This window comes from Mustelus asterias, chromosome 7 (assembly GCF_964213995.1).
Source record: "Mustelus asterias chromosome 7, sMusAst1.hap1.1, whole genome shotgun sequence".
In the NCBI taxonomy this organism is placed as follows: domain Eukaryota; kingdom Metazoa; phylum Chordata; class Chondrichthyes; order Carcharhiniformes; family Triakidae; genus Mustelus; species Mustelus asterias.
This window is the reverse complement of record NC_135807.1, coordinates 63,887,586-64,031,764: the sequence shown is the minus strand read 5'-3', so window position 1 is coordinate 64,031,764 and position 144,179 is coordinate 63,887,586. Positions and strand designations below refer to the sequence as shown.

At 42.5% G+C, this 144,179-nt stretch overlaps 1 protein-coding gene across 14 annotated transcripts; it reads left to right on the top strand.

The window, feature by feature from the left end:
- Positions 1-62,848: 62,848 nt before the first annotated feature.
- Positions 62,849-141,227, top strand: pcmtd1 (protein-L-isoaspartate (D-aspartate) O-methyltransferase domain containing 1). 14 transcript variants are annotated; one of them, XM_078216153.1, is made up of 9 exons: positions 62,886-63,019; positions 63,989-64,142; positions 69,272-69,465; positions 71,098-71,195; positions 93,215-93,687; positions 119,147-119,249; positions 123,363-123,534; positions 127,141-127,264; positions 139,350-141,227. In XM_078216153.1, the coding sequence occupies exons 5-9, from the start codon at positions 93,381-93,383 to the stop codon at positions 139,718-139,720; spliced, it is 1,077 nt and encodes a 358-aa protein (XP_078072279.1). In that variant the 5' UTR covers positions 62,886-63,019; positions 63,989-64,142; positions 69,272-69,465; positions 71,098-71,195; positions 93,215-93,380; the 3' UTR covers positions 139,721-141,227. The 14 variants fall into 14 exon arrangements, with proteins under 14 accessions (XP_078072270.1, XP_078072269.1, XP_078072277.1 ...); XM_078216154.1 differs by having other exon boundaries at positions 62,890-62,985; positions 64,022-64,142; XM_078216152.1 differs by having other exon boundaries at positions 62,891-62,985.
- The last annotated feature ends 2,952 nt before the right edge of the window (positions 141,228-144,179 follow it).

Genomic DNA, 144,179 nt, shown 5'->3' with positions numbered 1-144,179 from the left:
CTCCCTCCAGAATGTATGCTCATTATTGAACAAGGCCTTTGCCGCCCATGAGCTCAATGGATGATTGAATCAACATTATGGCCTAGATGGAAACCACCCAAAATGAAGCCTTCCTCCTAACCATCCCTTCCACATCTTTCTCCGTCATGGTGGCAGTATGTCTCTTATCACCAAGTAACACCTTGGTCTATCCTCTTACTCCTTTGGCACCTACTCATCCTTTGAGAATGTCACCTTTATGCAGCCGTCATTCATTGCCCCTCACCAACGTTCCATCAGAAATTCACTGCTTTTCTCCCTCAGCTTTAAGGTTTTTCTTGCTTTCTACAGCAGCAATAATGCATTAAAAAGTTGAAGAACACGTCAGCTCACTGATTCTGTGTCGATTATTATCTGTGTAGCCTGCACCAATACACACTGTGGAAGAACAGGGTATCACTGACAGTAACTTTAAGATTTTCTCTTGTGCGGACACCAGAAATTTCTGTCGGTTTTGCGCAGTAACGATAGGGTACGCTGATAGCTTTCACATCATTACAACTGCAAATTCTGGGCCATCTCAGTATTGATATTTTATTGGAGGAATGCAGTGAATTTAAGAAAGAGTTGCAGGGTCATAAATCACAGATATTTTCTCACTCTTGTTTGCTTTCGTTCTTAGTTCTGGCACCTTGTGTGTGATGCTAACTGTTAGTGACAGCTATTTGGAAAGAAGCCAAAACCAGTGCTGTTGTTCTGGAGTGATCCATGGCTACTCAGCATTTTTTTAATGCCAGAATATTCCATGCACATAAATACACATTACAATTATATCTTACTGCATACAAATTATGCCTGTCTTACATAATTCTGCATGTTTTTGTACTGGCAGCTGTTGCCTTTAAAAGTAAAGGTTCCTCTTCCATGGCAAAATTCATGTTCTCAGTTTGTTAGCCGACTGCTGTCACCACCATATCTGATTTAATTTTCCACTGACAACAGAAGATAAACAAATAATAGAATATGGACTCGATTTGTTTAGTGAGTAGGATCCTCTTAACCCATTATTTACCATCACAAGTTAATATCAGAGTTGTGTTTCTGACCATTCATTGCACCTTTGGCTTGGAATAGGACAGCGTTGTCCAACTCTTAATCATCCAACACTGTGTCACCCTTTCCTATGTTCAACTTTGTATTTATAAAAGCTTGTTTATCAATCCAAAGGCAAATCACCACTGTGTTAGCAAAGTGGAAATGAAGACATTCCTACTTCTTGCTGTGCATTTGCTTAATTTGCACACACAGAACTGGCTGGCTTGTTTCATTGTTGTTGGCACGTTGCATGATCAAGTTGTCCTCAACTCCACCTTAAAAATAAATGCAGCATTGTTGCTCAGACTGTGTGGTGAAATAAGTGCACAATAAGCTGTTTGACTCTGTGGTGGAAGAAGTGAGCCAAGTTCTTTCACTGCCTGAAGCTAAACATTATGTAATGAGGCCTTCAGTAGATGAATACAAATGCTAAGGGAGAATGTTAAGATTAGAATGTTCTTAATGCCTAATTCGATTAATGGAAGACATTTGGAAATGAACATTTTTTTCTGATGCCCTGGTCAAATATAAAAATCAATTTCTGTTGGAAAGAATGGGGAAGTTTATTCCTACAACTATGGGTAAAATGTTATGGGCCTCCCAGTAGTATGCTGGCAGGCACGGGTATGCTATTTTACCAGCAGTGGGAAAGGCATCAGACAACTCACCCACCTTTAAGCCAATTGAAACCCTTAAATTACCAATTATTAGGCACTTAAGAGCCTCATCCCACCGTAAGTATGGAGAGGAGGTGACCATGCTGTATGCCAAGGTCACCAGGTTATATTTGGCAGCCTATTGTGGACTGAGGGGTGGAGTGGTGGTAGAGTGGGGGTGGGTTCCCTGCTGTTCAGGCAATCTGTTCTGAATATTGGTCCTTCCCCACTGTACTCTTGACCCCCCCTCCCCCCCATCGCCACACCGCATGGTCTATTCCCACTGCCCTCCCCCGATATAGTCTTCCAACCTCCTCGCAGGGACCTTCCCAATTGGAACTTGCAGAAGATCCCAACTTATCTTCTCATCTGGATCCATGGCGCCTCAGCATTAGGAACTGCCTGCAGTCCCAGCGTGGGCACTGCTCCCTGTGATGCTGCTGGGATCAGAAGGTTGGCCTAACAGCCATTAAATCGCAGCAGGCCAACCCAGCAACCAGAGACTGGTTTGACTCTTCAACTGAGGGCTGGGCCACGGCATTTGCATAACATTCCAGCCAATGCTTTCTATGTTGCACAGACCAATCCTTCACAAACAGAAGGCAACATGTTACTCAATAGCAGTAATTACTATAGTCAATGCAAAGGATCTCACTGAGACTTTTAGACCATGTTACAATCATTACAAATGACAATTGAGCGCTGCTCTGAAGAGTAAACATTCAACATTAGCATTTCAACTTTTTCAGATCCAGCTTTTCATTTAAATGTGTATGGAGAAGGTTGATAGAGCAGCTGATCTTTTCCTTTCTGCCATTGTCATATGCACGTATTCCAAAAGGAATTCAAACCAATTCTGGATCCTTCTGATTTTGAAAACCACTATCCCTTTTCTAACCTCCTTTTCCTCTCCAAATTCTTGGAACATGCTGTTGTCTCTCAAATTTATTCCCATCTTTCCTGCAGCATTGTGTTTGATCAGGCTTCTGCCTCTGCCATAGCACTGAAACAGCTCTTATCAAAGCTACAGATGACCTTCTGTGTGGCTGTGACAAAGGTAAAATTTCCCTCCTTGTTCTTCTTGCCTTTGACATGGTTGATCCATCCATCTCCTCCAATGTCTCTCGATTGTTGTCTAGCACGTGCATGATTTCATTCTTCTCTACCTAATCATAACCAAAGTACCATTTGCAATGGTTTCTTTTCCTGTTTCTGTAACATTATCTCAGGTGCTTCCCCCCTTGATAATTCCTTGGCTCCCTGCTATTGCTCATCTACATGTTGCCCCTAGGCATCATCATCCGAAGATGGTGTTAGTTTTTACATGTACCTTAACAAGGCCCAGCTCTGTCTCTCCGCCATTTCCTTCAACTCTTCCACTGTTGCTAAGTCATCAGACAGCTTATCCAACATCCAGTACCAATGAGAGAAATATCCTCCGATTCAATATTTGTAAGACTGAAGTCATTATTTTTGGCCCCTACTCCAAACTCCTTTCCGTAACTACCAACTCTGGCCATTTCTTTGACAATAGTCTGAGGTTGAGCCAGTCAGTTCACAATCTTGGTGTCACATTTTGTCCTCATATTCATGCCACCTCCATAACGTTGCTTTCCTTTGCCTCATCTTAGCTCATCTACTGCTGAAACCCTCATCGATGCCTTCATCATTCTCAAATCAAGTATTCCAACATATATCTGGCTGATCTCCCATATTCTGCCCTCATACGCCTGAGATTATCCAAACCTTGGCTGCCTGTGTTTTAATGCACTGCAAGTCCTGTTTCCCTAGACTTCAGCTGGAATATTGTGTACAGATTTGGGCACCACACTATCGGAAGGATGTGATCGCATTGGAGAGAGTGCAGATGTGGTTTACAAGAATGGATGAGAAACTTCAGTTATGAAGATAGATTGGAGAAGTTGGGACTGTTCTCCTTGGCTAAGAGAATATTTGATAGAGGTGTTAGTAAAGCTATGTCATCTAGACTCAAAGCGATGTCTCTGTTCTCTCTCCACAGATGCTGTCAGACCTGCTGAGTTTTTCCAGCATTTTCTGTTTCTGATTAGTTGGAGAGGGTGGTCGGGTGACCAACAGATGGTAGTTGGTAAGGGTAGTTGGTGGAGTGGGGGCGCTGTGGAGGAGGAGAGTCAAAAGGTAGTCAGGAGAACATGTGGGGTGGTCAAGGAGGGCCAGTACTATATTAACCCAGGAGTTAGGTTCCTAGTGCAGGATAATCGCGCAACAAAAGTTGAACATCCCGGGCAATCCCAATGTGTTGACATGGGGGCTGGTGAGGGTGGGGGGGGGTGATATGGGCCAATAACTCTTATGTGGCATGGTGTCACATTTTGTTTTATAATGCTCCTGTCATACACCTCGGTACTTTTCATAACATTAAAGGTGCTATATAAAATTATGGGAGTAGAATTTTCCAGCTGCACTCACCCCAAGACCAGACATTCCCGCCCAAGGTCAAAGGGCCTATGCATGGTCTGCCCCACCTGCTACGATTCCCATGGTGGGCGGGGCAGGAAAATTCTGCTCATGTTGTCATTGTTGCAGCAAGTTCAGAGCACCAATTAGTAACTGGAAAAGAATATGCTGAAAAAGTATTTCTTTTTTTAGACAGTCTACCAGCCTGTCTTCTCAACATAACCTTCAATCTTCTCTCTCCACTTTTTTGATTGAGTCATGAAAATATTTTCATGCTTGCTTTAATTGCTTTCCATTAATAAATTCCAGATAATCTCTGTGGTCTGAGTGGAATTGGAAGCAATATAAAGTAAAACTTCTGTTTCATGTGAAAATAATTGGATTTCTCACAGAATAAGTCTCCTCAATGTTCCTGATGTTGCTGAGCTGTTGACCGCCCCAGCTGAAGTATAGGTCTAGTAACTGCCTGATGACATGCCTAAAATGGGTGCCAAAGCATATGGAATGACAGGCAGCAAGAATGTGTGTACATTCCACCTCTGAAGTACATTCCACCTCTGAAGTAGATTGGTGAAGGCAGAAAAAGTAGTGTCTGGGCTTCACTGGATTTTAGTAAACTCACATTTGCAAATTGGACATCTCACCCCTGTCGGAAGACCCTTCTAAAAAGTTTAGCCGCCCTGATTACAGCTGGCATTAGATCAGCAGTTTTCAGGAAAATGTGGTCCAAATGCTGCTTTAACCAGATGTCCCTGACTGCCCCATATCACCTCTCTTCTGATTGTTTCTCAGTTTGTCCAATCTTTTACCCGATCATCTAATACATACCTGAGGCCTGCTGCTTTCAACACTGTGATCTTAATATAAAGACATCAATCACTCAAGGGATTCGTTAAACACATTGTGGGTTCATTTATTAAGACTAGACAGATGGGAACATACTTATAAACGTTCAAATCTTGAACACATAAGCAGCAGAGCTATGTGCTATGTGCTCTGCTTAAAAGCAAAAGTGAAATTAAACCTGGATTACATGACATGCTTGTTTCTACTGATGTGATGCTGCAATCCTTTAAAGGCGTATTACAACATCCCCTTTTCTTTTTAAAGAAATTGTCCCTCCTTCCAAAGAAGTATAACTATTTACAATACATGTTCATGTTTGGTTACCATTGCATAAGTATAGAACTGATGAATCCGTGAGTTTTACAGGTAATCTGCTGGGATGTCCAGATCTTGTAATAGTTACCTTGTCTGGGGGTTTCTTCAACTGCTCACAGTGATCTATGAATTGTCATCCTTGGATGCTGTTCCTGGTTGCATTTGCGACCTAGTCTGAGATGCAATATGTATGGTGGTTGAGGAGCTGGAATGGGTCTGAGTTGTCCTTGGGTGTAATGACTTCCTACGTTCCGAACAAATCCTTGTCACCTTGACTGCTGCAACATATCTTTGCTGGGACCCTGGATGTTAACGTGTTATTCCCACTGCACTATATTGTTCTCGCTGAACCTGCCTCAGAAGGTGGGACAAGCAGAGTGTGGTTTCATTTCCAGGTAAGTAGACCATAAGACCATAAGACATAGGAGCAGAATTCGGCCACTCGGCCTGTCGAGTCTGCTCCACCACTCAATCATGGCTGATATTTTTTTCATCCCCATTCTCCTGCCAATCCCCATAACCCCTGATCCCCTTATTAATCAACAACCTATCTAAATAGGAGCAGAGTGACAATTGAACTCTGATTGCCATTCCCAGGAAATTAGGGGCTGATGTGTGCATAATACACTTTGTGATCTCAGTGTAAGGAATTTCCTGTGTATAATTAGAAAATAACTGGTGGTCTAACAATATTGAAAGATTCGAGTGTGGCAACTTTTCCAATTTTAAACTGAATCTTGGAGTCTTAGCTTCTTGTAACATTGTTAAATGTCATCGGCAAGGAATTTGTTGTTTGTTTTGTATCTTCACACACACTATGTTCCCTTTGGGAAATAGTGGGGAAATGTTGGAAGGATTAGCAGGCTAATTATTTGCCTGTTTGAACTGCATCATGAATGCTACTTCTACAGCTAACAAGCCCTGGAAGAGGCCTTGAAGCAGGAGCTTCCGATACAGGCAGCAGGGAAGCTATCTCCTGAGCCACAAGATTGCCACCTACACAAAAATGAACTGTAAGGTTCAGTGAAAGCTTGGCCTGGATAAGGAGTACTTTGGAACAGACATTGGACGAGATCTTAAAGCCAACCACAAAGTGCATGGTAATGCCAGCTGCTGTTTTGTTGTGACATTCCTTCTCTTCCTAGTCCTAGATTCTGTAAGATGTGAACATAGCTGAAGATGCAGTCTTGAGTGGTACCCTGCTATCCTTTCGGAAGGGTGCCCTGAAGTTTCAGATAAGGCAACCCTCCTCACCTCAGGTAGCTGCAAGTTCTTTTAGCTCTACCTCACATAGCAAAACAATGTACTTCAGGTGCTACAATCACTCTGGTGGAGCTTTGCAATATGCCCCTGCAAGGGTATCAAAAATCATAGCACAACCTTGCGCAGCAGAGGGGCCTAGAAACTGATGACAATGACCGAATGAGCAGAGCTCCAATCTCTGAGAAGGAGGAGGAAGCCCTGTCCATTCTAATGACTCTCAAGCAGAGGAGGATGAGATTGTCACCAATGTCAGAGCAGCTGGGAGGCATGGTCTTGTAGCTGGAACTGACTCTGTCGGATCAGACCATCGTCAGACTTATCCTTGTGCAAACTCGATTCACAGAAGGTCTTCCAATCTTACAATTGCCATCAGCCAGTTCCTGATGAGCAACTTGCAAGTAAAGAATCTTTGACATTGACTCCACAATTACTCAGGGACATGCCCATTCCCCACAAGAGTAAGAGAATCAACATGAATGAGTTTGACTCAGTTACATTGAAAGGGCTGAAACCCTCAGCATTATGACCATGGGTGTCAACATATTACAAACAAAAATGGTGAGAAGTCCTTTCACAGCTTGAACCCCTCACATAAACACCAGTGCCTGTAATGAAGCCTCAGACATGCCACCTTGTTCATAATCTAACCATGCCTCAAAACTGAGTGTGACATGACTTAAAACTTTACACCCTCTCCACGTAGCTAGGACTGTATGTGCTAATCAACAAGCAGATAATGCATATTACACAGGATGAGCACACAACTGTGCAACAACAGCTCATTGAAAAACATGCACACCATCCATTCCGGCTTATGGTCCAGTTTCCGAGGTGGGCATCGCATGCAACATTCCAGGCTTCTATAACCTCAGCTTCCCTCACAAAACACATCCTCTGCCACCTGAAATACAAATGCTTCCAAAGTAGTTGGGGACAACAGATGAGTATTATTCCCTGCAGCATATGTGGCACGTTGAGCTGCAGTGCTTACAGCTGGGCCCATCCATGACAATGCCATGTGGGTGAGGGCTTTGCACCCAATACACAATCCTGAGAAACACCTGCTGCCCAACACCCATTGGTAGAGTCTGATCATTGAGCGTCTCTTAAAGCCCCCTTTGGATGGACAATGAAAGATGGGAGGAGCAGCTCAATATTCATATCTTTGAACATTGGAAGCTTATGTAATAGACACCCTTGCTCCTGTAGACTTCACCTCAAAATGGAATTCAATATGCTGCCATCGTTATCACTAGCAAGAATGCCTTACATAATGTTACCATTCTTTTGGAACCTTGTGCAAAAAACATAAATCTACAAGTGTATGTAAATATATTCAAGAAGTGTTCAAATGTGATATGTAAATATGGAAAGTGTAATCAAGGTGAACCCAATAGCTGACATGGTGACCTGCGCTCATGCACACCCCTATGAAGTGCTCCCCATCACTCTGTTGCCTTGGAGGAGGTTGAGGCATGCTGCTCACTTGTGAGTTATATGGCAATGAGCAACATGGGGGGCTGGTCTCATTGTGCAGGAACCCTTTGGGGACCTAATTCTGACTGCAACCTCTGCATCATTGCATGGGCAGCCATGGTCACTGGGACATATGGAGCAGTCAAGTGGAGTTGCTGGGGGATTGGAGGAAGATGAGCGGAATCAGAATTCCTGATACCTTCACCCTCCTCAGTGACCTGCACAACTCTGAATTGGGTTTCAGGTGGGGTTGATGCGGCTGGTTGCTAGTGCACAGAACTCCAACAACCACTGTACCAACAGTGCGACCATCCTGTTGACTGTAGGCAGCTCCTCATGTATTCCATGGATGATCCAGGTTACTGAAGGAGGCTTGCACCCTTTCCTGTCCGAGATGTTGCTCTTCCAGCCACTCTGAATGTTGCTGCATGTGTCTCTCCACGAGACTGGCCAATCCCTGATGTAAGAAGTGTAGAAACTTGATGTCTGTGTCGATATGCGCGATCTTCTTGGAGATCCTCTCCACTTGGAGCCGGCAGTTTGCGGTGTCGATGGTAGTCATGATGTGGACAGAGTTCATGCGCTTGGGACCAAGTGGAGCTCATGATCATGATGGACACCTCCATTCACAGTCCTAGAGCTCACATTGCCTCAGAGAACTTCGCAAAATGTCCATGCATCTGCTGCTGATTGTCCAAATATCGTTCTCCAAAAGGTGACTCCCGAGCCTCTGCATTCCTGCCCAATGGATCATTCCTGTGACTTTCCTTCCTCCTCTGGCGGGATTGTGCATTGATGTCTGACTCTGGCACCTCCTCCTGCACTCTCGGAGGGCAACTTCACCCTGTGACAGCAACGCTGTATACACACACTGGGGAGTTGGAGGAAGTTGAGGGTAATCAGAATTCCTGATACCTTCACCCTCCTCAGTGACCTGCACAACTCTGAATTGGGTTTCAGGTGGGGTTGATGGGGCTGGTTGCTAGTGCACAGAAGTCTTTAACTCCAACAACCACTGTACCAACAGTGCGACCATCCTGTTGACTGAAGGCAGCTCCTCATGAAATGCTGCTACCTGAATTGATGGGGTGTGGGCTAGTCAGATATTTTCTGCCTCCCCAAAATAGAGGACATAGTGGCATAGTGATAATGTAATTGGGCAAGTAATTCAGAGACCGAGACCAGTGGTCTGGAGGTATGGTTTCAAATCCCACCACGGTAGCTGGTGGATTTTAAGTTCAATTGACTAAAAATCTGGAATTGGAAACTGTCCCAGTAATGGTGAGACTTACTGTTGATTATGGTGAAAATGCATCTGGTTCATTAATTCAGGGGAGGAAATCTGCCATTCTCACCCGGTCCAGTCTATGCATGATTCCAAAACCACAGCGATGTGGTTAACTTTGCCCTCTGCAATGGTGTGGCAAGCCACTCAGTTCAGGGAATCAGGGATAGGCAACAAATGCTGGCCTTGCCAGCGACATCCACATCCCATGAAAGAATAATAAAAAAAATTGTTCAAACATAGTCATGAAATTTGATAATTCTCGAAAATATGCATGAGTTCAAAATGCGTGATGTTTTCTGTTGTCCCCGATGCAGGCAACACAAAAACCTTATGCTGCCTGTGCGTTTAAATGATTGTTGGATGCAACCAGTGCTAAGCGTGCTGTGAAATGGCTGTATGCCTGTGCAAGGGACACAAATTGTAAGCATCTGGTGTGAAATTCAGCTAGGCTGTACTACTTTCAATAGTGCTGCTGGGGGTGAACACATGTTTAGCTGTACTTGTGGAAGAGATGTTCCGACTGATATTGCAAATTGCCTTCCCCACTTTGTCCCCCCTGCATGCATGCTCACCACCTCACCAAAACGGCATTCAGTGTGGCTAGCACCAGATGTGTACCATGCTTCGCAGAATGCATTTTGCAGATACCCGTAATGCCAAAAAAACCATGAAACTGAATTTTGTGGCCTTCAGCTCCATAACATACACCTCGCAAGTCTTTAAACTCAGTACAAATCTATTCGAATTTAACAAATGGGCACTTCCTCACCATTAGCAACCCAATGCTAAATTTCCTTTCCTGTGTCTGCATGCTGGAACAAACTTTTTCCACCTAAGGATGTTCATCATCTTTTATAATTACTTTGATCTTGACAAAAGTCCAGCACTTGGGGGAGGGGGGGGGGGGGAGTGGCAGGGTTGCAATTTGCACTAATCTGTTACAATTACAATTTCCAATCTCCATCTATTGGTTCTGTTTATCAGTGGAAGACAGATACCTCTTGCAACATTTGCAACACCCAGTTCCTTTGTCTCACCATTGGTAAGATTTAAGCTGTCTAAGCCTTAACCCTACCAAACCTCTCTGCTTCTTTTAAGATGCTCCTTAAAACCTACCTCTTTGACCAAGTTCTTATTCTAATGGCTCCTATTTTGGTTAACAATCATTTTTACCTGATTACGGTCATGTGAAGCATCTTGGAACTTTTCACTATGTTAAGGAGCACCACATTAATGCAAGATCTTGTTTTGATTCCCAAAATTGATCCGCGGGGCATTCCACTAAGTTTTTACTTCCATCTCATTCACTTAATATCATAGAATCATAGAATCCCACAGTGCAGAAGTAAGCCAGTCGGCCCATCGAGACTACACCAACTCTCTGACAGTCAACCACCCCCCCCCCCCCCCCCCACCCCCAACCTACCCCCTTATTCCCATGCATTTTTACCTTGCTAATTCCCCTAACCTACACATCTTGGCAACTAAGGGGCAATTTAGCATGGCCAATCTACCTAGCCTGCAGACCTTTGGACTGTGGGAGGAAACCAGAGCACCTGGAGGAAACCCACACAGACATGGGGAGAACATGCAAACTCCACACAGTCACCCAAGGCGGCACGGTAGCACAGTGGTTAGCACTGCTGCTTCACAGCTCCAGGATCCTGGGTTCGATTCCCGGCTCGGGTCACTGTCTGTGTGGAGTTTGCACATTCTCCTCGTGTCTGCGTGGGTTTCCTCCAGGTGCTCCGGTTTCCTCCCACAGTCCAAAGATGTGCGGGTTAGGTTGATTGGCCAGGTTAAAAATTGCCCCTTAGAGTCCTGAGATGTGTAGGTTAGAGGGATTAGCGGGTAAATATGTGGGGGTAGGGCCTGGGTGGGGTTGTGGTCGGTGCAGACTTGATGGGCCGAATGGCCTCCTTCTGCACTGTAGGGTTTCTATGAAGGCTAGAATCGAACCCTGTTCCCTGACACTATGAGACAGCAGTGCTAACCACTGTATCACTGTGCCGCCCTATATGTAATATGTATTACATTTTTTTCTTCCTTCATTTCTTCAGCTTTGCTAGGTTTTATCTTTGACTCTCACTACAAATCGAGCAATAAATTTATCAATCACAGTCACCATCATAAGATAAAAAGCATTCAGCACCACTACTCTAGAATGGAAACATGGACCTTTATTCTTAAAATGAATTAAAGACTATTGCGGAAATTATAACAGTTTTGGATGGCTTACTGACAATTTCAGTAGCTGTTGCTAAATATTCTAGCAATAAATCAACAATGCAGAAGTAATGTGTAGTATTACTGGAGAAGACTAACTGTATGTAACTATTAACAGGTCCTTACGAATTCCAGCAATGCGCCACAATCATTATGTGCTTGGTAACCTGTAATTATACTACAGCACACTGTGCACCATTCTCGCCTTTTTTGGCACAAGTATTAACAGTGGGAAAAGGCTGTGTTTCTGCTGAGTCTCCATCAAAATATAAAATTTGTGAGCCCCCACTAACTTTGCTTTGATGCTACTTACAGCAGCTGTAGTCACACAAAGTGCACCTGTAAACTTTAATGTTCTGCAAATTAATGAGATTTCAGAAAAACTGACAATTTCCGTAGTTCTTAGTTAGAAAGGAGTTTTTTAAAGTCTGACTCTGATAAGTGACAAACAGCACACTTGAATTGCTGAATAGATTTAATGATTCACATAGTCCTTTGGAATAAGTTATTTATAACAGATTTTTAAAGTCTTCTTCTTCACAAAAAATGTCATAAGCTAATGCCCAAAGATATGGGAAGAACTGTCAGAAAAACATAATTGATGTATGTAGGCAGATTAAAGACTATTAGCCTTTCATGAAATACTTTATAAAGACATCTAGTAGTTTATCTGACACCATCAAGTGACTCATCCAATTCAGGCAAAAACTTTCAAGCCTTAATATGGAGGGAAGTACTTTGGGAGGACAGCCTGAGGCCCAGGGGCCACATGCGGCCCATCTGAGTTCTGAGTGTGATCCACGAGTCATTTTGTTGACCATTGCCCATGTGCAGGGTTGCCACATTCTCCTGATTTCCGTCAGCATAGTTTTTTTCCTACCAATATGATTCAAGTGACGTGCATGTAAAACAAGGGCAGGTGAGGTGAAGTGCATACTGATTGTGCACAATGTTGACTGTGAGAGCCGTGCGCTTACTCTGCATCTAAAGTGTAAATATTTATTTTGTTTTTACCATTTGAGGTTGATGTCAGTTCTATTAATATATGAATGAATAAGCATTTTCTTTAACTCATTATAAAATATTTAGCATTAAAAGCATTTAACTTTTTTCATGGTTCATGGTTAGTCAACAGGCCTGATTTCAAACTTGCGGCCCACTGAGATGAAGGAGGGCTATCATGCAACCCACTCACTAGCCTAGATTGCCCATCACTGGACTACATTGTCTTAAGTGCAGCCGAGTGATAAATCACTCTGGCCAATTTCCTGACTGGTGTGCATCCTTCGGAACAGCCCACAGGGCACAGAGTCCTATGTCGCTGATGAACCTCGACAAATACCATTGCTTCTCTCCGGACTTTATTTGCAAAGGCACAATCCACAAGGAGGTAGACAAAGTACTTAATAGTTATAAACTACTTTGGGATATTCTAAACCTGCAAAAGCCACTAAATATATGCAAATTTCTCTCTTTCTCTTCCTCTATTACATAATTCTGCCTAGATTCCCTTCAGGGAATTTGGATCCCCACTGTGCTGTTGATTGCTCACATTTGATGCTTCGACATTTTTCTTATGTTTTTAAGATGATAATGTACCCCAGCTTGTGGTCTCATATCAGCAGCAAATCGGTTGAGGTCAGCCAACCTCTTTAATATGTAAAATAGTTATCAAAAGCAATCAAAATCCATTGGATGTTCATAGGATTCTCTCTACCAATCTAAAAGGTAAAATTGATTAATAGCATGTTGACATATCTAGTACGGGAGTGCTACTTTAATCTGTGGAGTTGAGATCTTCCTGATGGTACTTTAAATGCTGCTGACTGTCCCTATCCTGCAATGTCCTTGCTTTGACCATATGGACTGTATTTTAACTTCTCAATCCCAAAGCAGTAGAGGAGTCCTGTATTGCATGGGGAACTAGATGTTTCAGAAGCACATTTGTCAGGAGCTTCTTAAGCCCAGTCACGGCATTTGCATCTGAATTTCAACCAATTAGCAATTTCTCAACCAATTAGCACCTCATGATAACAAACTACCTCAGTGTATTTCAGCTCAGCTATTTCAAGGAACTCTGTCAAGATGAGACTTAAATCATTGTTCTGGTATTTAATCAGAACCTCGTGGTTTTTGTGTGGCTTTTGCTACCAAATAAACCTGTTGGACTTTAACCTGGTGTTGTTAAACTTCTTACTCTATTTAATCAGAACCACAGCAATGGACTCACAGCGTCACAAGGCAGGACCACACTTCACAATACCACCCTAGAGTTGACACTGTGGGTTGTAAGGATCTGTAATTTGATTTCTGTGTCTGTGCCCTGTTTGAGAACAGATATCCACTCCACCAGACGAAGGATCTCTGCTCCGAAAGCTTATGGTATTTGCTACCAAATAAACCTGTTGGACTTTAACCTGGTGTTGTGAGACTTCTTACGGTTGTAAGGATCCACAGGGAGATTCTGTTCCATGCAAGCAAAAGGAAGAAGCCAACCAGAGAGAATATGAAGGCATAGTTGAAAGTCTCTGAGGAGGTTAGCAACAGGAATGTGGTGCCACTCAATGGGCACATTTCAGGAAGAGGTTTAATCATTTAATTGAAAAAAAAGTGAATGAGTTAGCATATTCAAGTGTATCCTCATGTGCATTGTCCTTCACTTTGCTTTTCCAAGTCTATTCCTACACATCAGTCTTTATTTAAACTTACCTAACAGATGTACCCATCAGTCTCTGTCTAGGCACCTCATCACATCACCATCTGACCATTTACCACTGACACTCACCTTTAAAGTTAAAGTTTAAAGTTTATTTATTAGTTACAAGTAGGCTGACATTAACACTGCAATGAACTTACTGTGAAAATCCTCCAGTCACCATACTCCAGCACCTGTTCAGGTCCACTGAGGGAGAATTTAGCGTGGTCAATGCACCTAACCAGCATGTCTTTTGGACTGTGGGAGGAGACCGGAGCACCCGGAGGAAACCCACACAGACATGGGGAGAACGTGCAGTTTCTGCACAGACAGTGACCCAAGCCGGCAATTGAACCCGGTTCCCTGGCGTTGTGAGGCAGTAGTGCTAACCACTGTGCCACCTTAATGCAAGGTAACACCGATGGCCCACAGTGGCTTGCCCCAAATGTTGTCCATCTATCCTCTGAACACATGCCATTTGTTGTACTCATAGGTCTTTTCTTTCCCTTCTTCAAGCAGAAAAATAGCACAGAACACCAGGGAGAGACAGGAAATTGAAACCATCTCCTTAGAATCCCTCAAAGGGAGAGGATGTGCAGGAGATATGTCAAGTCTCAGCATGACTGGCCATTTGAGATGGAGAGATGGTGGTCTCCTAGCTACCTTGTGACAGAATTAAATATCATACTGCCACATGGCATGCAAAACTCACTTGTATTGACTCAGTGTCAGCACTCACTGAAATATGGCAATCTGCACAATGATGACTTAGCACCCTCTTATTTTGACAGTTCTAATTCGTATCCTTCACCTTCCACAGGCCCTTCAAGTATTCCACAGAAGAGGGTGCGGGTAGGAGATGAATACTTCTCAGCGGAGGTCGCTCTCTTGGAGGATGCACTGTTGCCATCATGCTAGAGATCAGTAACATTTTTTTGAGTTCTTGAATCCAAAAACCCAGTTATTTAATGAATGAATAAAGCCACAAAAAAACTTTACTAACAAATTCAAATGACATCAATATTAATAACTGCACTCTATTTTAAATAGTCCACTGTATAAAAATATTATAAGTGCAATGAACATAGTTGCTTAAACTTTGAATCAATCTTATTCACTCAAATTCCCCTCTAAACCTATTTGATTTACACCCTCCAATAAGTTTAAGTCAGACACTTATCAGAAATTGGAAGATTAACAATTTGGTTTGAGTAATGTTTGAAAGATTTGTATAAGGACTGAGATTTCTTGGGCCTTTTGTTTACTTCTGTCAATGTTGTCCCTTCTCCAACCATGCCATGGATACAGATTCCCAGTTCAATGCTAGTGATGCTATTGCACCTTAAGCTGACCTCAGGTCACAATTCTACTGGTTCTCATATTCTTTAACTCTGGAGTCTTGCATCTACTACTCTCTCACTTCTTAGTTGGCTATCCTGAGAAGTCCAACTCACTGTGAGGAGTCCTTCAATTAACAAGAGGTTTAAACTCTTTTAGCCGGCACACAGAATTACAAATGAGCTCTACTTAAAGAGATGTTCCTTGCTCAGTAGCCAACTGGTTCTAAAACTAAACTAAAATCTGTCTTGAGACCAGAGCCACACCCACAATCTACTCACCCTTATAAATTACTTCTTGTTGACCCTTTGCCATTCTATGCTTTATCTACCAAGCAATTTGGACTTATGATCAATTACTGGAAGCAAGGTGCCTTCCCAGAAATCATCTCCAAGAAAAATGTAGTTCTGAAAAGGACAATCACCCTTACAGAAAATATAGGTTTTGCACCAAAAGGGCAAGGACCATCATGCCACTGTCACCAGGCTCATGCACACCACCATTCACCAGCTCAGATACATAGACCTCAGGGGGACCAGCTTGTCGCATTGTGTGACATATGTCAAAAATAAGCAAGAACAAGTGGAGAAAGGGGCAGCAATAGAAAGACCAGGTCAGAGGCCCAGGATGTCCCAAGCTCTGCTCACTGGATGTGTATGCTGAGTCTTAATGGGGCCATCAGCAAAGAGGATAAAATTGGAGCAACAGCAAAAATTTATGATTGCTGTCAACCTTTCCAGGTATATTGTGAATGAAGAGAGATTGGGGGAGTCCTTTTTATTTATTCCTTGGATGTGGGGGTCACTGGCAAGGCCAGCATGTGTTGCTAATCCCTAATTATCCTTGAACTGAGAGGCTTGCTAGGCCATTTCAGAGGGCAGTTAAGAATCAACCATGTTGGTGTGGGTCTGGAGTCACAGTAGACCAGACTGAGTAAAGAGAGCAGATTTCCTTCCCAGAGGAAACTTGTGAATCAGATGGCTTTTTACAGCAGTTAATAGTGGCTTAATGATCATCATTAGATTCTTAATTCCAGATTTATTTTTATTGGGTGAATTCAAATTCCAACATCTGCCATGGTGGGGTTCAAACATGGGTCCACAGAGCACTCTGGGTCTCTGGGTTAATAGTACTGTGACAAACCTCTGTGCCTCCCCTTGAGTCTGTTGCTGGAATGAGTGTCGTAATGTTTCAGGCTACATGATAATCAGAAGAATGGCCACTTGCATGGAGCATTCGGCACAGCAGTTGATAGTGCCTGCTGGCCTTGAAAACTCTTGCCTCTACCTCTGCTGAAGCCATGGATGTAGCCCCACAAAGGAGTTGTCAAGGAAGGAGAAGTGAGGAATGATAGTTGCATAAGGGCATCCGGTTGGGAGTTTAACAACGTTGTTAATTTTCTGTTCAATTTTTTCATATAAAATTAATTATTTGTTTTCTCAAGCGAACTGCATTGTGAATAATAGTAAGTCAAGATTCAAAGGTTTGCAATGAATGTCTGTGAAAGAAATGAATTATTAACTGTGGAGCTGCTTTGTGATGGATGTTGGAGGAAATCGAATGGGTTCTGAATTTGATGGCCTGAAGGATGCGCCACGCTATCAATCTAAGAGGAGGGTGCCCACATGGGGCTCATTCTGGCCAACTATATCCTTGCCACATTATGCTCTCCTCCTCTTCAGGTTCTTCCTCCTCCAAAGAGGCAGAGTCTTCAACTCCTTCCTCCTCCTGTAGTTGCAGTCCTCATTGTCATATGCTGCAAGGGGCAGCAGATCATTATCAGTTTCAATACCATAGCTAATGCAAAATGAATTGCACTCCCAGAAGAGTCCAGGTACATAAAGTGCATCCTTAGCATTCAGATTGCTTGCTCAATAACAGTTCTAGTGATAAGTTGGTATTCATCATATCTCTGGAGAATCATTGTCGGATCTCCTCACAGGTGTCATCAGCAATGTTTTCAGTGGGTCACCCTTATCTTCAGGTAGTCATCTATTAACATTGTTTCAAAGTGTGAAATTCTCAGGAAGGCTTCACTGGTGTAGAGTGGAAGTATCATGGCAGCTCTCTGGGAATCTTGCACTAACATGTTGGATGAACTTTCTGTAGTTGAAGAAGAGGTGAATATTGATAGAGTGGAATTGCTTTCTTCTGATGAAAACTCTAAGTTAATCTGAAGCACCTTGTTTGCAAAATGCATGCAGTTGATGACAGCCTGGACATGGAGGCAGCCAACCAGAAGAGCCGAGCAGGAAGTCCACTGATTCTGACTGGTTTCATCATTTCAGATGTGCACCTTAAGTTGTGGGCCTGGGAAAACATGGTCACTTGTGAAATGCACTTGGAGTAACAGATTGAGATTCCACAAAAATTAAGAAATATATCAAGCATAATATTGCTGGTTATTGGCTGTATGCAGTTTACTTCTTGTGTAATTGTCAATTGAATTTAATTTCTTCTTTAAAATATAGGGCAGAATTCTTCCATTTTGAGACTGAATGTTGGGGCAGGTGGCTCCTGTCCATAGTGGAATCCCACACTGGATTCTGCCCTTGTAACCTCATTAATTGTGCACAAGCGCGTTCCCCTCTAAGGCACCTGGTGAGCCAGCAGCTGATTGATCTGCCGTCCTCAACTGGTGGGTTCAAAGGTCCCACTGCCATATTCAATCACCAGTCCAGCACACTCTTATCCCTCTCTCCAGCCCACCATCTTCACCAGACTTTGCAGGATGTCAGCAACCCAGAGGAAAAAGGCTAGCAACCTCAAGAAGAAATCTGTTCATTGATTCAACTGCCCTCCCCCCCACCAGCCCACCATCACCGAGATGTCCATGCCCCATTTGGATCTCTACCCACTGCATCTGGAGTCCTCATCCATTCCCTCCTAGTAAATGTTGCATTCTTTAGACCCCTTTGTGATCTTTTCATGCATCCTTCATGCAGCTTCCCTTCCCTCGTCTTCACTCTGCATTCCATTATTCATCATCCTCATCCACCTCCTCGGCCCTCTGCGTACCATCGTGAGCAGAGTGGTGTGCAGTACATCAGCAACAGTGCAGCATGATGGCAGAAAGTTGCTGCACTTACCCCAAAGTCTCTGGAGAAATGAGGACCTCCTTGTGCACATCACACATTAACAATCGAGTTTGAAGCCAATGTAATTTCCCATTGATATGAGGCAATTTTGAAAGCCTGATGGGATGCCAATGTGCACCTGTTTTAGTGAGCATCCATGAGATGCAAATGAATGCAAATGGTGTTTGTGCTACCTGCCAGCGGCAAGAGCGACACGCCATTATCCCGCCATTGGGAGAATTGCAACATGATTTTGCACTGCTTTTTGCCTTTTGCCAGATTATTTGGGCTCATCTGCCACCCCTCCCCCCCGCCCCTCACCCCCCCACCCCCCACTCACCCCCTCCACACACACACACACAACAAAAACTGCTTTTTAAAGATCGGTGCACCATTTTTACAGTGCGCCTTGATAGAAAAAGTCAAAACTGAAGACCACTGCCCCACAGAACATCCCCCCACCTCCCCCCACACAAAACCCACCCCCACGCAACAACTCACGGTAGTGCCCAGGAAGTGCCAGGAGGCAGTGCCTGCGCATGGCCCTCTCCTCCCTGAGTGATGCACTCACCTAACTCTGGTGAGTTCTGCTCACCTGGCACCTGGTGCACACCTTTGAAGACCTGTTGTAATTCCTGCTAGAATGCACTCATCCCAACGCGTATGGATTATGTAATGGAGGGAAATTATGGGCTGAATCTTACGGCCATTCATGCTGGCGGGATTTTCTGGTACCGCTGCAGTGAACTGAGATTTGGCTGGGCACCAAATTCTCCATCCTCACTGCAATGGCACCGGGGCGTGACCGGCAAGATCGTATGTTTTCAATTGAAAGAAAAATATTTGCCTGATGTTAAAATATAGATTCTAATTAAATTGAAGGAATGCTGTAAGGCAAACTTACAGACTTTGGTTTTGGGTTAGCTGCTCCCTATAATTTTTTTAAAAAGCAAATAAAATGGCATTGCCCAAATAAGATTGTTAAAAAAGATCTCTGTACATTTGCATTGGCATTTTCTTTATCTCTTACTTTCCTCAACAGCCTATGCATTTGTCCAGTATTATTTGAAGTGTTTAAAGACAAACTGGTAATCTATATTTTCTGATCAGGGCCAGTGTGATCTCCTGGACTCGTTTCGATCGCCACAGGGGGTCGGAGAGGAATTTCCCAGATTTTCTTCCCCATATTGGCCCTGGGGTTTTCACTCTGGGTTTTCGCCTCTCCCTGGAGATCACATGGTCTGGAATGGGGGGGTGGGGGTAAGTTAATAGGTTGTGATGAACAAAGCATCGTAGCTGTGAGGGACAGCTCGGTGGATAGGATATTAGGATGTAGATAGGCTGGAAAATTGGGCGGGGATCCTGGATTCAGGATTCAATCCTGGACCGGGGAGCGGCGCGGGCTTGGAGGGCCGAAGGGCCTGTTCCTGTGCTGTATTGTTCTTTGTTCTTTGTTCTTTGTTATATGTGGGTTCTGATGATATATTGTTCATCAGTTTTAAATATCTCAATGCTCATTTTAACGGTAATTATTTTAACCCCAGGGGACTACTTTGGGCCATTTGGTTTTGGGGTGGTGGCAGGTGTATGTTCAGCTGAAAATTAACTCAGTCTGTCTCATTATTCCTCTACAACTGACTAACCCTATTTCTTCATCATTTGATAGAAAGGGTATAGGTTGCAATATTTTGATTTGGCATCCATAAGTGAGACTAATATCTAGTTGACGTAAGTACACGCAAATTGTACTGACATTAAACTCAAACAAAGTCATCAACTAACTGCATCATTCACCTGGATTCTGGATGCAGGTGTGATGCTTATGTCAACTAAAAAACCTTAAAAATTATTTTATGCCAATACGGTTTGGATGTTTCCCAGTGCAATTTGTAACTTTGCATTTAATTGATCCCATTGTTCTGTTTGTTATATCCCATTTATATATGTTATGCTGCTGCATTCTACCTCATAAATATGATTCTTCTGTAACTGTAAAGTCTTATTTTTCTCTACTGTATTTGCTTGAGCAAAGCAAGCATTATTTTTTCACATCTAACATAAGCTTCAGGACTCTGGGGAAAGAACACCATAGTGGGATTAATTGGATAACTTGTTCAAAAAGCCAGCATGGGCACAATAAGCCAATGGCCTCATCTGTACTGCAAGATCCTATTCTATGATACATTAGAGTCATAAAAAACAGCAAGGGGCCCCTCGGCGCATTGTGTCAGCGCCGGTCATCAAGCACCTATCCTCCCACCAGTGGGAAGGGCTAGAAAATTCCACCCAATATTTCTGATGTAAGATACAACTGAATTCAAGTTCACCATGTAAAATATTGTGGATTATATGCAAAACACTGTGGTAATTCTATGTGGAATTACCTAGTTGAGAATATTCAATGCACTTACAGCAACTCCAGCAATTCACCCATGTGTACTCTATGTGCTAAACTATGCTTGTAGCATTGATCTCAGTACAATGGTCGCATTATGCTTCCTACAAGGCTGGATGTGACCTATGTGGCACAATGCAACAGTACTGGCAGAATCAGGCAAGCCAGCAGTTAGCTTGAGTCAGCATAATATCACTGGTGCCAACATGTTGTCACGGCTCTGGATCACATGCCCTTTTAATTCAATCCCTGTCATGTAATTCAGCAGACTTGTTAAACTTCATTCAAGTAAAATCAGGTAACTATAGAAAGGAAGTGGATTATGTGCTCAGCATAAAAATGTTCAGCAGCTGCCTGGCTTGTCGAGGTGACAGTCAGAAAATGCTACTAGCTGACTATCTACAAGCCGGTTCATGACATGACACTGAATTATAGGCCAAGGTACTCATAACTAGAGGAACTGATGTCATGCCAAATTAAACAGAATGTGAGACATAGGAAAAATAAAAGGAACATTTATTAACTTGCATGCCTGTGTGAGCGAGTTAGCATATTTGAAAATAAGTTGGACAATGTGGGAAAAGTACAGAAACAAACTTGCACTTGCATATCATCTTTCATGTTCTCAAGGTGTATCAAAACAAGTTGTAGCTACACAAACATGACAGTCAAATTGTGTGTACTTAGGGTTCCACAGAACAGCAATGAGATGAATGATCAGCTGATCTGTTTCAATCAAGAAGGCGGGTTCCCTGCCCAATCGCCTGAACTATCAGTGGGGAACACATCCTCACCAGTACTCGCTCCCCACAACCATTTAACTCAATCGGGCCGGGGAAGGGGGGGGGGGGGGGGAGGGAGGGGGGGGTGGGGGCACGGGGGGAGGGGGTGTGGGGGCGTGGGGGGAGGGGGGGTGTGGTGGGGGGCGGGGGTGGTAATTGGCTCAAAGAAGGACTTCCATCTCCCTCTGGGGAGGAAGTCCCACCGTAGAGAGCTACCAGCCGATCAGTTTGTCCAGAAGCTCTGTAGTCCCAGCAGTGCAAGGAATGAATGGAGGCCACTGCTGGGACGACAGGAAGTCCCGAAGCAAGAGGGATTAATGAAGACAGGACTTCAGGTAAGTAATGGTATTAGTCAGTGTATTGCCTTGCAGGCCCTAGGTGAGTGACAAAGATGGGGGTGGCTGGGTTTGAGGGGGCGCAGGGGTGATGAAAGTGGAGGTATTAACTCGGGAATGTCTCTGATTGGCAGAGGAGCCCCTAAAAGGGTGTCCCTCACCTTTTGCCCGACACCAACTCAACCTGTAAAATCTGTTGGGCTATCCACCTGGTATGGGCTTCTCCCTGCCAAGGGCAAAATGGCAGGAGGGGTGGGGTGAGGCCCTCAAGTGGCTATTAACTGGCTACTTAAAGGCCTCAATAGGCCCAGAGGTGGGTGGGCCGGCAGATGCTTCCACCACCCCCCTATCAAACTGGAGACATATCAGGGTGGGTTGGCAGGCAGTATATAGACCACGCACTGCATTTTATGAGCACTGCACCTCCCCCACTCCCCCACAAAAGCCATCAACAGGATCTGTAAAATTCCACCCATGATTTTTCTATTTTCAATAGGTAGCTAAAATAGTTTTAACTGCAGAGCAGGCCTGGCCAATAGACAAAAGCAATAATTCTCATAGTCAGCTGTGAACTGGAGTTGGACAGTTTTCAAACAGCTGAAATAATGTCAAGGTAGCCAAGGTGGCTGTTGACTGAGAAAGAACACTGAAGAATGCTACAGAATTAGGAAAGACTGGTTTCCTGCCCATTCATTGCGAGTCTGTCTTAAAGGAGTCAGGGTAGTGATTCATGGGACTTATGTTCCCATCCTAGAATAGATTTAATTCTGCAGACATTGAATAAAGTGATAGAAAGCAGGCAGGAACACAGTGCTACATCACTGACTCTGGAGAAGGTTCCTTGCAATGATGTGTCTGTACTATTTATCAAAAGGTATCTTGAAATAGAGTTCTAAGTCAAGGCTGCAGAGAGTGGTCACCCAATTACCATTCTCTTCATGGCACAGTTGAATTCCTTAGAATGAAACAAATAGCGTGAACTCCTGTCAGAATCTACCTGCATAACTGTATTACATACCAAAATCCCATTGACTGAAATAATGGCCGCAATTCTCCCATCGCAACCCGCAACTTTTCTGTCAGGTCGCGGTGGGAGACGCGTGTCTGCGGCCTAGAACAGGGATTTAGGCATGCGCCGGGAATGCATGCACATCTCCCAGAGCCAGCGAACAGTCGCCGGTCAGACTGTGCTGGAAACCGGCGGGAAGGCAGGTAAGTCATTTAAATCTTTTCTGCATGTATTTTAAATATGTATATTTGTTTATTATCGGGCCTTTCAGGTCCCGATTGAATCTCCCACCCCGCCAGGAGTACTTCATTGCGGTGGGGTTTACACTAGCTCCCCACGTTCGGGAAACTAGTGGGAGACCCCGCCGGAATGAAGGGAGGCCAACCGTGGCCCCCCAAAGGGTCAGGCGGCAGGGAGTGGTGGTCCTTGGACATGGGCACCCTGGCAGCACCAGCCTGTGCCCCCTGGCACTGCCCTAAGGCCAAAGTGCCCATGCCCAGGAGGCACCTTGGCACTGCCCATCAGGCATCAGGCAGTGCCAAGGGGGTGGTGCCTATTGTGGGCAGGGCCTACAGGTGATCGGTGGGGGTGGGGGGTCCCGCTGCCACTCTGCAGACAGGATTGGTCTGGGATGGAGGGAGGGCAGTGGTTGGTGAGGGCTGGGGGGGAGCCGTGGTCTGCCGGAGTGGGGGGGGTGGCCTGCCTCCAGAGGGATCTGACTCTGGGGGGGGAAAGGGGGGGGGCAGCAGTGGGGGGGGGGGGTCTGCTGCGGTGAGGGGGGTGGGGGATCACCAATGCTGGGGGTGGTGGACTGGACAAAGGGGTGCTCAGGGATAGGCGGGGGGAGGTCAGGGCTGGCCCGGGAATTACTGTGTGGGCCGCGATCAGGCCGTGAAGTGGGGGCTGGAGGGGCAGCACTGCAGTGATCCCAGGCTGGCCAGTGAGCGAGCTGGCCAGCAAACTGGAGATTGACAGTTTGGGGCCACTGCGCATGCGCAGAGTTCCAGAACTGTCAAACTCCGGCGTGAATAGGCCTCGACACCCCTGGGTTTTTAATGAGATTCCCTACTGGGACCTCTTCAGTGCACAGAGTGCAGAGATTCAGGTGAGAAGCTGAAATGACAGAACAGTCGGGATTTAGAACAGTTCTCCCACCAATTCAGCACTTTTGGGAGAATCACAGCCAATGGCCGCGATTCTTCCATTGCAACCCGTAACTTTTCTGTCGGGTCGCGGTGGGAGATGTGCATCTGCGGCCTTGAACGGGGATTTGCGCATGTGCCGGGAACACATGCGCATCTCCTAGAGCCAGCGAACAGTCGCCAGTCTGACCACGCTGGAAACCAGTGGGGAGGCAGGTAAGTCATTTAAATTTGTTTTTAATCTGTTTTAAATATGTATATTGGTTAATTATCAAGACCTTTCAGATCCCGATTGAATCTCCCACCCTGCCAGGAGTACCTCATTCTGGTGGGATTCAGAATAGCACCCCACATTCGGGAACTAGTGGGAGACCCCGCTGGAATGAAAGGGGATCAATCGGGGCCCCCCACGGGGTCGGGTGGTGGGGGTGGTGTCCCCTGGGCATGGACACCCTGGCAGTGCCAGCCTGTGGCCCCGGCACTGCCCAAGGGGCAAAGTGCCCATACTCAGGGAGCACTTTAGCACTGCCCATCATGCATCGGGCAGTGCCAAAGGGGGTGGGGCCCATTGTGGACAGGGCCTAGAGGTGATCGGTGGGGGTGGGGGGTCCTGCTGCCACTCTGCATGGGGATCGGTCTTGGCTGGAGGGAGGGCAGCGTTGGGGTGGGCTGGGGGAGTGGGTGGTCTGCTGGGGGAGCTTACCTCGGGGGGGGGGGTCTGACCCCGGGGGGGTGGGTGGGAGGGGGGGGGGTCAGCGGGGGGGGGGGGGGGGGGGCTGTCAGGGCTCACCCAGGAACTGTTGTGGGGGCCACGATCGGGCTGGGGAGGGACAGCACTACGGTGGTCTTGGGCTGGCCAGCAAATGGGAGGTTGACAGTTTGGGGCCACTTTGCATGCGCAGTACTCCAGAACTGTCAAACTCTGGCACAAATAGGCCCGCCCCTGCTGGGTTTTTAATGAGATTCCTGACTGGGACCTCTTCAGTGCACGGAGTGCAGAGATTCAGGTGAGGAGCTAAACTGTCAGAACAGTCAGGATCTAGAACAGTTCTCCCACCAATTCAGCACTTTTGGGAGAATCGCGGCCAATATTCCTTTTGGTTTATATGGAGCATAACGTTGTGAGCAGGAGTTTGAATGATAAGATAAAAGTGAAACCATTGATTTTCCCTCAGAGGGTCGTGAGTCTTTGGAACTCTCTTCCTGAATAGGTGATGGAAGAAGTCTTGGCATATTTTGAAAGCAGAGGTGGGTAGATTCTTGATAAGCAAGGGGAAGAAGGTTATCAGGCATAGGTGGGATGCAGATTTGAGGTCAGGTCAGCCATGATCTTATTAAGTAGTGGAGACTGTTTGAGGGGCTGAATGGCCTACTCTTGTTCCTTCTTCTTATGTTCGCTTTATGACAGATAATTCTGTAAAATAATATTGCCTCTTCCTTGCTGCTGTTGGTCAACAGAGCAAGTGAAGAAAATATCTGTGGACATCAAACTGGCCAACAGAGTGGACATCCCCCATTGCAAGGCCTGAAGGGGTTTAACATATATACTTTGATGAACACCTGCAAGCCATGTGAATGTTAAATATTAGCTGGAGCACTCCCAAAAGAAAATGGCACAGTTTCACAACTTACCAGCTAACTCACAAACTCCTTAGATCTCTTCTGTCATTCACATGTCGCTGTCTTTGGTATGCTAATTTGTTATGTTGTATAGTCAACAGAACCTGATGGTACACTTTATGTGCTGCTTTAGATTTGAGGTGATCTTTCTTATTTCTATACCTCCTCTACTAAGGCAATTGCTGGTAGACCTCAAAATATCACCATTACAGAGTGCAAAAGGTTGAATTTTCAACTGAAGTATGTAGAAGCTCACATTTGATGACTCCTGATCATAAACCACAGCCTCTGCAATGGACTAATAAATTGCAGCTGTGAGATGTAACAATGGAATAATGGTACTCTGTGATCTTAATTGGCTAGCATAATGATTTTAACTTTTGAAACACAATGGATGGTTGGTTGCCAACCCTTTTCTCCATAGAACAGAAGAACATAAGAACATAAGAAATAGGAGCAGGAGTAGGCCATCTAGCCCCTCGAGCCTGCCCCGCCATTCAATAAGATCATGGCTGATCTGACGTGGATCAGTACCACTTACCCGCCTGATCCCCATAACCCTTAATTCCCTTACCGATCAGGAATCCATCCATCCGCGCTTTAAACATATTCAGCGAGGTAGCCTCCACCACCTCAGTGGGCAGAGAATTCCAGAGATTCACCACCCTCTGGGAGAAGAAGTTCCTCCTCAACTCTGTCTTAAACCGACCCCCCTTTATTTTGAGGCTGTGTCCTCTAGTTTTAACTTCCTTACTAAGTGGAAAGAATCTCTCCGCCTCCACCCTATCCAGCCCCCGCATTATCTTATAAGTCTCCATAAGATCCCCCCTCATCCTTCTAAACTCCAACGAGTACAAACCCAATCTCCTCAGCCTCTCCTCATAATCCAAACCCCTCATCTCCGGTATCAACCTGGTGAACCTTCTCTGCACTCCCTCCAATGCCAATATATCCTTCCTCATATAAGGGGACCAATACTGCACACAGTATTCCAGCTGCGGCCTCACCAATGCCCTGTACAGGTGCATCAAGACATCCCTGCTTTTATATTCTATCCCCTTCGCAATATAGGCCAACATCCCATTTGCCTTCTTGATCACCTGTTGTACCTGCAGACTGGGCTTTTGTGTCTCATGCACAAGGACCCCCAGGTCCCTTTGCACGGTAGCATGTTTTAATTTGTTTCCATTGAGATAGTAATCCCATTTGTTATTATTTCCTCCAAAGTGTATAACCTCGCATTTCTCAACGTTATACTCCATTTGCCATATCCTCGCCCACTCACTCAGCCTGTCCAAATCTCTCTGCAGATCTTCTCCGTCCTCCACACGATTCACTTTTCCACTTATCTTTGTGTCGTCTGCAAACTTCGTTACCCTACACTCCGTCCCCTCCTCCAGATCATCTATATAAATGGTAAATAGTTGCGGCCCGAGTACCGATCCCTGCGGCACGCCACTAGTTACCTTCCTCCAACCGGAAAAACACCCATTTATTCCGACTCTTTGCTTCCTGTCGGATAGCCAGTCCCCAATCCACTTTAACACACTACCCCCAACTCCGTGTGCCCTAATCTTCTTCAGTAGCCTTTTATGGGGCACCTTATCAAACGCCTTTTGGAAATCCAAAAACACCGCATCCACCGGTTCTCCTCCATCAACCGCCCTAGTCACATCTTCATAAAAATCCAACATGTTCGTCAAGCACGACTTTCCCCTCATGAATCCATGCTGCGTCTGATTGATCGAACCATTTCTATCCAGATGCCCTGCTATCTCCTCTTTAATAATGGATTCCAGCATTTTCCCTACTACAGATGTTAAGCTGACCGGCCTATAGTTACCCGCCTTTTGTCTCCTTCCTTTTTTAAACAGCGGTGTAACATTAGCCGTTTTCCAATCAACCGGCACTACCCCAGAATGCAACGAGTTTTGATAAATAATCACTAACGCATCCACTATTACCTCTGACATTTCTTTCAATACCCTGGGATGCATTCCATCCGGACCCGGGGACTTATCCACCTTCAGTCCCATTAGTCTACCCAGCACTGCCTCTCTGGTAACATTAATTGTATTAAGTATTTCTCCTGCTGCCAACCCTCTATCGTTAATATTTGGCAAACTATTTGTGTCCTCCACCGTGAAGACCGACACAAAAAACTTATTTAAAGACTCAGCCATATCCTCATTTCCCACTATTAACTCCCCCCTCTCGTCCTCCAAGGGTCCAACATTCACTCTAGCCACTCTATTCCTTTTTATATATTTATAAAAACTTTTACTATCATTTTTTATATTAATTGCTAGCCTAGCTTCATAGTCTATCCTTCCTTTCTTTATCGCTTTCTTAGTCTCTCTTTGTTGTTTCTTAAATTTTTCCCAATCACTTGTTTCTCCACTATTTTTGGCCACTCTGTACGCAGCTGTTTTTATTTTAATACTCTCCTTTATTTCCTTCGTTATCCACGGCTGGTTCTCCCTTTTCTTACAATCCTTGTTTTTTGCTGGAATATATTTTTGCTGAGAACTGAAAAGGATCTCCTTAAAAATCCTCCACTGTTCCTCAGCTATCCTACCTGCCAGCCTGCTCTCCCAGTCTACCTTAGCCAATTCATCCCTCATCCTATCATATTTCCCTCTGTTCAAACAGAGGACACTGGTTTGGGACCAAACTTTCTCCTCTTCCATCTGAATCAGAAATTCGACCATATTGTGGTCACTAGACCCAAGAGGGTCCTTCACAATAAGATCCTTAATTCTACCTACCTCGTTACACAATACCAGATCCAAAATAGCTCGTTCCCTCGTCGGTTCCGTAACATGCTGTTCAAGGAAACTATCCCGACAGCATTCTAAGAACTCTTCCTCCATTCCACCCTTACCGACTTGAGTCTGCCAGTCAATGTGCATGTTGAAGTCCCCCATGATTATTGCCGTTCCGTTTTTACACGCATCCCTTATCTGCTTGTTTATAGCCCTCCCTACCTCAACATTATTATTTGGGGGCCTATATACCACACCTACTAGTGTCTTTCTCCCTCTACTATTCCTCATCTCTACCCATAATGATTCCACGTTTTGTTCCTCAGAGCCTATGTCATCCCTCAGTACTACCCTGATATTATCTCTTATTAATAGCGCGACCCCACCACCTTTTCCTTCCTGTCTATTCTTCCTAAACGCCTGATACCCCTGGATATTCATCTCCCAGTCCTGGTCACCTTTCAGCCACGTTTCTGTAATGGCCACTAGATCGTACCCACTCGTGCTGATTTGCACCATCAACTCAAGAACCTATATCATCTCTCACTACCGTCCCGATGTCATCCTAAAATATCAGAGCTACACCACTTCTGAGAGACAAAACCTAAGAATACACCAACAAACAAAACCAGATGTTACAAAGATAACAGAAATAGATAACTAAAGACTCTGTGTCTGAAATGTGTGTAGCATTCATAATAAAATAGACAAATTGATAGAGCATATTGAAGTAAATAAATATGGTCTGATAGCCATTTCACAGCAGGATGACAAGGATTGGGTCCTGAATATTGAGGGGTATATGACATTCAAGAATAGGAACCTAGGTTAAGGCGGGGAGCTGGCGGGTGGAGGGGGTGGGGGGAAAGGGAGGTGGGGGGGGGAGAGGGGACAGGGGTAGCACTGTTAATCAAGGATGACATTTGCGCAATAGTTAGAACATAGAACATAGAACAGTACAGCACAGAACAGGCCCTTCGGCCCACGATGTTGTGCCGAGCTTTAACTGAAACCAAGATCAAGCTATCCCACTCCCTATCATCCTGGTGTGCTCCATGTGCCTATCCAATAACCGCTTAAATGTTCCTAAAGTGTCTGACTCCACTATCACTGCAGGCAGTCCATTCCACACCCCAACCACTCTCTGCGTGAAGAACCTTCCTCTGATATCCTTCCTATATCTCCCACCATGAACCCTATAGTTATGCCCCCTTGTAATAGCTCCATCCACCCGAGGAAATAGTCTTTGAACATTCACTCTATCTATTCCCTTCATCATTTTATAAACCTCTATTAAGTCTCCCCTCAGCCTCCTCCGCTCCGGAGAGAACAGCCCTAGCTCCCACAACCTTTCCTCATAAGACATACCCTCCAAACCAGGCAGCATCCTGGTAAATCTCCTCTGCACTCTTTCCAGCGCTTCCACATCCTTCTTATAGTGGGGTGACCAGAACTGCACACAATATTCCAAATGTGGTCTCACCAAGATCCTGTACAGTTGCAGCATAACCCCACGGCTCTTAAAACTCCAACCCCCTGTTAATAAAAACTAACACACTATAGGCCTTCTTCACAGCTCTATCCACTTGAGTGGCAACCTTTAGAGATCTGTGGATATGGACCTCAAGATCTCTCTGTTCCTCCACAGTCTTCAGAACCCTACCTTTGACCCTGTAATCCACATTTAAATTAGTCCTACCAAAATGAATCACCTCACATTTATCAGGGTTAAACTCCATTTGCCATTTTTCAGCCCAGCTTTGCATCCTATCTATGTCTCTTTGCAGCCTACAACAGCCCTCCACCTCATCCACTACTCCACCAATCTTGGTGTCATCAGCAAATTTACTGATCCACCCTTCAGCCCCCTCCTCTAAGTCATTAATAAAAATCACAAAGAGCAGAGGACCAAGCACTGATCCCTGTGGCACTCCGCTAGCAACCTGCCTCCAGTCCGAAAATTTTCCATCCACCACCACCCTCTGTCTTCGATCAGATAGCCAGTTACCTATCCAATCAGCCAACTTTCCCTCTATCCCACACCTCCTCACTTTCATCATAAGCCGACCATGGGGGACCTTATCAAACGCCTTACTAAAATCCATGTATATGACATCAACTGCCCTACCTTCATCAACACACTTAGTTACCTCCTCAAAAAATTCAATCAAATTTGTGAGGCACGACTTGCCCTTCACGAATCCGTGCTGACTATCCGTGCTGACAAGTTAGAGATGAACTTGGTTTAGGAGATTAGGATGTAGAATTGGATGAGGAATAATAAGGGAAAGACATCACTCATGGGAATGGCCTACAGGCCCCCCAACTATAATCACAATGTAGGGTAAAGCATATATGAAAAAATATTGAGTGCTTGTGACAAAGAGACAACAATAATCATGGGTGACTTTAATCTACATATAACTTGGAAAAATCTGATTGCAGTGGTAGTCTGGATGAAGATTTTGTAGAATGCTTTCAAGATGACTCTATGACTCTAAGATAATATTTTGGAGCAGCACATTCTGGAACCAACCAGAGAGCAGGTTATATTAGACTTGATATTGTGTAATGTGACAAGATTAATTAATGACCTCAGAGTCAAGTACCTGAATAGCAACAACCACTGAATAGCAGCAACCATAATCCTGAGTAGCAGCAACCACAAAATGATTGAATTTTACATCCATTTTGAAAGGTAGAAGAGTGGGTCTAATATTTTAAACTTATATAAAGGCAACTATATGTGTATGAAAGCTGAGCTCGCTGAATTGAACTCATATACTAGGCTTGAGGATAAATCAATAGAGAAGCAGTGGCAGACATTTAAGGGGATATTTCAGAATACTCAGAATAAGTATGGTCCTACTATCCACATAAATTCTAAAGGGAGGATCAACCCCCATCTATGGTTATCTGAAGAAGTTGGAGAAAACACCAGCTTAAAGAAAAAACATATAACTGTGCAAAGATGATTGGCAGATCAGGTGATTGGCCAAAATATAAAGGATGCCAGAGAATGACAGAAGGGTTAATCAGGAGAAAGAAATTAGGGTATAAGAGGAGGCTAGCTAGAACGGTAAAAATGGATAGCAGGTATCTAAAAAGGAAAAGAGTAAGTAGAGTGAGTTTTGGTCCTCTGGAGATTGAGAATGGGAAGTTAATAGTCGATAATAAGGAAATGGCAAATGAAATGAACAGATATTTTGCTTCTGTCTTCACCATAGAGGATATAAAATATATTTCAGTAACAGCTATATATCAGGAGGTGGAAGGGAGAGAGGAACTTGATGATGTTACAATCACTGGGGAAGCAATGCTGAGCAACTGATGGATCTACAGGCTGACAAGTCTTTGAGTCCAGATGGCACCATCTTAGGGTCTAAAACGAGATGGCTAATGACGTAGTCTATGTATTGGTGTTAATATTCAAAATTTCCCTAGATGCTGGAAAAGTTTCATCAGACTGGAAAGTGGGAAATATAATCCCTCTATTCAAGAATAGAGGAAGGCAGAAAACAGGCCAGTTAGCCTAACATCTGTTATAGGGAAGGTATTAGAAGTGATCATTAAAGTAGTTGTAGCTGGGTAGTTAGAAAAACTCAAGGTAATCTGGAAGAGTCAGCATAGTTTTGTGAAAGGGAAATCATGTTTAACCAAGTTATTTGAGTTCTTGAAGGAGTAACATGTGCTATGGATAAAGAGAAGCCTGTAGATGTACTGAGGGCAGATGATGAGGTGCCACATCAAAGGCTATAAAAGATCATGGTGTCGGAGGCAACATTTTAGGATGGATAGAAGATTAGCTGGCTGGTTGACAGAAAATAGGGTAGGAATAAATGGGTCTTTTTCTGATTGGCAGGGTGTGGTGAATGGAGTACCAGAGGAATCATTCTGAGGCTTCAACTTTTTACAATTTACATTGATGACTTAAATGAGGGAGCAAAGACATGATGGTACAAAGATAGGAAAGTATGTTATGAAGAAGACAAAATAAGTTTTCAGACAGATATAGATAGGTTGAGTGAATGGGGAAAAATCTTGCAGATTGAGTATGATGTGAGAAAATATGAAGTTGATCAACTCAGCAGGAAGAATAAAAAAACAGAATATTGCTTAAACAGAGAAATGCAGAATTCCAAAGGAAGAGAGATCTAGGTATTCAACTGCATGAGTCACAAAAAGCTAGTATGCAGGTACAGGACATAATCAAGAAGGCTACTGGAATGCTATCCTTTACGACAAGAGGAATTGAACAGGAAAGTAAGAATGTTATGCTTCAGTTGTACAGAACATTGGTGAGACCACATTTTAAATACCTTGTGCTGTTTTGGTCTTCTTATTTAAGGAATGATGTAAATGCTTTGGAGATGGTTCAGAGAAAGTTTATTTGATTGATTTCTGAAATGAGCGGGTTGTCTTATGAGGAAAGTTCAGACAGGCTGGGCTTGTTTTCACTGGAGTTTAGAAGAGTGAGGGGTAATTTAATTGAAGTGTATAAGAACCTGAATGGTCTTGACAAGTGGATGTTTCCCCTTGTGGGTAAGTTCAGAATTAGGGGCACTATGTTAAAATTAGAGGTTGCCCTTACAGGACAGAGATGAGGAGAAATATTTTCTCTGAGGGTTGTGCAGCTTTGGAACTCTCAGTTAGTGGTGGAAGCGGGGTCACTGAATATTCTTAAGGCAGATTTAGATAGACTTTTGTTAAGCAAGAGAATCAAAGGTTATTGGGGACAGATGGGAATGTGGAACTCAAAACACAAATAGATAGCTATGACCTGTGATCTTATTGAATGGGGAGCAGGCTCGAGGGGATGAATGGTCTACTCCTGTTTCTATTTTGTATATTTATACATCAACTGCAGTAATAATCAGTGCAGAACAGGCTACAGATTTGCTATTCCCCATTGTGTTCTGCTGCCAAAGATTTAGACCTTGCTGCTTATAACAAGATCATTTGTTTCTCCAAGAGCTTAAGTTCTATTTGATGAGAAAGTTTCCCCATCGGGACATTTTTACTTTAACTGAAGTAACATTATTCTATAACCTTAATAACCGAGTTTCATATCAGCAACTTAGGATTTAAGGATAATATGAATCCTCTTCATTTATACTTTGGCTGGATCTGTTAGATTTCCCAGGATAAGTTGTTCATAATATGACATTAATTAGCGCTCAACTTGCACTTGTTCTAAGAGATCAGAATGGTGGCTATAACCGGGAGTAGAATTGTCACGTTGACACTGTCTGAATGCTGTGAGGGTACAGCACATTGGAGAAAATTTATGGGAATAATTTTCATTTCCTTGCATTCTGAGGGATGTACACTTCAAGTTCCTGTTATACTGATGTGTAAATGTCTGCAGTGGGAGTAGTAAATGCTGGCATTAGTCGTTATCTCAGTTCACTAGTTGAAACATTTTTACTAATTTATAAAGGAATACATTTTCAATTTCCACTGTTGATAGTGTGGAAGGAAATTCACTCTTCATCTGGTGCCGCCTTGAAACTGATGCGAAGGCAAATCAAAGAGCATCTCATTTCCCGGCACTGGATTCATCATCTATATGAGTGAAACACTCACCCAAACAAAAATACATTTAGAAATATGTTTGCCCTGATTTCTTCCTTTCTAATCCTGATTTCCAGTCTACATGCCAAGAATTGACTTTTTACGAGGACAGTCAGCATTTAGCACCTCGCATGCCACATTAGCACTTGTTGCCAAAGATCAGTGTGGTATTTAACTTTCCTTGATGCCCCAAACTTACCTCATTAACAGCACAGCACATGCTGTTTTCCACATATGTGCAATAACAACAGATGGCTTTTTCAGTTGTAAGGTCAGTAAATTTGAGGCTATCTAGAATTTAACTACAGTGTACATTGATCTGTGGGGCGCCCCTCTTGCTGAATGCCTTTTTTTGATCACTGGGTTTCAGTATTGTAATTATGAGTTAATTTTGCAGCAGAAAGAATGGCTTTATTGGATCACAAGTCAGAAACAGCAAGGAGCATTGTCTCGTAAGTTACAATGGCAATCATGCTGGAGAGATTGCTGTGTATGTATAGCTTTGCATTGACATTTGCTGTCCTCATAGAATCCAGTAAGAAGTCTAACAACACCAGGTTAAAGTCCAACAGGTTTATTTGGTAGCAAAAGCCACTAGCTTTCGGAACAGGCTGTTCCTTTGTCAGGTGGGTGGGAGTTCTGATCACAAACAGGGCACAAAGACACAAACTCAATTTACATGAATAATGATTGGAATGTGAGTCTTTACAGCTAATCAAGTCTTAAAGATACAGACAATGTGAATAGAGGGAACATTAAGCACAGATTAAAGAGATGTGTATTGTCTCCAGACAGGACAGCTAGTGAGATTTTGCACATCCAGGTAGAATCCAGCCAGTTTTGGACACTGTAAAGAAAGGGCAGGAGATGAGAGGTAATTTTGTTTTATGGCCAAATAAGTACCCAGTTCACATTTGAATTTTACTTCACTGCTAGTGCTAAATGCGAAAATGTCCCTCAGGAAATCAGCTGCTAAATACATGCCAAATACTTTGCATGGATATTGAGTACAGTAACCTAAATTTCCAGAGCCTGTCCTGCAATTTCCCAACATCCAGAATGCTGATGCTGTGACATTTTCCAGGTTAACCTCTTTACAATATTCTGGTGAGATCCAGGCACCAGGAACACCTGCGATAGTGGAAGTAACCAATGTAGGTGGCACAAAATAATAAGCTGCTGTAAAATCTAAAGACCCGCATCTCGCTTCCCAGCCTTCTGGCTAAGATCAAGGCCCTGATTTTACGGGGCGGGCGAGGCTCGCCGAACAGCATTCTCTGTTGGCCTTGGGTGTGATCTTACGAGCCTCGGGCGAGCCTGTCGATAAAATTCCGGCCCAAGAGTCAGATCAAACCCAAGATCAGGTGCAATGCCATATCTTGTCAGCTTGGATTTTGTTTGTCTCTCCTGTGGGGACCATGAATTGGATTCAATTTGAACTGATTTTTGGAGCAAGCAAGGAGATGAATTCAGGCTTGCTCAGTCCATTCTGTGCATTGGCTTTGTAACTTTAAGAAAGGAGTGAAACATGAAAAAAAAGATTTAAAGACCTGCATCAATTTAAAGGAGTAAGAAGTCTCACAACACCAGGTTAAAGTCCAACAGGTTTATTTGGTAGCAAATACCATAAGCTTTTGGAGCGCTGCTCCTTCGTCAGATGGAGTGGAAATGTGCACATTTCCACTCCATCTGACGAAGGAGCAGTGCCCCGAAAGCTTATGGTATTTGCTACCAAATAAACCTGTTGGACTTTAACCTGGTGTTGTGAGACTTCTTACTGTGTTCACCCCAGTCCAACTCCGGCATCTCCACATCAATTTAAAGGACCAGGCATAATTGTTTTTTCCACTTATTTTCATAAAAATTGCCTTGAGAAGATGAGCTGGAGAGATGCACTCCCCCCAACCTTCCAGGCTTCGTGAATCTAGAAATACTGGAGACCAGGTAAAAGGGAAATCCCATTCAGAAGAGAATGATGACAAATCAAAGCAAAACTGGTCAAAGGCAGCAGAAGAAAATAACAAGGAAATGACTCAGATGGTATTAAAATACTTGAATTTTCTATACAAAGGCCATGAGGTGCACGATACTATAGCAGGGGAATCATGCTTACCCTAGTCTCCCGACTTCAGCATGTGGCTGGACAATGGACCCCACTTTCTTTGGGGAATTTTCCACAGGGTATTTCCCCACTAGCAGTGACCACCATTCACAGTGATGCTGCTAGGACTACAGAACTGCCAGCCATGGGGAGGGGGGGAGGGGGGGAAATCTGGCCACCTTAGTCTCAGTCCTCCCCAAAGCAGAAGGCAATCAGAGCGTCCCTAGCCCTGTACCCCATATGGGCCCTGGCCATCACCCAAGATACTTCTCCTGGGGTTAACCCTTGCTGCCCTCTGCGACCTCCTCCTCATCCGAGGAGATGTGGCGCTCCTGCATGTCCTCCTCATCCGCATCTCACCCAGTTTCAGTGCCAGGTTGTGGAGTGTGAGGCACAACACGATGATGTGGGACACCCTCTGGGGCCTGTGCTGCAGGACTCCCCTGACCGGTCCAGGTAGTGCAACTGCATTTTTACCAGACCTATCACCTGTTCAACAAGCGCATGCATAGACGCATGGGCCTCGTTGTATCGAGTCTCAGCGGGTGTCTGGGACCTCCTCACTGATGTCATCAGCTACCGCCTGAGTGGGTATCTCTTTGCCCCTGAGGAGCCATCCCGTCAGTCGCTGGTCTCCCTGGAATTCGGCTGGGATCTGAGAGTATCTGAGAATGCAATTGTCATGGTCACTTCATAGAAACATAGAAGATAGGAGCAGGAGGAGGCCATTTGGCCCTTCGAGCCTGCTCCACCATTCATTATGATCATGGCTGATCATCCAACTCAATAGCCTAATCCTGCTTTCTCCCCATAACCTTTGATCCCATTCGCCCCAAGTGCTATATCCAGCCGCCTCTTGAATACATTCAATGTTTTGGCATCAACTACTCCCTGTGGTAATGAATTCCACAGGCTCACCACTCTTTGAGTGAAGAAATATGTCCTCACCTCCGTCCTAAATGGCCTACCCCGAATCCTCAGACTGTGACCCCTGGTTCTGGAAACAGGCACACACCCGCTGTATGCACATTGAGTGATTACACATGATCTGGACAATGAGGGGGTGGTATTCCTTGCGGTTGATAAACAGCACCCCATGCTGCCATGGGGAACGCAGAGCCACGTGCGTGCAGGCTATGACATCCGGCATTTGGGGCAAGCCAGCTGTGTGGACAAAGCCCAGGCCCTGGTGTCCTGGCTTGCCTGGTCCCGGTCAAAGTTGATGGAGAGGTCAGCCCTCGCAAAAAGTGAATCAATCACCTCGCATATGCATTATGTGCGGCAGACTGGGAGATGCCACAATGGTCACCCATGCAACCTGAAATGAGCTGTTGGAGTAGAAATTCTGCTCCATCATCCTCTTGATCCAAAAACTGAACGGTGAGAAACAGAAATGTGAGCAAAGAGGTATTCTGACAATGCCGTGACCCATGGCCCTTTCAGGATTTGGGACATCCATCCGTGCACCTTCATGTGAATGCCTTTCTAATGAGCCTCACTCCTTCCTCTCTCACCCAATGGCCATGTTCCCACATTTGTCTCTCCCAATTCCAGTTGACAGATGTGCTTGTACCTTGGTGAGCAGCGGCCTGTGTGATCCCCCAAGGGTGAGGACATGAGTGCATTCAGTTGAGCTGCGTACTGATTTCCCAGGGGTACAAAACATTGCCACCTGTCATGTCCTATTACAGCTGACTGATGAGCTCATTTACCCTTGCGCCTTGCATTGGGGCAACATCTGTTTCACCTCTCGGGTATGGAGAGTTGTGTGCAAGCCATGGAGTGAAATGTCTGGGGGGCTCAGTTCCCAAAGGGTTAACTTGTGGATGTCAATCAGTGACACAGTCATGCATTGCAAGACTGACTCAAGTGGCATGACTGACTTGTCAAGGAAGGGTCAAGGACCTGATCAGGGAACTGGCTTGGCTTGGGGCAGGTGAGGACAACTGATTCATGACAAGACTGCAATTTACAATTAGCCTCATCCTTAGAGTTCAATGGATCAAAGGAACCATGCAAACTGAGCAGCCAGAGTTTCATGATTACATCGCTTATAGCCTGGCCTCCATGACCAGTGGCGTTTGACATCCACACAACTCATGGCCTGAGGCTGCACTTTGCAACCTGAGGGTGGGGATTCATTTTAACTGCACTCGCCATCCCCCTGTGTGAGAGTCCATTGCAGCCAGTCACCACCCCATGTCAGAGTCCCCTACATGGCCCATGAAGCCTGACTTCTCGCTGGACTCTACCCAGGGACCACACAGCCCTCCGTGCTGAGCCTGGATGTTTACCACATCCAGCTGCCACTCCAGAAAGGAACTTCCTCCGAGAAAGAAATCTTTAATCCTAGAAAGGGGGACCCCAGAAATACTAATGCCACACCAGTTGTCGGACCCCTTGGAGACCTATGGCCAATTACAATGAAGGCTAAGACCCGCGAGTATACCGTGCCCTCCATGCCAAGATTCAACACCCTCTCACTGATAATCATTTAGCTGGCTCCCCCGCCCCATTCATCACTCTGGAGAGTAATGGTGACTTGAGTGCTGTTGTAACTCGAGCCATCAGATCATCACGTTGGCGCATAATGAATATTCAGTGAGGGTGGAAGCCCCATGCGGGACAAACCGCTAATGAGATGGTAATGCAGTTAAATGAGCTTCCCAACCTCCCTGAGTGGGAACCTCATTACATCATGGATGAGAGGCAGAGAAAATTCCAAAATGGATCTCGTCAGTGAGGATCGTGTTTCCCAACTCTCGCGGGGTTTTGTTATCGCTGGCGGCTAACGCAGGGTCAAAATTCCACCATCATTGCTTTGGCACACTGACTGTCATGAAATGGTGAGTGAAGTGGCGCTCTGGATATACATGTACATCTAAGCATTGCAATATAGTAAAGATAATCACAGATGACGATAGGCTGTTCTCCCCTTTGAGGGGGAGCACTGATTGATGGCAATTTAACCTGAGGATCACCACACCTCAATCAAAAGGCAAGGTTGAGAATGTGGGGCCTTCATGAATAACCTCAGCCGGTACAGGAATTGAACCCACGCTGTTGGTGTCGCTCTGCATCACGAACCTGTTATCCAGCCCACTGAGCTACACCCCACTTTTCTGCTTGAGTCGACATTTAGTCAAAAAATGAAAAAATTCCACCCTTTGACTTGATTTGATTTATTATTGTCACATGTATTAACATACAGTGAAAAGTATTGTTTCTTGTGCGCTACACAGACAAAGCATACCGTTCATAGAGAAGGAAACGAGAGAGTGTGGAATGTAGTGTTACAGTCATGGCTAGGGTATAGAGAAAGATCAACTTAATGCAAGGTACGCCCATTCAAAAGTTTGACAGCAGCAGGGAAGAAGCTGTTCTTGAGACGTTGGTACGTGACCTCAAAATTCTGTATCTTTTTCCGATGGAAGAAGGTGGAAGAGAGAATGTCCAGGGTGCGTGGGGTCCTTAATTATGCTGGCTGCTTTGCCGAGGCAGCAGGAAATGTAGACAGAGTCAATGGATGGGAGGCTGGTTTGCGTGATGGATTGGGCTACATTCACGACCTTTTGTAATTCCTTGCAGTCTTGGTTCTATCTCTAGTTTGCTGTGGGGTTATTATTGGAAAATTGGATTACAACAAAACAAAGGGGTTGGGAAATATGGCACCACTTAGAAAGGGGGAAACAACTCAAACACTTTCTGTTTATGGACAGGTAATGAGAGGAGAAATTAGTGCTGTTTAAATTAATCCCTCTTCCTGTTTGTAACACTATCTATATCCCTCTGTAGTCTCTTTGTATCCTTTCATTGCTTATTTTCCTACCTAACTTTAGATCATTAGCAATCTTGGATATGGTATACCTCGTCCTCCTCACCTTAGTTATTAATGTGGATTGGAAACAGTTGACGGCCATATATTTAAAGTTTATTCATTGGGTTACTATTAGTTTATTAATTATTTATTTATAAGTTTGCTGACTACCACTGTAGTGGGTCGGATCTCAAACAATAATGAGACAGAGTACAGGAATGAGATAGAGAATCTGGTGAAATGGTGCGGCAACAATAATCTCTCCCTCAATGTCAACAAAACGAAGGAGATTGTCATCGACTTCAGGAAGCGTAAAGGAGAACATGCCCCTGGCTACATCAATGGGGACAAACTAGAAAGGGTCGAGAGCTTCAAGTTTTTAGGTGTCCAGGTCACCAACAACCTGTCATGGTCCCCCCATGCCGAAACTATAGTTAAGAAAGCTCCTCAACGCCTCTACTTTCTCAGAAGACTAAGGAAATTTGGCATGTCAGCTATGACTCTCACCAACTTTTACAGATGCACCATAGAAAGCATTCTTTCTGGTTGTATCACAGCTTGGTATGGCTCCTGCTCCGCCCAAGACTGCAATGATCTACAAAAGGTCGTGAATGTAGCCCAATCCATCATGCAAACCAGCCTCCCATCCATTGACTCTGTCTACACTTCCCATTGTCTCAGCAAAGCAGCCAGCATAATTAAGTACCCCACGCATCCCGGACATTCTCTCTTCCATTTCCTTCCTTCGGGAAAAAGATACAAAAGTCTGAGGTCACGTACCAACCGACTCAAGAACTGCTCCTTCCCTGCTGTTGTCAGACTTTTGAATGGACTTACCTTGCATTAAGTTGATCTTTCTCTACACCCCAGCTATGACTTTAACACTACATTCTGCACTCTCTCGTTTCCTTCTCTATGAACGGTATGTTTTGTCTGTATAGCGCGCAAGAAACAATACTTTTCACTGTATGTTAATACATGTGACAATAATAAATCAAATCAAATCAAATCACAAGCAGGCCTACATTAACACTGCAATGAAGTTACTGTGAAAATCCCCTAGTTGACGTACTCCAGTGCCCGTTCAGGTACATTGAGGGAGAATTTAACATGGCCAATGCACCCAACTATCACGTCTTTCGGACTGTGAGAGGAAACTGGATCGCCCAGAGGAAACCCATGCAGTTACGGGGAGAACATGCAAGCTCCGCACAGACAGTGACCCAAGCTGGAAATCGAACCAGTGTTCCTGGCACTGTGAGGCAGCAGTGCTAACCACTGTGCCACTGTGCTGCCCTGGCAGGTTAATGGCCTGCTGCTCTTCCCACCGGCAGGTAGCTCAAACACTATTTGCATTCTTCTGAATATATTGCATTCAATTCATATTCATATAAATGCATATTGCATTTCATGAATGCTCATTAAAACAATGCTAACCACTGTGCCACCATGCGGCTCAAATTGATCCAGTACCCTAATAGTTTTCATCGACTAACCCAAAAATATCCCATTTATTCCTGCTGTTTGTTTTCTGCCCATTAACCAATCTTTAATCAATACTAATATATGACCCCAATGCTATGAATTCAATTTTGTGTCTAAATGTTCAAATTCACTACGTCCAATAGTTCCCCGTTATCTATCTTACTGTTACGTCCTCAAAAAACTTGAACAAATTTGTCAAATGCAATTTCTGTTTGATAAACTTGTGTTGACTCTGCTTAATCATATTAAGAAGTCTCGCAACACCAGGTTAAAGTCCAACAGGTTTATTTGGTAGCAAAAGCCACTAGCTTTCGGAGCGCTGCCCCTTCGTCAGGTGAGGTGTTTACCCCAGTCCAATGCCGGCATCTCCACATCATAATCATATTAAGGCCAGGATTTTCTCATCTGGTGGGATATTACAGTCTCGCCAAACTAAATGGGGATTTAAATGGTTCACTGCATCGGTCAGGGGGAGACACCCCACAGCAGAGCCATAAAATCCTGGCCTATAATGGTCTAGGTGTCCTGTTACCACATCCTTAAAAATAGACTCTCGTATTTTGTCTAATGTTCAGCTAATGTTTTGTCTGATGTTAGGATAACTGGCATACAGTTCCTGGTTTTCTCTCAATCCCAGTATAAGAAAGGAAGAACTGTTTGCTACCTTGGAGTCCTTGGAAACTGTCCTAGAATGGAAGGTATTCTGGAAGATCAAAACAAATGCATCTGCTTTCTCTGCAGCTCTCTTTTTTTAAAATCCTAGGATGCAGCTTGTCAGGTCCAAGGGATTTGTTGTTGCTGAGTTTCAATTAGTCCAAAGCAGTTTCTTTACTCATTGTGGTGAACCATCGTTGGTTCCCACTGGATAGTACTGAGCCAGGGGCTGGCCAGTACTACAAGGATGTACATATGTTACTGTTGGGTTGTGCTATTGTTGCTGTTGGGGTTAGGGTGGGGTTGTTACACCTTTGTACTGTAGTGTTGTGGCACATCCCAGTCGGGCTCTGCCTCCTGGGAGAGGTATAAGAGTCCCTGCTCTGGCCGGGACCCCTTCAGTCTGGGATAGTGTATATAAGTTCTGGCAGCTTCGTTACAGTAAATAAAAGCCTTTCATTTACTGAGCTTCAGGCCTCGTGTTTGAGTAGCGCATCACTCATGCTGATTTTTAAAAAAGTTCCTCATTCTGCTAGACCTTGCTTCCTCTTTATTTCAGGATTTTTTAATGTCTTCTACTGTGACGACAGGTACAATTGATGAATTGTACAAATTGATGATGTATAAAATTGTATAAATTAATGATGAATTGGATAAATATAATTGTATAAAGATGTGTGGGTTAGGTTGATTGGCCATGCTAAATTGATGCTACTGCCAGGGGGATCAGCAGGGTAAATGTGAGGGATTACGGGAATAAGGCCTGGGTGGGATTATGGTCGGTGAAGATTTGATGGGCCGAATGGCCTCCTTCTGCACTGTAGAGATTCTATTCTATGGAATTCCCAAATCCTTCCAATCCTCAGGCTTACTATTCCTTTTTAGCAACATTATAAACCTCTTCCTTTTATCTAATGTTATCTTTAACTCCTCTTGTTAGCCATGGTTGGATCATATTTTTCTGTGGGGTAATTGTGCCTTAGAAGAATGTATATTTGTTGTAAATTACATATTATTTCTTTAAATGTTTGACATTGCTTATGACTGTCATTGCATCATATATTTTTGTGTAGTCCACTAATCTAAGACAGCTCATCCCTTGTTGCTACATTGTTTGTTTTGTTTTGATTTAAGACCCTAATTTTGGACTTAACTAAATTATTTGCAACTGTAATATAAAATTCTATCATATTTTGGTCACTCTTCCCTCATGAATCCTTAGCTACATTTTCTCAAGGGCAATTAGCGATGGGCAATAAATACTGGCCTAGCCAGCAATAGCCACACTCTGTGAAAGAATTAAAAATACAAGGTTATTAGTTAATCATTTCCCATTGCATACCACCTCTCTTCAAACATTCTGCTCCCCAGTTGGTTTCTCCATGTATTGAAATAGAAAATTATCTTCCCTGAACTCATCCTTCACATTACTGTTGCAAATTTGGATGGTCAGTCTACATGAAGATTAAAGTCCTCTATAATCATGGATTTACATTTATACTTTACATGCATCTCTAATTTCCGGATTGATATTCTACCCTCCACTACAATGGCTACAATTGTTCAGGGGCTATAAACAATCCCCACAAATTACTTCTGCCTCTTTCAGTCATTGATCCTCTTTGGCTCCTCTCCTGAGTTCACAGAAACATTCTGAGTGGAATTTTCTGGCTGTGCTTGCCCTGAAACTAGAAAATCGCACCTGAGGTCAACGGATCTTTGCATGGTCTGTCCCCCGTCCGCTACCATTCCCATGACGGGCAAGGCAGGAAAATTCCCCCCTCTGTCTCTCAATTGAAATTGGCACTCCTCTGCTCCTCAAAACCATCCTCCCTGATTCTAAAATCATCCACCTCCAGTTTACTATCTCCTCTCTCTCCTGACAGCTCCCCCTACCCAAAGTTAATGCTGGTACACTCCTCATCATCCTCAAAGTGCAGTTCTTAGGTGTCTCTTCCTAAAAATTGTGTTTTCGGCTTTTATTCTCTCTCTTCCATTCACCTTCCAAGAACTGCTCCCAGTTTCTCACCCATCAACTATTCTCCGTGACTGACCCCTTCCACCCCTCCCCATTAAAATGTTGCTTGCAACTTTTTTCTCTGATCTCTTCCTCCCAAGTATTGCTTCAGCCTCTCTCCCACACCAAGCGTCATGCCAAAGGTTCTCCATCCCAGAACACTGTTTCGGAATTTTTCTCTCTCATCGCACAAATACACATTCCCAGCTCATCGCCTCTCTTCCAATTTGCAAAACAGCAGCCCCCAACTACTCCTCTCTCACAAACACCAACCCCGACGTGCCACCCACTCTGAAAGCCCTTTCTCTGCCCATCTACTTGTTAAAAGTGACACTCTTGTTCTAACTGGTGCTGCTGGACAGCATGTACCAATTCCACAGAATCTCTTGCTTAGAGTGTGTATTGTTATTAGAGTGCCAGATCAGATTATGCTTTGGGGAGGAGTGCCATCTATATGGATTTTCAAATGCAAATACCTTCAACATGTTTTCTGTCTGGATCAATTATGGACTGTTTGCAATTATGCCATCAATTAATTTCCACAAAGGTGGACAATTTCATCACAAGAGTTAAGAGAAAATCTCAACAATAATCTTCCATTTTATAATATAAACCAAGTTTACATAACCTCCCTTCATAATTTAACCCTTTAAGCACATAGTGGATCTGTGCCGCACATTCTCCAAGGTCAATATATCCTTGCTGAAATGCAATGCCTTAAATTGCACTCAAGATACACTTACACAAAATACACTTCATGTGTAAATTTGCTTAGCAAACAGCTACCACCATTTAGTAACCAAGGAACTAAAGCACTCATAATGATCAAAAATGCACTCACACACTCTGCTTTTTACCAACTTACCATTTTGCCAACAAATGCACAAAAAGGTTAAAGTACTCATGCATACTTAGTCTGATAATGAGCAGTGAGATTGATTGTGTGCCCAATGACTGTGTCCGTTATCCATTTTTGATTTCCTAATCAGAAATGCAATGCACTGCACGTCGATTCCCAAGTTACTACATAGTGGCTGACATTAACACTGTTCCGTATCCCATTGTCTTTTTAAAAAAGCTAATTGATACATATATCTTTATCAGTATTACAATGGGAAATATTTTGTGCATCTCAGCTGCCTTGTGCTATGGATATGTTGAGAGTTAATGCATAACATTCGATTTAATATGAATGGTTTACAAAGTGGTGCTGGTTCAATTATGCTTGTAGTTCTCAGAAGAACACTCCACAATTGAGATGAGGAGCATAATTTACAACTTAAATTGACAGCAGGTGAAATAGGATGACTCTGATGCTCGGTGCGATTCAATGAGGCAATGGTGATGATGGAGGGACCTGATAGAAAGCAGAAACAATGAGGTTGATTCTTCAGCAAGTCTGGTTCTGGGTTATATCAAGATGCACTTGAAACCAACCACTGCAAGGACTCTGATTATACTAGCCAAAATGAGGCATTTAATATATAATATTTTGACTGGACTTGCTCAATTTCAGATCCAGCTTATGATACACTATCAGTCAGTGAACTAACAAAGGTGTATTAACAGAATAACTATACACATTACAGAGCAAAGAAAAAGTTCTTAAGCTCCACAGGCCCAAAACTCTGACTGAAATAAGTCCAGCAAGGTAATTTTGTGGTAGCTTTTACTTCAGGATTTTGGCCAATAGGACATTGTGATGGTCCACAGCAGAATGATGATTAGGTGTGGAATTATGGGTCAGTGGTGATGTGGACATGATCTTAAGGGAACCAGAGTTCGATTAGCCTCTGAAGCAATGGGATCCTAGTTGCATCTTCTTTCTCCTCCTCTCCACATGCACTAGTGGCAAGGTTTGCGCTGTGCGAGAGCCAACATGCAGCAGACCACCAGGAATTTGGAAGCTCACTCCATGACCAAGTGGCCAAGGCAGTGAAACTATTGTTTTAGGATTGCATCACAACATTTCTGGTCGAAGCAAGGCTGTTATTGTATGTATTGTGTTCTAGTGGTGGACGTGGAGTGTGGGTAAACCTTGTCACGAAGCAGCCAAATTCCGCTTTGTCAAGGTGGATCAAATATGTTGGAACAGCTGACTGGCACAGAATGAAAACATCATGGCTACTGCCAGAATAGTGGGAATTTATCAATATCAGGGTGTTTACCTGGCAGCACACAAACTGCACGTGAAGGAAATGGTAAAGTTTAAGTTTTATAAAGTTTATTTATTAGTGTCACAAGCAGGCTTACATTAACACTGCAATGAAGTTACTGTGAAATTCCCTGGTTGCCACACTCCGGCACCTGTTCGGGTACACTGAGGGAGAATTTAGCATAGCCAATGCACCTAACCAGCATGTCAGACTGTGAGGCAGCAGCGCTAACCACTGTGCCACCGCGCTGCCCACCCTTGTATGATAACCCTTGTGGTACTGATACATGCCCTATTGATACATGGTACCCATTGAGTAGGTTTGCTCCTGAGAGGCCTTCAAACTCCACTGAACGTCTTTGTAAAGTCCAGCACTACTTTAATTCAGCAATTTTTCAGTATTTCGCCAACAACACAATACACATATCTCATACAAGCTCTGCAGCAGTGAAAGTCAGAAGCACTTTACTTGAAAGTCCCATGCTGACACCTTCAAAAAGCAATATTTGTTTAATTATTTCATTGAATGTGAGCACTTTTTGTCCAACTCTAATTTCTATTGAACTGAATGGCTTGCTAGACCAGTTCAGAGTTCAGTGGGTCTGGAATCACATGTCGGCCAGACCAGGTAAGGACGGCAGATTTCCTTCCTGAAAGAACACTGGTGACCTGGATGGGATTTTACAATATTGGATAATAGTTTCACAGTCACCATTACTGAGGCCAATTTTAATTTCCAGAATTAATAATTCAGTTTACATTCTACCAGCTGCCATGTTAGTATTTGAACCCAGGTCCCCAGGGTATTTGTCTGGGCCCTGGATTACTAGCCTAGTAACATTACCACTACACTACCATCTCCCCTCGTGATGATCCCTTGTGTTGCTGAATGCATCTTAAGCTGAGATTCTTTCATAGAAGCTGCCAGATGCCCACTCTGCATGCTTCTGGTGCATGCACTCCACACCCACACTGACCTCTTTACAAGCATGGCATGCCTCACGGGCCATGTCAAAAATACCTTGAAATGGATTGACCTATAGTTTCAGAATTCTGGGCTCCTGTAGTGCCACACTTGCAGTGCCATGGGACCCAATTTTCTGTCCACATTTTAGAACCATAGAACCATAGAAAATTACAGCTCAGAAACAGGCCTTTTGGCCCTTCTTGTCTGTGCCGAACCATTTTTTGCCTAGTCCCACTGACTTGCACTTGGACCATATCCCTCCACACCCCTCTCACCCATGAACCCGTCCAAGTTTTTCTTAAATGTTAAAAGTGACCCCGCATTTACCACTTTATCCGGCAGCTCATTCCACACTCCCACCACTCTCTGCGTGAAGAAGCCCCCCCTAATATTCCCTTTAAACTTTTCTCCTTTCACCCTTAACCCATGCCTTCTGTTTTTTTTCTCCCCTAGCCTCAGCGGAAAAAGCCTACTTGCATTCACTCTATCTATACCCATCAAAATCTTATACACCTCTATCAAATCTCCCCTCAATCTTCTATGCTCCAGGGAATAAAGTCCCAACCTATTTGCTTCTAGTAAATAAGAACATGAAGGAATGAATGACTGCTGCATTGTTTTCAGAATCTATTGCTTTTATACAACATTAACCTTTAGTTAATGTTGTATAAAACTAGAATATAGAACAAATGATTTGGAAACACAGGCTGTTGAAAGCTTTGTTGTTATATAAGTCTCTCATAAGTATAATTTATTCAGTTTTAGGAAGGAGGAGAACTGAAAATATTCCATTCTTTTCCAAGATTGATCTTAGCAAATGCTCAGGAAAGTTCCCTCTTGCCGACTCACTGGCATTGAAGATAAATTTGTAGATATAATGGGAGCAATTTTGAGCCCATGCTCTCCATAAACAGGAATGGCAGCCCATGCTCAAAGTCCATAGAACGCAATCTGCACTGGCATGTTTCTGAGTTCCGATCTTATTGTCCCTTCGCCGGCGGAGTGGCGTGAAGCATGCCGCGATACCGTAGAAAGCTCATTTAATACATCAGCATGTCATTAGCATATCTCTCTCCAGGATTTTCCCCCTCACCGGATATTCAGTGTAACGTCCTGGGCTCATTAAATCTATGTAAAATACATTTTAAATATATTTAAATAATTTATTCAGCCTCGCACCGGAAATGTGCGCAAGGCTGACCTCGCTGGCTATCCAGTGCCGATAAAATTGTGGGAGGTGAGATATTGAGCCGAATCTGATTTCTCGCTCTTGCGTGATCTTACTGGCTCGCCCCGCCCATTGGCTGGTGAGGTGCAATGGTAAGATCTCCTCCTGGAGAGAAAACTGATGGGCTTCTCAAGAGAGAAACACGCTGGTTTTCTCGCTGGAAACAACACTCTGCCATTTTTTGGTAAGATTTTGCCCATTATTTGTAACAGCAAAGTCCTGTACACTTGATTGTTTTGTACATGCAAAATTTATACATGCTGGCTCAAATAACCAGTTATAAAATAGCCAGAAAATCACAATAAATAATATACACATTATGGTTGGTACATTACTACTCGAGAGGGAAGTTGGAACTGTTAACTCAATGACAGGAATGAGAGATCCAGACTGCACTGCCCTATGCCTTTAGATTTATTGGGGGAAATGATAGTCACTGGCAACACTTGAGAATGAAGTAAAAGGTTCAAAAATCTCACTTTACAGATGCTGATCTCAGTACCATGGTGGCCAACTCTCGATCTTTCTAACTTTGCTTTATAATGATATGGTTATTAAACTCTCAGCTACAGGGTTCCGAGAGCTTATTACCCTTTATTTACATTACATTTGAGGAGCACAGCATTCCAGAGAATTCAGTGGGTCTCCATCAATTGAACACAATCCAAAGATTTCCAAAGCACTCCTTGGGGAAAATACTTAAAGGAGACATAGGCTGGATGACCAGCCTCCTGTCCTCCAAATTTTTGTTAGTTATTCTTTTATGGGCTGTGGAAATCGTTGGTAAGGCAAAGCCAGCATTTATTGTCCATACCTAAATGCTCTTGAAACAAGTAGCTTGCTAGGCCATTTCAGAGTCAACACTGTGGATCTTGAGCCAGACCAGGTAAGTTTAGCAGATTTCCCTCCAAAGGACAGGAAAGTGAACCAGATGGATTTTACGACAATCATAATGATGATGTAATGAATCAAGCTTTTAGATTTTATTCATTGCATTTAAATTCTATCAGTTGCCACATGTCCCCAGTGCATTAACCTGGGCCTCTGGACTACTAACCCAGTGGTATTACCATTACACCATGATCCTCCTTTGCACTATCATCTCCCTTTTGCTGAGGTTGCTAGTACAGGAATGTCAAGAGAAATAAGAAGGTATCTTGCTTCTAACACTAAATTTCAGATCCTATCATTGGTGCTAGGTATCAGACGTATACCAGGGCTACTCTCAGGTTATTCAAGTAACCAAGACAAGGAAACCTGATTATAATCATAAAATAGAATCACGGGGGGAATTTTCCCGTCCCGCCTGCCACGGGAATTGTAGCAGGCGGCTGGGGCAGGGAATGGACCGTGTAAAAGTCCATTGACCTCGGGTGGGATTTTATGGTTTTGGGGTGAGCGTGGCCAGAAAATCCTGCCCATGTAATTCCTATATTGCAGTCAACAATGATTCGGCCCATCGAGTCTGCACTGACTCTCTGACAGAGCATCTTACCCAGGCCCTTCCCTTGCCTAATCCCTGCAACCCAACGCATTTATTCTGCTAATTCCCCTCAGCTACACATCTTGGGACATTTAAAGGGGAAATGTAGCATGGCCAATTCACCTAATCGGCACATATTTGGACTGTGGGAGGAAACCAGAGCACCCAAAGGAAACACAGACAGACACTGGTAGAGCATGCCAACTCCACACAGTCACCCAAGACCGGAATTGAACCCAGGTCCCTGGTGCTGTGAGGCAGCAGTGCTAACCACTGTGCCAACAACTACTGGATTTGTGCATTCCTGTGCATTGTTCCTGTTCAGTACTTGGGCAGCCAGGGCTCAGAAAATTTCACTCTTTAGTCTTTGTGGCCTTAAAGGGAAAGGTTGGTCTGAGCACAGGTCCACACCTGCCGAAGAATGCTGCATTGTGTACTGCATTGTAAAGAGTTCTTGTTATTATAGATCAGCACATCCACTACTTGTCATAAACAACCTTACCAGTTCAAGCCAAGGTCTACAGCACAGAACAGCCTCTGGTTGAGCAAGAAATTACAGTTTCAATCAGAAAAACCAGAATATAATTTGTGTGTGGCATAATAAAATGTCACACTGGTGCAGTAGCTGTTGACACTTATGGGTTGAGATTGATAATTTGTATTAGGGCAGAACAGAACATAACTTCCTACAACAGCTAACCCATGTCTAATACTGTTGCTGGCAACCAAAATAGGAAAGCTTCCATTCTCCCAATCAAGGACATCCTTAATCTTGATCATAAAACATGCCAAAATAATCAAAACAGAAAAAGAAAACTGCTGTTTTGTAAAGCAACTGAGGTAGGAGGAGATTGTGACTAATTATTCAACTCCCATTGGTGATTGAGTGAGTGATTTACTGCAAGAGGCGATTTGTTGTCAACATTTAGAGAGCATCTTTAGCATTGAAAAACATCCCAACATACATTATATGGTATAAGGGAAATGATGCAAAAGAAGGACAGACCAAATATTTAGTCAGAGAATATTTTAAGGAGAATCATAAAAGAGGAGAAGGCATGAAGGGATTTAGGGAGAGGATTTATTCAGAATCGGACATCAACATTTTCATTACATTTGTGACAAACTGGTGCAGCATCAACAAACTGCACTTCACATAGGGGGCTCAGAATTCTTAAACTACTGTGGAATTGACACAATTGGACTTCCATGAGGTTGTGACAATTACGTTGGTATGAATTAAGGGTCAGCAAATGTAAATACTTAGAGGCATGCCGACTGTAAATGCAACCCGCAATAACACAGAAAACAGCAAGAACATTAAGCTCCAAATTGATCTGAATGGCAAAGAATGGGGTGGGAAGATGCCTTTGAGGATCAAAGTAAGCATACTATCTACTCCACTAGATCTCCCCTCATTTTCTCTCTATGTGTGACACATCTTAATTCGTTGCTCTCAGGGGGAGTCAGAGAAATCAGACAGTCTGGCTGTAATGAGTGGCAGCGGCTTCACGGATGTTAGCTCCTCATATCTCTGGAGGCCTACTTTGCAAACATGGAGGTACTGGGGACAATCTCACAAGACATGAGTCTGACAACATGGATCGTCCGCAACAGAGCTCAACACCATTCTCTGTGCCAATGTCTGAGAAAGGAAAAGTTAAAGTTTATTTGTTAGTCACAAGTAAGGCTCACATTAACACTGCAATGAAGTTACTGTGAAATTCTCCTAGTTGCCACACTCTGGCGCCTGTTCAGGTCAATGCAGCTAACCAGGTGAATTTACACAGCATTAGTTTGTGGTTGCAACAAGAGCATCTGACAGAGAGACCTTAAGACCAGTCAGTACATTGCACATAAGTGCTTTGACCATTAGACTTCAGATTTGACTACTACTTCAGCTGTGGTTAATGTTATTTGTGATTTTTCACAGTGTGTAATAGTGGAGCTATCACAAATGCACTGTTTGGATACAACATATGAACAGATTGAGTAGCCCTTCATTGCAGGAATGAGGACAGATATAAAGCTGCAGCAGCAATAATTGTTTTTACCTTGTTCTAGAAGCAGAGGGGAGAAAGCTGCCAGCTGTTGCAGCAATATTTACTGCAACACGAGCAAAACAGAGTCCACAATGACACCAGCACAAAGCAGAGAAGCAAGTCATCAAACTTAACACAATTATCTGAAAGATAATGGAAAAATAATCTCAAATTATGTACAGGGTACCAGCAAAAGTCATGATCTAAATACCTCACTGGTGAAAATTGATCTCATATAAATACAAACAGGATGATAACCAGCTGTAAAAAATTAGAAAGACTGCATTAATGTGCAGCAACAAAGTAATCAATATTTTTGTTGACATCATCTCACATCAAAATTCGTAAGTATTAAAGAGTAAAAGCGATAAGATGATTAACTATCGGAGAACCAGAGATCCCTGATTGGTCTGGCACACTCTTGCCATTAAAAATACCAGAGAATTTACATAGCACCTTTCACAACCGCAGAGCATTCCTTTACACTTAATTGAATACTTTTGAAGTGTCATCACTGTTGTGATGCAGAAACTGGACAGCCAGTTGAACATAGCAAGCTCCCACAAACAGCATGGTAATGACGAGGTGACCTGTTTGTTTTAGTGATATTGTCAAGGAATGATGCCCAGGCCACTAAGGAAAACACCCCTACTCTCTTTGAAATATTTCTATGGACACCTTAATGTCCACCTGACAGAGAAGACAAGACCGAGATTCAACATTTCAGTCAAAAGACTGCAACTTCAACAATACAGGGCTCCCTCAGTACTCTGTCTGTGAGGACTGTTGCCGATTACTTGTCACAGAGGAGTTGGGGATGTTGATGAATTTCTCTGATCAGCCCAGCCTTTGACAAGTTCTTCCATAACACTTCCCAATTGATTAAGTCAAAAAACTTGGTCAAATCAATGTGGAGTGGTTGATGGGGCAGCACAGTGGTTAGCACTGCTGCCTCACAGTGCCAGGGACCTGGGTTCAATTCCCGGCTTGGATCACTGTCAGTGCGGAGTTTGCACATTCTCCCCGTGTCTGCGTGGGTTTCCTCTGGGTGCTCCGGTTTCCTCCCACAGTCTGAAAGACATGCTGGTTGGGTGCATTGGCCATGCTAAATTCTCCCTCAGTGTACCCGAACAGGTGCCAGAGTGTGGTGACTAGGGGATTTTCACAGTAGTTTCATTGCAGTGTTAATGTAAGCCTACTTGTGACATTACTAAATAAATAAAATGTTGCTCCGGGCATTTCTGTTGAAGGTGTCGACCAATGAAAATCAAGTCCATTGTTCCACAGTTTGGTTAGAAGCCATACTGCCTTTCTGAAAGGATTTCTTTAGAGACAGGGGGAAGGCGGCTTGTGAGGATTTGGTCAATGATTTTTCCTGTGTTGGAGAGTAGGGAGATTCCACATTAGTTTCCATAATCCACTTTGTCTCCTTTCTTCAAGATGGTGGTGATGGCGGCATCTCTGAGGTTGGCAGGGATTTCTTCTCTATCCCAGGAACAGCTATATGGAAATGATGGGTGATTTCTTCACCTGCAAGTTTGAAAATCTCCACTGGAATCCCGTCCATTCCTGCGGTTTTTCCATTCTTCACATGTTTAATGGCGACTTCGACTTAGTCCATGCTCAATGTGAGTCCAAGATTATCTTTGATGGGGAGTTGGCTGATTTCCTTGAACACAATCTCATCTAAGGTTGTATCACAGTTTGGGAGTCTTTGAAGTGTTCTTTCCATCAAAAACTGATGTTTTCTCAGTCTCTCAGAAGGCTTCCAGCCTCCCTCCAGTTTGAGGCCTAGGGTGTTGAGTCCATGTATTACCTTGATGGCACTGAAGATGCCCTAAGTGCAATGTTTGTCAACGAGGAGTTGCAGCTCCTTAGCTTTCTCAGTCCACCATTGGTTCTTGATTTTCCTAGTCCTTCTTTGTACTCCCATCTTCGTACCTCCATCTTTGTACATGTAGTTTTTCCAGGTGTGGACAGCATTCCTCTTCTTATTAATGAGATCTTAGATGATGTGTTCATCCTGTTGAATCAGTCTTGGTGTTTCCTAGTTTTGTAGCCAATGATTTCTTCACAGCTTGAGATAATGACTGTCTTCAGCTCTTTCCACTTTCCCTCCATTCCATTAGAATGAACACTTTGGAGATTTTGGTGAAGACATTGTTGGACGTTTGCCAGCATGCTTGGCTCTCGAATCAACATAGATTTTTTTCGGAGCGGTTTATTCATCTTGCATTGCTTCTGTTGGACCTTTCCGTGGTCCGCTTCTCGCCCACTCCGATTCTCATAGCGGGCAGGCTGGTAAAATTCCGGCCTGTGTGTCCTGGGCTGATCCTTGGTTTTTCCTCTCCAGAGGATGTTATAACCTCTGCCTTTTTCCCTCAGCTGCCCTTTGGCTGATCTTCAGGCCTCCTGCAAGACAGCAACATCAATGTTGAAGTATCTGAATTCATGGGCAACAAGGTAGTTCTCCATTCCAGTTTGTTCTGTATGTTATCCATGAGGGTTCGTACATTGACCGCAGGTAGATGAGACTGCTGTTTTCCAGCCAGGTTGCAGATTGAACAGACTATTTTTCTAACCCCTTCCCTATGCCGGGTGAGCAGAGTGGCTGCTCAGTCGTGAAGGAAGCTGCCAAAATGCTCTTCTATTCCAAGAGCGAAATGGCTGAATCAAACTCCATCACCAATGTGCCGATCCGAAGCTAGGGACTTACAGATCTAACGCTCCTGTCCCCGTCACCTCTTGCTGATTACTGCAGGGCTTGTTTGTGTGGGGGATGTGTCAGTTTCCTCGAGATAGATGCCTTTTAACGTGGAGATGCCATTGCACATCAGCAGATACATGGGTTCTTGACAGAAAGTAGGTCTAGTTCCAGTGGCAAGGAAACCTTGGCAAGGAAACCTTGACAACTGGGCCTTATTGCTGGAGCTTTCATCCACCCTTTGCAGCCATTGATATTACATGAGTATCTTCCACCTGATCCATTGTTGAGGTCTTGTTTTGGATTTCACTTTGTCTGGTTCCTTCCCTCTGATCTTACCTTCATGGGTGATCCTGCCAAGAGTTTAAGACTCCCAGTGGCATCTCTCTGGGGATCAACAGATGCTCAAGCCTCTCCACCACAGCAAGGTGGCAATCCACGGAAATGAAACATAAACATACTCTTAAACTATCAAACAAAGCATGATGATACTTAACATCTCAGTCTATAGACAGGAACAGTTTATTGTATTCTCTAGACACAATGAAGATGATGTGCTAACAGATTGTTTTGTCCTATGTTGCTTTAGCTCATCACTTCAGTGTTAATGCTTGGTGCTCACTGAATCTCAAGATGCTTCTGTGAGGTATCCTTCTATTGCTTAAAGAATAAGATGCAATAGTTGTTTCACTGAAAGACTCCAGTGATGAGGCTAGTTTTTGATATCTGTAAATATAGGCCTGAGAAAGTTTCGGTGTATGCTGCTGTACTTCGGTGTTTGTCAGGGTAGCATTTGTCTTGTCACCTGTGAAAGTGCTGGTTGAAGAGTGCTCAAAGATACTGAGGTATTGTCATTTAGAGAAACAGCATCATCATTCATGGCCTTTATAGAACAGACCCTGCTGCTGGACACTGACTCAGTGTAGAATCATAGAATGATACAGCACAGCAGGAGCCTATTCAGCCCATTTGAGCATGCTGACTCTTTTAAAGAGCTGTCCATTTAATCCCATTTATATTGTTCTTTTTTCATAATTCTGCAATGTTTTCCACTTCAAATATTCATCTAATTCCCATTTGAAAGTTTGAATTGAATCTGACCCTATATCCTTTCAGGTAATGTATTCCAGATAACAACTCACTGTATAAATATTATATTCCTCATGTCCCTTTTTTTGCCAGTTAACTTGCATCTGTGTCTCCTGGTTATCAGCCATACTGCCATTGGAAATATTCTCTGTTTATTCCTGTCAAATCTGTTCATAATTTTGAACACCTGTAGCAAATCGCTCCCTAACATGCCCTGCTCTGAACAGAATATCCTCAGTTTCTCTAGCCTTTCCACATAACTGAAATCTTTCAGCCCTACTACCATTCTAATAAATCTCCTTTGCATATTCTCGAGTGTGCAGTCACTATGTTGGGGGTATACTACAGGCCCCCCAACAGCCCAAGGGAAGTGGAAGAACGGATATGTCAGGAGATAATGGATAGGTGCAGGAAAAATAGGGTTGTTGTAGTGGGAGACTTCAATTTCCCTGGTATAGACTGGAAATCGCGTAGGGCTGGGAGTCTGAATGAGTTGGAATTTGTAAAATGTGTACAGGAAGGTTCTTTGGAACAATATGTAGATAGCCCGACTAGAGAGGGGGCTATACTGGACCTAGTACTGGGGAATGAGCCCGGTCAGGTCTTCAAAGTTTCGGTAGGGGAACATGTGGCAAATAGTGACCACAATTCTGTTAGCTTTAGGATAGTGATGGAAAAGGATGAGTGGTGTCCCAAGGGTAAGGTGTTGGATTGGGGGAAGGCTAACTTTAGTGGGATTAGGCAGAAATTGGCAGCTGTTGATTGGGAGAGGCTGTTTGAGGGTAAATCCACATCTGGCATGTGGGAGTCTTTTAAGGAACAGTTGTTAGGGCTGCAGGATCAGCATGTGCCTGTAAAAATGAAGGATAGAAAGGGTAGGATTCGAGAACCGTGGATAACCAGGGAAATTGAGGGATTAGTCAAAAAGAAATGAGAGGCGTATGTTAGGTCCAGGCAGCTAAAAACTGAGGGAGCTCTGGAGGAATACAAAGAAAGTAGGAAAGAACTCAAACAGGAATTAGAAGGGCAAAAAGGGGTCACGAAATGTCCTTGGCAGACAGGATTAAGCAGAGTCCCAAGGCATATTATCCATATGTTAGGAACAAAAGGGTTGTCAGGGAAAAAATCGGACCTCTCAGGGACAAAAGTGGGGAATTATGCTTAGAGCCCAAAGAAGTAGGGGAGATCCTAAATGAATACTTTGTGTCGGTATTCACAAAGGAGAGGGATATGCTGACTGGGAGTGTCTCGGAGGGGAGTGTTGACGCATTAAAGAAAATCTCCATTACAAGGGAGGAAGTGTTAGGTTTTTTAGGGAATATAAAGACTGACAAATCCCCAGGGCCTGATGGAATCTATCCAAGGCTGCTCAGGGAGACGAGAGATAAATGCAAAGTGATGCATTTTGGTAGAACTAACATAGGGGGGAGCTATACGATAAATGGCAGAACCATAAAGGGTGTGGATACGCAGAAGGATCTGGGTGTGCAAGTCCACAGATCCTTGAAGGTGACGTCACAGGTGGAGAAGGTAGTGAATAAGGCATATGGCATGCTTGCCTTTATAGGACGGTATAAAAGTTGGGAGTCTGATGCTGCAGTTGTATAGAACGTTGGTTCGGCCGCATTTGGAATACTGCGCCCAGTTCTGGTTGCCACACTACCAGAAGGACGTGGAGGCTTTAGGGAGAGTGCAGAGGAGGTTTACCAGGATGTTGCCTGGTAAGGAAGAGCTTAGTTATGAGGAGAGATTGGGTAAACTGGGGTTGTTCTCACTGGAAAGACGGAGGATGAGGGGTGACCTAATAGAGATGTATAAAATTATGAAAGGCATAGATAGGGTGAACAGTGGAAAGCTTTTTCTCAGGTCGGTGGTGACATTCACGAGGGGTCACAGGTTCAAGGTGAGGGGGGAGGTTTAACACGATATCAGAAGGACGTATTTTACACAGAGGGTGGTGGGGGCCTGGAATGCGCTGCTGGGCAAGGTGGTGGAGGCAGACACACTGGGAACGTTTAAGACTTATCTAGATAGCCACATGAACGGAGTGGGAATGAAGGGATACAAAAGAATGGTCTAGTTTGGACCAGGGAGCGGCGCAGGCTTGGAGGGCCGAAGGGCCTGTTCCTGTGCTGTATTGTTCTTTGTTCTTTGTTCTTTGCTCCAGCTGGGTCCACTCAGTGTTTTATAAAGGTTTCGCGTAACTTCCTTGCTCTTGTACTCTATGCCAATATTACTCCAATATTAAGACAAGAATCCCACACACCTTTTTAACACCTCATCTTGGCCTGCAACCTTCAAAGACATGTACATATATTCCCTGCTGTTTATCATCTCAATTACCAACATCCACCACCAAAACATCAGCCACTGTGCCCCCACCTCAATTTATGTGCAGATGAATCCTTATTCACCCTATTTTTCCAATATTTGATTATTACATTGCACTTTGGCTCTTCCTACTCTATCTTTTACACTACATAAACTTCAGCTCAACCAAAACTCTGCTGTTGCTATTCTAACCTGTATTGAATTCCATTCACCCACTACACCTGATCTACATTGGCTCCAGGTCTGGCAATTCTGCAATTTTAAAATGTTTATCCTTATCCTTGTCTTGTAAACCTTCTATGACCTTGCCTTTCTCTATCCTCCTTCAACCATACAAGCTTTTGAAATCTCTGCATTCCTCCAGCTCTGCCCTCTTGCAGAACCCCAATTTTAATTCCTGTACCATCAGTGGCCAGGACTTTGGCTGCCTTGGCCCAAAGCTCTGGAATACTCTCTCTAACCTTGCTGCCTCTAACTGTCTCTCTTCTTTTAAGATGTTCTATTGTTATGGTTCAGGTCAGAAACTCCAAAGTGTTTTATGAAGACTGCCTGGACCACAAGTTTTGCATCTTGAATTTGGCAAGGATAAGCATGAGGTGTTTCACTTCAGGTGCAATTCAAGTGGCCCACTTGGGAGCTTTTATCAAACAAAGTTTAGTTACGAATATAGTTAACATGTATAGTAAGAAAATTAGCAAGAACTTTTATCAATTACAAGCAAAAAGGAAACAACCACAATAATGTATCACCCTTAACCAATATATATGTCAGATGATCCAATCGAAACCAAAATCCAATAAACAAAACCTTTTAAGCATGTTTATCACTGCACAGGCTGAAGCTCACGTAATACTGGAATCCAGTTCCCTTGGTTGAATGCTGATTTCAAATGATCTTGAAAACTCAGAGCAGCTCCCCAAAAACCAAAAGACAGATTTGTTACTGCAGGATAGCAAACAAGATGTGCTTGCAGCTAACTGGTAAAACTTTCAAAATAAAAACAAAGAGTGAGACTTCTTTCAGCTATGCTTCTAACACTGCAGCCAAAATGAAACTAAAAACAACCCTTGTCATCTGAGCTGCACACAATTTTTTTTTCTCTTCCCAACAATAACATCACCTAAGGCTGTGAGCTGAGAAACACTGACTGTGAGAGCTGCAGAAATCATGATATGAAAAAAAAATCTCTTAAAGGGACACTAACGTCACACTATAAAACCTACTTTTCTGATCAAGTGTTTCATCCTCTGACCTAATACTTCCTTATGTGGTTTGGTATTGTTATCACTGGGGCGGCATGGTGGCACAGTGGTTAGCACTGCTGCCTCACCGCGCCAGGACCTGGGTTCGACTCCTGGCTTGGGTCACTGTCTGTGTGGAGTTTGCACGTTCTCCCTGTGTCTGCGTGGGTTTCCTCCGGGTACTCTGGTTTCCTCCCACAGTCTGAAAGACGTGCTGGTTAGGTGCATTGACTCAAAGGTGCCGGAGTGTGGTGACTAGGAGAATTTCACAGTAACTTCATTGCAGTGTTTATGTAAGCCTTACTTGTGACTAATAAATAAAACTTTAACTTTATTGTGAAGCTTCTGGGGTCATTTTATTATGTTAAAAATGCTATATAAAGGGAAGTGGTTGTTGCAATCTCAGCCAAAAGAACATGGAGAAAATGCATTATAAAATACATCTGAAACAGTGTCATATTCAACGCAGAATTTATAATAGTTTGCTCTGTCCATAAAACTGTCTAATGGAATAAGAAAAATTACAGCCTTCAAAATGAGAGGAAATAATATAATTTAAGTTTTAAGTTTGTCACAAATGTAAAAATATTAGCTTAAAGAAGAGAACTTTCTGAAACTTTAGGACTCCTGGGGCAGGAGTTTACAGTCCCACTTGCTGCCTGGATCATCCGGACTCACTGAAAGTGATTGGGCATTTGGCTGGGCCACCAAATCTCCCGCGATGGGTCCCACCGCACCGAACCTGGAAAATACCAGCCCTGATTTCACAGATTACAGTGTAATTTCAACTGGAATTACATATCCTGCAATAAATAAATCTCCTCTAGTGTGAGGCTGTAATGTCTTCTTTATTCTGGGTTTTGGCAGCTATGCCATACTGTGTCTGTGGCTGCATTGTACCATGATAAAACCATTGCTTTATTTTTACACTTGGTGTTCCCTATATGCTGCAGGGCCAAGTTTGTGTTGGACGTGCCAGGGTGCTAAAGAGCAGAATCAGTCAGTGACGTGCCAGTGTTCTGTATGGTAATGGTATGAGTGAGCCAGTTCATGTGGTGTCAATGTACATGTGAAGCTATGCATGCAATATTGCAAGTTTGAAGTTGGCCCATCTATTGCAGAGTAGTGGATGTGAAGTTAGCCTATGTAGTGCTCTGGAGATGCTGGGAGTCCGTGCAGTGCTGGTGCAATTGGGGTGCAGAGGATCTAGAGAATGGCAATGTTGTTGCTGAAGTTAAAGTCACATGTGACATTCCAGTGATGTTGGAGAGACAGTGGTCTGTACAGTGCTCATCCATTTAGTGCCAACATTGCAAGTAAAAATAGGCAAAATAAATAGGCATGTAAAAAAGTCCTTGCAGAACTGGTAGCTGGAGAGAAAGCCAGTGTCAGTGCTTTGGGAAAAAGAAATATAGAGTTCACTTTATTGGTGCAATGGTGAGTAAGGGAGCAGAACTGATCTATGTGGTGCCAGTACTGCTGGAGGGTATTTAGACCTTGCACTGCTAGGTAAAAGGGATAAAGTTTATTCTGCAATACCAGTGCTGTGATCAGCAGAGTCAGTCCATGCTGTTCCAGTGCTGTGATAAGTTATAACAGAGTGAGTTTGTGCAGTGCTAGTGCAGTGCTTTGTAATAAGCAGACAAGGTTTTGCAGTGTCAGTGCTGAGATTAGCAATAAAGCAGTGCCAGTGGTATGTCCAGCACTAAGCAGAGTGGGTTGTATAGTGCCAGTGCTGTGCTTTTTAATAAGCAGGCTTGTTATGGTCATTCATACCGGCAGGCTTTCCCCATCCCCCTGCAGTGAATGGAGATTTGGCTGGATGCATGGCATGAACGGTTGGTAAGATCATGCCCTTGGTCTGTGCAATATATGCCAGTACTGTGACTGACAGTGGGCCTGTGCAGTGCCAGTGCTGTGATTGACAGTGAGTCTGTGCAGTGCCAGTGGGTGTATGCAGTGCCAGTGGATTTGTGCAGTGCCAGTGGGTCTGTGCAGAGTCTGTGCAATGCCAGTGGGTCCGTGCAGGGTCTGTGCAGTGCCAGTGGATCTGTGCAGTGCCAGTGCTGTGACTGGCAGTAGGTCTGTGCAGTGCTGTGGGTCAGTGCAGTGGCAGTGGGTTTGTGCAATGCCAGTGGGTCTGTGCAGTGCCAGTGGGTCTCTGCAGGGCCAGTGGGTCTGTTCAGGGTCTGTGCAGCACCAATGGGTCTGTGCAGGATCTGTGCAGTGCCAGTGGATGTGTGCAGTGCCAGTGGGTCTGTGAAACGTTTGTGCAGTGTCAGTGGGTCTGTGCAGGGTCTGTGCAGTGTCAGTGGGTCAGTGCAGTGCCATGGATCTGTGCAGTATAAATGCATCAGTATAGTGCCAGTGGATCTGTGCAATACCAGTGGGTGTGTGCAGTGCCAGTGGATCTGTGCGGTGCCAGTGGGTCAGTACAGGGTCTGTGCCAGTGGGTCAATGCAGTGGCAGTGGATATGTGCAGTGCCAGTGGGTCAGTGCAGTGGCAATGGTCGTGTGCAGTGGCAGTGCATGGGGTCTGTGCAGTGCAAGTGCATCAGTGTAGTGCCAGTGGATCTGAGCAATACTAATGGGTGTGTGCAGTGCTGGTGGATGTGTGCAGTTCCAGTGGATCTGTGCAGTGCCAGTGGGTCAGTGCAGGGTCAGTGCCAGTGGGTCTGTGCAGTGGCAGTGGATATGCGCAGTGCTAGTAAGTCAGTGCAGTGGCAGTGGTTGTGTGCAGTGGTAGTGCATGGGGTCTGTGCAGTACCAGTGCAGTGACTGCCAATGGGTCTGTACAGTGCTGGTGCAGTGACTGGCAGTGGATCTGTGCAGTGACAGTGCATTGAGTCGAGTGCGATGCCAGTGCAGTGGGTCAGTATAGTGCCAGTGGGTCCATGCAGTGTCAGTGCAGTGCCGGTGGTTGTGTGCAGTGTCAGTACCAGTGGTTGTGTGCAGTGCCTATAGTTGTGCGCAGTGGTAGTTCCAGTGGTTGTGTGCAGTGCCTATGGTTGTGTGCAGTGTCAGTCATGATGGGAGTGTCAGTGCCAGTGGTTGTGTGCAGTGTCAATGGTTGTGTGCAAGGTCAGTACCAGTGGTTGTGTGCAGTGCCAGTGGTTGTATGCAGTGCCAGTGGGTCAGTGCAGTGTCAGTGGTTGTGTGCAGTGCCAGTGGGTCAGTGCAGGGTCGGTGCAGTGTCAGTGTTGGGGAGGGGGCGGGGTTTGGCGCTGGCGCTGTCACGTGATGCAGTGTTTACATCCTCAGCTGTTGGAGTCTGAGTTCAGGAAGAGCGGCGGCGGCGGAGAGACCGAGACCCCGGAGCGGCGCATTGTTTCCATCCCGACCCAGCCTCCCTTCACACGGTGTGTCTCCGGCCGCGGCTTCTTTCAGGTGTCGGTGAGGAGAGCAGCCGGGGGGGGGGCTCTCTCAGGGTGTCTAATCGCGGGGTTGCGGCGGGCTCTGGTGCCGCCGGGACCGAGGACGGGAGGCAGTGGCCTAGGAGCCGGGCGGTAAACACCGGGCCCGGGCCCCCGGCCGGTACTGCGCAGCTCGGGGCCCGGAGCCGGGCCTGCCGACCGTGAAGCGCCTGGGCTGGGGGGGGGGCGGTGTGAGGAGCGGACACACTGGCTCCTTTTGTCTGCTTGGCGGCACGATGCCAGAGCCCAGTCTCCCCTCCACACAACTCCCCATTTGTCCCCCAACCAGCTCTTCTGACCCGATCTGCCGCAAACACCGCTCCGAACGCTTTGTTTTGATTAGTTGCGCATTGTTATAATCTTGTCACTAAAATGGTGCAGAAAACTTTCTATCTAAAATGGATTTGCTCTGGCCTTTGATACAGTCGTCATTGTTTTTGTGTGTGTGCCAGGAGAGCTCAAATGTGGTGTCCTAGGAGTTAAACTTTCAAAGGGACTTATTGACTGATTTTACTGTCCACACAGCACTCCAAACAAACATTCGGTGGGGGTGGTTTTAAAGAGCGCCTTCTGTTGTTTTCGTTGGTAAAATGGGCAGTCGACGTTTTTTTTTGTCTCGTCCTTGTTGGCGAGTTTGAAGAAAGACCTGCGTAGAAATGCTGCTGACGTTATTTCAAAAATCTGTTTTGGTGACTTGCTTCCAACCCGCTAACATGTACCTTGCAAGGTTAAATTGTTAACCATAGACTGCTTTTAAGGAAGGACACTTTGTGTGTGTGTGTATATATATATATATACGTGTCTGCGGTTTTATGTACGTTTTTCAAAAAAAAATTGAATGCACGAGATTTTTTTCACTGGAGTTTGTTTTGAATTTATGCTCACGTGTTGTTTGAAGTACTCGTGGACAGAACGGCTCAACTGGTTTCTTCGTGCACTTTTTAAACAGCTGTTTGACGATCACTGGTTTGGTGATCAACAGGACTGCGAAGAACCCCTCTGATTTATTGCATACGGTGATAAAGACCCTGTCTGATCTCAGTCGGGATTCTACTGGGGATGCTCAGCTTGGGAGTTCAGATTGCTACCGAGTGACCCTGCTGGTAACCGTACACAGTGTTGTTCCTCTTTCAGTCAAATAGCTTGTCAACAAATCATCATTAGAACTCGTATGAAGAATGATTGTTTGGATAATAGTAGAATGCTGCTGCAAGTCCAGAGGTCTTTAGGGCCAAGGGGCAAACAAAAACTACGAAGGGTCAGTATTTGTTCTTGCATGAGCCTCGTGTACTTGAAGCACGTATTGGAAAATTGCAGACAAAATTATTTGCCACCCGAGAAAATGGTGGACTGTGCACCTGCAATTTCCTGAAGGATGCTCTGGGCAGATGAGGTCTGGTGCAGGAGTACAAGTTTAGAACAATGGGTAATGCACTCCCCTGAAAAAGAATTGCCTCTTATTCCAGAACTAGAGGGGATGTTTAAATTTTATACTTGGTTTTCTCCTTTTTTTATGATGCTTAATTGCCCCTTTAGTGTCCCAAGATGTGTAGGTTAGGTGGATTAGCAGGGTAAATACATGGGGTTATGGCGATAAGGCCTGGGTAAGATGCTCTGTCGGAGAATCGGTGCAGACTCGATGGGCTGAATGGCCTCCTGCACTGTTGGGATTTTCTAATTCTTTGTCGTTCCAGTTTGAAATGATTTCTTTCAGTATAATAGTACAATACAATAGAGAAATATGGAAGGAGAAAAATATAACAATGAACTGAATCAGCAATTGTATCCAATGTCTGGGAAATAAAATGATACGGGGGACTTGTGCCTTTAAACAGATCTGTATATTTGAACTTTTTTGAGGGACCATTGTATCCACTTGCGATGAAGCCACCATTCCAATGTAATTTTGTCTCAGGCGATGTAAAGAGCTTAAAACATGGTAAGATTGCAGCTGGCTCGATAGTAGTTTTACTCAAAATGGAATAAACAGCGAAGACACTTCAGGAAATGTTAGTTTATAGAAAATAAGGTCTGAATTGATACTGGAAATAAGACTCTAATTATGCATTCAAAGATATTGGCTAGCTTAACAGTGTTGGTTGAGTCAAAGACATTGTCACCATTAACAGCGTATCCAGAAATCGGAAACAAAGATTTAAAAAATAAACACTTGAAAGAAATGATGTTTTAAACAGAGACAAATTTAAGTGTGGGTGATCTATTGTATTCTAAATAGACATGTTACATGTATAAACTTTTTGCTCTACTCCTGTGTGCATTATCCTTTCGTGTCCTTTTTCGTGATTTAAAAAAAAATGATTTTGTGCAGATTACACCACATTCTCATCATAGTTGTATGAAAACGTAATTGCAAAGAATAAACATTCTCATTATAATCTATGCTGGTTTTTTAAAAAAAGAAAAATGCTCTGAATGTTTAGCTTTAACTTTTCTGTTGTTCAATCCATGGCGTAAAGGAAATGCATTTCAGAGGCTTGAGATATAGTTTATAATGTATCCCATGATAATTCAGGCACTACAATCTATTAGATCTGTTGCAAGATATTATTTCATATAAAAATGTGGATGAAAATGCATCATGATTGAACACCAAAGGGGGAGGAATTAGCAGAATGTAATTTCTTTGAACAGCCAAGCATAAACTTGAATATTGCTAGAATTTTAAATTGGAACCATTTATTACATTTTCACATGTACGTTTTAGATCTAAATTATTGTTGCAATAACCTTTGAATACATAATCAACTTGCAGCACAGGGACAGGGATAGGCCATTCCGTCCCTTCATTCGTTCCTTTATTCAGTTGAAACATAGCTGATGTATACCTCAAATCTGTTTACCTTGTTCCATGTCTGTGGATACTCTTGTCCCAACAAAATCTATTCAACCCGGTCTTGAAAGTTACTGAACACCTACTACTATTTGGGTGATCTCGGCAGTAGCAATCAAACCAAATTCCACATGTCTTCTGACGATACCCAGCTCTACCTCACAACCATCTCTTGATCGTTTTACTGTCTCTGATTTGTCATTGTCTCTTGTTCAACATTTGATATTGGATGAGCAAAATGTTTCTGCAATTAAATTGTGGGAAGACCAAAGTCATTGTCTTTGTTAACTCTAGGCTCAACTGTTCCAATGCTCCTCTGGCTGGTCATCCACTTTTTTTTTTACCTCGTCAAAAATTTGCAGCCCATATTCTAATTAGCATTTAGCCCCTTTCATCCATCATCCCTGTGCTTGCTGAGCTATGCTGGCTGCTCATGAGGCAGTCTTTTGATTTTAAACCTTTCATGCTTGTTTTTGATGGCCTTGCTCCTCCCTATTTATGTAACCTTTGGCGTACAATCCTCTCAGATCTCTGCATTCATCTAGTTATAGTATCTTGTTCATATTTCCTCACTCCTGGATCCTAAACTTTGAAATTTCGTCCCTAACCCCCTCTAGTTCTCATCTTTTCAGGCACTCCTTAAACCTACCTCACTGACCACGCTTTTCGATGCCTTTTTTAATATCTTCTCGTGTGACTTGGCCATATTTTGTTTTACTGTTCTAGTGAAGTGTCTTGGAATTCGTTGTTCTGTTAAGGCTGCATGGCTATAATTTTAAGATGTCTGCCTTCTTTGCATCCTGTCCTCATACTCTTTAAACTCAATATTTTTTGATGAATGTGTGATGTAACTCTCCAAGGTTAACACATTTCCTGACGTCCAAAACTCAATGCAGTACTCCAGTGAAAATCTGAACAAGGATGTACAACTGACCATCATATGTCCAATAACATAAAAGACCAGTGTTGCTTTTTGATTTTTTTTGTAGTGAGACCAAAAATGGGATTACTGTGAAGGCAGAGGTATTAAATGAGTATGTTGCTTCTGTCTTCACTAGAGCAGAGCATGCTGTCAATGTAGCAAGAAAGAAGTAATGATATTCAATAGATAGAGGTAGTTAAACAGGTAATAATCCTTGATGGGCCACTTTGCAAAGAAGTAGCGGTGGAAATTTAGGAGGCTCTGGCCCTAATCTTCAACCTGTCATAGAATCCCGACAGTGCAGACGGAGGCCATTCGGCCCATCGGGTCTGCACCGATCACAATCCCGCTCAGGCCCTATTCCCGTAACCCCACATATTTACCCTGCTAATCCTCCTGACACTAGGGTCAATTTAGCATAGCCAATCAAACTAACCCGCACATCTTTGGACTGTGGGAGGAAACCGGAGCACCTGGAGAAAACCCACGCAGACGCAGGGAGAACGTGCAATCTCCACACAGACAGTGACCTGAGGCCCGAATTAAACCTGGGTCACTGGAGCTGTGAGGCAGTAGTGCTAACCACTGTGCCACCATGCTGCCCATTATGATGTGGTGCCAGAGGAATGGAGGGTTACAGATTTGATTTCCTTGTTTTTTAAATTGATGAGACATAAACCCAAAAACTACAGGCCGGTTCAGCCTAACACCCATGGTGGGGAATGTTGAGGCAATAATCCAGGACAAAATGAATTGGCATTTGAAAAAGTCTTGGTGAATGAATGACATTAACAGAAGTTTATTATCCTGTTTGATTAACATAATTTGAGTTCCATTGTGAAGTAATGAGTTGCTGAAGGTAATACGGTTGATGTATATATTTTGAAAATATTTTTTGTAAAGTACCATATGAAAGCCAATGATATTAAAGGGACAGCAACTAATGTACAGAGTGAATGGTTTACTTTTTAGACTGGAGGCAAATATATAGTGATTTTCCCCAGAAACGGGTATTAAAATCACTTTTTTAAAAAAAAGGTATGCAAGGCAACATCTACAAAAAATTCCAGATGAGACAATATTCAGAAATGTAGCAAACAATGAGGACAAGAGTAACAGTCTTCAGGAGAACATAAACCAACTGGTGAAATGTGTGGACACATTCATGGTAGGTTAAATTTAACACAAGTGACACATTTTGGTAGGCAGAATGAGGAGAAGCAATATGATATGAATTAAATTATACAATGTTTGATGTGGAAAGATATTCACCTGAGGGTGTATGTAAACAAATTGCTGAAGATTACAGGATAAGTGAACAGGCCTTTTTTTAAAAAAAATGGAATCCTTAGCTTTATTAATAGTGACATAGAGTACAAAAGCAAGGAAATATTGATTAGACTCAGTAGGAGGTATTGTGTTGAATTCACATTGCCGCACTTTTGGAAGGATGCTAAGGCCTTGGGCGAGGGTGCAGAACAGACTTATTAGAATGAGACCAGGGATAAAGGACTCCAATTATGTGGAGGGAGCAGGGAAGATTAGGTGGAGATTTGATAGAAATGTTGAAAATCATAAAAATCATTGATAAGAGTAATCTAAGCAATTGTTTCCAGTGGTGGAAGGGGTTGGTAACCAGTAGGTGATTTAATAGATTTAACGTGACTTGGTGAAAGAACCAGAAGCGTCATGAGGAGACTTTTTTTATTTTTAGTGAATTGTTATGATCTGCAATATACCTGAAATGGTAGTGGAAGCACACTCAATAACTTTCAGAAGTGATTGGCTCAATACTTGAAGGAGAAAAAGTTATAGGGTTACAGAAAAGGAATGGGGGAGGGGGGAACTAATTGGGTAGCTCTCCCAAAGATCACGCACAGGCATGATGGGCTGAATGGCCTCCTTCACCAGTGCATGTTCTGTGACTCCACCTGCGTATTAACTTTTGGTGATTTGTGTACCTGTCATTCTATCTCTTTCCACCACCCCATCCCCTCCACTCCACAATTTCTGGCTTTTCATTATTAAGAAAACATGCTGATGTGTTCTTCTCGGAGCCAAAGTTAATAACCTCACACTTGATCACATTGATTTCTATCTGGCATTTTGGTCTCTTCCTCCACTGCAAAAACAAATCCAAAGTACACTCAACGAGTTTGTCAGTGGAATAAAAGGAGGCATTGATTGATGACAACCCCAGAAATGGTACCTATTTTTTTTATAGTTCTTAAATGTTTTGTTGTTGTTAAATTATCCTGAATAAATTTGGAAATTTCGACTATTCCTCTTCCGTGTTTGTGAAAATTAAAATCAAACTCCTTTGTTTTTGTGTATATATAATATATGGAGTTGTACATTGCCCCACTATGTTTTTAAGATGACTGTCTAGAGAAATATGCAGAAATAAAGGATATTTAATTGCTTGCCATAGAATTGACATTTTTTTGTTGTTGTTGCAGTGAAACAAGTAGCGGTGCTGTAGAAATGCTCCTACATTTCTCAGAAACTCCATTTTGGGAATCGCTTGCATTGGCCTTTGGAGATGGAAGGAGGCCCAATGTCTGCCTAAATAGAATTCCTGTTGCCAGTTTATAGTAGCCTAATTCTGTGTGCATCTCATCAATTCAGACAATAATCATAACCAGCTTCAGGGGTAAGTTTCACAGCATGTTCACCTCCAAGGTACACTGTGAATGCTTCCAAGATTTTGATATTTTAACCATTCAGCTTATTGTGTTCACATGTTAATTCTTATCTGATGTTTTTCTCTTCAATGTTAATGTAGATTATATTTCACGTTGCCAAAAGTAAGCCATTTTGAAATGCACTTTTCTTTTGCTGCTACGAGCAACCCAAGCGCACTCCAATTAGCACTTATCCACCTTGTGCGTATCACATACAACAGTCTTGTATTGGTCCAATAAGAATGTTTGTAATCAATCCTGGGACTTGGGGGTCTGCATGTTTAGTTGTATGTTGCTTCTAACAGCTGTGACATTGGGGATTTTAATCTAAAGCTGGCCTGAAATATAAACCATTGGATATCAAAGAGAATGGAGAATCTAGGAAAAGAAGTGGGAAAATGCCATGCAGAATAGAAATGTAGCTTTAAAAAAAAACAAATGAACAAACTACGGACTCTTGGGAGGGGTGAAATTGATTATGGTTCTCTTTTCTGCTATTTACTTATACTACTGGGAAGAATGCTATGTAGTCAATGAATGAGGATGTAATTAGTTTAAAAGCTTGTAAGTACATCTAGGGCTCACACAGGAAATATAGCCACTTGATCCAAGTTACAAAGGCTACTAATGTTGTTTGTGTGTTTGTGATTAGATGTTTTTAAATTGCTATAGCAAAAATGTACATGAGGTGAACAGGTGATAGACAGGAATGGTGTTGGCCAATTTGTAAATGGAACCAACTACACTGCAAAAAGCTGCAGTATAGAATGCTGAGCTTGGCTTATGGAACTGAATCTCAGTACAGGTTCAAGACCTGGATGGATCTGTATCCCCTTTTTATTCTCCTATGATTTTGAGTGGTTTTCATGAAGCTCATAACCTCTGCCGATAATAGTAATGGACTCCTTCTTTGAAATGCCATGCAATCATTTCCACCTGAATTAGCAGACAGGGTCACAGTTTTATATGCCATGTGTAAGGCAGCACTTCTGACAATGTATCCAGTTACCAAGCTTATGCAGTTATTTGTTTTGTATGTTAGGGGCCATTCTTCAGTTGACACCTTTTTGAGGGGACCTGTGTGAGCTATTTGTTTGAAGGTGTTACTGTTGTCACTTTTCCAGATTGACTTGTGTAACTGGTATAGGGTTAGTGTGGGATGGAGTACAGTACAGTGATGTAAGAAAGCACATGACCCAGACCTAGGGTCAGCGTGGTGTTGAACAGGGACATGTTAAGATCTGGACATGGGCGGTAGTTCCTTGCTTCTACCCTTTACTGTATAGGTGTTTATTGTTACAAGTAACAACTGGGCAGCATGGTGGCATAGTGGTTAGCACTGCTGTCTTACAGCACCAGGGACCTGGGTTCGATTCCCGGTTTGGGTCACTCTGTATGGAGTTTGCACGTTCTCCCCAGGTCTGCATGGGTTTCCTCCGGGTGCTCTGGTTTCCTCCCACAGTCTGAAAGACGTGCTGGTTCGGTGCATTGACCTGAGCAGGCGCTGGAGTGTGGCGACTAGGGGAATTTTACAGTAACTTCATTGCAGTGTTAATGTAAACCTTACTTGTGACTAATAAATAAACTTGTATTGTTACAAGGAGTGAATAAAGACTTGCGCTTAACGTACAAAAGACTTCAACAGACGTTCTGTGACCAACATCGTCCCAGCACCTGGTACAGATAGCACCTAGTGCAGGTCAGTGGTAATCACCAGTTACCTTCTTAGAATAAGCTGTTTGCCCCAGTGTACCAAACACTTTAACGTAGTGATGCTATAATATGATTAGCTTTTAGGTGAAATCTTGTATGATGGAACTTTGAGAAATGCTGTGTAAAAGGTTTTGAAATGATTTAGTACTTCAGTTTTGAGCCGATTAGAGAGGAATGTTAGATGGCAAATCACATGTAATGCCAGCCTGCAAATTGTCGGTTGTTTCAAACTAATTTACAGAATGGGTCAGGTTTGGCAAATACTGTTGTATTATTTCTGAATGGAGATTAGTGATGAGTTAGGTATATTAAACCATGAGGATAGTATTGCAAAGCTGCTGATTTGATTACCTTTAGAAGAAACTAATTGCATGTTGAAACCTGCTAAGTAATTGTATGGAAACAAGTGGAAGTGCAGTTTTTCAACACGTATGTTCAATGTCTGTATTTGGCAGTCTTACTGAAGCTGCAATAACCAATGAACTGTTCTGTGTGAATTTCCGTTATATTTCCTAAACTAAATTATTTTAGCCTGTATCAATAACATAGGTTATTTTAAGTCAATACAAGTAGAATCATAGAATCATAGAAACCCTACAGTGCAGAAGGAGGCCATTCGGCCCATCGAGTCTGCACCGACCACAATCCCACCCAGGCCCTACCCCCACACATTTTACCCACTAATCCCTCTAACCTACACATCTCAGGACTCTAAGGGGCAATTTTTTGTAACCTGGCCAATCAACCTAACCCGCACATCTTTGGACTGTGGGAGGAAACCGGAGCACCCGGAGGAAACCCACGCAGACACGAGGAGAATGTGCAAACTCCACACAGACAGTGACCCGAGCCAGGAATCGAACCCGGGACCCTGGAGCTGTGAAGCAGCAGTGCTAACCACTGTGCTACTGTGCCGCCAAGTGAAATGTACTTATTAATGTAAGTGAGAAAGCAGGAATTTGATCCGCATGAAAGACAAGTATGGCTCACAACATGAGTTACTTCCTTTTTTTGATAACTTGCATTTTTAGATACAGGCAAGAAATGAGGAAGCTTTTGACTACACTATTTAATTTTAAACCTGTAATCTCTCTGCAACAGCAAGAAAGTGGAGTTTGTGTACTGCAGGTGCTGTCATTGACTATTTATTGCTTTCCAGTTGAGCTAAAAACTGGGAAATAGTGAAAAATGACATTATGAAATTGATGAATCTGTTCTCTTAAAACATTCCTACAATGATTTGCATAGTTAAATTGGTCATGAAGTGACCCTTTTAATTCAAATGAACTGTTTCCAATTAGCCTATTCTTGGTATTCCTTTTCGGTTTCAAAATATCTCTTAACTCCTTAATGTTTGCTGCATGATGAGCCCCTTGATCAGTGCAACTTTCATTTCTTTACTCCAGGGTTTCACAAATCTTTCCAGCCACAGGACCTCTTCGACCTCACTGACAGGGACTCTCAACTCCCTCTCATCTGCCCTCACCTCCCTCAGCAATTTGCATGTCCTACCTTGCATTTATTGCCCATCCCTATTTGCCATTCAGAAGGTGGTGGTGAGCTGCCTTCTTGAACTGCTACGGTCCCTGAGGTGTAGATACACCCAATGTGCTGTTAGTGAGGGAATTCCAGGATTTAGACCAAGCAAGTGATGGAACGGTGATATATTTCCAAATCAGGATGGCGAGTGGCTTGGAGGGGCACATCCAGGTGTTGGTGTTCCCAGGTATTTGCGGATCTAGTCCTCTTAGATATATGGTAGTGGTTGTGGGTTTGGAAGAGATGCCTCGGGGATCTTGATGAGTTCTTGCAATGCATCTTGTAGATGGTACACACAGCTGCCACTGTTCATTGGTGGTGGAGGGAGTGAATGTTTGTGGAAGGGGTAGCAATCAAATGGGATGCTTTGTCCTGGATGGCTTCGAGTGTTGTAGTTGTCATCACTCTTGGCTTGCAGCATAAAGGAGATTGAGCAGCAGCCGCAAAGAAGATTAGCAGCCTGTACGGGGAGGAGGAGAAGATGGAGAAGGGCTCTCAGCAGAGGGTCCTATCCACCATTATCCTCTGGGAACATTTATTTTATCTCATCCAAACCAGGAACAATATGTGTTGTTTCTGTTTTGTGAAGGAGGTGATCGTGGAAATCTCCACTCTCTTGTAGGCAGATTGCAACAACTGCTTGTATTTAAAAATGATTTAATAAAACATCCCAAGTGATGCACCATTGATTCACGCAAAGACTAGATGTTGCGAAACAACAGGCTTTTATTAACAAGAACAGAAGCACTCCCAAACCGATGGCTAACCCAAACTGAGGCAAAAGGGGTGGAGAGCAGCCACCTTTATACCCCGAGGAGGGCGGAGCCCCGGATTGAGGCAGCAGGGGCATGCCCAGGCATATTCCATATACAGACAGTATTACAGTGGTTCACCACACCAAGGTGCTTCACAGAAGAATTAAAAGCAAAATTTGACACTGAGCCATACCACTATTAGAACAAAATGGCCAAAATCTTGATCAAATGGGTAGATTTTCAGGAACATCAGAAAGGAAGAAAGAGAGGGAGGTAAAGAAGTTTGGGGAGGGGATTCCACAGCTCTGGGCTTCGACAGCTGAAGACATAGCTATCAATACTGCAGCATTTCAAGTCAAGGATGCTCAAGGCCAGAATTAAATGAGCACAGATAGATCTTTAAGGTTGTGGGATTGAAGGAAATTGGAGATGGGTGAGGGGAACTAATTGAAAACAAATTTGAAAATCACGACACTGCTCAATTGGGGTTCAGTGTAGCTCAGTAAGCACAGAAGTGAACGGTAAATAGGACTTGGCATGAGTAAGGGTGTAAGCAGCTCTCCCACCTGGCTGAGCATTGGAGGCAGTTGATGTGCTCAAGTATGTCGAAGGTTGAGGAGAATGGTTTATCTTTGTGATCATCATATAGGATTTGTGATGTCCTGAATGAGTAAGCAACTTTAGCAGACAAGAGTAGGAGTTGATGGTCTATGTCGTACGTTTAAATCTACCGTTGGATAGCTAAATTAATTGTCCACCATATTCATTCAAGTCTGTGTCCCTCAGACTTAAGGAAGTGGGGATAAAGGTTGTACTGGCTGAGTGGGCAAAGTGAGAGAGGGAAATGTTTTTCTTGGGGACTATTGCATCACAGGTAGAGGTGAGCAAATCAGTAGCTCAGAGCAGGGCAGTATTGGCTCTGCCAGTGGCTCTGTTGGTGGAATTTCATTGCCTTTGAATTCTTCCAGGTTAGAGCAGGCAACATCTGTGACAGTTCCCAGATCACCATCTGCTGTTGCATTAAAGAATGTGATTTTAACTGGAGAAAGGCATGTAAGTGGGTTTGCCAGGATAATGAGCTTCCCATGGTGCAGGGTAAAATTGTGGCTTTGTGGGTACCACATCTGAATGCTGATATATGTTGCAACAGTAAAAATTACTATTCATTCTGCAGTGGGTCTATGAGCATGCTCAGCCATGCAGGTTGTATGCTTGCTATATGGGCAGCAGTCTTGATGCATTTATGCTGCACCAGTTGCTGTTTCCTCAATGTACAGCCATATTAAATGGGCGGGTGACTAGGGAAATCAACTGTAGTGTCCTTCACAATCTCACCATCATGAGGCCACAGCCCTTGCCAGGATGATATGGTGAGCAGTTCAGGCGGATGCAGAGGAGGGAAGGTAAGCAACGTGCTTTTTCTGGCTGGGTTGTCTACAACCATCTCCTCTGAACCCAATGTCAAATCCCCATTCTACAACAATTGGGGATCTACCCTCTGTAGCTCATGATCACAGTGCCTTATTGGCTCCAATATCTTTTTTTAATTTTAAATTTATTCTTTCACTGAAATGAAAGCCACCACAGACAACCATTCCATAATAACTTTATCGAGCACACTATCCAATGTTCCTCACAAAAGTTCACTAATAACCTTTGTATGTTCCCATGATGCCTGCTTTGTGAGTACCTTTAACTTGACCTATTACTCCCAACACAATTGTGCCCCAGTGCCTGCAGCATGGCTGGTGGAAGGTTCCCTAATGTGTTAACTTCCCAAACGGGATGTGAATTTTGCTATGCTCCCAGGTGAAGAGGAATTAGCCGACTCTCCTTCTTTACTAAACTCTCTCCTCTCTCTCTCTTCCCCCCCCCCCCTCTCTCCTCTCTCTCCCCCCTCTCTCTCTCTCTCTCTCCTCCTCCTCCTCCTCCTCCCCCCCCCCCCCCCCCCCCCGACTTGGTTTTTGGCAACAAGGTTAATTTGAAAGGGATATGTTCCTCTGTGGATACCGTTTACAAGTCCAAATATGTTTACTTTTTAGAAGGAGCCAAATTAACCAGGCTTTCTTGAGTCAAAGAAAGGATAAGTTTATTAGTTACTAAAAACCTGAGAAAATAGTAAAAGAGCAACACAGGCATACATGTTCCTGATCAGAAATGAGAAGTTAAAAGTCCAGATTAAAAGTAAAAATAAAAGAATCTTGGCTTGTCTGTGAACATAGATGGCCATGCGTTGCAGCGATTAAGCTGGATGATTCCAGTAGAGCTGACCTTGGCAGTTTAGCAGTTACTTTGGAGACACTGGGGTCTGCAGGTTAGCTGAAAGCTGTCCTATTTCCTTTCAGTGCTAGCTTTTGCTGGGCTTCACCTGCAGTGAGGTCCTTTGCTTGCTTGTCTTTGCAGAGATGACTGGCTACTGTCTCCTCTTTTTCCTGTATCTCACACGCACACACTGACACTCCAGCACACTCAGTTAAGGGCTGCAGCTAGCTTTTTAACCCATTTTCCAGTGTATTCCTGAAAGGGAAGTCTTGCGCTCCTAGTCCATGTTCTTTCTTTCAACTATTTTCACATTCTGCAATAAAAATCAAAAGGAGATTGGTTTTGGATGTTTGCTGAGATGTGGCAATCAGTCTTCATTAATCTCCTGTCATTACAGAGACAATGTTCAGTCTTTTGTAGCTTTCCTATTTCCCCTTTCAAATCTCTGTTTGAAGAAGTTGCTGACACCTTTTCAGCTGCAGCAGTCCATGTTGTCTCGAGACTAGTCAATCAAGTATAACCCACATGGGAATTTTCCAGATGGTGATCATTTTACATTCTTGGCCATCTTTCCTCAGTGTCTTTGCTTGTATTTCTTTTAAAAATACATGTCTTCCTTAAAGTTCCATATGCACAGTCATGACATCAGCCAAACATGGACAAGGACCCCTGCTGCAAATTCTACCTTTTACCCTTAGCTGATGAATCCAAACTCTTCCATGTTAAACACCACTTGAAACAAGCACGGAAATTAGCAAGGGTTTTAAAAATACATGTCTTCCTTAAAGTTCCATATGCACAGTCATGACATCGGCCAAACATGGACAAGGACCCCTGCTGCAAATTCTACCTTTTACCCTTAGCTGATGAATCCAAACTCTTCCATGTTAAACACCACTTGAAACAAGCACGGAAATTAGCAAGGGCATTGAGTTTCCTTTGGGTGGGGAACTTCAGTGCCTCTTACCAAGAGTGACTTGGTGGCACCGGCACATCCAGACACTCTTTCCATTGTCCAGCATTATCTCAGCTTGAGCACATTACTTCAGAGTAAAGTTCACAAAAGTTCCTCCAGAGTCCTCAGCACTATCATCTTCGGCTGTTTCATCAATGAGTTCCCTCCAACATGAGATCACAAGCATAGATGTTCACTGATTGTATGATTGTACAGTGTTTGGTAACATTTGCAACTCGTCAGATGCTGCTGTAGACCATGCTTACCCACAGCAGTACCTGGACAACATTCAGGTAAGGCCCTTTTGAAAAATTATTTCATGGGATGTGGGTATCGTTGGCTAGGCCAGCATCTATTACCCATCCCTCATTGTCATTGAAAAAGTGATGTTGAGCTCTGTCTTCAACTGCTGCAATCCATTATCTTTATTGAAATCACTATTTTGAGGTTACCATTGACCAGAAACTTAAATTGAACCATAATTGTTGTGGCTTCGAGTAAAAACAATTTGCCCAACCCTTGAGTGTTTTCCGTCTATATCCAGTTATCCCACATGGAGTTTCTCAATTAAATTAGTTTACAAATAATAGCAAAATATTGAACTAAATACCTGCATTTCATTGTTTTTAAAATAAAAACCTTGTCAGACATTTCAGTTTTACCTTCTGAGCTACAGAATTCTGCATTTCCTACGTTGCTGCTGCATCTTGTAGCTACTCCGACCAGGAGATGTGCTGTCATGTTACGTCAACTTGTCTGTCATGTGCTAACTTGACACATCCAATATTTGTCGTCTGAATCCACTCTGTGACACCTATTTTCTAACTATGCCTAAGTGACGCCTCTTTCTGCTGCCCTCCACTTTGCCTTCTAGAAGAGACCTTCAGCTTTTCAGCTCTGATCAAGTTTAAAGTTTATTTATTATGTCACAAGTAGGCTAGCATTAACACTGCAATGTAGTCACTGTGAAAAGCCCCTAGTTGCCAGACTCGAGTGATTGAAATGCTGGCATTTTCCTTTGAGTCTTTTTTGTTCTTGCAACTTCAAGCACCTCTTCATTTGACTTATGGCGGGGAGTGATTCTCCCAGTCCACTGCACTGCTCTAGCAGCGTAAGGGCCGGGAGATATCAGCGGAGGCCGTTTCTTTGGGCTTCCCGCTGGGCGCCACAACCTCCGGGACCAAGATTTTCAGATTAATCAGCTCCACGACGGAAATCAGCACGGAGCTGATTTCAATATGCTAATCGGGATTTCCATCTTATTCGCGGGCCCGGGGACTGAAGTCTCCTGGCCTGTTAGCGTCTCCCACCAGACCGGAATGGTTCACTCCAGCGGGGTTTACAGTTGCTCCCTACTAACAGGAAACGGGCAGTTTGACCCTGCTGGAGTGAAGAGAGGCCTTGAGGTCTGCCAGGAGTCAGGGGTATGGAGGGGGTGCCTCTTGGGCAGTGCCAGCCTGGCCCCCTGGTGCTGCCCAAGGGGCAAACTGGCAATGACCAAGGGGCACCTTGAAACTGCCCACCAGGCATCAGGCAGTGCCAAGAGAGTGGGGCCTATTGAAGGGGTGATGGGTGGGGGGTTCCTGCTGTCACTCTACATTCATGATTGCTGGTGCATGCTGTGCATCAGTGTCGGAGATTCAATCTGAAAATCACGTTAAAATCGGCAGGAGTTACTCCCGTTTTCATGCGAATTAAGGACTTCGAATTTTCTTGGGAGAATCCCAGTTTTGATCTATGAATTGAATTTTAGCATTGTTAAAGGCCAGTTTTCTTAGCAAATCTGGGTTTCCTCACAAGCGGATAAGGTGGTCAAGAAGTATGACATGTTTGCCTTCATTGGTCGAGGCATAGAGCATAATTGGCAAATCATGTTGCAGCTGTATAGAACTTCAGGCCATATTTGGAATATTGTGTACAATTCTCGTCGCCACACTACCAGAAGGAAGTGGAGGCTTTGGAGAGGGTACAGAAAAGGTTTACCAGGATGTTGCCTGATTTGGAGGGTATTAGCTATGAGGAGAGATTGGACACACTTGGTTTGTTTTCACTTGAACATCGGAGGCTGAGGGGCGACCTGATCGAAGTTTACAAAATTATGAGAGGAATAGATAGTTGGAGTCTTTTCCCCGTGGTAGAAATGTCAATTACTAGGGGACATAGGTTTAAGGTAAACGAGGGAAAATTTAAAGGTGATGTGCAAGGCAAGTTTTTTTTTTAAGTGCCTAGAATGCACTGACAGGAAGTGGTGGAAGCAGATACAATAGCAATGTTTGAGTTATCTTGACAGATACATGAATAGGCAGGGAATAGAGGGATACCGACCACATAGAGGCAAAAGGTCTTTGGTTAAGAAAGGCGTCATGTGTCACTGCAGGCTTGGTGGACCAAAGGGCCTGTTCCTGTGTTGTACTGTTCTTTGTTTTTCTGAGGCATACAGAACACCTTGCAAATCTTTTTTTCATGTTTCAAGCGAGAGCTTTATTGTTATTAACACATCCTTCATCTTCACTAAATTACTTCTGTTTATCTCCTATCCTTCTCATGGCTGAAGATGTGAAATCTAAAATTTGAATGGAGAGCCTGTTAAACCCAATAAATCTAAATTCAGGCATTTATAGTTTGCTGTTGTATGCATCGAATGACCAATTACAGTGCACTCTGGATAACTATTTAAATGCTAAGAATATGAAATGCACCTTTGGCAAAGCTTGTCATAACTGCCAAACAAATATATTGTTGGTTCTTAAAGCAATTTTTTGATGCTTTAGTACCATTGGGCTTGAAAGTAGATGTGGTTTTCTGCTGTGCTTAAAGTCGTTGATTTTTGCAATCATTAAATGAGCAAAATATTGTCTACATGTGACTTACTTTCATCCCCAGTTAAGCTACAAGCACTTAGCAGGATGTACAAATGAAAATTACCTACATTTCCATGTTGTGAGCTGGTTGTAAATACATAAATAGGAGAGAAATAGTGATCTACCTGCATGCTTCTGTTAATGCTTATCTTCAGCTGACTTAAGATGGTCAATTTTATGGTAACTATTAATAATGAGATAGAGTTGATAGTTTTAATCATTAGGCTAAGAAATCTCCTGTTCCCCTAACTCAAACAATTTCAATTGTTTTGCAGCTAATTATGTAGCCTTTAAAAACAAATTATGTTAAAGCACAAAGCAAAATACCATGGATGTTGGAAGCCTGAAATAAAAACAGAAAACATTAGAAATATTCAACAGATCTGTCTGCATCTTTGGAGAGAGAAATAATTCATCAGGCCAATGGCTTTTCATCAACTGGGATAAATTAAAGGTGATACAGGTGGTGGAGATTAATAAGAAGATCTGAGCTAGGGGGAAGACAGGAGCTATCAAATGACAAAAGGGATGTTAGTGCAAGTGGAAAGGAGATGGTAATGGATCAAGTCTACGACGATCACCCACTAACGAGTATGATTGTCAACCTAAGAAACTCCGTGTGACTGGTCGTGGGTTTTGTGGGTCCTTGCTTGGCTGATGAGCCTGATCTTAGAGCTACATCTTCGACTGCATACTTCACAGGTGTTTGCGGGAGGTGGCTTCGTTCCTTTTACTCTAGATCGCTGGTATTCCTTTCTCAGGCTCCTTTTCCAAGCCTCCTCTTGCTGTCTGGTGTCCTCGAAGAATTATGTTACTCCAAGTAGGTCCCTTCAGAGCAAGGGTCTCCCAGACGTTGGTCTATGTTTCATTTCTTGAGGTAAGTCTTCAGGGCATCTTTCAAGTGCCTCCTTTGTCGTCCTCTTGTTCAAGAGCCTTCCTTGAGCTGGGCGAAGAAGATTTGCTTTGGCATTAGGGACACTCGCATCATAAGCACATGGCCGACCCAGCAGATTTGGTTTTGGATGATCGTGGTCTCGATGTTGGTGCTCTTGTTGTCTTCAAGGATGCTGATTTTGGTTTGCCTGTCTTCCCAATTGATGTGGAGACTCTGTCTCAGACTGTGTTGATGGTACCTCACTAGTGTCTTGAGCTGGGATCTGCACTTAGTCCAGGTTACTGAGCCATGTAGAAGAGTTGGGACAACAACTGCCCTGCACACAAGGCTCTTAGTGTTAGCATGAATGTCACAGTCGTCGAAGATTCTTGTCCTTGGGCATCTGAAGGCGGTGCTCATGGTTTGGACATGATGTTGGATCACCACATTGATGTCAGCCTTCAATAAGCGGTGGCTCCCCAGTTAAGGGAGGGTTTCTCTGATCCTGATGAAAGGAGAGATTGGATCTTGCCCTGGGGCAAGCTGGTAAAGGACTCCTTGAGCTTGAAGCTGAGACTGATTCTTTGGTAAGTTTCCCCGAAGGTGTCAAGCATGGCTTGGAAATTTTCTTCTGAGAATAGAGATGTCATCTGCATAATGCAGTTACACAAGCGATGTCCACATTGTTTTCTTCTTGAATTTCAACTGGTTGAGGTTGAAATGTTTTTCATCCATCCTATAAACGATGTCCACGCCACTGGGCAGCTTGTTCTTGACAAGGTGAAGGATGGTGGCGATGAAGAGAAGGGCAATGACAAATCCTTGCTTGACTCCAGTCTTGACGTCAAAGGTTTCTGTCCTATTTCTGACTGTGAGGGCTGTCGTCGACATCTTGCCCTGGATGAATGGTAGGATGTTAATGAATTTCTCTTGGCCAACTGACCTTTGACAGGGTCTTCCATAGCACCTCCTGATTAACTGAGTCAAAAGCCTTGGTCAGATCAATGAACAAAGAACAATACAGCACAGGACCAGGCCCTTCGGCCCTCCAAGCCCGCGCCGCTCCCTGGTCCAAACTAGACCATTCTTTTGTATCCCTCCATTCCCACTCCGTTCATATGGCTGTCTAGATAAGTCTTAAACGTTCCCAGTGTGTCCGCCTCCACCACCTTGCCTGGCAGCGCATTCCAGGCCCCCACCACCCTCTGTGTAAAATATGTCCTTCTGATATCTGTGTTAAACCTCCCCCCCCCCCCCCCCCCCCCCCTCACCTTGAACCTATGACCCCTCGTGAACGTCACCACCGACCTGGGGAAAAGCTTCCCACCGTTCACCCTATCTATGCCTTTCATAATTTTATACACCTCTATTAAGTCTCCCCTCATCCTCCGTCTTTCCAGGGAGAACAACCCCAGTTTGTTTGAAGGTCACGTAGAGTGGTTAATGTTGCTCGTGGCATTTCTTTTGAAGCTGTCGTGCAGTGAAACTCGTGTCTGCTGTTCTACAGTTCGGTTGGAGCCACACAGGCTTTCCAGAAGGATTACTTAGAGACTGGTAGAATGCAGCTAGCAATGCTCTGCCTGGTGATGAAGATTAGGGAGACTCCTCAGTAGTTTCTACAGTCCTCTTTGTCTCCTTTCTTGAAGTTGGTGACGCTGATGGCATCCCTGAGGTCAGCAGAAATTTCTTCTCTATCCCATATTTTCTGGAACAGCAGACTATTTCATGTATATGCAGAGACAGCCAATCTGCAATGGGGGTGCTGCTGCTGATGTTCTAATTTTCCTGGTCCCCTGGCCAGTCCCCTGCTGAGCTCAGTTCTCCTCTCCCACATTCCTCCTTTTTGCAACACAGGCAAGTTGCTTTGATTAGGGGAAACTAGGTGTCAGACTAGCGTGCATGGCTCTGCAGCAGCAGAGTGACAATTGAATTAGGAAATATATTACAATGACTGTCATAAAACTGATTGATTAGGGCATACTTTAGGAGCCCCTTAACCATCCTCCTACATCAGGCAGCCAGCACCACCAGTCAAAAGATTTTTCCTCTGCTATTTGATGAAAGACCTGCAATTGATCATGTATGATTTTCACATCTGTGTCTGTTTTGGCTATGAGAGAAACAACAAGACTCATTTATGGCTGTGCATATGCCTCCCTGGGCTGCCAGGAGAAAGTCCAGAGCCATACGGTTCTGTGTAACCACCCTAGACAGGGATTGAATCTCAGATTACAGGGTTTGGATAGTGTCCGTTGAGTTATTTTCTATCCTTTCCATAGTGGCTGAGATATTGATGATGGCACTGTCTAATTGGGCCATACCCAGACTAGGGAACATGGCCCTCAAAAACTCATGGAACCCGGTACTCTTTAATGACAAGGGCGTTTGGGACATCACACTTGTGGCTTCTCCCACTAAAAGGAATGTAATTATGAATTGTATAGATGCGATCCACGCCACAAGCTTCAGGGCTATATACCCTATGGTGCTTGTGCCAGCCCAGTGTGTTCCTCCCTTTTGCACAATTGGGGTTGGCTGGCTCCTCCAAGTTGGCATATTTCGAATTAGGGCTACTGTTTGGTCCTCATGCCAGGAAGTATTACAAGGGAACACAAACAAATGCAGTTCTGGGGGGGAGACAATAGTGGAAAAGTGGGTTCAGAACCAGCAATTAGTCCGATTCCCTTGAGGCTATGGTCAGCATTCGCAGAACAGCAGAGTTATTTACCCAGGCCCCGACAATATTATATAGGATCACTGCACAAATCAGCACAATTAAACAGAGTTCAAACATTATTCCGGTGTGGGAGCCTGCTTGCAGTGTGCAGCGTGTATCCATGTTGGCTTCCCTTCAAGCTTCAGTGCTGTGTGTGTGGTCAGCAATACCTGGTGTGGTCCTTCCCAGTGTGGTTCCAGACAATTCCTGCATCGCTAAGCCTTCATGAATGCGCAGTTCCCTGGCTGGTAAACATGGCAGGTCTTGCTGGTTGGTTCCTTCTGGGCCTCGGCTATCTGTGAATGAAAACCCTTCAATGATTTTGTTAGTGCAGTACAGTAATTTAGCATCTCTTCACTCATGGTGTGGATGTCCACTGCTTTGACTGTCAGGGGAGCACTTATTGGCAGCCTCATAGGTCTCCCCATAATGACTTTGTTTGGTGTTCGTCCAGTGGTTCTGTTAGGCCTTGACCTCAGTATCATAAGTGCAATGGGCAAGACCGCTGGCATTTTAGACCTGTCTCGCTACACAATTTGGCTATTTTGGTTTTCAGAATTCCATTCTGTCTTTCTACTGCTCCAGTGGATTGTGGGTGATATGGGTAGAACAGTCGTTGTTTACATTGGAGTCCTTTCAGGAGCTCCATAACCGCTTGACATGATTTCAGGAATGCCATATCTCGGCACGATTTCTCTTGGTAAAACCTTGGCTCCCATTGCTGCATCATTTTGACAGGTAGGAAATGCTTCTATCTTTCTAGAAAATAGATCTACAATTACCAATGCATAATTAAAACTCATATCCTTGGGCATTTGAATGAAGTCCATCTGCATGTGTACAAAAGAGCCCCACGGCTGGGGTTGTGGAAGCAGGTTGTATGCTAGGCATTTTTGCCATATTAAATTTTTTATATATCATTTAGCGCTGATTTTAGCAGCGTAAGCAGCAAAATCTGGAGCATACCACATCAGCTGGATAATATGGTCCATCCCTCCCTTTGCATGAGCGAAGTGATGACACGCATGAGCAAGCCAAGGGTGTAGCTGTCCTGGGGTGACCACGTGGCTGTCGTGGGATACCCAAAGACCAGATGGGATTTGATAGCAAGTGTTGTCAGCCCAGGCCATTTTCTCTGACACATCAGCAGCAGCTTGCAGTTGTACTACGTCATCGACAGATGGGGCTCCAGCTGAACAAGAAGCTATTTGTAAACTGAGTTACCACGGTCTCTTTGATTTGGGTGGCCGCGGATCGAGCTGAAGTCTCAGCTCAAGCGTTTGCAGGGAGACATCATTCTGTCTGTCAGTGTGGGCGGCACATTTGATAACGGTAATCGCGGAGGGCATTTGTATAGCTTTTAATAAATTTTTGAATAAGAGACCCATGTTTGGTCGGCATCCCGGAAGAGGTGAGAAAGCCACATAATTCCCACAGTTTGCCAAAATCATGAACGACTCTGAAGGCATAACGAGCATCTGTATAGATGTTGACTGTAGCATTTTCTGCTGGGATGCAGGTCCACGTGAGAGCAAAAATTCGGGGGGGGGGGTCACAACTTAACTGATTCCAGGATAGTGGTGAGTGTGCGGACTGCGTAACCAGATTGGAGAGTCCAATCGGCTGCTCTCATGGAGGAGTCATCAACATAAAATATGAGGTCAGGATTTGGCAGAGGATAATCTTTTGAGAGCAGGTCTCGGGGTGTTGAAAGTGCTGAATCAGACGGTAAGGCAGTTTCATATCGGGAGCTCAGGCAGCTGTAAGATGTGTAGCAGAATGAGTTAGCAAGGAGGTGACTAAGTGTGGGACATGCAGTATGGTGGAGTGACCCAGAGTAATGTTCTGAGAGGAGACGACTGCATGATAGATAGCTGCAATTGTTTTGAGGCAGGATGGTAAGCCTCGAGCTACAGGGTGGAGCTGCACACTGTAATAGGCGACTGGCTGGTATCCAGCACCATGCTGCTGAGTAAGCACTGACTGTGCGAACCTTCGGGTCTTTTGAGGCAAACAAGTGGAAAGGCTTGGTGTAGTCTGGCAATTCCAATGCAGAAGCGGATGCAAGGGCAGTTGTGATGACCACAAAAGAGGCGAGGATGGTTTCATTCCATGTGAGGTCGTCTGGGGCAGATGGTATGACAAGGTCTTGTAAAGGTCAGCAAAGTTCTGCATAATTAGGCAACCACTGTCTACAATATCCTGCCGTTCTGAGAAAATGCACCAAGTCACGCTTAGAGGGGTTTTGGGAGTTTTAAAACAGCAGCAATACGTTGCTATGACAGGAGACGGGTGTCCCGACAGAGTACATGGCCCAAGTATGTTACAGATGACTGGCACAACTGAAGTTTTTCCTTAGAAGCCTTATGATCCTTCCAGGCTAATGCATTGAGTAAGGTCACACTGTCCCCTTCCGAGGCTTCCAGAGTGGGGGAGGCAAGGAGGAGATTGTCTGCCCTTTAAAAGACATATCCTGCTGTAATGCTCAAGAAAAAATGGTAGGGCTTTCTCTGTATCCCTGTGGCAGGCGAGTCCAAGTATATTGTTTGCCCTTATAGGTAAATGCGAAGCAGTACTGTGAATCTGGGTGGATGGGTATAAGGAAGAAAGCACCGCACAAATCCACAACAGTGTAATAAGTAGAGGTAGGTGATATGCAACTCAGCACAGTGGCTAGGTTGGGGCGAGTGGGTAGGCGGGGATCGCACAGGCATTAATTGCTCAAAAGTCCTGGGCGAACCACCATGCTTCCTTGTGGGGTTTCTTGACAGGCCGGATAGGTGTGTTGCATGGACTAACAGTAGGGATTACAACACCTTGTTGGATTAACTCCTCCGTGACAGGCGCGATCCCTTTTTCAGCTGCAGTACTTAAAGGGTATTGTAGTTTTCGTGGCAGGGGTTTCATCGGGTCCACCTGCACTTTATATGATTCTGCTGACAGAAAGCGAGGTTAATTGGGTGGTAACTCGGCAAACCCCGCAGGAACCCAGAATGGTAGCTTGCCCGAAGTCCGTGGGGAAGGTTTTGGTATGTGGCTGTTGTAACAGATGCAGTACCATTGGACCCAAATACTCTGTCCATAACAGAGTGTAACACGAAGAGTGGTATCACTCTGGCTCTTAAAGACAGTTTTGGCGACCTGAGGACAATTCGACTATCATGGCTATGCCTTCGGGACTGCAGTAAAGGGATGCCATACAAAACTGAAAATGTTCACCGAGGTACGGTGTGGCGATAGATGTATAATTGGCATCACAGCCTTCTGGGTCGTAATAGGCAGTACTGTGTAAATACAGTGCCAGCATTTAAGTGTTGTGTCAAAATGTGGAAACCTCATCTGGATGAGGTGATTCTGTAGCAAATCTTGGGTGACCTGGTATAGTCTTTGAGAAAGCCCTGGAGTCGTAATCTGCCACCACCATACAGCAGGGCTAGTAGTAAGAGTTTGTTCTGTGAGTGCAAATATATGTCCACAATGTTGTTATGGCACTGGTAGACTAGTTCTTCCCGGTGTACAAATGAGAGTGCAGTCCAGTTTGCATAGTAGATCTTTGCCCAGTACGTCGATTGGGACGTTATTAGAAATAAAAAATTGGTTCTCTCCTGAATGGCCCTGGTGGAAAAAGGGACCCTATCTGACAATGGCATTGAAAGGGGCTAACCTGTTAGTCCCACCACATTAAGTGAAGACGTGAATTCCTGCAAGGTGGGGTAGTCGGCGCTCCTAACAGTGGAATAAGTTGCCCCTGTATCGATCAGGAAATCCCTAGTGTGGCTGTTGACAATGTGGGGAATCACCGGTTCTTGTGAAAATTGGTATTTGTCGGTCGTTACTAATTGGGATGATGTCTGGGAGTGGCAACCCTATTGTGATGGTTGAACGTGGGCCCAAGCCAAATGGCTTAGTCAGCCTAAATGGAGCATGGTGTCCTAAGAGCTGTGGAGTCCCCTGATTAATATTGGTTCTGCTCTGTGGACACGCTTGTGCCCGGTGACCCATCTGTCCGCAGTTGTAACAGGCACCCCTGTCCTGTAACCTTCCTGCTCTTCTGCCTCTTCCTGTACCCCTTTTGTTTGGACCCCAATATTGGTGCTGGGGTGCTCCCTGGAGGCCACCCGGAGCCATTACCAGTACTTTTTCTGTCTTTTCTTTAGCCGTCTGCTGCTGATGCTCAATCTGGCACAGAGAACGTTGTAAAGCACTTATAATTTCTTGCAATGGTTTTGTTTCCCATCCAATGCAAGCTGTACAGAACATTTGTTTCATATGAGATTGCATTCTGTTTACAATAACACTCACTAATGCCGGCCCCCCTGCTCTGGATCAAGTCTGAAATATTTCCCCGAATACACCACTAACACGCTCCACATAATTTCCAGCAACCTCACAGGGTTTTTGTATTATGTTATTAATCTTATGTCAAGCAACCGCAGGCTGAGTGCGTTTACGCAAAGAGGCATATAATTCAGACCACAAAGTATTGAGGCGGTCCCCCTCAGTGTCATCATCGGACCAGTTACACTTTCCCTGGACTTGCTCCACCTGGCTGACCCCAGGCAGGCATCAAGGACCTGTGGGGTTATGACACTTTCGTAGAATTTACAATTTTCCACAAATTTGTCAATTTCATCTTTAGGATTAGGCATGGAATCAACAATCGCTCTCAACTCTGAGGGGGTCCACGGTCTGCATACGTGAACGGGGACCCCGTTGGGTCCGGGGAAAGCCTTTAGGGTATCTGATGTGATGACCCTGGCTGTTCCCTAATTTTCTGGCTGCTTGTCTGCACCGCAATTGGAGTAAACCCCTCAGCACTACCGTAATAAAACACTGTTGAATCAGCAGCGATTGAACCAGTTCTGTCCTTGGTGGACTGTATACTGGAGGAGGTAGATTCAATGGCGGCGCCAAAGAAGTCTGAATCAGTTCAGTAACAGGTTGAGGGAGTTGGTTGTGTTGAGGAAGGGTCGAGTATAGGGGAGTCTAGTCTAGAGATCATTACGCTACATTTTACTAGGCTTCTGGACCGGTCCATGCTGTTTAGATTTTTCAACCCCTCATCTCATCTTCCTTCCTTTTTTTTTCTCTTTCCCTTTTTTAATATTCTGCATCCTCTCTACTCCTACGTCTGGTCTCTTCCTTCCTTTTCTAGGCTTCTTGTCTGCAGCTCATAAATTGTGACCATCCCACGTCTCTCTTACCCTGTTTCTCTTTTTTCCTCAAAGTTTCTCTCAAAAATTCTATTCTATCCCAATTGAACGTTCTCTCTGGAGGAAAACATCCACTTTTCCCTTCTGTCCATTTCATCCATTTGTTGACGTACTGAATACTTCCGGATCCGTAATGTACGTCCATATAGGCTAGGAGTGTTCCCTTTTGTGGGCAATTCGATTTGAACTCTGAATTTCTCATTTTGAATTAGCTGATAGTATCTGGAATTCTTTGTTTTAGGAGACATTATCCTGCTCGCTGAGGGCTTTGGGACTTTAACTCGCACACCGAGCTCTCGCGGACTCTAACCCTTTATAGTGCTCTTGGGAACTCCAGCCCTCAAGTTGCAAGTCGGGGACACTAACCCTGTGATGCCTTATCACAATAGTTTCCATCAGTCGTGACAACTGGCTATGGCAGAGCCCTTCACTCGCCCTGAGTCGCACACAGGAGACCAACAGTAGAAAGACTTGTGCAAGGAAAAGGTCCCTGCCTTATTTTTGTGCTGGCTGAGTCGTCTGTTGTCGGAGCAGTGTATCAAGACTTTGCCCAGGAGAGAGGGGTTACCATCTCTGTGGGACCTCCAGAAAACTGTCGGAATTAAAAAGACATTCGACACAGCGTTCGAAGTGATGGATCCTTTGTTGCCTTGTTATCGATAAGTTGAGGAGAACTGAAGAATTCCTAAGGCCACTTCAATCTGTTCTGCCTGATTGTGCAGTCAGTCTTTTAATAGGGCATTTACAACTTCTAGTAAAGATAATTGTTTCTAGTCATGCACACTGGTAAATTATTTACATATGATACAAAAAGGTAGGCCCATGACAATAGCTGTTTAATCATGACCCATCTGTAATGTCATAATCTTTAGTGGTTGCTGGATGGAATGTCCATTCAGACAATGGTCACTTAATAATGTCTTCATTGCTGTTTTGGTGCTGTTAGCAAGGACATTCAGTTATGTGATAGATATAGTGAAATATCCCCTTTGTCTGCGCTGACTATTTCATGTATCTGCAGAGACAGCCAGTCTGCAATTGGGGTGCTGCTGCTGATGTGCTAATTTTCCTGGTCACCTGGCCGGCCCCCTGCTGAGCTCAGTTCTCCTCTCCCACACTCTTTGGGCCGTGACAGTTTCTCGCTTCATCATTTAGAGAATACTCTGTTTTATCCTTTTTAGTCCAGAGTGGATGATCTCACATTTGCCTATGTGTAAATTCATATGTTATAGATGTGTCTGTTCACTTAATCTAGCAACATATTTTTGTAATTTTATGCCTCCACTTACACTGTTTACAATACCACCTATAATCATGTTATCAGCAAACTTTGTCTCCAATACTTATAGTGGATCATGTAACTGTGAGGTAGTAAGTTTGTCAAGTGTTCTAGTGTTTCATGCAATTTAGAAATATACAATCAGAATAGTTACAGCACAGGAGGAGATCATCCTGTCCTGTTGAAGCCATGCCAGCACTCTGCAAATGTAATTCAGCAATTCCCACTCACTCACCTTTCTCTGTAACACAGCTCTGTTTATCCATTTCCCTTTCTGAAAACCACAATTGAATCTGTCACCACCATCCTCTCAAGCAGAGCATTGTAGATTATAATCTAATTGAGGTAAATAAGATGCTAAAGGGGATTGACATGGTAGATGTAGAGCAGATGTTTTCCCTTGTTGGACATCCTAGAAGAAATGGCAATAGTTTTAGGCTAAGGGTTGGCAGATTTGAAACAGAAATGAGAAGGAATTACTTCACTCAAACGGTCATGAATTTGTGCAATTCTCTACCCTGGAGTACAGTGGACGCCAGAACACTAAAAAAATTAAAAGAAGAGGTAATAGGTTTTAATTAGTAGCATGATGAAGGGTTATGGGGAGCGGGCAAGAAGGCATGAATCCGAGATGAGGTCAGCCATGATCGCATTGAATGGTGGAGCAGGCTCATAGGGCTGAATTGTCTACTGCTCCTAGTTCTTGTTATTTTCTAACCAGTCATTGCATTTCAAGGAAAAAACTTACTCATGTTGCCTTTGGTTGATGCGTAGAAAAAGATTGACAACAAATTAAAAAGTAGCGTGAAGACAAGCGCATAAGATATTACAGAGTCGATTGTGTGTTAGGCATGCTGAATTTGGGAATTTGTAGACAGGAAGACTATTCAGAGTGAACACATCTGCATTAGATGTTTTCATTTTGAGCCTCTGTGGCTCAGAGTCATTGAGCTGCAGTATAATTGGAGACATAAGGGAGAGGAAACCTTATCTGAACAGTTTGCTCCAGACTTTTGTCACATTTGGAGAAATGAAAGTTCAGGAGTGGATGTGACAGATACTGTATCAAGCAAGGGAAACTTGGATAAGATAGAGAATGAGGATGCACAGAAACTGATTCTATTCAACAGGCATAATGTATTTTATACCTGTGAAGATAAAAATAAAAAGACTCTCTGAAGGATGGCCAGAATACAGACCATGGCACCTTGTAGCTGGAGGCTGGACAAGGATTGGGGAGATGGGAAGAACAAGATAGGGAGTACAGTTGTCGGGAATTCAATAATTAGGAGAGGGGTGATAGAGTGCAAGGGGCAGATAGCCTGATCAAGTGAATCATATAGCACATTGTTTGCCTTATGCCAGGTGAATGGGGTTTGAAAGGAGATTAGAGAGTGAAAGGGAGGATCCAGTCATATTGATCTTTATTGGAACCATCAACCTGGGGAAAAGTTTGGAAAACACCAGCAATTGTTAGGTAAATTAAAGAACAACATCTTGAGGGTTATAATTTCTGGATTATTACCCAGTATTGGAGCAGGGATCTATATTACAATGACCTAAACCAGACTGGGACTAGAGTCCTAGTGGAGGGGATAAATAGGGCGGTCACAAGGACTTTAAATAAGTAAACTGAGAGGAGGGGGTAGGTGATGCAGCAGTAGGCTCGGGTGAAAAAGGTAGTATTAATAATTCAGAAACAAATGAAAGGGAAGAGAGTCAAGTAACAAACATTGTACTTTAGGCAACACCGGTAAAAGAACAACAGAAAGATGTAAATGATTAAGAAACCTGATAAAAACGTTAAAGCAGAAAGACTGGTTAGGTTGTGTGGCCCATTAAGCATTCTTTATAAAAACTCACAACATCAGGAAAGCATGAAATGAAATTCAGGTGCCAGCTTAGCTTAGAGGGTATGATGTGCTATCCATTACTAGGATATGGCTGCAAGGCAGACAGGGCTGGGAACTAAACATATCAAGATTTACCTACTAGAAGTATAGGAAAAATGATGGAGGGGAGAGTGGTCTTAATGGTTAAGGATGAAATCACATTGCCTGCTTTCTTATTATGTAATGTGAATGGCATTAAGAAATACAAAAGGATTTAAAAATGTGATATGGGTTGTGTTTGGGCCTCCTGATTTAGCTTCAAAATTATAGTTTGTATAATTGCTGAGATTAGAGAAGCAGGCAGCAAAGGCAGAATGGTTTTAATGAGGAATCTTAATTTATACATTAGGATTAGCAGATGAGCACGTCAGCAAGGTGAATTTCTTCATTGTATTCAGATAGTTTTGCTCTGGTATCCTTTTATGTTGTATCTTTTTAAATGTGATCAACCATCCATGTAGACTGTAACATTGTTGCCTTATTTGAATCCAAACTCTTGGGAACTTATTTTTATTTTGCCTTTTAAGATTCTCACTAAAAAGTTCTAATATTTTTTATATGGTAGGTTGAAGCTTCTTGTTTTTTCTAATAGTACCTTGCGTGCCTTGTTATAAAATCTGGACAAATTGATGCATTGCAGATTTTAAGGAAAGGTTAAAAAAAATCTATTTACAAGACTGACGTTTCCAAGCCCATGAAGCATTAAAAGCAATTAGATTAGAAAATGCTTGTCTTTCTATATTAAATCTGAAGAGGAAAAGCTTTGTGATTAATGGAAAACCTTTATTCTTGGGAATCAAGTCTGCATCAGTGTTTAAGGTTTGAGAGTGTTCTTTATCTTCTCGCTGTACCTTTTACCATCATCTAGATGTAGCATCAGCTTCCACATGTATGCTGATGACAGCAAGCTTTATCTCACCTCTACCTTCCTTGATTCCTGAGCTGTTTATGTGCTGTCAGTTTACATGTTCAACATCCAATTGGATGAGTCACAATTTCTTGCAGCTAAATTTTGGAAAGACAGAAGCTAACATATTCAGTCACCATTGTATTACTTTTCCATCAACACTCTGATCACTGTTGCAGATTGTTCACCAGCTCTGTGCCCTAAAGAACTGGTTGGACAGCTGACCAATATCCTTTACATCACAAAGATCTTTTTTCACCTTCATTACCACTGCCTGATTCTGTTCCTCCTTGAACCCATGGACTGCTGAAATCAACATGCATGCTTTTGCCACCTGCAAGCTTGACTAATTCATTCCTGTATTGGCCAACAAATTTACTGTAAAATTCAACTTTACCAAAGCTCTGCTTGTCACCCATGCTGCACCAAGCTCTCTCCTTCATTTAAAATATAATTGTTACTGTTTACATTACCTCTTATTGCCCCACCTGTTGCCCTTGTTATTGCACCCTCAAATTCACTCCATCTCTCTTCAGCTTTGGCTTGGCTATTTCCCTTATGTGTCTGCTGTACCTTTGTTGGTCATGGATAGCGTAGAAGAGGTTTCAGAAAAGATCTTGCAAAATTTGAGGGGATGTTAAGAGGTTGTTTTGTTTTCAGACCCTGCGTATTTTATCCCTCCTCCAACTAATGTAAATTGAATGCATTTAATTGCACAGTTCATTTTCACGTACTGTAATTGTCTTTTGCAGGTTTCTACACATTACATTGTGTTGCAATACTGTGATGCTGTCCTAAGGCCCTGTATCCAGGCTTGTGAAGTTCTACACTGTTGTCATCGTCTGCTCATGCATTATCTATTGCACTTGGCGTTCTAACATTTCGTGGGTCTGATCTGATTTCCCAACACGAGAAGTCATGGGTGGAGCTGTGAGTGCTGGTGAAGACAATGATGATTTAATTGACAACTTAAAAGAAGCCCAGTACATTCGTACAGAAAGAGTGGAGCGAGCCTTTAGGGCCATCGATCGTGCAGATTATTATTTGGAGGGATTTAGGGAAAATGCTTATAAGGACCTAGCTTGGAAGCATGGAAACATACATCTGTCAGCACCTTGTATCTACTCTGAAGTTATGGAAGCACTGAAACTTCAACCAGGATTGTCTTTCCTGAACCTTGGCAGTGGAACTGGCTATTTGAGCACAATGGTGGGCTTAATTTTAGGTAATTCAATTTTATGTTTTTCAGGTTGCATTTTAAAATTTAAATTCAAAGCTTGCATGGTAAAGAGTTACCCAGAAATATTGCAGTGGTAAGCAATAATTTATTACAAAATCTAGTGCTAAAATATGTCACTCGGTTTACTAATGTTGGTTAGTTTGTTTTTAAAGGCCTGAAATTCCATGTTATATTCTGCTCTGCCAGAGCACTAGACCTCCTATTTACCTAAAGTCAAAGGAGTTGACCATGTCGCAGTCCACACCTCTTAATTGCAGGTGTGGTGGTAGTCATCATCAGGTTGGGCGGGGTCTATGAATATTTTTTTTTCTTTTTTCTTTAAAAAGGGAAAAGGAGACAATAAAGCATCAATAGAAAATTATATATTTTTTTCCTTTGGCATTCTTGGGACATTCCTACAGCTCAGTTGGGAACATGGGTGATCTGTTGTGTATTGGCTGCAATTCGCATGAGGTACTGGAACACTACCCTCTTCCAACCTTGTAATTGTGCTCCCATAGCACTCCATTGGAATTCCGGGGGTGGTGTATTCTTATGCAAATACAAATTTGAAGTACTCAAAAAATCTTTTGCTTGAAAGAGGAGTTGTGGGAATTTTAAAGTGAATCTGCAGAAACACTTCTTCAACATGATTGACCACTTGTTCCTACATGGATCAGGCTCTGAGGGAGATCATTCCGATATAAATTAGAAGGCTTTCTTTCAGAAAATATTATTTTATGCTATGTATGAGCAATTTTAAGAGTAGTTATATGGTTTGTCTAGCATTCTTGGGAGGAATTGGTAATCTTGAATCTGTGGTTCCCAAAGTTTTCCACCAGTGTTTCCTTGTTTCACATCTGGATGTTGTAGGCTAATTAATCAAGATTAATTGCTATGATTAGATAGCAACAACTATTATTGTATCATCTGACTACTGAGGTGATAGAAGGGCCTTTTTCGGGTCTCATAATTTCTGTGTAAAAGTTGTGCAATAATCTACAGGTATTCAGTGTATAGAAAACTGAGTTCATGCACTTTGTAGGTTGCATAGTACTCATTAACCTATACGTTGATGGTCCTACACAGCATTTATAGATATATTAAGGCCAAGGTATAGGTTAGCATGAAATAATAATAATCCTACTAATCAGCTAATATCCCAATGAATTAAAGCTGAACAGAATTTTTTCTGTCCTTTACGTACAATTCAGGTGTTGGTTTTAACATGTCTTTTTTCACAAGTTGGTACAGAAACTAAGCTGAATGTTTGTTTTCTGCACCGCAACCTCTCTATGGTTCTATTTTGCCCTTGAATGGAGTAGTTTGCTTGGCCATTTCAGAGGACAGTTAAGAGTCAACCACATTGTAGCTGTGGAGTCACGTGTGGGCCAGACACAGAAGGCTGGCAGATTTTGTTCTCTAAAAGATATTAGTGAGACCCTATATTTTTAAAACAAACAGTGATGTCATTACTGAGACTAGCTTTAAATTCAAGATTTAAAAAAAAAATTACTTCATGTTCCACCCATGTCCCCAGAGCATTAGACTGAGCCTCTGGGTTACTAGTCCAGTGATGTTGCCGTATGCCACTGTCTCCCTCCTGTAATTACAGATCTGAGAAGTCCATCTTGCAGTAACTGTGTAAGTCCTTTTTAAGATATTTAATCCCAGCAGGGAAAAGAACAATGGCGACTATGTAAAATAACATTGAAATAAAAGCAGAAAATGCTGGGACGACTCAGCAAGTCAGGCAGCTTCTGGTGCTTTTGTAAGAATAACATTCTCCTGATTTTAAAAAGTATAGAGTTTCATTTTGCTATCTGGGATTCTAACTGTTGAATATATTTTAATGGGAGTTAAATGCATTTTCATAGTTTGTACAATCAGATGCTGGGCCTACTGTTCTGTTATATATTCCACTTTATGGCACAAGTAGTCCATTATTCAAAAATATTATCTTCAGTATAAAATTAATAACATTTTGAAATGGATAGTTGCAAAATGTGTGAAGATGGCAGCATAACAGTAATAATTAGTCATTAACAGGACCAGCAATGCCCAAGGTTTTGTATTGTCATGAAATTTAAAGTGCTCTCGTGTCTTGCATAGAATCTACAATTAGAATCCCTACAGTGCAGAAGGAGGCCATTTGGCCCATTGAGTCTGCACCGACCACAATCCCACCCAGGCCTCACTCCTGTAACCCCACATATTTATCCTGGTAATCCCCTGACACTTCTACAAATACATAAAGGGCAAAAGAGTAACAAGGAAGAGAGTAGGGCCTCTTAAGGATCAACAAGGTCATCTATGTGCGGATCCACAAGAGATGGGTGAGATCCTAAATGAATATTTCTCATCAGTATTCACTGTTGAGAAAAGCATGGATGTTAGGGAACTTGGGGAAATGAATAGAGATGTCTTGAGGAGTGTACATATAACAGAGCAGGAGGTTTTGGAAGTCTTAAAGCACATCAAGGTAGATAAATTCCCGGGACGTAATGAAGTGTATCCCAGGACATTGTGGGAGGCTAGGGAGGAAATTGTGAGTCCCCTAGCTGAGATATTTGAATAATCGGTAGTCATAGATGAGGTGCCTGAAGATTGGAGGGTGGCAAATGTTGTGCCTTTGTTTAAGAAGGGCTGCAGGGAAATGCCTGGGAAGTACAGGCTGGTGAGCCTCACATCTGTAGTGGGTAAGTTGTTAGGTATTTTGAGAGACAAGATCGACAGGCATTTAGAGATGCAAGGACTGATTAGGGACAGTCAGCATGGCTTTGTGAGTGGGAAGTCATGTCTCATGAATTTGATTGAGTTTTTGAAGGGGTAATCAAGAAGGTAGATGAGGGCAGTGCAATTGATGTTGTCTACATGGACTTTAGCAAGGCCTTTGACAAGGTACCGCATGGTAGGTTGTTGCACAAGGTTAAATTTCACGGGATCCAGGGTGTGGTATCTAAATGTATACAAAATTGGCTTATTGCCAGAATCCAGAGGGTAGTTGTTGGGGTTGTTTTTCAAACTGGAGGCCTGTGACCAGTGGTGTGTCTAAGGTATCAGTGCTGGGTCCACTATCATTTGCCATTTATATTAATGATTTGGATGAGAATTTAGGAGGCATGGTTAGTAAGTTTGCAGATGATGCCAAGTTTGGTGGCATAGTGGCCAGTGAAGAAGGTTATCTCAGATTGCAACGGGATCTTGATCAATTGGGCCAGTGGGCTGACGAATGGCAGATGGAGTTTAATTTGGGTAAATGCAAGGTGATGCATTTTGGTTGATCGAACCAGTGCAGGAGTTGCTCAGTTAACGGTAGGGTGTTGCGGAGAGTTACAGAACAAAGAGATCTAGGGGTACAGGTTCCTAGCTCCTTGAAAGTGGAGTCACAGATGGACAGAGTGGTGAAGAAGGCATTCGGTATGCTTGGTTTCATTGGTCAGAACATTGAATACAGGAGTTGGGGCATCTTGTTGAAGTTGTAGAAGACACTGGTAAGGTCACACTTGGAATACTGTGTACAGTTCTGGTCAACCCATTATAGAAAGGATATTATTAAACTAGAAAGAGTGCGGAAAAGATTTATTCGGATGCTATCGGGACTTGACGGTTTGAGTTATACGGAGAGGCTGGATAGACAGGACTTTTTTCTCTGGAGCGTAGCAGGCTTCGGGGTGATCTTATAGAGCTCTATAAAACAATGAGGGGCATAGATCAACTAGAGAGTCAATATCTTTTCCCAAAGGTAGGGGAGTCTAAAACTAGAGGGCATAGGTTTAAGGTGAGAGGGGAGAGATACAAAAGGATCAGGAGGGGCAATTTTTTCACACAGATGGTGAGTGTCTAGAACAAACTGCCAGAGCTAGTAGTAGAGGCGAGTACAATTTTATCTTTTTGAAAAATGTTTTGACGGTTACATGGGTAAGATGGGTATAGAGGGATATGGGCGAAACGTGGGCAATTGGGACTAGCTTAGGGGTTTAAAAAAAGGGGCGGCATGGACAAGTTGGGCCGAAGGGCCTGTTTCCATGCTGCATACCTCTACCTCGAGCCTCTCAAGTCTGCTCCATCATTAAATAAAATCATAGCTGATCTGATAGATTATCTGGAGTAGATAGTAACCTTAATCTATCACCCCTTGCTCACCAACAATCTATCTACTCTGGCTGAAAAATATTCAAAGGTTCTGCTTTTACAATCTTTTCAGGAAGAGAATTCCAAAGACTCACGACCCTGAGTGAAAAGATTTCACCTTGTCTCCATTTTAAATGTGAATGTACTATTGCCAAGTTTGCAGATGGCGCAAAATAGGTAGGAAGGCAAGTGATGAGGATGACAGAGTCTGCAGAGGGATATAGACAGGTTAGGTGAGTAGGCAAAAAACTTGGCAAATGGAATATAATGTAAGAAAATGTGAAATTATGCACTTTGGTAAGAAGAACAAAGGAGTTTGAATATTATTTAATTGGAGAAAGACTGCCTAAAGTTGCAGCACAGAGGGATTTGGGGGGGGTCTGTGTGCATAAATCACAAAAAGCTAGCATGCAAGTTCAACAGGTAATTGGGAAGGCAAATGGAATGTTGACGTTTATTTCAAAGGGAAAGAGTATTAAAATAGATCATTCTTGCTAAAACTATGCAAGCCATTAGTTAGACCACACCTGTGAACTGTTTTGGTCCCCTTATCGAAAGAAAAATACACTGGCATTGGAGGCAGTCCACTCATTGGAGCTTAGAAGAATGAGAGGTGACCTTATTGAGACATGCAGGATTCTCAAGGGGCTTAACAGGGTAGATGTTGGGAGGTTGCTTCCCCTTATGGGAGAGTTTAGGACCAGAGGGCATAATCTCAGGATAAGGGGTCACCCATTTAAGACTGAGATGAGGTAAAATTTCTTCTCCAAGCGTAGTGAATCTGTGGAATTATTTACCGCAGAGAGCTGTGGAGGCTGGGTCGTTAAGCAAGTCCAAGGCTGAGATGGACAGATTTTTAATCAGTAAGGAATCCGTTATGAGGATAAGGCGGGAAAGTGGAGAGTTATATCAGATCAGTCATGATCTCATTTGATGGCGGAGCAGACTCTGGCTGAATGACTAACTCCTGCTCCAATGTGTTATGGTCTTGTGTGTCAATCAAGTCACATTTTAATCTTCTAAACTTCAGTGGATACAAGCCTAGCTTATCCAGTGTTTCCTCATAAGACAACCCATCCATTCCAGGTCATAGTCTGGTAAACCTTCTCTGAACTGCTACCAATGAATTTACGTCTTTTGTTGAATAAGATGGACCAAATTGTAATCCAAAGGTGATCTTTCTTGTCCCTTGCACAACTGAAGCATAATCCACCCCTGCTTTTCTATTCAATTCCCTTCGCAATAAATTATAACATTCTACTAGCTTTCCTATAGCTGCACCTATATACTAACTTTTTGTGATTCATGCACTAGGACACCAGAACCCTCTGCACCTCAGAATTCTGCAATCTCTCACCAGTTAGATAGTGTTTATTTTAATTCTTCTTGCCAAAATGGACAATTTCACATTTTCCCACATTATACTCCATTTGCCAGATCTTTGCCCACTCTCTGAGAGAGTGGGCAAAGCTGTGTTATCTCCTCTTCACAACATACTTTCCTACCTATCTATGTGTCATCAGTATATTTGGCAACAATCCCTTCAATCAGGTCATTTATATAAATTGCAAACATTTGAGGTATCAGCATTGATCCCTGAGGCACTCAACTCATTACATTTTGCCAACCTGAAAAGTACCCACCTATACATACTCCCTGCTTCCTGTAAGCCAGCCAACCTTCTATCCATGCCAATATGTTATTCCCATAACATGAGCTGTTATTTTCTGCAATAACTTCTAATGTGGCACTTTATCAGTTATCTGGGAATCTAACTACAATACATCCACTAGTTCTCCTTTATCTACAGCACAGTTTGCAACCTCAAAGAATTCCAAATATGTTGTTTAAACATGATTTCTCTTGCACAAAGCCATGTTGATTCTGTCTGATTACCTTAAGGTTATCCAAGTGCCCTCATCTAACTTCTTTAATAATAGCTTCCAGCATTTTCCCTACGACGTGTATTAGACTAACTGGCCTGTAATTTCCCACATTCTGTCTCTTTTTGAATAATAGAGTTAAATTTGATATATTCTAATCCAATGGGAGCTATCCCATATAGGAGTTTGGAAAATTAAAACCAAGTTTAATCCTGTTTTAATGAGGTGTTCAGAATTGAAGACCATCACTAAGACCACCCATTTTCATCTTGCTAAAATGGCTGAACTTCACCGCGCCTCAGCCTATTACTGCTGAAATCTTCTCGGCCTTCATTTCACCTAGACTTAACTATTCCAGTGTTCTTCTGGCTGGCCTCCCATGTTGTACCCTCTAAACTTGAGGTCATCCAGAACTCTGCCTGTTCCCCGTTTGCTCCTGTGATTGCTGGCCTGCATTGGCTCTTGGGCAAGCAATGTCTTGTTTTTAAAATTCTCACCCTTGTTCTCAAATCTCTCCATGGCATTGCCCCACCCTCTGTGTAAACACCTCTTAACGCCACAACATTCCGAGGTATCTGAACTGCTCTAGTGTTGTGCATTCCAAATTCTAATTGTTCTACCATTGGTGACCATGTCTATAGTTGCATTGACCCAAACTCTGGAAATGCCTTCCTACACCCCTCCGCCTTGTTTTCTCGCTCTCCATCTTTAATACCCTCATTAAAACATACCTCTCTGATCTAGCTTTTGGTCATCCTTATGTAGCTTGATGCCAAGTTATGGTTTATAATGCCTCTGTGGACCACTTTGAAATGTTTCTATATTAATGGTGCTATATAAATTTTTGAACAAAAAAGATTAAAACTATTTGATAGCTTTAGTGTATCAAAGTTTGTTTTGTATTGAGGTTTATAATAAATAAGTGCAGATAATTAAAAAATCAGATTTTTTTTTCCTCGTGGGTTAGACCTATTCTGTTTGCTTGAAGCAATAGCACTTGGGAACCATTCAGTCGTTTGCTCAATCATTGGATAAGTTCTGTTTTGCCCCTCCTTTTTTGATATTGAAATTTGTATTTTGAATAAACTAGAACAAAATACACAGACCCATGCAGGATGTATTTCTTCAAAGATTGCAGTCTGTAACTGAAAACATTTATTGCATGATTGATTGTTTGCAATTTATATAAATGACCTCAATGAAGGGATGGTTGCCAAATTTGCAGGTTGAAGTGGCAAAATCACTTCAAAATAGGCTTATGTAACAAAAACCTTGCATTATTTTAAAATAAGATTGACTGAAACAAATGTTCATTATGCAATTGTCTCATTAAGTTTTTCTTGTGACTTTTGAAGTAAGCCTCTTTTAAAGAAATTACTTACCACAAATGTGTGAATGTAATATCCCTGTATTTGCTGATGATTTTAAAACCTGTGCGGTAGGTTTATGCCATGAACTTTGCATTCTCAGTGAATTTTTGTGTTACAAGTTTACCGATATTTGATTATCCGGTTAATCAAGCCCTTTATTGATTTGAAGATTTCTGAGTGTGGCAAATGTTGTAATTTGCATGAAAGATTGTTGGATGCTGTATTTTTCAGAACAAAAGTCACATTTAACTCTTTTTTTTGTGTGAATTGTTTCTGGCACTGTGCAGAACAAAACTGGGTGTTTAGGGCTACTGCCAGGTTTGACCCTCTGCTAATTTATGTTGCTATTTTCTTGCCTTGAACACCTTCCCCCACTAAACAAATTCCAGTAGTTCTGTGTTTTCTTTAGTTGTGCCCATTGATAGCTTTATCTGGTCAGTTGATTCTGTGATTTTATTTTTTAAGCACAACAGATATTGACCTCCCAGTTTACTGTAATCTTTCCTTGGGTCTTCCATCTTTATTAATGTTATGAGGAAGAGGACAAGCAGGGACAACTAAGGAATTGTTTTCAAATTCTTCCATGGCCTTGCCCCATCCTGCTTGTGTAAACCCTTCAGTTCCACAACGCCATGAGATGTCTGCGCTCCTCAAATTTTATGCATTCCAAAATAAAGATGCCTAATGTGTCACATGGAACCATCATCAGACCTTAAATCTGCCACCCGCCTCTATTAGCTGAACTGTAGAAAAGTGGCAGTAAAAGTTAGTATAGTATTATGTGTATGTTTCATTCAGTACATAGTTTTTAGGCAGCTTTGGGTGCCATTTGTGACAGTGGTCAATTTGTATTGCCCTTTTTCCTCCTAAATCAGTACAGTTCTTCTCTCAGTTTGACTGTGACCTATATGCTCCAAGAGAGTAGTACGGTATTTTAGACTCTCTAATTTTCCCATGCCCATTTAGCCAGCAAAGCAGCCAGCATATGAAGTCAGGAACATAATGCTCCCACAATAAATGAATGATTTTAAAAAATAAATCACCCAGCCAACTACTGTCGCATGGGCTACCCTCTGTACCAATGGCTTCTGATGGCACTATAAGGTCCAAGAATGTTCAAGCAGCTAATGTACAGTGTGGTACATGATATCATAGCCTGCCTTCTCAACCTTGCTCCTCGCCTGAGGTACAGTGACCCTCAGGTTAAAATCACCACAACTCAGCTCCCACCTCAAAGGGAAAGCAGCCTATGGTCATCTGGAACTATTTTACCCAGATTGTGACAATGTAGAATATCAGTATTCTGAAGACATAGTTCGGAGCGCTTGGTTAAATTAGTGGGAGCTCTCTAGTACATCCAGTAATGATCTTCCACATCTCAGTTGTCTGCTTTTCATTACCCAGTGTCATTTATAATTCCAAAGAATTTGTACATGGAGGCAAAAGCAGTTGTGTTCAACATGTTTGATGACTTGGGATTGGTGGTTAAACAGCCCTCTAATTCTGGATGGAGGCAGCAGCAACTCACTGGGGGCAACATTGGCTGAATCCGATTCAAGACCTCCATGATAAAAGTCTCAACACAACCATGTGTTCTTGAGCAGTTCCAGTAGGCATACTGTGCTAAAAGCATTCTACATTTGGTCCATTTAATCAATCGATTAAATGTGATCAATGAAAGTTGTACTATATTACAAAAAATATAGCTGGATTCTTTATTGTTCCACATTGCATACCCTTGCCTACCTGGTGGCCTTTAATGCCCACATTTTGGCTTTTCTTCCATTACTAATTGTTGTAGTAAGCTTGGAAGTGATAGGTTGAACTATTGCTGTAGAATTATCCTGGGACTGAGGTGAGCCTCATCTCAAAGCAGTTAAAACCCAAAAGGACCAACTGTTAACTGCAGCTCCCAAAAGCTCACCCTAATGCTGTTTTTTATTTGCAGCAATTTTTGAAGGGCTGGCTGAGGATATTGATCTCTGCTATGTTCAGGTTTGTGTAGAAACGCAGAGGGAAGTCATCAGTCCCTGGAGCCTGTTTGACTATTCAGTCAGGTCATGGCTGATCTGTACCTCCGAATTCTATTTACTGGTCCTACTGCTATGTAACACAATTTTCTCTGATCTTGGTCTTGAATTTTTGTTAATTGACTCAGTGTGGAGGAAGAGTTGGCATACTTGTTCCAGAATTGGTTGCAGTTCCTGAACCCTTCCTACTATTCTTGCCATAATTTTCCTGCTTAATCTGAGATTTCTGGACTGGCAAGAATGTGATCTCCTTATTGTTCTAACTTCTGGAACACTCCGTGTGTGGCCTGGATGCTACTTCAATGCTGCAATGTTGGTTAAAGCACAAACCATGACGTCAATGATTTAGTCATCCCCTCACAAGAGATTCTGCATCCACTCTGTTATCCACCTCAGCCCATCGATATAGAAGGCTGTAAAGCATTTAGGGCAGTTATTTAATGGGGTGTAGGTGTCGCAGGCAAGGCCAGCTGTTGACCGTCCCAAATTTCCCTCGAACTGAGTGGGCTGCTGAACCATTTTAGAAGGCAGTTAAGGGCCAGCCACATTGTGGGGAGAATTTTCTCATCCCACCCGCCATGGGAATCATAGTGTGGGAAGGGGTGGACCATGCAAATGTTCATTTGACCTTGGGTGAGATTTCTGGTTTTGGAATGAACACAGCCAGAAAATCCTGCCCTGTGAGTCTGGAATCTCATGTCGGCCAAACCAGGCAAAAACAGCAGACTTATTTCCCTAAAGGGCATTGATGAACCAGATGGCTTTTTACAACAATTGATGATAGCTGTCGTGGTCACTATTGTTGAGATTAGCTTTGAATTCCAGATTTATTAACTGAATTCGAATGCCACCAGCTGCTGTAATGGGATTTGAACCCATGCCCCCTGAACAGGAGTCTGAGCCTCAGGATTACCAGTTCAGAAACATTACCACTATGCCACTGCCTCCCTAATGTTACAGTTACTGCTTAAATCTGGTTATTTTAGGCACTTATTCTTGAATTTCTGATTCTGATTTTGTTGGATTTATGTTGCATGTTTTTTCTCTGGCTATTTTTGATTTGGTTAAGTATAGAAGGCAATTGTTCTTGTGCAAACTTTCTCCCATGTGGCGGGGATGTGTCTAGCTACTTTGGAAATCCAATCTGTTAAGCCTTTCCTTACAAGACATCAGTGGGAATCTTGCTAGCAGGGAGCTTTAACTTGGGTAGTTGATGCTGAAGTGGCTTAATTACCTTTTTTATTTTAAAATAAAAGCTGCAGATGCTTCTCCACCCAAGGATTTTAAGATTGTTTATAATGCATGTAATCGTGGCCTGGGAAAGGGTATTTGAAGAAAAACTTTGCCATGTAACCTGTGGATTTCTCCACTTACCAAAACAGATTTGACTGGGTGCCTCTGATCCAGGCTTTCAAGCGTAGGTGGCTTGCACAGGCTGTAACAAATGACCCATTTCACACGATTTGGAATGGAATCCATGAATGCAGAGGGACAGGTGTTTCACTCCACCACACTTATGCCAATTGAGTGGGATTCCTAAGTTTTCAACCTATCATCTCCAGACATTCATGTACAAATTCCACACATTGTTGCCAAAATTCTGTGATTTGGTAGAGGTGTACAAAATCTTGAGGGACCTGGAGAGAATAGATGGGGGGGAAAGAACTCTTCCCATTGGTAGAAGGATTGTGAACAAGAGGGACAGATTTAAGATAATTGGCAAAAGAAACATTGGAGGCATGAGAAATTTCACACAGCGAGTAGTTGGGATATGGAATGCACTGCTTGTGTGATGGAGGCAGGTTCAATCAGTGCATTTTAGAGGGAATTGGATTGTTATCTGGAAAAGGAGAATGTGTAGGGCTACCAGGAGAAAGCAGGAAGTGGCACTAGGTAAATTGTTCCCTTGGAGAGCCAGCCAAATGGCTCCCTCCTGTGCTGTAATCATTCTGTCATTCCACAAAATACTAGAGAAACAGAAGTAGTTTTAATTCAACAATATTTCAGTGCCAGACACCCCTGTTCTTTCAGTCATCTTCTGCCTTCAATGACTTTACTTTGTATAATCAAATTGTATAATCTTCAATCCTGTCAGCACAAACAGCCAATGTAAGTACAGGTGTGATTTCCAAAACTGGCAGTCATTAAAAATAAATTGCTCCCAGTCACCCGTATTGCTTAGAATTAAATAGAAAGTACAGCACACAATGCTGGAATATACCAGTGATTATGCCCACACAAACTTCCTACCGTATGTTGCCTTCAGGCTCCTATCAGAATAACCACTTTCTTTTTCCCTCGTGTGTTTATACATCTTCCTCTTGCAATGCATCTTTGCTATTTACCTCAACTACCCTTTGGGCAAGCTTCTTTCTGCCTACCCAACCAAACCTTTTCACAATCTTTAAAGACACTTTAGGTCACCCCTCAGCCTTTCAGGGGAAAAGCCCCAGCCTATTTAATCTTTCCTGATGGTTATAATCTCTCAGTTGTGTTCAATAGTTATGAATAGATATAATCTGTCAGTACATTTGCATCTAATTAAAGGCTTCCAATAAAACTAGCCTAGCCCGTTCTTGCAAGCAAACTATCAAAAAGTTATCTTAACCACTCTACAATTCAAGTCAAACTTCCTATATTTAAACAACTTGTTTTTGCAAATTTATTAAATTCCATTTTTGTGGGATGACTGGCTTGCTTGATTGTTCAATAGCTTGCTCTGGATGTGTGGGTGTCCCATGTTTGCTGAGATCTGGGAAATAATATTTAAGTGGTCCTTCTGTAAACATCGTGTCTTCCATGTGGGAGGCAGGTGGAAGGAATGTTAATGCAGGAAAGCTTAATGCATATAGTTATTTAACCAAAAACCATTAGTGCAAAACAGCTATTTGATACAAGGGTCATTTTCTCTAGGGCTAAAAAGATGAGTCTTGCTTATTCGTATTGCTGCTCTGATATTTTTGTGTGACTTAGTGCCAAGTTACTTTGTGGGGTTTTGTAAGTTGTTAGAGCTGCTGGTACTAGTATTTTGCTGAGAGGTGAGCATACTTCAGTTGTAGCATTTGCTTGTTAGGAATTCCACTATGGTTCTGTCCAGAATACTAGGAGCACTTGTGTTGACAGGCACAATCAGTTTTTTTCTCATGCCAGCATTGCTGGAGATATTTCAGGTACTTTTGGATGGAAGGATGAACAAATAGAAAGCAAAAAGATTGAATGTTTTGTCAGCTTTATGTGCTGACTGGAATGTGACTGAAATGAGGTTGAAGTTTTTTCTTGGGCATGGCGGTCTCTTGCTTGAGACTAAGTAGGTGTGCCCTCTGTTTCTTGTGTTTTTTGTTAAATCATGTGAAGAGGTAATTTGAAGCACAAATTAACATTGGGTCCCTAAATTAAGGTGCAGCTGCAATAGTGTATTGTTGTATGGCATAGTTGCATAGCTGCAAAAAAGCAGGCTATCAAGGCTTTTTCCTTTTGAGTAAAGATAGAAAACAATGCATGAGGTTTCCAGGGTAACTATTAGATCTGTGGGGAGTATCTGGCCAGTACGCAATTTATTTTTGTCATTGTGCAATCAGAAGCTGCTTGAAGTGACTTTGGTTTGTCCATCACATCTTTCAAGTGCTTCAAGTTTACAGACTCTGGTTACATGCAGACAATTAATTTCTATTGCGACTGAGCATATAGCTCAAAGTTGGCTGTTGCATTTCCTTATATTATGATCATTACTTCCATTGTTAGTCATTTGCTGGCATATGCAGAAGTTGTGCAATGCACCATACAAATTCAATCTTTCTTGCCTTTTTTTATTTGGACTGAAGACATTGGCACTGACAAGTATCAACTCATTTTTTTCAGAAATAATGGCCCATAACTTCTGAGCTCTGGTAGTGGGGTGGGGGGTGGGGGGGGGGGGGTACCCTAATGATGTGCCCCCCTAGCCCCCACTTCTGCAGCCCCCATGTCAGGATTGCATGGCAATTGTCCAGGAAGTTCAGACTTCTGTTGGGCAGTTGCTCAAATGGAAACTATTGCAAACTTCAGCTGGTTCTGACTACCTTACAGTAATAATTACCCAGGGAAAGTTAGAAGAGTTAAAACCACATTAACTCCTGGGCAACTATACAACTAATTCCCAACCCTCTGCTGGCTACCCTCCCTGGTGACCCCTACCACTTACCTTGCACACTTACCTTTTAAAAGTGGCTGGGCCGTTAGCTGTCATAAGGCAGATATGTTTAGTTCCTTATCTTTGACTCAGCTGCCCTCGATACAAGGCCTTGGGAATTGCTGCACTGACCCTTTCTCACCTGGCCTAGGGTGTGTCTGTATTTTATGCTAAGTAACTAGGAATGGAGTGGCAATCCAACTGTGATTGTCACTCCATGGAAGATACAATCCAAAAATAGACTAATTGCTGCCCATTTTAGGATACTTTTCACAAACATAATTGCAGCCACAGAACAGATTGTACTCTTTGATAAATGTCACTAGGTATTTCAACTGTAATTGCACTCCAGTTGTAATTTAGAAAGCAGTCATAAAAGGACCAATCAAAGATAATGTGCAGAAACAAAAATAAAATAATTTGAATGACGGGAATATGTGGATTTTCTAATCCCTGTTTCTTCTCCTAACCACCAATTTCTTCCCCTCACCATCTTCGGGGGGGGGGGGGGGCGCATCCCCATCCCCATCCCCATCCCCACTCCCATAACAGGCTATTGTTGTCCAGTGATAGTAACTCTTGTAAATATATGGTGCTGTCTACATTAGAAATATTTAATATTCTACAAGTTGGGATAAATGTTTATACTAACTTCTGCCTAAGGCTTTTAACATCCAAAAATATAATAACAAGTTCACTGTTAATGGGAATGCTTGATGTCTTAAATGCCTGCCACCTAAACTTGGCTGCTTGATACATTTGGCATGGGCTTTAAGTTCGCACTTTGTACGGGAGCTGAGTTACTCACTATTTTAGGTTTGTTATACTCGTGTCACCCAAACTTGCAAAATGCTTGCTCTTGAGGTTTTAAATTCTTGAAGGATTCTCACACGCACCCCCTCTACGAACAGGTTTAAAGGAGCCCCTTACAGACAAATCAGTACTTTTATTTTCATTTGGTGGATGTGATTAGGCCTGCATTTATTGCCTATCTCTAATTGCCCTTGAGAAGGTGGTTATGAGCTGTTTTCTTGAACCACTGCAGTTCACATGCTGTAGGAACAACCACAGTGCAGTTAGGAAGAAAGTTCTAGGATTTTGACCCATTGACAGTGAGGGAGTGGCAATATAGTTCCAAGTCAGAATTATGTATGACTTGGAGGAGAGCTTACAGATGGGGTATTCCAATGCTTCGACTGCTCTGTCCTAGGTGTCAGAGTCGTGGGTATGGGCGGTTCCATTGAAGGAACCTTGGTGAGTTGCTGCTGTGTATCTTGTGAGTGGTGCACACAGCTGTCACTGTGTTGGTGCTGGAACGCATGTGGTCATTTCTGGTCTGTTTCCGATCAATGGTAACGTACAGGGTGTTGATAGTGGGGGTTGTTCATAAGAACATAAGAAATAGGAGCAGGAGTAGGCCATCTAGCCCCTCGAGCCTGCCCCGCCATTCAATAAGATCATGGCTGATCTGATAGTGGTTTAGTTTCACTTACCCGCCCGCTCCCCATAATGATTCAGTAATGATAAGGCCATTGAATGTGAAGGAGAGATGGTTAGAGTCTCTCTCGTTGAAGATAGTCATTGCTAGCACTTGCGTGGCCTGACTGTTGTCATTTATCAGCCCAAGCCTGAATATTGTCCAGATCCTGCTGCATATGGACACGGACTGTTTCAATATCTAAGGATTCACAAATAGCACAGTACATTATACAGTCATTTGCGAACATTCCCACTTCTGACATTATAGAGGAAGGTCTTTGGTGAAACAGCTGAAGATGGCTGGATCTCGGGCACTACCCTGTGGAACCCCTGCAGTGATGTCCCTGGGCTGAGATGATTGACCTCTAACAGCCGTAACCATTTTCTTTTGTGCTAAGTATAACTCCAACCAGTGGAGAGTTCCTGCTCCCCTCCCGATTCCCGTTGACACCAGTTTTGCTAGAGCCCCTTGATGCTACACTGATGTCAAGGGCAGTTACTTTCACCTCATCACTTGAGTTCAGTTCTTCTATTTATTCCTGGACCAAAGCTGTAATGAGGTCAGGAGTTAAGTGTCCCTGGCGGAACCCAAACTGAGTGTCAATGAGCAGATTATTGCTGAGTAAATGCCATTTATTAGCACTATTGAAGACACCTTTGCTGATGATCGAGAGTCAACTGATGGTTGGTAATTGCCCGGGTTGGATTTATCCTGCTTTTTGTAGACGGGAAATGCCTGGGCAATTTTCCACATTATCGGGTGGATGCCAGTATTGCAGCTGTACTGGCACAGGTTGACTCGGGGCGTGGCCAAGTCTGAAGCTCAAGCCTTCCATACTGTTGCCGGTATAATGTCAGGCCCCATGGCCTTTGCAGTATCTAGTGCTTTCAGCCATTTCTTGATATTTTGTGGAGTGAATCAAATTGGCTGAAAATCAGCACCTTCAGGCTCGAAGGGCCGAATCCTACCCCTGCTTTTAGTTTCTATGTGATATTGGGGACCAAGAAGGCTGAGATGGATCATCCACTCGGCACTTGTTAAAGATAGCTGCAAATGCTACAGCTTTATTTTTTTTTCTACTGATGTGCTGGAGAATCACTAATTGTTTAAGTGCCTGCTACTAATCATCACAAGATGTGGCAGGACTGCAGAGATTAGATCTGATGGTTGATTGTTGGATCACATGTTTATTGCTTGCTCCTTCCCCGATTTGGCATGCAAATAGTTCAGTGTTGTAGCTTCACCAGGTTGGCACCTTATTTTTAGGTATGCCTGGTGCTACTCCTGACCTGCCTTCCTGCACTCTTAATTGAATCAGGGTTAATCCCCCATCTTGATGGTAATTGTAGATTGGGGATATGCTGGACAATAAGGTTATAGATTGTGATTGTATACAATTCTGCTGATGGCCCACAGTACCTCATAGATGCCCAGTTTTGAGCTGCGAGGTCTGTTTGAAATCTATCCCATTTAGCATGATCGTGATGCCACTACTTTCCTTGCCCATATTTGACCTGATACCATGGGACTTCATGGGGCCCAGAGTCAATGTTAAGGACTCGCAGGGCAACTTCCTCTGGACTGTATACCACTATGCTGCCACCTCGGTGGGACAGGGTATACCTGGGGATGGTGGTGTCTGGGACATTGTAAGGTATGATTCTGTGAGTAAGACTGTCAGGCTGTTCATCGACTAGTCTGCGGGACAGGTCTCCCAAATTTGGCAGAAGCCCCCAATGTTAGTAAGAACGACTTGGTCGATAAGGTTGGGTGCCATTATCATTTCCAACGCCAAGTTCGATGCCGGGTGGTCCTTTCATCTTTGAGTCTTTGTAGCGATTTGATAAAACTGGATGGTTTGTTGGCCATTTCAGACGGCATTTAAGAGTCAACCACATTATTGTGGGCCTGGGGCCACATGTAAACCAGACCAGGTAATGCTGCAGATTTCCACCTTACAGGACATTGATGAACCAGATGGGTTTTGTGGTCATCGAGTAGCTTTCATTCCAGGTTTATTAGTTGAATTTAAATTCCACTGTGTGTCGTGGTAGATTTCAAACCTGTATTCCCAGAGCAATAGTCGGAACCTCTGGTTACTAGTCCAATAACATTATTACTATGCTATCCCCTCCCCTTACATGGCCATGGCATTGCCAAGATTCCTCATTTTTGTTAAATGAAAACTGACTGTACTCAAAATAGATTGTCCAGCATGAATCTTTTGACATTTGCCAGTTGAATAAATGTGATGTGTAATATCCCAAGGATATTATTCAATGCACGTTGATTCTCTCAACTGATGCATATTGTTGGGGGGATTTTGGCAGGGAATGACATACATTGGGTGTAATTGCTTGCAATTTATGGCAGCTTGAGAAACAAAACTTCTGATTTACTTTTTAGTTATCTTGGAAGTTACGAGGGAGCCTTGAAGTTATCTCTAGATTTTTAAGAAAATCTTATGGTGTGTTGCCTATCTCTAATTGCATTGGGAAGATGGTGGGCTATCCAGCACTGCTTCGGTCCATGTGATGAAGGTGATTCCACTGGGATCTGTGTTGGTGTAGGCCTGGATTCACCCATAGACCAGGTAAAGACAGCAAGAGCTGAATTTTCATTAATGAGTTGGGATCCTGCTGTTGGGAACATTTCTGGGTCCTGACACCACATTGCATTGGTGCCTGGTTCCAGAGCAATTTTCAAAAAGATGATCAATTAGTGGCAGATGGTGCCTTCGTCGTCCAATTTAGGATGATTGGCAGACTGCTAAGATTGGAGGGCCAGTAGGAGCCATAATAGAGCACTGGCATCCTAGTCTGCTGTCAGGTGGTCACCTCCATTTCTTGGCCAGATTTTGGCCTCAGCGAGGAGTCATGCATGCCCAACTGAAAAATTCCAGTTGATGTTGGAAGACTGGCCTTAATAGGCTCTTGGGCTGTTAGATGGCCTGACTCCTCTCCCCAAAGCAACCTCTTTTGAAACTGGCCTAGAGGTGGGAACATCCTGACAAATCGGTCTGCTGCTCTTTGCCAGATTGACAGTTTGCTCAACCTATGATCCTGCCTGTTAACTGGGGCATTAGCGAACCAGTTGGGTTTTCATGGTAATCTGAGAGTTTACAGTTACCAAATTTGTATTACTGGAATTTTAAAGCTAAATTCAAATTCTTAACTTGTCATGATGGATTAGAATTTATGTTTTTGGGACAATTAGTCCAAGCCTCTGGATTACTAGTCCGGTAGCATCACTATGTTAGCATATTGTCTTTGGCTTCTGCTTATTTGAGATACTTCAGATGAATCTGTGTTGATGATTTTTCTGGAATTTTCTCATTTCCTGATAAACAATATAATATTCAGTCTTGGCCTCTAAATCATTAATTGTGGTTTAGGAGAATAATGTCTTTGCAAGCAATCTCCTCCATGACAGGTGGCGATACCAAACCTTACTTTCTCTCTCTCTCTCAGTGAAAAACTTCTTATTGCCATGTGGGCACAAAACAAATGTGAAGACAGTTCACAAAATATAAAGAGCTGGATCTTCTACCTCAGTAAATTCTGATTTTTGGGTTGGAGGCAAGGTGCTGTGGGGAAAAATTGTATCCTTTGTCTTGGGGCTGCTAGTCCCTTTATGCTGATGTTGCAGCAATTTCCTTCCCTTTCCTTGGGGATTCTTCATCAGCACCTGGTGACTGCAGAAATATAGCCAAGCACTCCCCAAGTATTTAAGTGAACCTGAAATCAGAAGATCAGCCTGTTGCCAATCTGGGAGTAACAGCCAGATTTGAAAATTTAGGGCAAAGAGTTTTAAAAACCCACTGTGGTTAAATTCCATGTCTCAGCCTAATTTGATGCAGCTGTTGAGGACAGGTTTGCCTGGCTTTCTAGCAGCGAGGAAAACAGCCAAGTCGCATTCAACAAATGCACACCATGTGAATTGTCCTGTAATGTATGACCAACTGCTACTCTCGAATATATCCTGCAGTTAATTGAAATCTAGGAAACCTTGCCAAGTGTTTTTGAGACTATTTAATAAACTATTCATGTTGAGTGATGTCAGTTTGAACCTTCAGAAAAATAGTAGGTTAGACTAGCTGAATATTGTGGCGAGAACAGACTATCAGGAAAGAGCTACAGATAAATAAGTTCTTCACAGAATGATAGCTTGGTATGTAGATTCTTTATTGTTCAATAAAGTATATATCTGATTTGCACAAGGTATAATTGTGTTATAAATAATATGTTAATTTATTCACCCTGGACAGGCACAGAGTCCCAGCAGCTAAAGTAGTTAACTTTTGCTCTTGTTCTTTACTATGGGGAATGACATGGGAATTATAAAAAATAACAAGTTTTTAGAATAAGGTAGAAAAGACCCCAAAACATATGTGAGCACTGTTATAATGTCCGATTGTATGATTTGCAGTTCCAACAGTTTTTAAAAATCTTTCATTGGGTGTGGGCAGTGCTGGTTAGGCCAGCATTTAATGCCCACTCCTAATTCCCTTTAGAACGCTGTGATGAGCTGCGTGAATAATTGCAAAACGTGCTGTCGGTACACCTACAGTACTGTTAGAAAGAGAGTTACAGGATTGTGATGCAGTGATGATGAAGGAAGAGGGATATAATTCCAAGTCTGAGTGATGGGGATTATAGGTCGTTGTGGAGGGGATTACAGGTGGTTGTGTTGCCATTAACTGCTGCCCTTATCCTTTGGGGTGGTTGAAGTCATGGTTTTGGAAGGTACTGCCAAAGGAGTCCTGATGAGTTGCTGCAGTGCATCTTGTAAATGATGCACACTGCTGCTACTGTACTTTGGTGGCAGAAGGAGTGAATGTTTAAGATCGTGGATATAGTATCAGGTAGCAATCAGTGGGTTGCTTTGTCGTGGATTGTTGAGTAAATAAATTTTTCCAGTGTTTTATCTGCAAGTAGGTTTCACTGAGACGATCTCCACAGAGATTTAAGCTGTTGTAGTGCCAAAACTGAATATCTTCAAAAGTCCAGCCTGTTGTTTGTTTGTTAAAGCTTAAAGGTACGCTAATAATTGAACAGCTGATAAAGGATGGCTGGAGGGCATTTTGCATTGGTACCATTTTCAAGAAAGAACACTATAGCAAAGTTTAAAAATGCCACCCATTGCTACAATTTCCAGGCATCTCTCGATCAAGCTCCAATTGCAAGGCAGGTACCTGGAATAATTCTCAAATGTTTACCGTGCATTATTGTCGAGGGTTAATGTGTTGCCTGTGATAATATCATGTCCCTCTGACAGTGGACATTTTGAATTTTCTATACGGACCTGGTCATCCCCTACTCTGTATCTAATTAGATCGTGATTTACCGATCTATTAGATAATTCAGCTTTGATATCTATTTTCCAATTGGTAAGGAATGACAGGGCTCCACAGCGAGAAGTCTATGATTTTATGTCAACTTAATTTAAGTGTTGTGCTTGGATCCAAAATAAGTTAGCACTACAGCTGTATTGATTGGTAGGGAATTGTATGTGACGTTGTCCATCTAAAGCAGCCAGCATAATTAAGGACCCCATGCACCCCGGACATACGCCCTTCCACCACCTTTCGTCAGGAAAAGATACAAAAGTCTCGGGTCACGTACCAACTGACGCAAGAACAGCTTCTTCCCTGCTGCCATCAGACTTTTGAATGGATCTACCTCACACTAAGTTGATCTTTCTGTACACCCTAGCTATGACTCTGCACTCTCTCCTTGTCTATGAACGGTACGCTTTTTCTGTATAACATGCAAGAAATGATACTTTTCACTGTATACTAATACATGTGACAATAATAAATCAAATCAAAAAATCTTTTGTGTACTAAAATCACATGGTTTCCAGGAAGCCAGTCAAGCTGAACTTAACTCCTGTGGTGTGTGGAAGATTTCCATATTATTCAAAAAGAAGAAAGACTCTACCTCTCTTGAGCATTGCTTTTGTGTTTTTTGTTACTTCTGTTTTCTTGACATGTGTATTTGTTCCTGTTATTTTTTGCTGATTACCAAATAATATTTAACCATATTGTGGCCACTAGTCTCCAATGATTTTACTACATTAGGGATGTTATCCTAGTTTATAAAAACCAGGAATGGATGAAATTAGAATTTTAATATTCAATGGAATCTTGTATCATATTTGATAGTTTTTAATCTGTTGCCACGCAAAGTAGCATTTAAATATGCAAGCCATATTCTCCCAGCTCTGGGAATCTTCTGACTCTTGAGCGTGGCGTGAGCCTGGCAAGAATCACTACTGGTGTAGTGGCGTGATGGCCACGTTGGGGGCTTGGAAGCCATTGAAGCCCCAGGTAGGTGGGGACGTGGTTGAGCAGTGCCCTCCTGACACATGGGCAGTGCCTCAGGGGTGGGGCCTGAATGGGGTAGGACCACAATGCCAGTGATCATTTTTGGGGAGAGGGTGGGGAAACATGCCACTGGCGATGGGCAGGGAGGTGAGGAGCGGTGGGTGTCCTGATGTCCCTGGTGGGGAGTGAGGGGGTTTCCCAGTGCACTGAGATGGAGGTACTCTTTCAAAACAGTGTCAGATCGCTTTGCAGTGGGCTCACCAGTGTGTTTAGCTTTTATCCCTCCCAGAACTAGCACACATCTTGCCACTCGCCCAAAAATGACTTAAGTGTGGAACAACTGCAGTCTGGTCCGTGCCAGAAGGACTGGCATGCATTGCTCCAATTTTCTCACCATTATGACATTTAGTCATTTTTTAGGAAAATTACACCCATGGTGTTTCCACTGCTTACAAATAAGTACAGTCCAGAGAGGTGCCTTACTTTGGGAATTGGATCTAAATCAGTTTAAAAGCATTCAATAAACCCTGAAAGACCATGTCATCTTTGTCTACTTAAAGCAAAACATTACAGGTCCCTAACTTAATCACAACAATCCCCAGTATAGTCACTGGAAGAGCAGTTAGGGTCATAAGTTCTGAGGCAGCAGTGACAACTGTGGAGTGGGAGTGAGATTTGACTATCCTGGGATTGGCTGCAGGACCCCTTTTAAATGTACATGATTTTTTTGCCTGTGGGGGTGGCCTAATCCATTGAGCTTTGAGGACTGATCGTTGGCACCAACAGAGTTTGAATAATGGTAGTTGTCTTATTCTTTGCAATTTTATCACTGCTGTTTGAACCCCCACCCCATTCAACAGTACTCACCCCACATCCCTCAGTTTTCACTCTGGGGTTACATCAAGTGTGAAACTTTAAAATGGAGTTGTGGCAGAAAAAAGTTATGGAAGCACTGGTTTATGTATTTATTGGAGCTGTCCTAATTGATCACTTGTTAAAATTTTAATTCATGCAAATTACTGGATTAAATCATTTATCGTGCCTTCCAGAGTTGGCATATCTGAATAGCAAACACATTTGATTACTTTATTAAATTTTTCTGTTGTATAAATAAAACATGAAAGCATATTGATTCGTTGAAATCATTTAAAATAGTCTGATAAAATTACACCGCTGAAGGAAGATACTTGCTGCATTTTGGCAGTTCCAGTTTATCAGCAGGAACTGTCGAATTACGTTTCCTATCTGTTCCCTGCATCCAGTGAATTTCTTTTCATGCATTTATCTAATTCTGTTTTGACTAGTGTTTATAGTTTTTGCTTCACCACCTACTTGTAAAAATGGTTAATAAAATGTGGAAAAAAGTGACATGAATATAATTTCTTCCAAATTTCCCCTTTTGTTCTGTTAGCAGGTAGTTCTGAGCCTATCAGCTTCCTTGCAGTACTCAGTCAGGTTACAGTGTCAAGAGGGGCACATACATTGGCCTTGTCAGAATGATTCAAACTTTCACAAACCTTTCATTATTTTGAAAATCTCTATTAGATCCTGCTTAACTCGGGATCCTATTAAAAATGGTGCTAATATCAATCGATGGTTTTTATTTATTACAATCCTAAATGTTCATGCAACCGAGGTTCAAATTCAACCCACTCCCGCCCAACCAGTTTTTTGATAGTTAGGAAAAAAAAATGGACACTAAGTGAGCATGTTTGTGATCGTTTTAACAGTACCGTAAGAAAATTGGATGTTTTTCTTGGGTCAGAGTGAGTCTTATTCTATGACATACTTATGGGAGTTAATAGTAAAGTATTTTTTTTGTTTTGAGGGGTGAAATGGGAAGGTAAGGGAAAAAGAGCCAGCAGAAGATTGGGTCCAAATTGCACTGATCAATGATTGTATGCTATCCAACTGATGAGGATCACACAAATCAGTGTAATCACAGGACTAGTCATCAGCAATATATATGTGTGTGTATGAATCCTAGGAACATTGGAAACACCGTGAACTTCAGGCTGTTGTAGGAACTGTGAAGTAATTGGAATCATAGATCATGAAAAAAGTGCAATATATACGATATAGATGTTTGGCAAGAGTAAATAGGAAAGTATGTTGTACAGTTATACATATTTGGGACTATTTGGAGGCTTGGGGTCCCATTTGAAGTGGAAAACTACATAAAGCACATTGGGAAGTTATCAGAATAGTTTACCCACCTTTGCCTACCCCACTTTCAGGAAGCTGTCAGAACTTTTATGTTCAATTATAACGAAACAGCAACAAAGTCTATAAAAAGACTACATAGAATGGCCTGTTGTGGGCTGTATATTCTATTATTTTAGTCCATGCAGTGTTTATGATCAGCTTGAGCCTTTTATTGTCTGCTTATCAAACTCTTTCAGCATGCATTTCCACCTCCCTCAGATACTTATCTAGCTTCCCCTTAAATGCATCTATGCCATTTGCCTCAACCTCTCCCTGTGGTATCAAGTTCCTGTTCTCTCCATTATCTGGATAAAGAAGTTTATTTTGAATTCCAATTTGATTTCTTGGTGTCTACCTTATATTGGTGACCTTAATCATCCTCCTCTTCACAAGTGAAAGCACTCACTCTGTGTCTAATCTGTCAAATCTTTTTTAATCTTAAGTCTTCTGTTTTCAAAAGAAACGAGACTCTGCTTATTCATAACCTTTATTAAAATAAAATTTCTGCTACCATCCTTGTAAAATGTTTTGATTTTCCATCCTTTTCTTTATAACATGGCAACCAGAACTATACACAATGTTCCCACATATAGTCTAACTGAGGTTCGATAGAGATTTAGCATAATTTCTGTACTTTTCAATGCTATTTCTCTATGAATACACCCTAGAGCTTGATTTGCTTTACTTCTAATCATCATTAACTGGGGCTGCTATTATTTAGTGATCACTCTAGTTGTACTGCCAGATTATTTCCTATTCCATTTAGATTCCAAGCAATATGTGACCTTATTTATTTTACCGAAGTTTAATGCCTACACTTATGTTGAAATTTATTTGTCAATTTTATATGTCCGTTTTGCAAGTCCCTTCATGCTATCTAGTAACTTGATGCAAATCTCTTCTGTATTAGCCATCTTCCCCAAAAAGAAATTGTCCTGTGCAAAACTAGAAATTGTTTTTGACCGAAGTCTAAATTATTAATAACTAAGCTATGTCAGTACAGTACAAATCTGAGGATATTGTGCTGAAACTGGTGCTCTAGTTAGACCACGTCTGGGTACAATGTCCAATTTTGATCCAAGCGATGCAAATTAGACATTCAAACCCTGTATGTGTAATGGGGCAATGAGACTGGACCCTAACGTCAGAGCAAGTTAATTGATGAATGATAAGAGATACTTTAATTTTTCAGCCTTGAAAGGAAGCAATTGAGAAGTGAAACCATTGAAGTATACAAATAGATTTATTTTTATAAACTATTTCAAAATGTTTCAAGATAAAATGTGATAGTTCATCAAGGTTCAAGCTGTTGAGAGGCAAATTTTGGAATAATATCAATGTTCTTGCTGAACAACACAAGGAATAGACTTTGGACTGGCCACCTAAAAGTTAATAATAAGTGATGAAAATTCTTATTGTTCGATCAGTGAGATTATGCAGGTAGTAATATGTTTGTTCCTGGCTAATTTAATCTATTTGGATGGTGTTTATTGAGAAGGAAATATGGCTAGCGCACCAGAAGAATTTTCAACTCCTCTTCCAAGTGTCTCCTGGATCTTATTAAGTCTGTCTATGCACATCAATTGAACCACAATTTACTATCTAGCACATAAAAGTCCTCTAATAATGCAATTCTCACTCAATATCACATTGGATCTTATTTGCTCAAGCTTTTCACTTGAATCCACAATTTCTGACACTGAACGTACTTGCAGTCGAGGTGACTTTTTTGAAATAATTTAGAATTATGGGTTTGTTCAGAATTCATTAGCTAAATAGATGAATGTTTCTCATCCAGATCTGTATTATGTTGTAAAAAGAGATTGTTTCAATTTATTAAGGTTTGTAATCTTTTTTTTAATTCTAGGTCCTTTTGGGATAAACCATGGAATTGAGGTTCACACTGATGTAGTAGATTACGCCACAGAGAAGTTGGACAATTTTATAAAAAACAGTGATAGTTTCGATAAGTAAGTATCATGTGATTTGAGTTTGTTTTCTCCATTTAAAAAAAAATTTCTTCCAAGCCTTATTAAAATCTGAGTTTTTTTTCCCCCAAGATTTAGATGCATGTCTATTAAGTGGATCTGTTTTATTGAGTGATCTTTGTGCTTACCTTTGCGTGAATTCCATATTTTGTAAGTGTAATATTTGTGTGAAAGGATGTTATTGCATTCCTGTAGCAATACGCTGAGATGTTGTCTTGAACTACCAAATATAGCTGCTATGATATAATTTTTAAAGCAAGGGAAAATTTCTTAAGGATTAGCAAAAACAGCAACATGTATTTTTAATGTACCTTTATTATATTGAAACATCTCAAGGTGCTTCATTAAAGTATTATGAAAGAAAATACAATACTAAGCCACACAAGGAGACATTAGAACAGATGGCCAAAAGCTTAATGACAGAAGTAGCTTTAAGGAGTAAATCATCAAAGAAAGTGAAGGACAGAATTCCAGAGCTTGGGTCTTAGACATCAGAAGTGGTGGGGTGATTAAAATTAGGGATGGTCAAGAGGCCAAAATTAGGAGCGCAGATATCTCTGAAGTTTATAGGGCTGGAAGAGGATTACAGATATAGGGAGGGGCCAGGCCATGGAATGATTTGCAAACCAGAATGAGCATTTTAAAATTGAGCAGTTGTTTGAAACTTTGTTTCCCAGTTAATGATGAGAACTCCTGGGTGAATGGCATTTGGTACAAGTTAGGACATGAGCAACAGAGCTGTGAATAATGTGATGTTTAGCAAGGATGGGATGTGGAGGTTGGTCAGGTATGCATTAGAAAGCATGGATTAGGGTTTCAGCAGACAAATTGCTGAGACAGAGGTGGACAAGGGCAACATTGTGAAGGTGGAAATAAGTGACAACAGGTCTATGGCTGAAAGCTCTCTTGGCCAAATATGTTATCGAGCTAGCTAGCAATCTTGTTCGACATCAGATACTTGTTGGGAGGGATGGAATTGGTAGTGAAAGAAGGGAATTAGATCATTATCTGGCTTCAATTGGAGGAAATTTAAGTTCATGCAGGACTAGGGTGTTGGTCAGATAAACAGCCAATATAGAAACAGTGTCGGGTTCAAAAAAGGTGGTGGTGAGGTAAGGCCCGAGTGTGGAAACAACATTGTATTTTTTGGATGATATCACCAAGGGCAGCATGTAGATGAGAAATAGGAGAGGCCGAAGAATAAATTGCACACCAAAGATAACATTTAAGGAATGGGAAGAGAAGCCATTGATGGCAACTTATTAGCTTAATTAGGTAGATTAGAATGGAACCTGGTGAGTGTAGTTACACCCAGCTGGACAACGGTAGATAGATTTTGGAAGATGAGGTATCAAGTCTGCAGACAGGTCAAGTGGGACAGGATTGGATTTTGTGGGCTGCGAGGATTCCACTTGGCAAATAAGCTGGGGGCGAGCTTGCTCTCATTCTAGAGGGTCTTCCTGCAGCTATTTAAGACTGCCGGGTTGTAAACTGGCATGAGTCGGACTCTCTGCCCCATTGGAAAGGAAGTCTGACCTCCCAGTACAGCTGGCCAGTCAAATGGATGGCAGCACTATGGCTCCACCAGAAGCAATGGCCGCTGTCAGAATTGCAGCCAGTTCTCAACAGTGAGGGGCAGGGGCCAGGCTAGAAGGCCAGACAAAGGTGGGGGGTGGTCAGGGCAGGGGATGGCGTAATGCTCTGAGGTGTTGGTTCAATCCCAACAGTGGAAGTTGATGAAATTTAAATTAATTAAAAAAGCACTGAACTCGAAAGCTAGTTTCTGTAATGGTGACCATGAAACTATTTATTTATTGATTTTTTGTTGAAAACCAATCTGATTTCCTAATGCCATTCAGGAAGGAGATTTGCCATCTTTACCTGGGAACTAGCCTACAAGTGACTCCAGATCCACACCAATGTTGTTGACTCTTAACAGCCATTCAGTTGAAGGGCAGTTCGGGATGGGTGCGAAATGCTGGAATTGCAAATGAAACTGACGTCCCATGAAAGAATAAATTACAAAAAAAACGAACGATTCTAATCATTAACGCTGGAGCCTTGTATCTAAGGCCTTTTCCTGCCACCCCCCCACCCTCCACCCCTTCCCTATCTCGTGTGCACACACACTCCCTTGCTGTTATCTCCCAGGTAGCTTGGTCACATAGTAAATTACTGGAATTAAGTTATTTTTACAAGAAATGTAGAAGAACCTAGTTCTTAAAGGGACCAACACCTCAACATAGAATATAGGTCTTTCCCCAAATGGACGTAGACCATCATACCAGGGTTGCTTTTTGAGGAGAAGGGCGATGACAACAGATTTGAAGAAAAGAGACACAACCTGAGAAGAGAGAAATGTTAACAAATGTCAGCAATCATGGGAGCCACGTACATACCACAATTCCACAAAATAATTGCAAAGAATTTAATTTTCATCGAAGCCCTCTTTTTAAAAAAAACATTGTAGATCCAGCAATTCATTCTGTCTACGTTTCTGGGGAAGCAATGTCATTTACTTGCAAACTGTCTAATCTTGGGTCCTGAACCTGAACCTACGGTCTTAGTCCTATCCTTGCGTTCAAACTCAGGAGGGATCTGGATAGAATAAATGGATGTGGGGTGGGGGAGGTGTTTATTTAAAGCAAAGCTAATTGGTATGAGAATCTTTTTTCATAGTGAGTAGTTAGGGTCTGGAATGCACTGCCTTAAAGTGCTGGTGGAGGCAGGTTTGACCTAATCATTCAAATAAAATTAGACTTGAAAAGGAAGAATGTGCTGTGTAGTATGTTGAGATTTGTGGTGTAGTTCATGTGGATCTGCGTCCTCACTTTGCCCCACGCTTGCAACAAGGTGACCCACTGTCTTGCTTTCTTTTGTGGGAATGTCCCTTAATTTTGATTATAGTTATCGTTTCTCCTGTGACTGTATTTGTCCTGTAATTTTAAAGATATTTGCACAGTCACAATCCTAGTGATGGCCAGAAGGTGGTGCTGGATTGGAGCCTCCGGAGAAGCATGCATCTTTTGGGAAGGCAGTGTGACCCATGAGGCAGGGTATGCAGTTGTCCTGGTCCAGGACACTTCACTGAGCCTTATGCCATTGGGAAATATAGAGAACCTGACTGAAATTAAGAAATGTAAATTAAAATAATTTTTTTACAAACGACTTTAAAGCACATGTCCATTGTAATAATTTGTTAATTTGAATATTTTGGAAGGATCTCCAAAGATGAGTGGGTTAGCTTGATTGGCCATGATAAATTGCCTCTTAATGTCAGGGGATTAGCAGGGTAAATACGTGGAGTCATGGAGATGGGGCTTGGGTGGGATTGTTGTTGGTGCAGGCTTGATGGGCCAAGTAGCCTCCTTCTGCACTGTCAGGAGTCTATGATAAGATGTTTTCCCCTCCAGCCCCTCTCTGTGAAACCAGCCTCCTGCTTTCATGGCCAGAAATCCACACTTTCCCCTACCACCACACAATTGTTATGTAGCACCCAGCTCAGAGTGCAGTGAACTCTCTTTTCCTCTCTTTCTCTCTCTCTTTCCCCCCCCCCCCCCCCCCCCCCCCCTCCCCCCCCAAAAGAGAGAGATGCCCATGATCCTCTGTGGACTATGACTAATGACCTATGGCATTGCATCTTACGAATCGCCAGTTTTTTTTCTTCAATTTTGTACTATCCAAGATTTTTCAGTATAATTCAAGTTGCTTTATCTTAAATTTTCTTCCCTCCTTTCCGGGAGACTTTTTTACTTTTTTGAGGTTGTATGAACTGCAGCAGCATTGCTTTACGTAATACTCATAGCCAGTCTTCATGTGTGAACCATGATGGTTCACACCTTGTTTAACTGTAGATTGATTCCAACAAAGCAAAATCCTGTTCTCACTATTTTAATTGTTATTTACAGAATGTGTTGGAAGTTATTAGTTTTTTTAAAGTTAGCACTGCAATCTTGCACATCAAAAGTTTGATGTTGTTCTGCTATATTTCGTCTTGAAGTTACCTGTAAAGTGGGAGGGGTTCGTAAGTCTAGTGGCACGTTTATATTCATTTACCAAAAGCATAGAAACTTCTGCATTTTTTCTTAATTATAGGTTTGAATTCTGTGAGCCAGCGTTTGTGGTTGGGAACTGCTTGGATGTTTTGTCAGACAGTCTTCAATATGACCGGGTTTATTGCGGAGCTGGAGTTCAAAAGGATCATGAAAATTACATGAAAATCTTTCTGAAAGTTGGTGGAATTCTTGTTATGCCTATGGAAGATCAGGTACATTGCCCTTTAGAGCAATATTCAGCAATTTATTAATCCATTTTATTGTGTCTCATTCATTCAGTTTCTAACAAGTTATTGGAACGTCATTATCATTGGAGCATCAGAGGATGAGGGGGGACCTGATAGAGGTTTACAAGATTATGATAGGCTTGGATAGAGTGGATAGTCGGCCTTTTTCCCAGGGTCGAAGGGTCAATTACTCAGAGGCAGAGGTTGAAAGTGAGAGGGGGCAAGTTTAAAAGAGATGTAAGGGGCGAGTTTTTCACACAGGCTGGTTAATGCCTGGAATGCGCTGCCGGAGGAGGTGGTGGAAGCAGATTCTATACCAACGTTCATGAGGCATCTGGATAGATACACGAATACGCAGGGAATAGAGGGATATGAACCACGTAGAGGCAAGAAAATATTAGGTTAGAGAGGCATCTGCGTGAGCACAGACTTGGTGGGCCGAAGGGCCTGTTCCTGTGCTGTACTGTTCTTTGTTCCAGTATTCATAAAAAACTGTCCAGGCCTGTTGCCTGAGAGATCCAAATTCAAGTCCAGCCCAAATTAATGGATTGAAAATTATCTTTGAAAAACATGTATGTAAAATGACTTTTAGCAGCCATAAACTAATTTCTAATGAGCATGGCAGAATTGGGAAGTTTTCTGTTTTCCACCACTAATATCACTCGCCTTGAGTAAACAGATTTTGCAAATTGCAGCCTTGAGCTTATTATTTCTCCTCATCTTCCTCGTATCAAATGCATTCTGCAATATGACCTAGATGCAAAATGCTTCGGTATTTCTTTTTCTCCCTGTTGTCACCAGTATCATGCAGCTGTTGTCTATCTTGGAAAAAATCTTAAAGATAGAAATTCATCTCTCGTATTGTTGCAAAATGAACGATATTAAGTAGACCGTCAATTTTCCAGGGCACCTGATTTTTCAATTGCATTGACTATTGAATTTGCTAGTTTTCTCTCTCTCAATATCTCTGTCCACAGTTATTTAAAGTGACTGTTGTATTGAAACACAAATCTGAAAAATGCATTATGAGACTCTTCAGCAATTGCAAACATATTTAAAGTTTTAAAGTTTATTTATTAGTGTCACAAGTAGGCTTACATTAGCACTGCAATGAAGTTTCTGTGAAAATCCCCTTGACACCACACTCCGGCACCTGTTCGGGTACACTGAGGGAGATTTTAGCGTGGCCAGTGCACCTAACCAACACGTCTTTCGGACTGTGGGAGGAAACCCACGTAGACACGGGGAGAATGTGCAGATTCCGCACAGACAGTGACCCAAGGCAGGAATCGAACCTAGGTCCCTGGTGCTGTGAGGCAGCAGTGCTAACCATTGTGCTGCTCCTATTTAAGCAGTAAACACTATTTTTCTTGCTGCCCAGTGAATCTTCCTGGAGTTGAGGCTGCAGGAATAATGTTTTGTTCAAATATGAACTTTCTGCGCAATGCAAGACATTTTGTGCAGTTGTGTTAGAACAAAGAACAGTACAGCACAGGAAACAGGCCCTTCGGCCCTCCAAGCCTGTGCCACTCCTTGGTCCAACTAGACCAATCTTTTGTATCCCTCCATTCCCAGGCTGCTCATGTGACTATCCAGGTAAGTCTTAAACGATGTCAGCATGCCTGCCTCCACCACCCTACTTGGCAGCGCATTCCAGGCCCCCACCACCCTCTGTGTAAAAAACATCCCTCTAATAACTGAGTTATACTTCGCCTCTCTCACCTTGAGCCCGTGACCCCTCGTGAACGTCACTTCTGATCTGGGAAAAAGCTTCCCACCGTTCACCCTATCTATCCCCTTCATAATCTTGTACACCTCTATTAGATCTCCCCTCATTCTCCGTCTTTCCAGGGAGAACAACCCCAGTTTACCCAATCTCTCCTCATAGCTAAGACCCTCCATACCAGGCAACATCCTGGTAAACCTTCTCTGCACTCTCTCTAACGCCTCCACGTCCTTCTGGTAGTGCGGCGACCAGAACTGGACGCAGTACTCCAAATGTGGCCTAACCAGCGTTCTGTACAGCTGCATCATCAGACTCCAGCTTTTATACTCTATACCCCGTCCTATAAAGGCAAGCATACCATATGCCTTCTTCACTACCTTCTCCACCTGTGTTGCCACCTTCAAGGATTTGTGGACTTGCACACCTAGGTCCCTGTGTTTCTATACTCCTGATGACTCTACCATTTATTGTATAACTTCTCCCTACATTATTTCTTCCAAAATGCATCACTTCGCATTTATCCGGATTAAACTCCATCTGCCACCTCTCCGCCCAATTTTCCAGCCTATCTATATCCTGCTGTATTGCCCGACAATGCTCTTCGCTATCCGCAAGTCCAGCCATCTTCATGTCATTCGTGTCATAATGTTGTTTTAGTACTAGTCAGCCTAGAATTTTTATTATGTACTCAGGGGCCCAAATATCCCTCCATTCTCCTCATTTCTGCTTTCCTTTTTCTCATTCTTTTTCTTCCACCAACTCTCCTTGCATGATTCATTTTTAAGTTCGTATTACCATGTCAATTTGTTCACCTTAAACTGAAGTTTTCTTGGTACACAAAATGAACATTGTGCCTTGTCATTCTCTGATCTCGAGCTACTTCACACTTATCAAGAATTTTCAGTTTTCCAAATGAATTCTCTTAAGTACGGAGCCAAAGTATGACAATTGTATGGTAATTTGCATAAATTGAGAAATAACATTGCTGACAAGTATAAATTCTAAGAACTGTCTGATTGGATTTTAGCACATTGTCCCTTCATCCCTGAGCCTAATTTCATCCAAAATTTACAAAATATAAGACTTTCATCTAAAATGAGTTTGGGTAGTCTTCTTTCAGTTCTTAATTGGCATACTTCTACAGAATAAGTATGCCCATAATTTAACATCGATAAGCATTAAGCTTTCTGTCTATCCTTGCCTAGATCACTGATTTGGGAATTGCGTTGGAGGAAGAATGATCCTGAAGTAGGATCTGCCATATTAGGTCCTTCACATATACAATTCATCCTGTGTTTTACCTTGAACTGCTTGATTCAATTACTGTATCATCCTTTACCTAAACATTGACGTAAATGTAAAAAATTCAATGTACAAAGAAGCATCATAAAACATATTAAATAATTTACTTTTACCAGGACGCTACTGCTCTTGCCTCATTTTGTGCCTGGGAGCATTTCTTATTGTAATTTCCTAATTTGCTTAGTTTTCATTAATGCAACTGTCAGTAGCCCAAGAGGCAGTCAATTGAGCTTGAAATATTAACAATATTGGAGATAAACTGTAGGGGTAAGCATGTAAATGTTATTTAGTTCAAGATATCTATTGTGTAAATAAGTCCATGTTGGCCAAAGGTTCACTCTATATTCATAAGCACCCAGAAAAAAATGGAGTTTAGTAATAGACACTAATTGCATGCTTTCATAGTGATTGATAGCAAAGCACTTGTAGCTGCTGTGTTCTAAATGGGAATAATGTGTGCCCCTGTTTATGACCCTCTTATCTGTGAAAAATGTATCTTGCACAAAATACAACTATGTGTAGAAGACATTGCATTACTTATCCAGTGCCATCCTTCTCTACAGCTTACTCAGATAATACGCACAGGACAAAATACATGGGAAACCAAAAACATATTGGCTGTTTCATTTGCTCCTCTTATCCAACCAAACAGATCCGATTGCTTCAAGTCAGAGAATGTAAAACTACGTAAGTTTTCCAGCTTTTTTTAAAAAAATGTTAGTTGAGCGAGCTAATACTTTGCTGTTCAGCAATAGGTACGTGAAGAACAAATGTTATATCAATAATATGCAGCTCATCCATAATATTATTAGCATGCTTTCAACATAAATCTAGAGATCTGCCATGCTGTATTCAAAATACTTGAACTGGATTGTAAATATTAAAATAGTACAAAAACCTTTAATTTTAAAAACTTAAACGTAATTGTAACACAAAAGCATTGAGTGTTATATCTTGTGAACAGGTGTTGGAATCTTGCATCACCAACATAACCTCATGCACAACAGGAGATTTTTAGAAAATCACTGCCTATTGAAAAAGCATTTTAAAGTTATTGAATTAGACCTCCTATCCTATACAATTGCACAGGCTCTCTGTATTTAAAGTTTAAATCCTCACTCCATCACTGTGGCAATGTTAGTACCACAATGCAGCAAGTTGGATAACATATTGACCAAGATACTTCTATCATTTGTCTATTGTTTCAATATGTCCACTGCATTGATAACATCACCCATAATTTCTAGCACGAGTTCTAATGGGCGTGAATATAGCTGGGGACAGGATGTAGCAGTTGCTGTCAATTTTTTGTTCAGTATAAGGATGGTGAAAGATTGCAGTTACGAGGTTCATAATTTTGGTGAAAATTGCCTTTTTCATTCACACAATTCATTTGTTCACAGTAAATTGACAAGATCAAACTTTTAATTTTTGGTAGAATACAATGGCTGTAACTTTGGGTTCCCCAGCATCATATTTGGGGGGGGGTACCCCAAAGATGCGATGGAGAATCCCTCTCTCAACTTCCCAGCTAAGCAGTTGCACAATAATTGTCCAGAAGCGCTAACGTCCCCATGGCAATTTCACTGTGCTATGAATCATCAGAAAATGCGATTTTAAGCTGCAAACTTTGGATGGTTCAGTCAGGGTTATGCTAATAGTTTCTCCGAAAAAGTTCGAAGACTTTAAAATAGTTACCCAGAAGTTAGAAGAGGCTAGAAGATCATCGAGGCTTCCTTCACTCCGACTCTTAGACTTTGTGCTGGGCCTCAGAGACTGCTGCGCTCCTGGATCTTGCAAAGCCTGAGTAAGAAGGTTTGACGAGGCAAGCACTGAAGAAATTTGTGTCGGTATGTGGGCACCAGTGATTGCCACTAATGAGTATGGCTCATTAAGATTCAAATTTTCTTTTAAAATGCTTGCACACCAATTGCATTTTTTTGATTTTTTTTTTAAAAAGATAGTTAATTATCTCCAAGCTTAAATGTGTCTAGCTATATTTCAATTGGTGCTCAATGTTTTCTCTCACAACAGGAATAATAATTTAACCTTTTTTTGTTACCATGATGCAAACTGGTATATACATCAGTCTAAGCCCCAGTGATTTCATTTATATTGTATTTTAGACTGAATAGGTTTTAACACAGGAAAAATGATCAATCAACTGTATTTTAAGTGATTTCACTTTTTGCTTGTAATTTTTCATTTTGTAAACCCAAATTAACCTTTGTAGGATCACGGTGCAGTATTAAAATTATTTTTTAACTATTACAGTTTGATTATGCAAATATATTTTAGTGGAAACTTGAACTTTAAACTAACCAGCACAATTATAAGTACAACTTGTGGCCAATTTTCCCAACTGTGCCAAGCAGAAACTGACCCTGATATTACTTACCATTAACCTGCACTGTTGAAAATGGCAATCGGGGGGGAAAGCCATAGTTTGTTTTTAAAAATATAAATTAAAATACACAAATGTAATTTTAAAAAGTGATCGGCTATAGGAGGACAAAATTGAGGAATGTCATGTTTAAAAACCACGCAATCGTCTATACATATTATGAATTCTATTATTGTAGCACAAAAATAATTCGTGATAGTAAAGCATTAAAACGTTAAAAATTACGAGTACACTGCTTTGTTAAATGTAATAGGGAGGGCCAAACATCAAGGTTATTTTTAGTACAAAGCTTCTTGCATTATATAATTTTACCAAATGTGAAATTATTGATCTAGCACAATTGATCAGCATAAGAAATTGTTTATTTAAAAAAAATGCTTGATATATTTGAGTGCCAAACTGGTGCAGTTTTTTGTTAATGAAGTTGAAAATTATTTTATCACAAAAAATAAACATTATTAAGTGTTTAGTCCTCCATGAGTAACTTATTTTATATCACTGGAAATAACTGTTATAAAAATTGCTACATTTAAATTTGCCAGTTTCATAGGCGTAAACTGACCGGCTTAATCAGTTCAATATTTCCTATAATGCCAAAACTTATGAAATATGCTTACTAGTACATGTTCAAATTGAAGCCACTCCTTGGAACAATGGCAATTGGCACAAACACCTGCATTCTCCTCATTTCAATCCAGATTGAGATGTGTCCAGATTTGTGTCAAGGCCAGTTTTGGAAGATATGATTATTAAACCAGCATTAAGGATTGCAGAAAACGTTTTTGGGTTTGAATTAACTTGTAATTAAAATTCTCTCTTGTTTTGCACTTGTTTGGCCACTTCACCCTGATTATGCTGATAATACTGGCAGAAACTCTACCACATCATGTTTAATGGCTTAACCAAACAAATTAGGCAAAAATTAGATCTAATCAAGTAGTCAGCTAGTTCATGAATATTTTTGAATAGTTAATTGAAAACAAGGTTATGGTAAGGCCTTCATCAGCAACTCTCATCTACAACATTATATAAAGTTCAATACCAAACAAAGTTTACAGCACAGAAGGAGGCTATTTTGAATATTTTGGCTGTGCAGACTGAAAAAGAGCTATTCAGACTAATTCCACTCTTGGCCTGAAGGTCACTGCACTTCATTGCGTTCCAAGATTTTTTTTTAATGTGATGAAATTTTTTGTCTTGGCCATTCTTTCAGGCAGTGTGTTCCAGTCCAAAATACCCTTTGAGTGAGAAGAATTTCTTCTCAACTCTCCTCTATTTCATCCAACACCAACAATTACTTTTAAGTCTATGCCCCCTGGTTATTGACCTCTCTACGAAAGGAAGCCGCTCCTTCCTATCCATCCTATCTTACCTCTCTACAAAAGGAAGCCGCTCCTTCCTATCTTGCCCTCTTTTTTCCGCTCCCCTCCCCACCAATAACTTCATATATCTTAATCAAATCTCCCCTCAACTTCCTATGTTCCAAAGAAAATAACCCCAGCCGATCCAACTTTTTTTCCAGTACTAAATTTATTTATTCCCTAATTGCCCTTGAGAAGGTGGTGGTGAGCCACCTTCTTGATCCACTACAGCCCACGTGGTGTAGGTACACCCCCAGTGCTCTTGGGGAGTGAGTTTCATAATTTTGACCTCGAGACAGTGAAGGAACAGACAGAATGGTGAGTGACTTGGAGGGGAACTTTCACGTGTTAGCGTTCCCATGTGTCTGCTGCCCTTGTCCTTTTAAGTGGGAGCAGTCGTGGGTTCGGAAGGTGTTGTCTCAGGAGCCTTGGTGAGTTCCTGCAGTGCATCTTGTAGTTGGTACACACTGCTGCTAACGTACGTTGGTATTTTTTATGTATTAAATAAAAACATAATGCTGGAAATACTCAGCAGGTCAGGCAGCTGAGGCCAGGCACTGGTTACACCGTACTGTCCTGAAAATGACCCATTTATTCCTATTTTGTTTCCGGCGCCCTGGTCACTTTGACATCTGTGCTCCTTAGATGTCTCAGCCTTCAAAATCACTGCAGCACTTCATTGCAGTAGGGATTGACCCAGGTGTTAAAAGTTCTCTTTAAAGTGCTCTTATAGAATTGACCTGTCAGGATTTCCTGGGAGATCCCCTTGCTTCTTCTCATAGCCCACAGCTACTGTGAAACCCCTTTGAGATGCTTTAATGGTCAGTTTCACTGGGGAGTACCCTTTTAACATTGGAAGGTTAGCATCTGGTGTCTACATCTTTTCAAGTGGTTTGATTGACACGTGCGGATTACTTTCCCACGAACAAAGAGCCTTGTTTGTTTTTCTTTCCCTTTGTGCTTGAATGCATCTTGAGTGCTTTGTAAACATTGTGGTTAGAAATGAGGAAGTCAGTCCTCTCGAGTGGGTAGTCTTTGTCTCTGAGAAGCCATTGCTCCAGCCGCTGGTCTCCCTCAAATGGCTGGGATCTTGGAGCTTCTCAAGATGTAGTTGTCATGGACACTCCCTGGGAAACGGGCACACACCTGCAGGATGCTCATAGCGTGGTCACACACTTTCTGCTGTTGAGGGAGTAAAATCCCTTGTGGTTGATAAACAGGGCCCTATGCCACCATGGGAATGCAGAACTACGTGGGGCGCAGTCTATGACATCTTGCACGTGGGCAGGCCAGCTGGTGAAGCCCATGGCCCTGGCTTCCTGGCTCGCCTGGTCCTGGTCGAAGTTGCTGTACAGGTGGACCCTCGCAAATAGCACATATGTCATCTCCCTTGTGTATTTGTGTATAGCTAACTAGGAGATGCTGCACAGATCATTTGTGTAGACCCAAAAAGAACGGCATCCCTGTGGTGTCAACTCCTGCATCACCTAGCACAGGCGGTCCAATATCCCCCAGGCAGACTTCCCTGGCACTGGACCGCTGACATTTGGATTTGGGATACTTTCTGACGGCAGACCCGTGGCTGGTAGTGCCTTCTCTGAGGCACTACCAGCCACGGGTCTGCCGTCAGAGAGTATTTGTGTACCTACTGGGTGTAGGTCCATTTGTGGACCTACACCCAGTAGATCAACGGGCCCTGCCTCCCCTCTGCAAGGCGCTGGTCCTGTCTGCTCCCCCTCCATTTTACATCCTGGAAGGTGATGGCAATCTGAGCACTCGCCTCTGATATCCCCCTCAGAGGTGAAGTTGCCAGGTTCTCACTTTTATACAGCTGTTGTAAATCGCGCCATTGTGACATCAAGTTAGAGTGTAATGAATATTCAGCAAAGGGTGTGGGGGGGGGGGGGGGGGAAGGTAGGTTGAGCCAGGGGAGGGTGCACTAATGAGAAGTTAAATCATGTAAATGAGAATCCCGACCTTCCTGAGTGGGGAGTCTTATTACACCCATCGGTGAGACATCTAGAAATCGGAAAATGCGATCTTGCCAGCGAGAATAGAGTTTCCGGATTCCGGATTTTGCATCTGCACCACCAGTCTTGCTGACTGCTAATGCAGGCTCAAAATTTCACAAAATATTTTGAGTTAATTAATAGCTAATTTAATGAGCCAGGGCAGTGTTTCAGCATTAACTGTAGTTGTATGGGCTTCCTGCAACTCGGCAGTAAAATCTAGGCAAGAGCACAGTGGCAGTGAACGGGACAAAAATTACTCCAAAATGAAACCTCACACCTGCTTCTTTATCTAAGTGAAAGACTTGCTTCACACTACTTGTGCTAAGAGTTGCTTTCACAATTTTGGAGTTCATTTTCACCATTTTGGAGTTTTGTGCATTTATTTTTTGCTTTTCAACTTTCACATTTCAGATTAGCATTGAGTGCCGTTTATGGTTTACTTTGGATCTGAGGTTATCACCAAGATGAGCAGCAGGAGTATTAGCAGCCTTCTCCTAATGGCTGCCACTCTGCAGCAGAGGAGATGAGAACAGAGGTACTTGCAGCAGGAAATACCTGCGGCACATTGCAGAAAAGATGAGCTACCTCAATGTCTGAACACCAGTGCTTCCAAGAGCTCCAGATATCCCATCAGGTTGTCAGAGATATTTGCTGTCTACTAGCCACACTTTGTCACTCGCCATCAAAGTAACCATCATCCTCAATTTGCTTTGCTCCTGGCTCCCTCCAGTGATCAGCGACAAGTATTTGCAAGATTTCTCAATCAGCCATCCACAAATACATCAAATGATGAGCTTGTTAGCTAGGACAGGCAATTATGTACACTTTGGGTACCAATAAGGCAGTCAGAGTATGCGGGCGCTCAACTTTGTGGCTTTCCACAGTTGCAGGGCATCATTTGATTGCCATTTGTGTAGTCAGGCACCACAGATCTCTTGTGTTTGATGGGTGTGGTAGCCCTTATAGTTAACGATGTGCAGCTCATCTCCATCACAAAGAGATTATCAGGCTGGTAAGTGCATGATTCAGAGAGATTAATTTGACCTGTGCCAGTCCAACCTTCGGTCTTACAACCATAAAATTGTTTACCAGCTAACTGCTTGTAGACTATAACCATCCATTTTAAAATCTGGCTGATGGCACCTATGAGACATTGGCAGTGAAGCCGAAGAATGCCACTGAGCAAACGATCAAGAAGCTGAAGGTGCACTTCAGGAATTTGGACAGGTCTGGTGTGCTTTGAGGAGTCTTGAGAATGTTCATGTATGCTACACAACATTGTACTGCAGGAGCAGTAAGAGACAGAATGCAGTACCTCTACAGAGGAGGAGGAGGATTGTTATGTGACCATGGCATCAGGAACAGCACACACTATCTGGGATTTTTCCCTCATTATGGCAAGATTGTACCCATCTATTGGCAGTAGACTGAACCCACTTGTCTCCCAACTCGAAACAGTACTGCAATCAACAGTTTTTCACAGATGCTCATAGATCAGCTTTACCATTTGTCATAAGTGAAAAGGCCACTTACCAGACATCAGGCAAAAAAGACGAGATGGAAAGTGATTTGTTTGATTGCTTGATCTTCTCTCTCAAGGCTCAAATAGTACCCTTTGCTGCTAGCAATTAACAGGGGAGCACTTTGTTGCACATTTAACGAGTGCTGAAGGGCGAAGCCTGGGTTTTTCATCTATCCTATTTAAGGTACCGTTCATTGGTGAATGTCAGCATGTACTCATTTGATTGGTGCATTTGATGCTTCTTGTAAGTGGCTACTCTGCTCATGAATGTAAATAGTACAGAGAACTGTAATATCAATGCTTGAAACATACTCCATCAAACTCTCCATAAATATGCATGCTGAGACTGGAAGACCTGCCAAACCTCCCTCAGTTTTTTTTTGTTTGCTGCTGTTCCAGAATCATCCACTTCAATGACAACCCTAAAGGTTCAGCATCTAAAGCCAGCTGAACAACCTTTGGCCTATCCTGCATCCTTCATTGCAGACTAACCACTGCTGTTCCTGTTTCACCACCTGCTTTTACTTGTGATGTATGAGACACCCAGGTGAAAACGCTGCCTTACTGGTCCCACCAAATTTAGTGTATCTGAACTGGTGTACGGTCTCCATGAGTTTTGTGATTGTGGACCCTCAGTGACCGACCTTCTCTGAGGACACTTTATCCTCCTGCAACTTCCGCTATGGGATGCTTGATGGGCCTATGGGAGCTTAAATACATGAATTAGAACTATCAAGATAAAAAGGTGATAAGACAATGTTGTGTACATAGTCATATTCCACTGGCTGCTGACATCAGGTCAAGAGGGATATTGTACGCAATATTGCAGTGTGATACTTAATTCTATTAGCTGGAAGGCTCTGTCTATCATCTCCAATGGCCAGGCCCACTTAGAGATTCTTATTTCCAAGGCTACTTCCTCTGCAGCTATCAGGGTCTTCTCCAGGTCTCTGCCGCTGGATGCCGTTCTGAACTTTCCTCAAAGCAGGGAATGAAAGAACTTTTAAATAAGAGTAATAGAATATGTCAAACGGATGGAAGCACAATGTTTGTTGAGAGTGATTATGAAGGAGAGGTATGATTTTTGCATTAAAATGATGGAAAATCCTTGTCACGTTGGGAATTAACAAATACAATTTCTTACTCTGTTGCCTGCCTCCAGAAAATTGACACTGCATACCTGACCTCCTATAATGTAGTATGTCACCACACTTGTAGGAAGAGCCAGAGACACTGACAGGACCAGTCAAAGAAATTAATGTTTCGTACCTATGAGGCCAATACCGTTATGTCTCTAAATGACGATGGAAAAGTCAAGATTGGTAGCACTGAGGTAGAGGCAGTGGACAAACTGAGTACATTGCCTCAATGATAAACACCAAAGTTACACCCAAAACTAAATTCCAGGTTAAATTATCTATGGCAAGAGGCTTGACGAGTGACTTAAAACAGTGCCTGGAAGTCCAAAAGCATCAGTATGCATCTGAAGAATTTCTGGTGATAGTGTGGACTGTTGCACTCTATGGATTTGAGAGTGACTATAAGGAAAGAAGATGAGAGGAAGATCACAGCGTTTGAAATGTGGCTATGGCTCTGTGGAGAATACTGGATGAACAGAAAGACAAATGAGTGGGTTAGATCAAAATAAAAGTTCAGGTATCAAAAAGTTAGAGAAAGATGGCCAAGTATGGAAATAAAGACCCACTAGCCTTGTCTTATCAAAAACTGAAGGGGAAATTTAGGGTAAAAACAGAAACTGAAGAAGATAATTGGGTGGACAACACTGAGACATGGATTGAGGGAGCCCGGAAAAATGCAGGGAAGAAATATGCCAATGGCCCCACTAAGGCTGTGATGAAAAATATTGAAAAAAGTCAGTATTGGATGGTCAGATGGGGATGTATGGAAGTGCATAGAGAGGATGAATGCACCTGCATGGTAAGTTAATGTGAGGGGTGATATGCAAGAGTCGGCTCGGGAGGACAGAATGAGAGGTATGTATGTGATGTGTACATCAGCCTGTGGTTGAATGTGCCACTGTACACTCACTCGCTGCCCTGATTAGTAATTTAAGCCACTTCTGGTACTGTGTCTATGAACATGGCACCATATTGCTGTTGCTAAGCTGCTCCAAAGTCTCCATCCACGACTTCCCTTGTTTTCTCAGGCTGGCTGCTCCTTCCCATTGACAGTGTATTTCCCTGCAGGCCCTCGCACGTTGCAGCATCATATCTCAGGGACCATCTATGAACTAAGCCTCAGCTTTGTCACATTAGAAGTTCGATAGTATAGTTTTTTTCCTGTTCCCCCGCCTCCATAATTCTTCAATTACCATCTTGGCTACTGTTTTAAAAAGTTAATCTGGAATAGACATCTGCGGATCATCATTATGCCTGTTCATGCTAATTGGAAACCAAATGAAGTGGCTTAGTTAAAAAGTCACTGATACAAGTGTTGATGAAACTCCAGATTCCCCATGCTATACCTAGTTCTTTTACTTTTGGCAGATCAAGAAGTTAAAATTTCCTCCAAAATATTTGTTATTTTTTCTGCCATTCCTTTATAGTTCATTAGAATTTTTCCTGTCTCTTGTGAAAGCTCTTACAATTTGTTTTTTTAGATCTCTTGTAAGTTTACTCTGATTCTATTTTCTCCTTCCTCCTCTTCAGTTTCCTTACCATCCTTTGCAGATTTTTTAACCACGTCCTCCCCCATTCCCCCTCCCCTTGCCTGGCTCTCCCTATTTATCTATTGCTGTCTATGACTAAATTGTAAGCCTCTTTTAATCCAATATTCTGAAGGGAATGTATACTTGTTGAGAATTGTGATTTAAAAAATCTTTGCCATTTGTGTATCTGCAGTCATAACTTGTAATATAATTTCCCAGAGTCAGATTTTAAAATCTCATCTTTGTGATTACATGTGACTCCAGACCCACAGCAATGTGGTTGAGACTCAAATGTCTTCTGAAATAGAAGGCAGATAGGAATGAGCAATAAATGTTGACGCAGCCAGTGATGCTCATGCTCTGTAAAGTGAATTTTTAAAAATCCCACCATGGTGTAACTGCACCCTGGGTATCACCCCCGAGGGAAAAAAAACACTTTCACCTGCACTGTAACCCTCTGTCTAAAACCTTTGTGCCTCTGACTCTGGGTTCCTGTGACTTTTTACCTCTGTCACATCATTGGCAGCCACACTTATCTAATGTATTTATTGAACAATAAAAGGCATAATTGCTGTTCATACTCATGAAATTGTTTTATGAGATTTAAGACTGCACTTCTTCATTTACTGCAAAGCCCTTAGGACAAGAACATCAAAATAGAGAATAATTGCACCGATAATGAAATGATGCAGAGAAAATACTGCACACTCTGGGAGATCCTACCAATCAATATTTGCTGCTGATTCTTATGCTTGGTTTGGGATCGTGTCAACGAATAAATTTTTTAAAAATGTCAAGCAGGAACAAACCTGCCATTCTTTTGTTTTAATGAAGGCAGGAGAAGGGATGATTTCTCAAGTTAACTTCCAGGCTTGGGAGAAACTTAGTATTGAAATTTGAGAATGGTTGAAAACATGATTCAAGTGCATTTACAGCACTACTTGTGGGCCAGGAGGAGCAGCAGTGTCTCCTGCAGACCCAACAAGCAATTCAATGAAACATACACTGACCACCCTGACCACCACAATCCCTGCAATCTGTTTGCTCACCTCCCTCGACCGCAATCTGCTCACCAACACCCCTCCTCTACCCCATCTAGGCGTACTTTTTCTCCTTGATTGTAGCATTATGATGTGGATTCATTTCCCTGCCCTAAGAAGTACCCTGTTAATCTTTGTGTGTTCAAGAAATCAACAGAAAAAAATTTAAAGGAGTCCAGCAGTTTAAAAACTACTGTATCCTGTTTAGGAAACTCATTCATCTGGGTCTCCTGGTCTCAAAACAATCCCTGTGCATGGAATGTGCCTCCTGGGCTTACATCTGGACCTTTAAATATTGGGATCAAATATCTTTGCATGTTTTCATTCCTGCCTTTCCAAGACTAGCCAGTGAGTCTCTAGAAATTGCTGCATTTTATGCCCATGTTTGATCAGCCTAGGGGACTAAAAAGATCTTTCCTTGCTCATTCCACTTGCTCCTCTACCTTGTAGTGGTATTATTTGCAGACATGCGGTTAGTTTCTGCACATACATTGTTGATACTAAGCTCTATTCTTCCACTGCTATCCTTGACCACCTCTGAGCAATATTTCCTCTGATTTCTGTTTGTTATGTGTGACTAGCTTTGGTTGCACAGTGCAGCTCAGAGAATATTTCCTTTAATATGAAATTATGGATGAGTCAAAAAATTCTACCATGGAGCATTGGGAAAACTGAAGCCATCGATTTTACCCTTTGCTTTTATTTTTGTTCTTTGTCATTAAATTCATCCCTTCCTTGAGCACTTTCCAAAGAATATTGTAAGTCATCAAATATAATTTAAAAGACTTCATAACAAAATATTGTTTTCCGTTTCCAGCTTGACTAAGTTTAAATGTCTACTAGCAAATAAGAATTTTGAGGAGGTATAAGATTCTTATGTCCACATTTATAGTGGAAAGTGATTGTGTAATTTTGCTGAGCTTTAGTTGCAATCTCCCTTGCCTTCCCAGTGCTACCACCAGCAGGATGAGATAAATAATGACAAGTTCACATGCTCAATTTCTATTATGAGCATATGAATTGGGAGCAGGAGTAGGCCACTCGACCATTCAAAAATATCCTGGTTGATCAGACTGTAACCTCAACCCCATATTCCTGTCTACATGTTAATCTTTCACCCCCTTGTTAATCAAGAATCTATCTACCTCTGCTTTAAAAATATTCAAAGACCCTGCTTCCACCACATTTAAGGAAGAGTTCCAAAGACACTCAACTCTGAGAGAAATAATTTCTCCTCATCTCTGTCTCAAATGAGTAACCCCTTATTTTTAAACAGTGGCCCTAGTCTAGATTCTCCCACAAGAGGAAACATCCTTTCCACATGCACCCTATCCAATCCCTTTGGGATCTTCTACATTTCAATCAAGTTGCCTCTAGCTCTTCTAAACTTCAATGGATACAAGTCTAATCTGTCCAACTTTTTCTCATAAGGCAAGCTGCCCATTCCAAGTATTAATCTAGTAAACTTTCCCCGAACTATTTCCAATGCATTTAAATTCTTCCTTAAATAAGAAGACCAATACTATACCAATATAGGAATATTGCATAGGAATTTATAATAACTGGTAATATGAATGAACAAGAACCAAATTAATAAATTTAAAATGATGACTAAATTATGTTTACATGGTCTGGAATCTTATTTCCCCCACCATCTAACCCCACTTTAGCTGAAGACTGTACATAGTCCTTGCTTGCTACATGCAACACCATAGGTGATCTAATGTATAGCAGATATAAATAATACTGTTTTTATCTTTCGTAGCACCAGTAACTGTACGATGTCTGCAGGACTTGGCAAGAATTTACATTCGCCGCAATCTTAGAAAATTGATAAATCAAGAGATTCAGGCCAAAGGCATTCCACAGAAGGTTGCACCAAAACGGAAACGCAAGAAACTTCGCCGGCGTAAAATTGATACCTATGTATTTGTGGGCAATCAATTGATACCTCAGCCATTTGACAGTGATGAGGATGATAAAATGGAAGAAAATAGAGAAGAAGAAGAAGAAAAAGAAATGAATGAAGACCTCAAACAGGAAGAGGCTTCTCCAAATTTGCTTCGTGAAAGAATTCTGAGTCTGCCACTACCAGAATCTTTGAAAGCATACCTAACCTTCTATCGACAAAAATAGCACTGAACAAAAAAATCCTAAAGGTATCTATGTTAACTGATGTGTCTCTTAATCCTCAAATGTAGCATTTTCTAGAGTAATCACTCCAAAAAAGACATTTGCTTGAATATAAAGAAAGCAGGTTTCGAATATTAAAAGTATGATTAAATTGGTTTGACTTGATAACCTGTACCAGTGAAGAGAATCATTATGTTCAGATGCTGAATTCACATTTGAAGATTTAATCAGAATACTTCAGATTATACACAATCTTGAGATTTCTGATGTCATGATAAGAACATTTTGAGGCAATGGTCACATTTTCTATGAGAAGATGAAAAGTAGGTTATTTTTAAAGTTGCATAAAAGTTTTAAACATTTAAGTGGTGAGTACCATTTAATATAACTTGATTAATTAGACTTGCTAGTGCAATTAGCAATTTTTACTTTATTACCACTTCCCTTCATAAGTCATGCATGCGCAATCATACAATAAATAACAGACATAAAGCAATGTATTTGTTTAACTCTGAGAACTGTATTAACCTAAGGAAATATTTTCTATGACAATGCAAAAAAAAAACATATGGCCTCTTGGAGCAATTCAGTACAAAAGTGGATTTAGCTATACCAGCAGTCATTGGTAATTGTACAACTACTTAATTATGTGTTTACAGCCATAAATATCTGGCAGGTCCTTCAATTGGGCATTGACACAAATAATGATTTGATCTTCATGAGGATGAATACTATTTAGACTCAAAATATCATATAATGTCCTTATACAGCAGATGCACTTTAGAATTGAGGAAAATTTAAGTTTGCCAAGACTTTTAAACATTTTTGACAACTTGCTTTGTGACATTATTTTTGAACTTCATTCAAGTGGTCAAACAATGAAAATGCTGTTACCTTTTTCACTTTGAAATTACTTTGGGATAGTAAATACCCTTTTACAATACTCTGGGACTTTAGGGATAATGTAGCAAATTTGCAAAAAAGTGAGGCAATATACCATGGCCACTGATTTGCTTACTGTAGTACTTTGCTCATTTGCACCTCTCCTGAATCATTAGTTTGCGAACAGCTCAGGGAGAGGACACTGAGGGATCTTTTCTTGATAACTTGTACAGTAGGTTGTACTGGTGTACCAAGATGATTAATCCATGGTGGATTGTGAACTTGGTGTTGATACTTGGAGTGATATTCAGGTAAATATTAGACTTTTTGTACAGACATTGAAAAATCTTTTTTTCTGCACTGTTTGTCATTTGATCTATTATATACAGTGATTTAAAAAATAGATGTATTTTCATAGATATGTAATTTTCTGCAACTTTGATCAAGAAATATAAATTCATCTTTAGAAGTGTTGCTTTTTGGTGTCAAATATGGTTTGCTTCATTTCATAGGATTACTAATTGCAAACACTAGCAGTTCTATGAAAACTCAATTTAAATGAATATGTTTGCTTCTGTATACATTTATTTGGGGAAATATTTTGCAATAAAATTGATATTCTTTGTCATATCTGTGCAGCAATATGTTTAAGTGTGCTGTTTGATTGCTTGGATTTAAATAAGTGCACCTTTATTTCAAAAACAATGTATCTGCAGTATGGCACCAACAAAATGAGTTTGGTCTGCCTTTTAATGAGCTATTCCATTTTCTAAAAATGCAATAGTTATTCAAAATATTTACAAAGCAGCTATTAAGGCAATAGCTAATGGACTTTTTCCATAGCATTGTCTCAATGTATATTTAGCTAGTAACCAGCACTAAAGCACATGTCAGCTTTCTCATCAGTTTTGAAATGAGGTAAAGTGTTCCACTGAGCAAAATCAGACTGGAGCTGAAATTGCTCAATCTCACTCTGCTGTATAAATAGTGGTAAAGCAAGCATCTCAGTGTATCTGTGGTTAACACATCTGACCCCATTAAAAGTATCTGTCGTCTGAGTTGGGCTGCCTGACTTTGATAGCAGAGTGTCTGTGCTAACAAGGATGTGTTATAGACAGCCTTTAGGTGTTAGGAAGGGGGTGGGATGTGAATGAAACAAGCTGGAGTGCAGTATGGTCACATGGATAGTGCTGCATTAAATTTTGACTTTCAATTATTTGGCCCTTTCCCCCCCGCCCCCTCCCCGAGGCTGAATTCTGGAACCATGAAGACCGTGATTCAGGTCTAAAGACATGGAACCCACATACACCCTTTATGATCTTAATGCGGGCAGCACTAGCAGCAGGAGTCACATGCTTTATATTACTCATACATTGGTAAATTGAGTCCTGAGCAGGAATTTCCATTGGCTGCTCTTCCGTTTGGAAATGGGCTATTTCTGCATACTCCATAATTTTTTTCACCCCTGCCGGATCACTCTGCCTCACCCCTTTGCCTTGACCCATAATTGCATCACTGCTCTGAGGAAATTGGGGCCAATTTACAGTATTCATATGCAACACCAGTGTTATTGAAGTAGACAAACTATTTGACCAGGGATCTATATGGAAATGACATTTAAGATTTTGTCAGAAGAGGCAGGGAATTGAGTATTTAAAAAAAAAAAATATGGAAAGCAATTTGCACTTTATTTTTCCTGATACCAATGTAGAGAGGCATTGTGGATATTAGATTTCTGGAAGGGAGGTGGGAGTGATTGGCCTTTGAAATCGAGGTAACATTTGATTGTGTGGCATCAAGGAGCTTCAGTAAAACTGAAGTCGATGGGGTTAAGAGGGAAAAGTCTCCACTGGATAGGATCAGAACTAAAGCAAAGAAAGATATTTGTGATTATGGGAGACAAATCATCATAGTTCCAGTATGTTGTAGGAGTTCCTCATGGAACCATCTTTAGATTTTTCATAAATGCCTTTCCATTGTAGATCAGTTAGGTTCACTGTTATTCACAGTTCCTCAGATTAAATAATGCTTCCCATGCAGCAAAATCTGAACAACATCCAAGTTTGGTTTAAAAGGAAAAAATAATATTTGTGCTGCAAAAGAGTCAAAGAACATCTCCAACAAGAAGTCGTCTAACCATCTCCCCTTGGCATTCAATGACATCCTGTGGAGATGCCGGCGTTGGACTAGGGTAAGCACAGTAAGAAGTCTCACAACACCAGGTTAAAGTCCAACAGGTTTATTTGGTAGCAAATACCATAAGCTTTCGGAGCGATGCCCCTTCGTCAGATGGAGTAGTTATCTGTTCTCCAACAGTACACAGACACAGAAATCAAGTTACAGAATACTAATTAGAATGCAAATCTCTACAGCCAGCCAGGTCTTAAAAGGTACAGATAATGTGGGTGGAGGGAACATTAAACACAGGTTAAAGAGATGTGTATTGTCTCCAGACAGAACAGCTAGTAATATTATGCAAGATCAGAGGGAAAGCTGTGGCGAGCTGTGGGGGTTACTGATAATGTGACATAAATCCAACATCCCGGTTTAGGCCATCCTCATGTGTGCGGAACTTGGCTATCAGTTTCTGCTCAGCGACTCTGCGCTGTCGTGTGTTGTGAAGGCCGCCTTGGAGAACGCTTACCTGAAGATCCAAGGCTGAATGCCCGTGACTGCTGAAGTGCTCCCCCACAGGAAGAGAACAGTCTTGCCTGGTGATTGTCGAGCGGTGTTCATTCATCCGTTGTCGTAGCGTCTGCATGGTTTCCCCAATGTACCATGCCTCGGGACATCCTTTCCTGCAGCGTATCAGGATGGCCTAAACCGGGATGTTGGATTTATGTCACATTATCAGTAACCCCCACAGCTCGCCACAGCTTTCCCTCTGATCTTGCATAATATCACTAGCTGTTCTGTCTGGAGACAATACACATCTCTTTAACCTGTGTTTAATGTTCCCTCCACCCACATTATCTGTACCTTTTTAAGACCTGGCTGGCTGTAGAGATTTGCATTCTAATTAGTATTCTGTAACTTGATTTCTGTGTCTGTGTACTGTTGGAGAACAGATAACTACTCCATCTGACGAAGGGGCATCGCTCCGAAAGCTTATGGTATTTGCTACCAAATAAACCTGTTGGACTTTAACCTGGTGTTGTGAGACTTCTTACTATTCAATGACATCACCATTGTTGAAGCCCCCGTCGTCATCAAGTCTCTGAGGGTCACCATTGACTAGAAACTTAACTGGACTAGCCATATGCATACTGTAGCTACAAACGCAAGTCAAAGGCTGGGAATTCTATGATGAGTAATTCACCACTGGATTTCCCAAAGCCTGTCCACATTGTGGTTACAAGAGCTGGTCAGATATTCAGTATTCTGTGCTGAGCAACTTCTCACCACCTATGGGGACAACTCAGGAACGTGTTAGAATACTGCTCACTTGCCTGGATGACTGCATTCTCCAACGACCCTCCAGAAGATTTACATCAGCCAGAACAAGACAATTTGCTTGACTTGCTTCCCGTCCTCCATTTGTACAAAATGGCTGCTTTATGTACCATAAGAACATGAGAAC

Bases quoted from the DNA above. Each gene is read 5' to 3' on its own strand.
- pcmtd1 (XM_078216143.1), top strand. From the start codon at position 93,381: ATGGGTGGAGCTGTGAGTGCTGGTGAAGACAATGATGATTTAATTGAC. The intron at 93,688-119,146 runs GTAATTCAATTT...TTTTAATTCTAG, and splicing joins AATGGTGGGCTTAATTTTAG to GTCCTTTTGGGATAAACCAT. The intron at 119,250-123,362 runs GTAAGTATCATG...TCTTAATTATAG, and splicing joins AACAGTGATAGTTTCGATAA to GTTTGAATTCTGTGAGCCAG.